Source organism: Carassius auratus, chromosome 47, assembly GCF_003368295.1.
Source record: "Carassius auratus strain Wakin chromosome 47, ASM336829v1, whole genome shotgun sequence".
Classification (NCBI taxonomy): Eukaryota; Metazoa; Chordata; class Actinopteri; order Cypriniformes; family Cyprinidae; genus Carassius; species Carassius auratus.
Genome location: NC_039289.1, coordinates 8,744,918 through 8,856,173, shown reverse-complemented (window position 1 = coordinate 8,856,173; position 111,256 = coordinate 8,744,918). Strand labels below are relative to the sequence as shown.

At 38.1% G+C, this 111,256-nt stretch overlaps 8 protein-coding genes across 11 annotated transcripts; 4 read left to right on the top strand and 4 right to left on the bottom strand.

Moving 5' to 3' along the window:
* Positions 1-6,662: 6,662 nt before the first annotated feature.
* Positions 6,663-14,420, bottom strand: LOC113065021 (chromobox protein homolog 6-like). 3 transcript variants are annotated; one of them, XM_026236126.1, is made up of 6 exons: positions 14,267-14,419; positions 13,628-13,671; positions 11,303-11,368; positions 10,879-10,945; positions 9,740-10,768; positions 6,663-9,263 (listed from the first exon to the last, which is right to left on the bottom strand). In XM_026236126.1, exons 1-6 carry the CDS (start codon positions 14,333-14,335, stop codon positions 9,261-9,263), a joined length of 1,278 nt encoding a protein of 425 aa, XP_026091911.1. In that variant the 5' UTR covers positions 14,336-14,419; the 3' UTR covers positions 6,663-9,260. The 3 variants fall into 3 exon arrangements, with proteins under 3 accessions (XP_026091911.1, XP_026091912.1, XP_026091910.1); XM_026236127.1 differs by having other exon boundaries at positions 9,764-10,768; XM_026236125.1 differs by having other exon boundaries at positions 6,663-10,768; positions 14,267-14,420.
* Positions 14,421-14,965: 545 nt separating this feature from the next.
* Positions 14,966-31,229, top strand: LOC113065020 (85/88 kDa calcium-independent phospholipase A2-like). Its single transcript, XM_026236124.1, has 17 exons — positions 14,966-15,083; positions 17,395-17,609; positions 18,179-18,394; positions 21,033-21,213; positions 21,303-21,490; positions 21,571-21,667; positions 21,751-21,933; positions 22,745-22,853; positions 23,462-23,578; positions 24,420-24,510; positions 24,589-24,752; positions 24,903-25,053; positions 25,896-26,032; positions 26,458-26,612; positions 28,071-28,238; positions 28,400-28,473; positions 29,433-31,229. The coding sequence occupies exons 2-17, from the start codon at positions 17,401-17,403 to the stop codon at positions 29,575-29,577; spliced, it is 2,385 nt and encodes a 794-aa protein (XP_026091909.1). The 5' UTR covers positions 14,966-15,083; positions 17,395-17,400; the 3' UTR covers positions 29,578-31,229.
* Positions 31,230-34,546: 3,317 nt separating this feature from the next.
* Positions 34,547-43,037, top strand: baiap2l2b (BAR/IMD domain containing adaptor protein 2 like 2b). Its single transcript, XM_026236122.1, has 14 exons — positions 34,547-34,680; positions 35,052-35,127; positions 35,602-35,688; positions 36,998-37,059; positions 37,186-37,257; positions 37,338-37,427; positions 38,287-38,418; positions 38,539-38,643; positions 40,286-40,367; positions 40,466-40,673; positions 40,768-40,830; positions 40,895-41,297; positions 41,632-41,687; positions 42,013-43,037. Exons 1-14 carry the CDS (start codon positions 34,627-34,629, stop codon positions 42,086-42,088), a joined length of 1,566 nt encoding a protein of 521 aa, XP_026091907.1. The 5' UTR covers positions 34,547-34,626; the 3' UTR covers positions 42,089-43,037.
* Positions 43,038-43,191: 154 nt separating this feature from the next.
* Positions 43,192-72,408, bottom strand: LOC113065017 (parvalbumin-7). Of its 2 annotated transcripts, none has more exons than XM_026236121.1 (5): positions 72,295-72,408; positions 45,978-46,046; positions 45,184-45,316; positions 43,812-43,921; positions 43,192-43,659 (listed from the first exon to the last, which is right to left on the bottom strand). In XM_026236121.1, exons 2-5 carry the CDS (start codon positions 46,036-46,038, stop codon positions 43,634-43,636), a joined length of 330 nt encoding a protein of 109 aa, XP_026091906.1. In that variant the 5' UTR covers positions 46,039-46,046; positions 72,295-72,408; the 3' UTR covers positions 43,192-43,633. The 2 variants fall into 2 exon arrangements, with proteins under 2 accessions (XP_026091906.1, XP_026091905.1); XM_026236120.1 differs by lacking the exon at positions 72,295-72,408 and adding an exon at positions 50,973-51,129.
* Positions 57,975-77,675, top strand: LOC113065019 (neutrophil cytosol factor 4-like). The gene is made up of 10 exons (XM_026236123.1): positions 57,975-58,615; positions 59,293-59,377; positions 59,634-59,787; positions 63,469-63,539; positions 64,117-64,244; positions 64,779-64,827; positions 72,402-72,500; positions 75,004-75,179; positions 75,666-75,731; positions 77,211-77,675. Exons 1-10 carry the CDS (start codon positions 58,584-58,586, stop codon positions 77,413-77,415), a joined length of 1,065 nt encoding a protein of 354 aa, XP_026091908.1. The 5' UTR covers positions 57,975-58,583; the 3' UTR covers positions 77,416-77,675.
* Positions 77,676-101,078: 23,403 nt separating this feature from the next.
* Positions 101,079-103,137, bottom strand: LOC113065014 (zona pellucida sperm-binding protein 3-like). The gene is made up of 8 exons (XM_026236116.1): positions 102,569-103,137; positions 102,210-102,328; positions 102,023-102,126; positions 101,774-101,951; positions 101,561-101,678; positions 101,399-101,481; positions 101,247-101,338; positions 101,079-101,177 (listed from the first exon to the last, which is right to left on the bottom strand). Exons 1-8 carry the CDS (start codon positions 103,100-103,102, stop codon positions 101,098-101,100), a joined length of 1,308 nt encoding a protein of 435 aa, XP_026091901.1. The 5' UTR covers positions 103,103-103,137; the 3' UTR covers positions 101,079-101,097.
* A 1,033-nt stretch (positions 103,138-104,170) lies between these two features.
* Positions 104,171-106,339, top strand: LOC113065013 (zona pellucida sperm-binding protein 4-like). The gene is made up of 8 exons (XM_026236115.1): positions 104,171-104,855; positions 104,925-105,112; positions 105,181-105,278; positions 105,350-105,507; positions 105,581-105,773; positions 105,846-105,993; positions 106,073-106,145; positions 106,224-106,339. The coding sequence occupies exons 1-8, from the start codon at positions 104,207-104,209 to the stop codon at positions 106,298-106,300; spliced, it is 1,584 nt and encodes a 527-aa protein (XP_026091900.1). The 5' UTR covers positions 104,171-104,206; the 3' UTR covers positions 106,301-106,339.
* A 2,590-nt stretch (positions 106,340-108,929) lies between these two features.
* On the bottom strand, positions 108,930-110,617 carry LOC113065015 (zona pellucida sperm-binding protein 3-like). Its single transcript, XM_026236118.1, has 6 exons — positions 110,069-110,617; positions 109,710-109,828; positions 109,412-109,626; positions 109,250-109,332; positions 109,098-109,189; positions 108,930-109,028 (listed from the first exon to the last, which is right to left on the bottom strand). Exons 1-3 carry the CDS (start codon positions 110,600-110,602, stop codon positions 109,479-109,481), a joined length of 801 nt encoding a protein of 266 aa, XP_026091903.1. The 5' UTR covers positions 110,603-110,617; the 3' UTR covers positions 108,930-109,028; positions 109,098-109,189; positions 109,250-109,332; positions 109,412-109,478.
* Positions 110,618-111,256: the final 639 nt, after the last annotated feature.

Below are 111,256 nucleotides of genomic sequence, written 5' to 3'. Positions count from 1 at the left end.
TCGGAGAAAAGAAAAAGTAAGAATGGAACTCAAGCTGCTGCTAATGCTAACAAAAACGGCAATGAGACAAGTCAAGCCCGAAAAGAACTTCTGATGGAGAACATGCATGACTACGTAGGCCATGACACTGACTCTACAGAATTCATGCTCTGTGAGGAAGAATTTCCCTGTCTTCCAGAAACCCCATGTAAGTCCCCTGCCATCAAACTACGCAAGACCGAGAACGCTGACACAACGGCCATCCTCTCACAACTCGGGGAGCTCTCGAGGCTGATTAATAATCGTTCGGATGCTTTGGAAAAAATGGTGGGGGAAAACTCACGTGTGATCGCTAGTATGAAAGAAACAATCAACGAAAATTCTAGGCAGATTTCTGGAGTGAAGGATGTGATTGACTTTATGAGCGCTGAAGTTAAAGAGCTGAAAGTCAAAGTCGGTGCAACTGAGTCACTAGCCAAAAGAGTCGAGTTTAACCGGCATGAACAAGAAAAACGACTTCTGCACCTTGAAGCGTACTCACGTCGTTGGAGTCTCAGAGTTCACGGGGTCCCTGAAAGTGAGCGTGAAGATGTCCGAGGTAAGATCATCAACGTTTGCCAGCAGCTTCTGCCCGAAGCAAAAGAAAAGCTCCCGGATGCCGTGGATACCGTTCATCGCCTGGGTCGAAAACGACTAAACGATAGCAAGCCCAGAGGAATCATCGTGCAATTTGTCTCTCGCTTCCAACGTGACGCGGTCTGGCGTGCTGCTAAGGATTCAGATTTCCTTAGAAATAACAACCTGAAATTATCCGAGGATTTGTCGCAAGCAGATCGAGAACGAAGAAACAAGCTGTGGCCCGTCGTGGAAAAGGCCAGAAAAGAAAATAAGCGTGCTTATTTTGTGGGTGGAAGGGCATTTGTTGAGGGAGCTGAGATTTTTCCTACTGAATGACTAGAATAAGTTTCTTGTTCATTCGTATTATCTCTTAATTTAAATACTGCTTCCACTATTTTGACTTGTTCTGGACCATTACCAGTCTACAGTTCTTCTCAAGACACTGAAGACACCTGTCTGGCGATACTACACTTTTGATTACTATGTAAGACAACGCTGCCTTCTCACAAGATTTAAATAGTTCTTTTCTAGAACGTGTTGTAGTTTGGTGGGTCATACAACATAGTTATTGAGCTGTTTTCGAGTTGTGTGTTGTCTGGTTTGTATATTACAACACAATCTCCTCATAACGTATAAGCTCTGGTGTTATACTTATGTTCTTAAATTTCATTTAAATGGATTACTTAATTTCCTACTGCATCTTAATATATCTTCTACTGTTTGAGTTGTGGTTCTCATCCTTGTCATTTCCTGACCGGTTAAAGTTCTAGACAAGGTATTTGTTTCGAATAGGTCTATTTAATTGTTTTATTTATTTTGTAGTCAGTTTTTTTTCTTTTCTTCTCATGTCTTTATCTGTTGTTTCTTTAAATGCTAGAGGGCTAAGAAATCTCACTAAGAGAAAGGCTGTTTTCTTATATCTCAAACAATTTAAAACTGACTTTTGTTTCCTCCAAGAATGTCACTCTTCAGTAGAGGATCTTAATTTCTGGAGATCACAATGGGGTCTGGACATATGGATGTCTCATGGCACGTCACATTCAGCCGGTGTTTGTATTTTAAAAAATCAGTTTAAAGGGAAGGTGTTACTCAGTGAAAGTGACGTAGATGGACACTTTATCAGTCTCGTGACTGAAATTTCAAATTTGACTTGTATTCTTGTTTGTGTATACGGTTATAATCAGAAGAAAGAAAATGAAGCCTTTATTAATCGCTTAGAGGAACATGTATTAAAATTATTGACTAAGTACCCAAATTCCATGCTTATTTTTGGTGGTGATTTTAATGTGGCTTTAGATAGCAGCATGGACCGATGGCCTCCAAAACTGTCTGACAATAGTAGTTTATACTTGAAAATGTTTATGCAAAGATTCTCTTTGATTGATAGTTGGAGGGAGTTACATCCCTCTCAAAAGATGTTCACATGGAGTAATAATGCTCTCTCCTCCCAGTCCCGTATTGACATGTGGCTTGTTTCTAAGGAACTTTACAATATCTCTTCTGATATTTTACCATCTCTCTTTTCTGATCACAAGAGTATCTTTATTCGTGCCCATTTCCTTGCTTCTGATGATGTGCGTGGGTTTTGTTCTTACTGGAAACTTAACAATTCTATTCTTTCTTATAATGAAGTAAAAGATGAAATCAAAAAGATAATTCACAAAAATTGGAATAAAGCAAAAAATGAGAACAGTTACAGCAAAAATTGGGAATTTACTAAATACGAAATTGGCAAATATCTTAGAAAATTTAGTAGTGATGTGGCAAAAAAGAAAAAAACTGATGAAAATATTGTTATATACAAAATCACTAATCTTTTATCTAAAAATATGGATGATTTACTTGATTGTGAAAAAGCTGAATTGGCTGAATTACAGTGCAAATTAGACAACATATATAAACAGAAAGCAGAAGGGGCATTTATTAGATCGCGTAGAAAATGGATTGAAGAGGGTGAACAGAACTCTGCATACTTTTTCAGACTGGAAAGGCAGCAAGCTAAAAACAATCAAATTCAAAAATTAATGATTAATGGTAATATTAGTGATGACCCAAAAAATATTGCAAAGTTTTGTGCCAAATTTTATAGTGATTTGTATACTTCTAAATTATCCCAACAACAAATGAATGACTTCTTTAAATCTATACCTAATATAAACCAGCTAAGTGACTTAGATAAAAAAATTTGTGATGCCTCTATTACACTGAAAGAGATAGAGGAAGCTATTAATACTTTAAAAGCTAACAAATCTCCCGGAACAGATGGTCTCAGCTCAGAATTTTACAAGCTGTTTAGTTGTAGTATAGCACCATTCTTATTAAAGGTTTATGAGGAAAGCATAGAGAAAACACTGCTTCCAGCCACATTATGTCAAGGTTTAATAACACTTATCCCAAAATTAAATAAAGATCCTCTTTTAATAGATAACTGGCGTCCAATTACATTATTAAATAATGATTATAAAATTATAGCTTTAGTTTTAGCAAAAAGATTGAAATCTGTTTTGCACTCCATAATTGACGAAACACAATCGGGATTTATGCAGAAAAGGCACATTTCTAATAATATACGGTTAGTTTTAGATGTGTTAGATTATTCAGATTTAATAGACAGTGATGGTTTCATTTTCTTTTTAGATTATTACAAAGCTTTTGACACATTGGAACATGAATTTTTATTTCAGGCTCTACAAAAAATTGGCTTTGGTGATGCTTTTTGCAGGATGGTCCAAATGCTTTACATAAACGGAAACAGTTCTATCAAACTTAGTAATGGTACTTCACCTAGATTTTTTTTAAAACGTGGAGTTCGGCAAGGATGTCCAGTGTCCCCTTACCTGTTTCTTATTGCAACACAGTTCCTTAGCACACATATAAACAATAGTCAATTAAAGGGTATCACATTTGGTAACACTAAAATTAAAATTAGTCAATTAGCAGATGATACAGCTTTATTCTTGAATGATTCATCAGAAATTAAATTGGCTTTGAGTATTCTTCAGACTTTTTCTAAAGCTTCGGGATTAACTTTAAACCTTAATAAATGCGACTTGCTTCCAATTAAAGATTGCTCTCTTACTTCTATTGAGGATATTGCTGTCAAAAATAGGGTAACATATCTTGGTATATTAATTACTAAAGATGAATGTAGGTGCTCAGCAAATTTCAAACCTATTATTACTAAAACACAAAAAAAATTTAATTGTTGGTTACAAAGGGATCTGTCACTAAAAGGAAGAACACTGCTCGCTAAGGCAGAAGGTTTGTCTCGTTTGGCCTATGCAGCTCAATCTCTTTTTGTGGATAAGCCCACATCTAAAGTAATTAATGAGGTTCTAATAAAATTCCTATGGAAAAATAAATCTCATTACTTGAGAAAATCAGTCATATTAAATGGATATAATAATGGTGGTCTGAACTTTATTGATTTTGATTCTCTCAACAATACTTTCAAAATTAATTGGCTGAACCAATATCTAGCCCAACCATCTTCTATTTGGAATGTTTTTCCTCAATTAGTGTTTTCACAACTTGGTGGCCTTAATTTTCTCTTAATGTGTGATTATGATGTATCCAAACTCCCGATCAAACTTTCCAACTTTCATCGACAGGTTCTCTTAGCTTGGGCACTAATTTATAAGCATAACTTTTCACCACAAAGATGTTTTATTTGGAACAATAAGAACATTTTATTCAAGAATAAGTCTTTGTTTTATGATAGTTGGTTCAGTAACGGTTTAATTTTGGTGGAGCAATTGTTTAATGAGCAAGGTCTTTTGTTCAGGTACTCTGAATTTCTTTCCAAATACCAAATACCAGTAACCCCAAAAGAATTTGCTACAGTTTTGGGAGCCATCCCCTCTGGTTTATGCATGCTTTTTAAAAACTGTAATGGTTCCTCAGTATCTACTGCATCCTTGCCCAAACCTTGTGATACTCCTGTTGGTCAAATTTGTTTCTCTGAGTCGAAAGCCAAAAATTATAAAATACGGTCTCTATTTCTTAAGAATCTGATTTCTATTCCACCTGTGATCTCCTTTTGGAATAATTTGTATGGTAACCTTAATTGGAAGAAAATCTGGTCTCTACCACAAAAATTCTTTCTCACTAATAAATTGAAAGAAATTTCTTTTAAGCTCATACACAGGTTCTACCCTGTAAAGAAGTTTTTACAAAGATTTAAATTTGACATTGAACTTACATGCTCTTTTTGTTTGTGTTATGAAGAAACTATGGTACACTTATTTTGGTCATGTCATTACACTCAGAAACTGTGGGTTGATATCAGTGTGTTTATCAAGCGTAAGATTTTTCCAGGTTTCTCATTACATATTAAAAACATTATATTTGGGTATTATGACTCCAACCCCACAAACGAAAATGTCAGTTTTGTTATCAATTTAATTTTTTTCCTTACCAAATTTCACATTCATAAATGCAAATTCTCCAAATGTAAACCTGTCTTCTCTGTTTTCCTAAAAGAAATGGAAAACTATCTGAATTTAATCTCAGTATCACCTAATAAGAAAGCTATAAGGACTGTTAGAATTTGCTCTACTTTTGATCTCCTTGTGTAATTTTGTTTACATTTTGGCCCTCTTTATCTTTCTTTTTTTTTTTTTTTTTTTTCTTTAGTTCTATTTTATTCTTTATTGTGTTTTTTATTTATTATTTTTTTATGGTTGATATTATGTGATGTATGTTTATACTTTTGTATGCTCTTTTGTGTTCTGCATTAATAAAAAAAAAAAAAAAAAAAAAAAAAAAAAAAAAAAAAAAAAAAAAAAAAACTATCTATCTATCTATCTATCTATCTATCTATCTATCTATGATTCTGTCCATCTATCTGTCTGTCTGTCTATCTGGGATTTTGTCCATCCATCCATCTATCTATCTGGGATGATTCTGTCCATCCTTTCATCCATTCATCTATCTATCTGGGATTCTAAATATCTATCTATCAATACATCTGTCTGACTATCTGGGATGATTTTGCCAATCCATCCATCTATCTGTTTATCTATCCATCTAATCTATCTATCTATCTGACTGTCTGTCTATCTCTCTGACTATGTGGGATGATTCTGTCCATCCATCCATCCATCCATCTATCTGTCTGGGATTCTATCAATCTGTTTATCTATCTATCTATCTATCTGACTATCTGGGATGATTCTGTCCATCCTTTCATCCATTTATCTATCTATCTGGGATTCTAAATATCTATCTATCAATACATCTATCTGTCTGACTATCTGGGATGATTCTATCCATTCACCCATCCATCTATCTATCTGGGATTCTATCAGTTTATCTATCTATCTATCTGACTGTCTGTCTATCTGACTATCTGGGATGATTCTGTCCATCCATTCATCTATCTATCTGTTTATCTATCTATCTATCTGACTGTCTGTCTATCTATCTATCTGGCTTGATTCTCTCCATCCATCCATCTGGGATTCTATCTATCTGACTGTCCGTCTGTCTATGTGTCTGGGATTCTGTCTGTCCATCCATCCGTCCGTTTATTTATATATATATATAAAAAAAAGTTATATATCTATCTCCTGCAGGAGGCACGAGAATATCATTTGACATCTTGTGGTCATTCAAAATGAATTTGGCTGCCATTAACAATTATACTGGTTATGATTATGGCTGCAGCACGATTATTTCTGCTTTCAGGAATAAAGAATAAAAATGATTAGTCTAAAAACTTCTCAGCTATTAATAGAACACAATTACAGAAGCACACAAGATGGAGAATCTGGCGTGAGTACTGTAGTCTAGTGCAGGGGTTCCCAACCACATTCCCAGAGCCCTCCAACACTGCACGTTTCCATCAGATCATCATTTTAGGAGAAATCATTACATCACCATCATGTTCCAAACCTGTGACTTTCTGTTTTCCATTCAAAGCACACCAGGAGATATCAAGCAAAATGTTCATGCTGATCTTTACCATACAATGTTAGTAAATTGGGATAAATGCTGTAAAGACGGAATATCTCACTAATCAGACTAGTCTCTATTATAACAGTAAAATCAAACCAAAGAGACTGTGTCTTTAAAGTGATTTTATTCAAAGCTCTTTCAAGGAAAACACAAAGCAACAACATTATGACACTTAAATGTACAATTAGGATTCTCAAATCATGCACCCACTACATTACAATGTCAAAGCAACAAGTCCATTATCATAATCGGCTTCATCAATGGCATTTACCGTACACATTACCAAACGGATAACTCAGAAATCACACTTAGTTCTTTTTTTTCGGGTTCTACATTCTTTCAAACCCAAAGTAGACTAGTAAAATTGAACAACAATGGCTATAAAATAAAGGCAGCACGTATCATTCATTTCTACGGCATGGAAAAATTAATAATAATGATTCTTAACACAAACAAAAATCACAAACAAAAAAACCTATCAGACACTCATTTTAGAGGATGTTACCTCCAGTATACCTTTATCCTAACCATTTTAAACAATATCTTATTGTCTGTGCAGTGAGGGTCCCTGGTGGCTACAACCTACAAATGGCAAGCCCTACTGCACCAAATGTAGGCCACGTTATCATAGTGCTAAGCTACCTGTTTAGGAGAAAACATCTTGCACACCATAGTGACATTTTCTAACATTAAAGATGTAAAGGTAAACAAGGACTTGACTGTTTTGAACAGTGGGATTAAACAGAGCAGCTAAAGGCAACACATGCTTCAATATAACTGTAGATATTATTGTACAGATGCACCACATGTGGCGCCCTATGCATGGCAGCACCAGGGATATGATCAGAACATTAATTATTTCAGACCTGGGATAAACACACGACTATGATTTCATATTAATAACAATAATTGATTTAACCATTTAAAGAACGTTGAAAAAGAAAAGAATTAAGTTCACATTAATGTCTGGAAGCCAGAAAACTAAAACCATCTTAACGTTAATAAAAGTTAGTTATTATATACACATACTAAAAATATGAAAAATGGTCAATATTTGTAAATACTTCGGGGAACATTTTTTTTTTAAAAGTCATAAAAATGTTGTAAGGTTTTCATATTTCCCTAAAGGCACAGTGATAAAAGAGTTATAGTGCTCTATTAGAGGACGACGGTATGACTAAAGTGGAACTTTATGAGGTTTGCCTTTGTCCTCCGGTGGAGTCTTGACATTTTATCATCCTTCGGTACAACCAAGTTAGCTGCCATAAATTGTGTTAACCTGTTTCTTCAAGTCTAATGTGGCAGGTTATATATAATATTGCTTGCTGGACTGCCCAAAAAAACCTAAGCGAAAAGCTTCCCACAACCTTCATAAAGTCTAAAATAATAAAATGCGCCATGCTGTAACTAAACCATTTAGCTTTCAGTAACATGCTAAATATTAAATGAAGTTTACACAAACATTGTGATGATGTACTCACCTTCCTTCAGTAAAACATAAAAGGAGTTCTTCAGCAGAATGTCCAAGCCACTCTTTTCACTACAATGAAAGTGAATGGTGGCCAAGGCTAGCAAGACAATGTTTTTCCATCCATTCCTCACACAAAGCAATGGAGAATTACAGACCCTGGTGCCCATTCACTTAACCAATACCAATACTCGATAGATAGATAGATAGATAGATAGATAGATAGATAGATAGATAGATAGATAGATAGATAGATAGAGTTGTTGCATTGGTATTGGAGCACTTTTATGAGTACACAGTATTGGACAAGTTCCAAAATATAAGTACTGACACATCCCTAGCACCAACTAAGCTAGCTTTATCCCAGGTCTGTATTGTCAATGCTAGCGCCCAGTCGGACCTGCAGACAACATGGGACGAGCTCAAGGGCCAACAAGATGCAGTCACCAGCCTAACACACAACACACGTGGTCCCATACTGTATCGTCTGAGAGCGCGAAAGAGAGCTTATTGTTATATTTGGTATTTTTGAGACCCACTTAGTGTAAATGTCCCTAAATGGTATTTGAACTCCTTCAATCAAGTTCTGAGAGAAATTACCTCTGGTTACCGGCCCCGAAAATACAGTAACCATTACATGAAACACAAACTATTGTAGTCAGAAGGCAAATATGAGAAGGTACTTCTCCAATAGCGAAAGTGGGTAGTTGATTATGTGGAAGGTTTGACGTACAGTACCATACTACAAATGCAGTCCTCAGCATTCACACTTGAATCAGCAATGAGTCTAAGCAGACATCTGGATCGGAGCAGAGTTTAAGCGGAAGGAAATAACTTAACTGTCCTCAGGATTTTGCAGCTTTGTCCATATAAATACAGTCACGTCTATGCCTGTATACCATAGCAAGTTCCACAATGACTTGGGTTCTTCATCAGCACAGGAAAAAGTTGGTGAGATCAATGAATCATTGTGCAGATACACAATCTTCACTCACACTGGCTAACTTCCAAAGCAGGAGTGAAGCATCCTGTGCTCATAATCCCAATGAAAATGGACTTCAAATGAAAAGAAATGTCTTGGTGCAACATCTCAAGTCCAAGAAAGCTGTTGAGATCAGCATTTCTTGGGTGGATTCTGAACTTAAGGTCTGGAGATATGGGAATGGCGGTCTCTACAGGACTGGAGGTGACAAAACAAGGCGCATTTACTTGGGAAAAAGGCTGTGGAAAGGCAGGATCACTGGGGGAAAAAAGAAGAAGAAGAAAAGCATGAAGTACTTCAAAACCATCATAACATGTCTAAAATGCAGAGGTCAAGGGAAGCACCCCTGCCTGTAAAGATTACTTCAATATTTATTAAATTTCACCAAAAATGCTTTTTAATTAAGGCCAACTATTTTAGGATGCATGAATATCATTATGGTAAGTACTCATGGAATTTAGTGGGCATATATTCTTGTTGGAGATGTTTAGAGAGAACTTTCAAGAGGCATCTGTTGTGGGTCAGGGTGGGTTGTCAGCTTGGCAAGGGGAAGAAGGTTTAGAACCTGCTCCCGATTGGCAGAATTCCTTGATGGTGACTGTGAGAAGGTTTGTGGTGACATCAGTCACGACTACATTGGTACAGCTGGGTGTCATTTCAGGGTGCCAATCGGGATTTCCCTCTTTTGGCTCCCTAGTTTCCTCAGGAAGTGGGGTGGTAGTGCAGTCACTAACCTGGCAGACCGAAGCTCGACCCACCTGGGTTCGGTGTTGAAGTTTCCTTTTTCTGCCTCGAGAAGTAGTAAGATTCTGAGAGCCCTGGTCTTCATCTTCAAGAGAGAATGATGGAGAGGAAGAATAGGAGTGTGAGGAAGGGAGGAATGGCGCAGAGCTGGACTTCGGGTGAGGCTGGGAGGAATCTTGGGAACGTGATGAGGCTGATGAGTCCAATTTAGTTGGAGACATGGGAGCTTCAAGTGGAGTCTGTGTTTTCTGAAGTGAAAGGGAGCTGTTGTTAGACCCACTGGAGCTGGATGGAGAAGGTGGATGCTGATATTGAAACTTCTGTGTACTAGCAGAGGAATGGCTATCACAGCAGTTTCCACCTCTCTGATTGGCTCCAGTTTTGGATTCTTCATTGGCCATGGAGGACACTGACCCACAGGGGTGGAGCCCAAATGGCTGGCCATACATCGGGAAACCCAACATCTTCATAGGATGCTGAAAAGGCCTGTAAGGCATGTCACCCTGCTTTTTCCCAATGATGCGATTTCGGGATGGGATTTTCGCCCGTGCCCCGAATGACTGTGGTGACCTTCTACTTGTTACTCCACTGTTTTCGGATTTGTCAATGACATTCAGGTTCAAGATTATACGTCCTCGCTTAACCTCCCGCGTTTTGACTCTGCGGTTGAGGATGCGGACAGTTTCAGAGAATGGAGAGATGGGAGGACGGGATGAGGTTGTGGATCCTGTGGGCTCGCCTAGGGGGTCCGGTCGAGGCAAAGGTCGTCGAGACATCCTATGACAACGATGGATGTCTTTCTTCAGTTTATGAGCAGCGGCGAGAGAGTGCACTCTGGGGGTTGGAGCGGTGGAGAAGGAAGAGGACGATGAAGGCTGAGGAGGAGCTGAACTTGCAGAAGAGGAAGAGGAGGGAAGCTTGGCAGTTATTCGAGGTGGAGTGCGTTGGGTATTTGAGATTTGAGGTGGAGTGCGTTGGGTATCTGAGCTTCGAGGTCTATCACCCGCGTGTGCCCGTGCCTAGATAAGCAGAGAGCAAATGTGACCGGGATGTACTAAAACATTAGACAGAAAGTTTATTAATATATTTTTAAATTAGAATATGGAAAAATTTCTAAGAAAACTCAAACCTTCAGTACAAAGTTTTTTGGTTTAGGTCCCCGTTTCTTTGGGCCATAAAGTTCCTGCTGCCGCTCCCTATGAATTGTGGGAGAGCACCAATTAATCCAAGGAAAATATGATATCACTTTAGTGTCAAGCCTGTTATAAGGCCAAATATAATTCCACATGTGTTAATTCATAGTTTTGATGCCTTCAGTGTGAATCTACAATTTTCATAGTCATGAAAATAAAGAAAACTCTTTTAATGAGAAGGTGTCTAAACTTTTGTCTGTACTGTACATATATATACACACACACATACATATATACATAAACATACATACACACACACACACACATATATGCATAATGAGTATGTAATAAATATTTTTGCGCTTTACACTTTATACAGAAATTAAGTTTTAACAGTTCAAATCTTTAAGTGACACTCACTTTTGTTCAAAGGCTGCGAGGAGTCGATCATCCAAGATGTTCTCCTCAGGTTCCCATGTGCTGTGTCTATATTGGAAAACATTTGAAATGTTTTAAATGGTAATGGGTATTTAAGAAATATCAATGACATCAACTTTTCTCTTTTTCCCATTAAGAGTTAAGTAGTAAAACTGATATATTTATCTGTGTTGTATTTTGACAGCACTGTATTTTTATTTATTTCAGTTAATTCAATTAGTCCCATGATGTGACATTTTTAACTGTGCCAGCTTTTTTAATTGTCCATATAGACTAAATTAAAACCAGTTCATCAAAACTGGATGCACTATAATAAAAAAAAAATGTAGTTTAAAATAGTTTAAGATGTACAAGTATAGTAGTATATCATCAAGTCAGAACACAACACTGCTTGACCTTTCAGCTACTCAAAATGCACTTATGCAATGATAAGGCCTGTTTCACAATGACCACTAAAGTGACACGCAGCAACAGGCACACAAACACTTTCTATTCTAAAAGAGGTGCTACCAGAAGTCAATTACAGACCAAGTCAAATCTCCCTTTTCTGTCACTAGATTAGGTAGTCCCCCCACAACTATGTTCTTTCTTAGAAAAAAATGGTATCTGTAAGGTTTTACAGTCAGGATTTAGACCGTATCATAGTACAGACTACAGACAGAGACTTCTCTCATCAGAGTTACAAATTACCTGCTCTTATCATCCGATTGTGGTTGTATCTCTCTATTAGTGCTACTGGACCTTGGCACTGCATTCCACACGATCGACCACGACATTCTTTTGAATAGACTAGCAGTATGGAGTTCCACAAGGCTCAGTACTAGGACTGTTGCTTTTCACACTTTTCATGCTACGCTTGAGAGATATCATCAGGAAACATGATGATAGCTTGCACTGCTAAGCTGATGATACTCTGTTCTATATTTATTTGTGGCCCATTGAAACATACCAATTCATAAAACAAATGGAATGCATAGTTGATATAAAAACTGGATTACTAGTAATTTCATGTGCATTTGGTGCACATAATAATCTAGAACACTGACCAACTTGATGGCTTTGCTGTCAATTCTTTGTCATCAGTTAGGAACCTAGGTGTACTATTTGATAGCAACCTTTCCTTTGAAAGTTATGTTTCTAGCATTTGTAAAACCATATTTTAACATCTTAAAAATATATATAAAATTATGACATATGCTCTTAATATCAAATGCAGAAACTTTATTCATGCATTCATGACCTCAAGGTTAGACTAATGTAATGCTTTATTGGGTGGTTGTTCTGCATGCTTAGTAAACAACTCCAGCTTGTCCGAAATGCAGCAGCTAGAGTTCTTAATAGAACCAGGAAGTGCGACCATATTACATCTGTCAAAACTGAACTGGCTCCCTATTAAACAGTGTGTACATTTTAAAATCTTGGAATTATAAAGCTTTGAATAGTTTAGCTCCTAAGTACTTGAGCAAGCTCATATTGTATTATAGTCCTTCACTATTAAATGTCCAAACTCTAGAATAATCTTCCCAGCGGTGTTCAGGAGGCAGACACACTCTGTCAGTTTAAATCTATATTAAAGACCCATCTCTTTAACCTAGCATACACACAACACAATCACTTTTCCATATTTCAAATCCGTTAAAAGATTGTTAAGCTGCATTGATTAGGTCAACCGGACCTGAGAACACTTCCCATAACCCCGATATACTTAAAATCGCAAGAGAACTGGCCCCTCAAATGAGCATTGTTTTACCCAAGGTTTTTCTCTCCATTTCTGTCACCAATGGGAGTTTTGGTTCCTTGTCACCTTACTCTTGCTTATGAACTGACATTAACTGATAAACGTTTTCTATTGTCCTCTTGCATTATCAGCACACATTTTACCTATTTAACACTGCAAAGCTGCTTTGACAATCTGTACTGTATAAAGCGCTATATAAATAAAGGTGACTTGACTATTCACAGTAAATAAGAATAAATTCACATAGAGAAAAAAGTTTAAAGTTACAGTTTGGGTCCATTTGTTGTCCTTTACTTACCATTTGGACGCGGATGTTATCCAAATTAGATTAGCTATGAAAGGAATCATTCAAAGCAGTAACACAAATCACTTAATTTTCCTTATAGAGCTGCAGCTGCGCTTCTCTTTGCTTACACACTAGTCGTGCACAAACTGTGAATCCAACCTAAAGAGAATTATATATATATATATATCCCCCTTTCCACTCAAACTACAGAAGTTAGAAAACAGTGCACAACTCTGAAACAGCAAAATATACCCATTGCATTGTTTATATTTTAAAAACTTACTTCAGCGCCCAACCTTTCCATTTAACCAGGTACTCAATTCGACCCTACAAAGAGGAAAAACAGAGGAAAATGTTATTTATTTGACACTAATTAAACAAAGCATGAGCAACACATGCTCTACTTCAAGACTCACGCCCATTTATTTAATTTTTGTGGCTCAGTAAGGTGTGTTTATCTACACATACACTACTAGAGCACATCTAACATCTTAAACTATGTGGCCCGACACTACTGTGCAGTATTTAAACTACTCGACCCTGGTGCATTGTTGAGATCTGTGAATCTTGGGTCTGCCAGCATGCATTGATTTTGTAATGGACTCATGCCAGGCACTTTGTTCCTTTTCAGCCTCCTCCTCCCCCTGCTGCTCTTTTAGCGGTCTGCTGTCAGTTCCCAGCACAGCACAACCCAATTTTACAACATGAATCTCAAGTTGCATATCCAAAGGTCCCACATTCGACTTGTTATTTCTAATCTGACAATGTATGTAAATGGATTGGGTCGCAGAATCGGGAAACATCTGCAAGTAGGCCTCCCACTCTTGTCATTAAAGGCGCCTTGAAGCTCCGCTTCGAGAGACACGCGAAAGAACGTGAAAAACATTTCCAATCCCCCCAAACCCCATTCTTCCTTACTCACTTTCCTAACGCGGCTTTTCAGAATGGCTTCCGCTGGGAAAACCCGCTCTCCGACCGCGGAAACCTCCATGTTTTCGGCGCGCTCGCTCCACACTGCTCTGTCTCGCGGCTCTACACTTTACAAATATCTCACCGCAACAAACCTGTCACGTGGTCCGGGGTCAAATAGCCCTTGTCGTCATGGAAACGACCTTGATACATACGACAAATTAATAAAGTTAAAATAAAATAAATATAAAAATCATTTTCGTTTTCCTGTATCTCAATAAGAGAGTGGTGATTTTTATTTTTTTATTTTGCTGGTTTGAGCACGTTTAGAAGATGTCTTTTAAGATGTTTATGATGTTTAGAATACATGTAAGCGATCTCTAACAGACAATAAACACCTTTCTAAACATCTATTTGGCATCTGATAGGAAACGCCTAGACGTACTGCGGATAAACGTTACCTACTGTTTATTTTGAGAGTTTTATTTTTGTTTTATTAAAAAAAAAAGTTTACAGCAATTTTTTTAATAAAGAATTTGGCTTGGTTATCAAACTCAAAACAAAAAAAGCCCTTATTAAATATGTTATATGCGTGAGTCCTAAAGAAGCTGCTTTTTTGTCGACAATAAACGCCCCCTCAGCCTCATTGGCTGGAATCGCGGTTGCTCACTGGAAACTCGGTTACTGATTGGCTACTATGTCTGTCAGTCAAGTCTGCATAAGGCTGGTTGTGACGCACTGATTGTTGATGTGAGTGTAACCCGTCAAAAGTCAGCGGTCTGCTGAGTCTGGTTATCCGCTTCCGAACGGGTTAATGAAATAGCGAAAAGGTAAGGCATTTAGCGAAGTAGACAATGTAATATTTCAGTCAAAATGTAAGATTAATTGTGGTATTTGGTTTAAAACGAGTGCTAGCTGTTGCCGACTTATCAAGCGGTCGTGCCCGGATGAATGACGGTTTAGCTGGGTTGTGGCAGGCAGCCTTTTAAGAAACAAGTTGTGTTTTTTATCAGTTGAATAGTGATAGTCTAAACCCAACGAATAAACGGCGGGCTGTGAAATACTAACAGCTTAGGTGATAATTTCGGTTGCAGGCTACACGAGTGATACACTAAAATACACCTCATTATCAGCCCAGCTAATCATTGATCGCTAACAGTAGAGATGTCCCGTCCCTGCCGAGGACTGTGGTCAGCTCTAATTTCATCATTTACATTAGCCACCCTTAAAGCTAAAACTCTGCTGGACATTGTAATACAGTTTATTAGTACATCAGTTCATGCTTCTTAAAGTATTAATTAGACACATTTTCATCATCGTGCTCCTCTTTTATCACAGTACAGTAAAAATCTTTCATAGATACTAGTTTAAATAAATATAAACATCCTATTATTCATGCATTTGACCTCTAGGTTTATATAAACTGTTGTACAAGCAAGTTGCCACTCATTTAAAAACATTATATAGCCTACATTTCGTTTTAAAAGTAGGCTATCACAAACATTTTAAATCAAAACTCCCCACTGACAGAAACAAGTCGACTCTAGTGCCTTTTCTTTTGCATTTAAATCTTTATTACAAGCAGTCCAGTCCATTTATGATGTTGCCTGGTTTATCTAAAAGTGTGCTTTACCTTGTTTTAAACATAGCCAAATAGCCACATATTGACTGTGAAACACAGTATAATTATTTTATTATATCAATTTATTGTAAAATGACTACATTTCTGTGTTATAGCCCCATCAGAAACTTACTTAGCCCAGACACAGCTCCCCTGACCAAGGATTTTCTAATGACGTTCCTGTTTTTTGGTGTCACTTTAACACTTTTAAACGTTAAAAATAAAAAAAAGTGCCTAATATGTGGCCTATAAACATTTGATATTATGGGGGAGGGGTCAAGCAACACAAGCAAGTCAACTCTCAAACTGTGCAAGAGTTATGCCACATCAATCAGGTCACTGCAGAGAAAGTGAAAGTAAAAAAACTGACAAAGCTTTCAAAGGCTGCATTATATGCACCATGCATGTTCTCCGAGACAATGAGAGACTAAACTACTTCAACATATGTTGATAAGGGTATATAACTGTCTTACATTATCCCTTTAATATTTGTCTTGTGGCCCGTATAGTGAAAAACATGAGAAGAGACGTATTTCAGGTTGTTTTTGGAAATCAGTGCACGAAATAAAGCTGCTCGCAATTTCCATTCTTGTCTGCGCTATGAAAAATTTGGGGGTAATATTTTTATGCAATTAAATAATTAAAGTAACCTACTACTACTAATAATAACAGGCCTAATAATAAGAAGAATGTAACATGACTACAATAATTGGAAATGCTAAATCCTCTTAATATTGCTATTGTTGACACGTGATCTCAGCACAGGGAGGTTATCGCGGGGCACCACCAGAGGGCGTACCTGTACATTATGCAACTGTGTTTAAATAGTTGTATGAATTGTTTGCACTTAGAATTAGAATTAGAATGCGCCAAAAAACGCTGAAAATTAAGTGGATTTGCGCGTCTTCTCTATTAACAACGGCTCTGTGTAGTAACAGCTGCTCTATGTGAAATCACGCACCTGATGGAATTAACCGCTGATTAGAGAACCGGCTTTACTGATGAGATGCGCATTAACGATCGGCCGATCGCGATCGGAGCACCCCTACCTACAAGAAAACATTTTTATGCCTCCTACAGCCTTGTAAGTCCATTAACTGATCGTCTTTTCCCTTTAATATTTGTATATAATTATTATTAGACTATTATTATTGGTTATATTTGTTTAGCTTCATTTCAATCTCTTTACTTAACCTTCTGAATACTTTGTAAATAATAGCCTACTGTAAAAACTTCATTTGAATGCTGACTATCGCACATAATAAAGTCCAGTAGCGAAGGCATATGGTATTTTCTATAATAAAAAATTAATTTCATGATTCAAAATAAAATATGAATGAATAAATCGATGATAATCCCGGCTTGCTATGGTCACGCAGGTTTGTTTATCCATTAAACTCGTCATCATACGATGTTCCCACAAGTTAATATGATGTTTCCTCGAATTAAAATCTTACCCTCTCACAGGCACCGTAGTGTGTGTATATATATCAGCTTTCCACTTCCCTCTCTTACCTCAGGTCACCATGCAGTTCCTGGGCCGTATATTGGACACGGTGAGCTCCGTGTCGACTCTATTCTCAAACCCGTACCGTGTGAGGGATGTGCAGCTGTCGGATTATAATGGCAAAGTGCTACTGAAACAGGAAGGCAGGCTGGTCTTGTACAGGAACCAACACAGCCATTCATGGGACTGTCTGCTTCTCTGCCCAGAATCTTCATCTTTGGCTCTGAGGTGAGACTCTTTTAGTTAAGACGCACAATACAGCGCAACCCATCTTCAGTCAATAAATTGGATTCCTGCAAAAGTCTCAACGGTCCTGTGATTTCATCATAATTGTGCACTCCCATATTACTTAATGGGAAACTTAATCACTTAATCACTTACCCCCCCTGTCATTACAACTCGTTCATCTTCAGAACACAATTGAAGATATTTTGGATGAAAAACCAGGAGGCTTGAGACTGCCCAATAGACTGTTACACTGTCAAGGTCCATGAAGGTATGAAAGATGTTGTCAGAAAAGTCCATCTGCCATCAATAGTTCAACCGTAACGTTATGATCAATGAAATTTTTCATTTTGGGGTGGAGTATCTCTTTAACAGTATGTCAAATAGGTTTGCTTTCCCATCAGCACATGCCTGTATCCAGCAGTGGGAAGCCTTTACCACAGAGAACCATTGTGGATCCACACTCTTAAATCACGCCACCACCCTGAATATGGCTTTTCATTGTCATGCACTTCATCAGCTCATCATAACTGAGTTTCCTGAATTTTGGATGTGCTCTCTTTTGTGCTCAGGATGTTCCAGGTTGCTTCAGAGGAAGACGCCATGAATTGGTTCCCTCAGTATGCCCTCAAACTCCGCCCATTTTATGAGATGCTCCGCCCACCGCTGAAACCTGAAATGTTCCAGCCGATCGTAGACTGTGTGCGGAATCACCCCGACTGGAGCTCGGCTCACATCGCTGTGGATACTGGACTGAGAGACTGTCTCAAACACAATTACGTTTTGAGGTGAGATAGAAAAGGACTAAGTTCAAAGGACACGTAAACACTAAATCTGTGAAGTTTCCACATTCTATTTTTAATTATATTAAATTTATGATTTAAAATATTATATATAAATAGTTTACAAAAACCAAGCTATTTTCAAACTAACCTTAAAAAAAATATTCTGATTCTAAACTTTAAAGGGTTAGTTGACCCAAAAATCTAAATTATGTTATTAATAACTCACCCTCATGTCATTCCAAACCCGTAAGACCTCTGTTCATCTTCAGAACACAGTTTAAGATATTTTAGATTTGGTCCGAGAGCTCTCAGTCCCTCCATTGAAGCTGTGTGTACGGTCTACTGTCCATGTCCAGAAAGGTAAGAAAACATCATCAAAGTAGTCCATGTGACATCGGTGATATCCAGTGATATCCAGTTCGCGAACGAATCATTCGATGTAACCGGATCTTCTTCAACCAGTTCACTGAATCGAACTGAATCATTTTAAACTGTTCACGTCTCCAATAAGCATTAATCCACACATGACTTAAGCTGTTCACTTTTTTAATGTGGCTGACACTCTCTCTGAGTTCAAACAAACCAATATCCCGGAGTAATTCATTTACTCAAACAGTACACTGACTGAACTGCTGTGAAGAGAGAACTGAAGATGAACACCGAGCCGAGCCAGATAACGAACGAACAGTTGACTCGTTCTCGAGTCAAGAACTGTTTCTGTCAGACCCGTCCGATTCGAGAACCGAGGAGAGAGATGCGAACCATTTCAAACGATTCAGTTCGATTTAAAGAACTGGTTCAAGAAGATCCGGTTACATCGAATGATTCGTTCGCGAACCGGATATCACTAAACTGCAGTTAACTCTCTCTTAACAGACACGGAAGAGAAGACAATGCTGAATAAAGCCGTAGTTTTTCTTGCTGTTTTTGGACCAAAATGTATTTTCGATGCTTCAACAAATTCTAACTGACCTTCTGATGTCACATAAACTACTTTGATGATGTTTTTCTTACCTTTTTGGACCTGGACAGCATGGACAGCAGAGGTTGACCGATTTATCAGTTTTGCCGATTCATCGGTACCGATAGTTGATTGCTGGAACAATCGGTTATTGGCAAAAATCCATGCCGATAGTTTTCCTCGTTTTTTCCCTTGCTGGAGCTGCCGAGAAGGCTCTGTTTTCTCTGTTTAGACACGTGATGCTGCATGCTGAACGGAGAGGGACACTTCAGAAAATACTGACGCGCCTCAGAGTGCCATTCACATAGTTTAAAATTAAATTACATTATATTCGTCGTTGTTACTGTACATAATGAATTATATATTGAGCATTTCCATGGCTCTAATAAAGTCTGTATGCTTCATTTATAGAGCTATAATATAGATCGCTCTTTCCGTTTGCAACGTTTTTTAAACACTGAACTTCAAACTTATCTTTGGCTCATTGTTCATTCTTGAAGTCAACTTGTGTCCGTTTGGTGAATAAATAAACTGTTTTAGACCGCTGCTCTGAGTTAAACGTGACGCGTCTGGAGTGTGTGTGATACAAATCAGTTCTTCTAGACTCTGGACTGCTCTTTTATATTGATTAGATTATCACTTGTGTGTTCAATAATAGAAGCAGTTCTAGTTTGAGGGTATACATTGTGCTGGTATAATTGTAGGGCTCTATGATTTCCGCGATGCAGAAAACGCCACCGGAATCGTGGAATCCATTCATATAAATGGAATTCACAGTTTAGCGCGTGTGACGCTTGTGGTGATTTCAGCGTCTGCCGTCTCACTAAATGAAGATGAAAACACATGAAGAACATCTCCAGAACTGCTCTGAGAGTCACTTCATGAGCATCTGAACGTTTCATTAGAGAAAAAGCATCATATCACATGCACAGAATTGTAGAGGTATTCATTTATTTTGAACAAAATTTAAGTCTATTGTTCAGTAGAATGTACATAGTTTACTACTACTACTACTACTACTACTAAAATGAAACGAGATTTATTTTTAAGGAATAATCACACAACATTTCTTCCATGTTTTAATTTTAATAGTAATCACCTTGTTTGCCAAAAAAAGTTTGTTTAACTTTAAGTAATTAAAAACAAATAAAATGTATGTTTCATGCCTTGATTTGATAACAATAAAAATGTAAATACACACAGAATTTTTGAGGGGGGAAAAATCATTAGGCTTCTTTAAGAAAAATGAAACAGTTGTGGTAATTTCAACATTTACTATGACTGTTATTATTATAATTATTACTACCACTTTTTATTGTAAATAAAGCACTATTTTAGTTTTTTTTTTTTTTTTTTTTTTTTTCAGTATCCATTTTAAAAACTTTCGGTTAATTAATCGGTGTTGGCCAGTGTGGTCCAACCTAGTTATCGGTATCGGCAAAATCAAATATCGGTCGACCTTTAATCGACAGTATACCATACACACAGCTTCAATGGAGGGACTGAGAGCTCTCGGACTAAATCTAAAATATCTTAAACTGTGTTCCGAAGATGAACGGAGGTCTCGCGGGTTTGGAACGACATGAGGGTGAGTTATTAATGACATCACTGTGATTTTTGGGTGAACTAACCCTTTAAATCAAGTACAAAATCTAAAACACTGTTTGTGGCCCCTTGCAGTCAGATGAACGCCCGTGACGCCCAGGGTCAGACCCCGCTGCACCTTGCGTGCGAGAGAGGAGATGTGGGCTGCGTGCGTGAGCTCCTGGAAGAATGTCAGGCTCGCACGGACATCAAGGACAAGAACGGAGAGACACCCATGCACTGCGCTGCTAAACAAGACTCTGCTGGTGTTATAGAGGTCAGAGGTCAACTAAGGGCTTACATGCTATCTGCAGAATGCCAAATTCGAGTGTCTATGATTGTATTTTTTGGTTTTGTCGCTCGTAGGTTTTGTGTGCACAGATGTGCGTGGGTGTGAATGAGCTGAATGCTGCTGGGGAAACCCCAATGCACATTGCATGCCGTCTCGGGAAGGTCGAGGCGGTCAAAGGCCTGCTGGGGGGCGGAGCCCGCTGTGACGTCATGGGAAGCAATGGCTATCCAGTTCACACCACCATGAAGTTTAGTGCGAAAAGGTGCAGAACAAGAATCTTGTCTTTGCTTTTTTAAATGATAATTGACATGCAGGCTTCTTACTCAATCTCATTCCTCCTAGTTGTGCCGAAGTAATTTTAAACACCGACCCAAATCAACTTCTGGCGGAGGATCCGATTTATGGAGGAACACCTCTTCACTGGGCCAAGACTGCCGAGGTCAGAAACACTTCCCGTTGGTTTTTGTTCTTGAGGAATTCTGAGTGTTAGATGCATGACTTTCCCCGGTTTTCTCTCTCTAGATGAGCCGTGTGCTGCTGGACCGAGGATGTAACATCAACTACCTGAGCAAGACCGGAGAGAGTCCGTTACACATCCTGACCAAGAGGGGGCGCTTTGAGGCCGCAATGACACTGCTGACCCATGGAGCCGACCCCAACATTAAGGGTCAGGATGGAAACACAGCACTGCACCTCGCCATGAAGGTATGAGAGAGTATTTCATAAAGCCTGTCAAGAACATTTATGGCTCATATTTCACCTCAATCTAGATGTTTTTTTATATTCTGTGTGTTTGTGGAAAATCAATTCTACCTGTAATTTATGCAATTTTTATTAAATAATTTTTGTATTACAATATAATTTTTTTTTTTATTATTAATATGTATCTATGTGTATTAATTTATGAAAGTTTGTATTTATTGCATGATGACAAATAAAACACGGTTATTAAAAATTCAGAAATCTCAAATGTAAAATTGTATAATTGCATTATGTTTTTTTTGTCATGAGAATACTGGTACAGTGTTATTTTCATATAAGAAATGTAATTATATTAATTTAATTATAATGCTTTTTATATTTTCTGTTTTCATTTAAGTTTTAGTTGCATTTTAATCTTTGTTTTTTTGTGCTATATTTCTATTTCAACTTTAATTTAGTACTTCCAAATGAATACTTTAATAAGTACTTAATCTTAAACCAGTTATAGTATTAGATATCATCTAATATTAATATTTTATTTTAGCTTTATTTCAACGAAATAAATTGCAGTAGTTATATTTATCGGAAACTACTCTGGGTACAAAACTAAGTCAAATTTAATTTTTGCAAACAAATAAAACCACTTTTGTGGAACAGTGTGACACTCCTTAAAGGATAAAAATGAGAATTTAGGACAACTGTAATCACACTCTAGACTGAATATAGAGATTTTTGAAAGTTAACATAAATTGTTGGTATAGAGTACTTTTTTCAGTTTTTTTTTTTATGTATGCTGTAACCTCTGGACTCTCAGTTGGACCACATGGACCTGATCAAAGCTCTCATGGTGTTTGGAGCAGATGTGGAAGTTCACAATGACCTGGGAGAGACACCGGGACTCATCGCAGCCCGTACCAGCAAGGGTGAGAGAGATGTGAGATTAGACACCCAGTCGAAGGCTAGCAGAACAGTCACCAGTGTATTCAAGCTCTTCAGTCACTGAGCTTTTTGTTTAAGTGTGCTGCATGACATCTTTTGAGGGGTTTGCATGCAAGCATAACATAATTTGTGTTGTTATTATCATTTGTTTATTTATTTTAAGTAATATATTTTTGTTACATTTTTTTACAAATTTTTTATTCATTACAATTTTAAATTAAATATTGTTAATTATGTTTCTGTGAAAAATACATTTATGAATAAATTGATTTACTTTATTTTAAATATATACATTTATTTATTTAAAAAATATGTATGTATTATTTTTTTTATTATTATTATACACAAAAAGTGTTAGACTCGCCTGGAAAAAATGGCAGAAGCTGTCTGATAGTTCCTGATGTTTCGATTGGTTGTAGAAATTCTTGTGACTGCATGTAACAGCCTGCGTGTCGTGATAGTTTTTGACTACAAGAATGAAATGTCATGCTCTTTTGTTTTGTCATTCATGCATTCAGTTAACACATACTCTTTCTTTCTTCCGTGTGTGTGTGACGGCATGTGTGTGTCTAATCCTGCGCTTCTGCTGAAGGTCCCAACCGTAAGGTGCTCTTGAACATGCTGTGTAGTGTAGGGGCCGAGCGGTGCAACCCCCCCTCCCTCAACAGCCCTGTCCTGAGTGTCAACAAAGCTCCGCCTCCTGGCATAGGTAAAGCCCCCGCCCCCAAACTTTCTGCTTTCCCGCCAGTATCTTTCACCTCTGTCCTTCAGTCGTCTTCTGTACTTTTTATGTTGTGTTTTAAGAAGTGTTCAGAAGAACATGTGTGACTTTGTTCCAAAACCTGGTTAGCTACTGCCTACTTAGGCTGATGAGTGGCCGATTTGGAACGTTTTACATTGGCAGCAGCTCTTGTGTTATGCAAATGGGGTTCCTCACATAAAGAGCACTCGACTCACGATTTGATTTTAATAATGTTTTGGTGTTAGCATGTTGCTAAGCTAACAACAGGACACTCTAATTGTAAAAATGTAAAATGCAGGTATAAAAAAAGCGTAAAATGCAGATATATTCAGTAAAATAATACGTATATTTTGGCACAATTTTCTCTTTTTTTTATAGCTTCCTTTGGTCATAAAAACCAGATTTGCATACCTAGATGCCCCGTTTGACTCATTCAGATTTGTCAGTAGCAGCTGCCATCTTGGAAAGGTCAACATTTTGGGTTGAACTCAAACAATCACTCACCAGTCTACTATAATTACACATATACAAATGCCATGACAGTGTACAGCCTATGATGCAAACCGGCGAGACAACAGAGGGTAGTGTTTCACATTTGAGAATGCTGATAAAGCATGGTGCTTGTTGCATCATCACTTGCATGTGTTTTTACGGGTGGATCTTGACCTTTCCAGTTTGACGGCGGCCATGCTTGTGTATCACACTTATTGCAACAGCGGTCTCTAGGTATTGCAAATCTATGATAGAGTCAACCTGCCATCAGTTGTGCCATCACTAGTCTCATTTCCTCCCCATAATTGGTCCCCAGGGTTTGATGACATCATGCACGTGGCGGTAGCTGTCACGGCCATGAGTCGTGGATTTGCAGAGGTCGATGGGCTCCAGACAGGAAGCAAGAAGTATGTCACATACATTTAACACTGATGAGAACCAGCCTACACAGGATTGATTGCTCACTTGCTTTTCTTTTTCTCAAGAATGGACAGATTGCTGTGTCTAGATGGTGGTGGAATAAAGGGACTGGTTCTGATCCAAATGTTGATCGCTTTGGAGAAAGAAGCAGGACGGCCCATCAGGGAACTGTTTGACTGGGTGTCTGGGACTAGCACTGGCGGGATACTGGCCCTAGCTATTATACATGGTATTTGATGTAGTATTTACTATTTATAACATAACACTGACCAATCAGCATCCAGAACAGAATGATCTTTGATATATAATTATAAAATATGTTCTTGTCGACTGTGTGTACATGCGTCAGTATAATTGTGTTTGTTGTATTTGTGAGCAGGTAAATCAATGGAATATCTGCGCTGTCTGTACTTCAGGATGAAGGAACAGGTATTCAAAGGTTCTCGGCCGTATGAGTCTGGCCCTCTGGAGGAATTTCTCAAGAATGAGTTTGGAGAAAATACCAAGATGGCGGATGTCACTCACCCAAGGTACTTCTATTTAAGGTTTGGGATTTGAACAACAACAGCTCGATAACCAAAATACAAGTGTGACGATTCAGAACCAAGCAATATTCTTGAAACCACTCAAAATGCCCTGATATAACTCCTTAGAAACCCATCTGAATTTCAAAACCTAGCAATGTCCTTACTGCCAATGTTCTGGCAATCAGCCTTAATGCCCATGTGTCCATTCACAACATTATAGCAATATCCTTAAACCACCCCAAACACCCTAACAACTGGCTAGCAAACATAACTTCTTAGCTATGCCCTTGCAAAGACTCAGAACACCCTAACAGCCACCTAAAGCCTAGCAAATAACCTAGCAAAAATGCCCCAATGCCCTAGAAACAAACTTGTACACCCTAGCAATGCCCTACTATAACAAACACCCAGAACTACATAGAAATGTCTCGGTGAAGACCCTGAACACACCACCAACCATACTAACCTAGCAACACCCTTCTTCTGAATGTTTTTTTTTTTTAAATAGGCCAATTTAATCGTGAAATCAAAATTGTTAATCAAATCGTGACTTGAGTGAACAGTTAACATCCTTAGTTTATATACTACGAACACCAACTGCCTGATAAACCATAGGCAACCCAAACACCTTAACAAAACACCAACTGTCAGCGTTGGTCCTGTCCCAGATGGCACACTTCATATGTACTTGTTGGTCTTGAGGACAGAGTTACTTATATTTTTGCTTTGAGTCTGATACTCCTGAAAACCATTTGGAACAGGGCCAGCGAGTTTTGCACAAGCCTACATCACACATATTCTTCAGAAAAGGCTTGTTTTTAATTTATCTTCTCTGTTTTCCTCAGAGTAATGGTGACTAGCGTTCTCGCTGACAGACATCCTGGTGAACTGCATCTGTTTCGTAATTACGACCCACCAGCCCTCCAAAGAGACCCTCCGTACACATCTACAGCCACATTTCAACCCCTTACTGTGCCGAAGGGTAATTCTCCTGCATACTTTCATTCTCGGGATGTCATGACACTAATTATCTTTGTGCCGGTAAAAATGTTTATGTTCGTGCTCTGGGTTTCTTAGTTATCCTCAATCTCAAATAAGGCGTAAAAGCTTCATTGTGACTGTTACAGGGTGAGAAGACGAAGATCTTTTGGTATTAGGATATACTCGACCGCCCAGAAAGCGTAGGAAGGTGACGGATGAAGGTGTGTGTGTTTTTTGAGAGAGAGAGAGAGAGAGAGAGAGAGAGTGTGTATGTGGAACAGAAAGGTCACAGTATGCATGATTTCTGGTGTTTGGTGCGCAGTCGTACCCAATGTTGGAACTAAGCAGTCGTTACTTTGTTCGTGGGAGGCTAATCAACTTGTGCTCTCTTGGTTTTCTCGCTCAGTCACTTCCTCTTTCTTTCAGAGCAATTAGTTTGGCGTGCTGCCCGATCCAGTGGAGCTGCTCCCACTTACTTTCGGCCAATGGGTCGTTTTCTGGATGGAGGGCTGCTGGCCAATAACCCAACGCTAGATGCCATGACAGAAATACACCAGTACAACAAAGCCCTGAAAGCGCAGGTCTGATTCACAAATTTGGTCACAAGAATGACCTGTTCAAGACTTACTTTTGCAACACGTTTCATTGTATGGTCAACAAAATTTCGTAAAATTGGTTTTAGTTATTATTATATAAAAATTCAGCAGATAATTCATTCATCCCCAAAAATACAGTGGATTTCTCAGAATGGGTTTTGAAAATCAGATGTGTCCTAAAGCCCAAAGTATGCTTTGGTATTTATTTGTGTGTTAATTTTCGCCATCTGAAGACAGTGCACCTTGTGTTTGCTCCAAGTACGATTTTTCAAAGTTGGTCTGCAAGTTGGCATCACTGGCCTCAAGAGGCCCTGTATTTATAAGATAATAAAATCGTTAACTTGTGATTTTTAACTCTATATTGATATTTTTTCTGCTTCTGTTCTTCGTGTCGCTCCATGCCGTGTGCCCCTGATCATTTTCTTTTTTTAGAAATTATACTTTAAGAGCATATAAATGGCAAAACTATTTTAACTGCATGCGCCATGCATAATTAATGCCTAATGATAATGTGTCATAATGTCATGTTGGACTAATTTTAACACTTTCTGCATAATGACATGTTGCCAAATCATATGATTTATCGTTGATGTAAATTTTATTTTATTCCAACATAATTTTTATCAGTTCGAAGATTGATCAGTAGCCTACTAAAATTGTTAAATGTCAGATAGGGCTGTGAAATAAAATCGAATGCTATTTTCATGCGCATCTCATCAGTAAAGGCGCTCCTGTGAATAGACGTACATCTCCAGCACGTGCGTTCAGATCTGGGTTGCCAGGTTTTCAAAACAAATCCTGCCCACTTGCTTCTCAAAACTAGCCCAATTGTGTTTCCAGGAGGTTCTCCGGTGAAAAATTGCGTCCCTGGGTTAAAATAGACGTTTTTTGGCAAGTTTCCCTTGGTGAAATTCGCATTTTAGGGGCTAAATATAACGTTATTGGAATTGGGGTCACTTCAACCCGCGGACAACTGCAGACCATTTATTACACAGAGCCATAGTCCACTGATAAGCTACACAGAATCGCTATCAAAATCGACAAAGAATCGCCTGTTATTTTGTAATCGATTTTGTGTGGCTTGTCAGTGAACTACGGCTCTGTGTAGTAAAGGCCAACCAGTGTTGCCAAGTCTGCGGTTGTTTTTCATATCCGCGGTTCGAAGCGACCCCAATACAAATAAAGTGATGTTTAGCCCCTAAAATGCTAATTTTGCCAAGGGAACCTGCCAAAAAATTTGTTTTTTATACGCGATTGGACTAGTTTTTAGAAGTAATTGGGCAGGTTGGGTGTGGTGTGGTGGAGCCGGATGAAGCTGAACTCAACAGACTACTTTTCTGCTTTAAATGAAACCCAGTGTCAGCTCTGACTCGGATCTATTGGACACTGTTGAAATTGTAAATGTATTCTAGTCAAACGTGCATCTTTTTCTCACTCCACCAGGGCCGTGAATCAGAAGTGTGCAGGTTAGGCGCGGTCGTCTCATTGGGCACCGGTAAACCTCCTCAGGTGGCAGTGAACTCTGTGGACGTTTTCAGGCCTTCAAATCCACTGGAGCTGGCCAAGACCTTCTTTGGCGTCAAAGAGCTGGGCAAGATGCTTGTGGACTGTGTGAGTTTGTGTACAAACCTCACAAAAACCTCCAGTTGCCTATATAAAAGCACCATTGTTTTAGGTGCAAGTTGTAGTCACTTGTTAGTGTTGGGTGGAGTGAGTCGTGCCGATGGTATTCTTGATGAAATGCGTGATTTGTATTTGTGTGTTTATGTCAGTGTACAGACTCGGACGGTTGTGCAGTGGACCGAGCCCGAGCGTGGTGTGAGATGGCTGATATAAACTATCACAGGTCAGTTGTAAGCACCTGATCATCATTCACAGTCTCATTTGAACAGTTATTCTGCGGTTTCTGTAAATCTCTGCACTCGTTCGGTTCTCTTCCTTCTGTCTGTCATCTTCTTTTATAAATCATTGTGTACTATAATTCTTTTTTGACTTGTGACCTCCAATGTCTCCCACCGCTTCTATCATTTCATTTTGTTTCCTTCATTTTTTTTATGCATCTATTCCATTCCTTCCTTCCTTAATTTCTTCTCTTTATATCATTTCCTTTCTCATTCATTTCCTTTTTTCGTTCCCTTTTTTCTTCATTCCTACCTACCCTTCTTTTCTGTCTTTCCTTCCATCTCTCCTTCCTTCCATCCTCCCTTCCATTTTTTACTTTCTTCTTTCCACTCTTCCTTCATTCTTTCCTGCATCCATCTTTCACTTCCAACCTTCCCTCCTTCCTTTCTACCTAATTTCACCTAATTTCTTGCCTTTTTTCAATCATTTACATCTTTCTAATGCGTTCTGTTCCTTCCTGATTTTTATTTCATTCATTCCCATTGTCATTTCTTTCTTATCTCCTCATTTCTTAATTTCTTATTAATTTTCTCTTGTTCAATAATTATTTTTTTCTTTATTCTTTCCTTTCCCCAACCTTCCCTTCTCCTTTTAATTTCTTATTTTGCTTAATTTCTCCGTTTTTATTAATTAATTAAATTTAAATCCTTCCTTCATTTCGCTTACAAATTTCTTCCCTTCTTCTATCATTTTTCCTTCCTTGTTTTTATTTCCTTCATTCCTACATATGATTTCAACTAATTTCATGTTGTTTCTTTCGTTCCTGTTTTCCTTCTTTCTGTCTTTTTCATTTCTTTTCCTCCTATTATTTTGTTTCTTTTCATTTCTACCTTTCATTCAATTTTATAACCAATTTTTTTGTTTGTTTGGCTTCCACTTCCTACCTTGGTTCTTGTGCTTCAGGTTGAGTCCTCAGCTGTCTCAGGAGGTGATGCTGGATGAGGTCAGTGACGCAGTGTTAGTTGACATGCTGTGGGAGACTCAGATGTATCTGTATGAGCACAGAGATGTCATACAGACCCTCTGCCAGCATCTACTGCAGCTCTGACAACGGCTTCCAGACTGAGGGCGATGGAGAGGGTTTTGGCTGCTTCATATGCATAACTGATTTATCCTATACAAATAATGAATCTGATGACAGTTGTGTGTTTATGTTGTTGTGACATGTTCAGTTAATTAATTTAAAGCTGCTGTATGTACGGTTTTGACTCTACTAAAGCATAAATCCATAATGTGTTTGCAGATAAATCCCTTGTGCTGTCTTCGGTCACTTTAAAAAACCGGAGCTTCACCGAAATGGTATCAAACTTGGTTACTTTTATGGCACTTGATATATGAACACACAAAAAAAACGAGGGCATGATTCGAAAAAGCTAAGTGGTTGTAAAAACAAAACAAAACAAAAATTGTCACACGAATGGCTCATGGCTAAAAATGACCGACCATTGGAAATGTATGGGAAATGAAAAAAAAAAAAAATTGTTCGTACAATCTACGAATCCCCCACAATGCAGAAAAGAACTGCACAGCAATAAAGGGGTGAAACTCTAAAACATGCTAAATCTACACACCAACTCACACAGGCACGTACACACACACCTATTAACCGGTATGACTGTAACACTGCAACTATGTAAATAAAATTAATCATTTGACTACAGTGCAGTAAAAAGGTGGTTACACTCCGAAACATCAGGAGTGTGAATCAAATGCATCCACTCACACACACTTACTTACACACACTCCCAGACACACACATACAAATTTATATATACTCAAATTAATTGGTATGGCCATAACCATATAGCCAAAATGAGTCAGAAGACTGAAATAAGAGGTTAAAATCAGAACAGACACAAGGAATTAAAGTTTTTTTTTTTTTTTTTTTTTTTTTGCTCTCACCAGGAGGTGCTATTCTGCCTTCCAAAATTAGATTTTAAAGGCCTAGTCTCTATTTTAATCTGAAATACTGCTTTTTTTTATATAGATTTTTTTTTTCACAGGAAGAAATGTAAAATAATTATTGAATAAATATTAATTAGTAACATAAAATTCTCTCAAAATACAAAATAAAATATATTCTTGAACAAAAATATATTAGATTTATTTTACTGAAGAAAAGAAGTTACATTTTAGGTGTCCGGTCACTTTTGATCACGAAGATCGTGAGGAACGCACAAGGGTTAAGAAACATGCTAACATACTTGTTTAGCTGAAAAACAATGCTACAGTTATTTTCCTTAGAAAATGTGCGTCCATGCAGGAATGTCAGGCCCAGTCCACATGGAGACACATTTCGCTGTATACGCATACATTTTGTATCAGATAGCCGTTTTGTCCAATCAGATCCAACATTTTAGGAGAGTGAAACCGATAATTTTTAAAAACGGGTCCCGGTGTGGATAAATTTGAAAAGGCCACCCTTCCGTTTTGTCTGGACAACGATCCGTAAATTTTCTGAAACGATGACGTCATCAGCCCACATCCCGCCCCTAGTCAGACACTGACTGTCTTTTTATTAACTAACATTAACACAGATTAATAAATGTGTTGTTACATGTTCTGAAGGTTTATGCGCATAGTCCAAGTTTTCTTCTGCATCTCTTTGGTAGAATTACAGCGCCACATGGTGGTCTGGAATGTGTACTACATCGTTTTGTGGTTTCGTGTGGATGCAGATATTTCTTGAAATGATGGGGGGGGAAAAGATTGGATGGGGAAAGCTCTGGCTTCGTGTGGACATGGCCTCAGACTCTGTTTTTTTGTTTGTGAAACCTAGTTCAACCACTCGGTGTCAATCCTACATAAGCCTCTTTCACACTGCACATTGGACCCGTAAAATTGCCAGAACATTGCCGGGTCGCCTTCTGTGTGAACGCAAACACGTCCTGGGATTGATCCAAAAGCCAGAACTAATGCCGTAAAGGGCGTGTCGTAGTGAAGACGTTTCCGTGTGACTCTTTTACCAGGCGTTTTGAAGGAAGATCAATTTTTGCGATGAAAAAATATGTGCAAACTGTAATGAAGCAGAGATCAGTTAGTTCCTCACTTTCCACGCTGAAGCTGAGATCGTTCGCCAGCTTCAGTGAAAGTATAACGTGCCTAGCGTTTTCGACTCGTACATTACACGTCACGCACTGATGTCACGTGTCGTTACAGGACCTTTACGGGTTGTGTGTGAAAGCACGCACATATCCCGGGTAATCACTGGCAGTGTGAAAGGGGCAAAATCTAGTGCCCCGGGAACAATTGCTGGGACACATTACCTCGTGTATTTTCCAGAATCGCAGTGTGAAAGGGGCTATATATATATATATATATATATATATATATATATATATATATATATATATATATATATATATATATATTAGGGCTGTCAAATTATTAAAATTTTTAATCAAATTAATCAGAATTTTCAGTGGATTAATCAGGATTAATCACTATTTGCAATTGCACCTGAATCCTAACCATTTTTTTTTTTTTTTCTGAAATTAATACCAAAAGATAAATAACAAGACACAGATACATAATTTCCATGTATTGATTCATCAATATGTGGTTCTTTTTTTCGGAATTTCAAAAGTTTAACATTTACTTAATCAAATTTACCTGAGCACTATATCAAACCATGCCATTTAACTACAGATAGTGTAAGAGTTTTAGGTGAACCAGTGGCTAAATATAGTCACATATCTATGAAATTATGCATAGAGAAACTCGAAAGAATGAACTCATAAACACAAACATGCGCCCTCTGCACTCTGGGCACTCTTGTTTTTGGGAGGTGTCTATTTGCTCTGCCACAATACTTTAGGATCGATATTTTCACGTTCTGAAGGCTTCAAGTGCCAGTAAAACCAAGTTAAAATGCAAATTCTTTTCCAAACAGCTGTAATTTTCGCTGCATTGCATGTAGGCATTCTGCGCATGCGCAGTGTGAAACACAGGACGCTATAACAGGAAGAAGCTCCAGCGTATCAACTACCAAAGTCATCTCTGTTTATCGAGCTTGGCATGAATGTATTTGAGAGTAACTGGGGTATCACCTTAAGCTTGTTCTGTGTTTTCGTCGCGGGGCTCGCTGCTTTTTTCGCTGAGATCGACGAGACTTTCCTTACCTGAATAAATTGTCACACTGCGCATGCGTGAAATGCGTTAAAAAATTTGACGTAATTAACGACAAACAACTAATTAACGCCGTTAACGCGCTATTTTTGACAGCCCTAATATATAAATATATATATATATATATATATATACACACACACACACACACTCACACATAATAACATGCTTTCCCCATATGTTTTGTAGGCATCATAAATACCAAATTGGATCAAGGTTAATATTACAACATACATAAAGGTTTCATAGTGTAATTTTATATGATCTACCAGTGCCCAATCCAAAATTTGAACTGTGATATATTTTTATATTGCAATACATTTTATTTATGCTAAATTGCTAAGTTAGCATGTTCTGTGTTTGTCATTTGGTCTGATCAAGGTGCAGTCGGTGCTTCCTTTAAAGCAGTATTTTTACTCCTTGTTTATCAATATGTAGCTTAATTTAGTTTATTATATCATGTGTGACATTGGAAGGGAAACTGACTTTTCTTTTCCTGGAAGTTTATTGGACTTGCGACGATAATGGTCAAACTATAACCACTGTGACTGAATACCGAGTAGTTCCTTTCATTTACTAATTGTGATGCATTTATCCTTACACTTGGAAATGATCTTCATAACATTTCTGTGTGCCGTCTCTCTATCATTTGTGTATTTGTCATGTCATGTATAACCTCGCATACTTGCACATTTGAAAGCAGCCGCTGGTAATATCTGTGAAGTATAGCTATGATGTATAAAAAGTATGATCTAAGAAAATTTATAATATACTGATCATTTTAGCAACTAATATGCATCAAGTATAACTTGAAAACCTCTTACATTCTCATTTGCCTTGTTGTGTTTTTGTTTGGTTCAATTATATTTTACATATTTACAGTTCACTTTTCTTCAAAAACATGGTGATAACTTATACTTGACACTGGACTTACAGATCTGTTGTTCAGAGACCAAAATAAGCATTTATTCACTTTATACCTACTGTGTAACCTGCTGCTGTGGCACTGATTTGAACCCTTTTGCTGAAGTGATGTAAACTTAAAATAAAAAAAGCACAGATGATTATTAAAACTGGTAGTATTTCTCGTGTTTTCTATATGTGAATTTGTTTGTTTTTTCTGTATATATACAATGTGATTTTACTGATATTTTAGTAAAAATAAATACTAATGCAACCTAATATAAAAGCAATCAGCATAGCCTAAACTGTATCTACTGTATTATAATTTATTATTATTATATCACTATTTAGTATTATTATTTCCTATACTGTTATTTTTAAACTTTTACTGTACAGTTTGTAGAGTCAAAATGAGAAGATTTTCTTTTATTATTATTATTATTGTATATTGATTAAAGTAAACAACAAACACTTATATTTGTTTACAAATAGGTGCATTGCTAAATAATATTATGTTTTTTTTTTAACTTCATGCATTTATTTAATATTTTACACACAGAAAACGGCAGTAAAAATGTCAAGTCACATTGATTCATGAAAGTTAGCAGTAATTAGTTGTTTTCCATGATCCTGATTGTGGTTGAGTGTCTCATTAGGTGTAACCAGCTAAAGTGTCAGTACAGCTCTTCTCTCAGTTAAAGTGTGTCTCCATGCCGCCTGTCAGATGGCCGCCCTTCTCCATGTTCTGTCATGGGACAGGTAAATTATTTAAAACGCCAGGCCGTATCAGATGTGGGCTCCTCGCTCTCTCTCTTTTACTCACCCTTTCTCGTCCTATAATAGGCATCAACAGAGACCTGAAAATCCCCATTATAGACATAAAGAGAGTGTGCCATCACACACACAGTGTAACTCCAGTGTGAAAACTTTCACTATCACAGGTACGTAACGCAATGTCTCCAGTGTTTTTCTGTAAATGTTATGATAATGTTCTCTGAAGTTGATTTTACATGTTCGTTGTAGTTTTGTGTAGCGTGTGTTGTGTGTGTTTTCCAACAGAAACAGAATGTCTGGTGCGAACAGTGACCTTCTACATAGATCAACCTTGAGTGTTTATAATGTGAGTCTTCTGATACTCACATTTAAGCCGAGATCAAAGGAGAACACTCATTAATTATTGATGTAATTACATGGCTCTCTGGAATACTTGATTCTGATTGGTCAGTCGTGACATTCTGCTGGCAAACCATTTTAATTTTTTTTTTAAAAGCACTAAACTGTATACTATAAATTTATTTTAGCAAAAAAATAAAAAACAGTCAAATTAAAAATGTCCATGTCCGGTAGTTAATTTATTTGGCAAATCGTCGTGTAACAAACAGCCAGTGATTATTTCAAAATAAACCCCTTTATTTGTTACCGTGAAGCATATATTTATGATGCTCCAGCATTATTATTGACAGTAAAATGGTGTTGTTTTGGTTTATTCAGAACCTCATGGATCAGTTTAATCCTGGCTTGCAAAAGCTGGTTACTTTAGGAAACAGCTACATCAAGGCTTTTCAAGGTGAGCAGAATGTGTGTGTGTTTTCAAACACAAAGACTCCTAAAAGTGTATTGAACTTTTTGAATTGATTGTTGATTGAAGTTAAGTTTTTTGTTTTGTTAAACTATTTGTTTTGTTAAAACGTGTTTATTTTTTTTGTTTTTTGTTTTTTCTTAAAATAGTTTCTAAAAACGTTGTTTGTTTTCATTGTTAATTTTTTTTTATTTTTTTTTTATTGTTATATATATTTTATTAATAATCTTTTTGTTTTGCGTTTTATTCAGTTAATTTATATTTTAAAGTTATCTAGTCTCCTAGTCTGATTTGTTTGCTTAGGCTGGTCTGTTTGTTGAAGTTTTAGAGGGGACTTCAGCTGGTCAAGTTAAAGAAAAGAAAAGCAGTTAACCACCAAAGTCTGGTTTTAGCTGTTATTATGAAATGCTGCAAAAAATGCCTGAATTCATGATGTTTTGTGTATGTGTGTATGTATCAAAGCTTTGGCTCTGACAAGCGAGGCCTACTTCAGCGCTCTTGCTAAGATGGGCGAGCAAGCTCTCAACACGTTATCATCCAGATCACTTGGTAAGACTCAAAATGTGTGCTTCTGCATCTCAAAACCAATGCCAGTTGGGCAGATTGTGCAGCAAGATGTCCACTGAGTTTTTTAATCTATACTTTCTGGCCGTATCAGAGCTTGTTTGTACTTCATGCAATAGATGTTTCAGCAAATGGTGTCCAGTGGCAGATGCTTCCTCTCCTCTGTCATAAAACACAAAATTTGGCTAACAGAAACCTTTGGCTCACTGCCCATGTAATGAGTTTTAGTTCCAGTCATATGTACAGAGCGCCATGGCTGTGATGAACAGCAGAACGAAGGGTTTAGAGGCTTTAAGATGGAATGAATTATACAAGGTTTATATATTTCAAAATAACTACAGGTTTATAAACCTGCATGTAATGGGAAAAGACAGGTGTGTGTGTGTGTGTGTGTGTGTGTTAGAGATCGGGTGTCCATGTGAGCATTGAGACTTAAATTATTAATGCATGGTCTCATTCTTCTACCCTTTTAAATTAATTGATTCACCTCAGCACATTACAATCATCATTACGATGCACATATAATAACCTTAATAAAAGATGGAAACATACTGTACGAGCTACATGATAAATGTTAAGACTTTCCTTTTAAAACTTTCCAAACTTTCCAGAAATAATATAATTTGGTATAAGTAATTATAGGTATTTTAATCATAATAAATCCTTACTATAATTGACAAATATGCATAATTATACGAATGGTTGGTTAATTAATTTACAAGACTTATTACCAGTTCAGTTGAATCACTGTGATATTTAACATATTTCATATATTAATAATGAAACTTCTGTCATAATTCCCTCACCCTCATGTTGTTCCAACCCTGTATGACTTTCTTTATTCTGAGGAACACACAAAAATATATTTTTGATATATGTTTCATACATTGAAAAAAAAAACATAGTCCATAAATTAAAAGTCAATGGGGTCCAAAGAATATATAATATTTTATGGACCCCATTGACATTCAATATATGGAAAAAAAAACTATTTAAACATTCTTCAAAATATCTTATTTTGTGTTTTTCAGCTGAAAGAAAGTCATACAGGTTTGGAAAAACCAAAATGAGTCAATGAGGACTTAATTTTTGGTGAACTATCCCTTTATTGCTAGATTATCATTAAATTCAGTTGCTTATTTCTGGTCTCTTCGTTCATTACGGTTCGACTGCATTGACTGACACAACCACAAAAGCTGGAGATCCCCATGATATCAACACCATCCCATGTCTGCACTTATTAAATATGTATTCAAGATCAATTATTGAATTAATGTATTTGTTGTTTGCCCAGGTGACGTGTTGATTCAGATATCAGAAACCCAGCGGAAGCTCACTGCTGAAGTGGAGGGTGTGGTAAATAAATCGTTTTTCTCTCTTTTCAATCTTAATGGTTTTTCTGGTAAGTAAACCGTTTTTCCTTCAAGTCTCTCCGTCTGATTGGATTCATAAACCGTCTTCATTGCTTCCATCTTCTTCCAGTTCCAATGGTTTCACATAGAGGTTCTGCATGCCATGGACAAGAATGTGAAGCTGGACGAGGAATACATCGAAGTGAGTATGGAACCATGTGTTATGTATTGAGACGTGTGCATATATGTGTATGAGCTGATATATTGTCTGTATATGTGTAGGGCAGCCGTAGAGTTTATGAATTGGAAGTGAGGAATCAGGCTGCCGCACTGGAGCGACAGCTGAGACGTGGTGTGTTCAGAGACTCACTGGTAAGTTCATAAGTCTTCGTACTACATGCATATTTGTGGGTTGATGTTATTTTGGTTTATAGATAAGTCACCCAAGTCGTCGGTTTTATGTTCCCTTTGTCGACAAAGTTTTCCCCAAGTATTGCATTTAATTTCATCAGATGTGTTCGCTCTGACAGGGATTACATCAACGAAGATCACCGTGTGGTTGTATTGTTAGTTGCAAATTCAACTATGGCATGCATTTTTGACAAAAGGAGGGGTAGCACTTTATTTTACAGTCCTGTTCCTCATGTACATACTATGTACTTATTATTGTAATTACAATAACTATGTAATAACTAGGTACTAACTCCGAACCTACCCCTAAACCTAACCCTACCCCGTGTAGTTATCTTGTATTACCAGAACTTTCTTAGATAAATAAACTGTAAGTACACTATAAGTACATGTAAGTACACGTACTGTAAAATAAAGTGCAACCAAAAGGCGGATCACGTAATCTTTACTGCCTACATTTCCATTGGTTGTAGTCATTTTACCGCCACTGCTCTGGTGAACCTTATTAGTAATCGCAAGAAACCACACAAGTCTTAAACTCTTCACTGGGAATTTCAGGTGTAAACATAACTCTACATAATTGTCTTGGGGGTTGCTCACACCTACAGATTGTTGTGACAAGATGTCCGCAAGTCATTGATTTTCCGTGACAGCTGAAGATTTGAAGCTACATGGGGAAAAAACTACCTTTGGCAATATGACAAAGCCGACTTCAGCTTTTTGCGCAATGTGGCTACTGCCACTGTGAGTGAAGACAGTGAAGCTCACTAGGTTTTGGAACAGAGCCTGTGTCTCAGTGCGTGTGTTTGTGTGTGTGCAGGAGGGCAGTGAGTACATGCAGTACCTGAGGCAGAGCCAGCATGAAATTCTCAAGGAGGAAGAAAGGAGATATCGTTTCCTTGCTGAAAAACATTGTGGACTTACACAGTCACTACTATACCTTATCAACAAGGTACAGCTGCTTTCCACTGGAGTTCATTAGCCAGTGTGCACTCAGTCATATAGATCCTCTTTCCAGTTCCATCCAAACCGTATCGGCTTATTGCACAACCATCTTTCCGTGTGTTGACAGACGGGAGTATCTCTCCAACAGAGAGCAGATGGTTGGAAAGAAAAAGTCAGTGAGAGCAGAAGTTCCAGACCTCGAACACCCACTCCATCAGATCAAGAAGCTCAGGTGACACTGGAATGATGGGAATGAAGAGTAACTGCTCATCTATCCATATTGGCCCATTTTTCCATGCGCTTTTAGGCTAACTGCCGGGCCCAGACATTTCCACAATCACATAATAGAGCAGATGGGTGGCTTTGTGTGGCGTGCAGAATCCAAAATTAACTTTTTATCACATCTGTCAATTGAGGGTGAATTTACAAGCCATGAAATTGTGTTTTGCATCATTTCTAGTTGTAAAATGACACAACTTGTTTTTGCTGGAGTGCTTTTTTACATATAACTGGGGGCCAAGCAATTAAGAAAGTAAAAAAGTGGGGGGAAAAGAAAAGTTTGTGTGGCTAAACTACAATTGTGTGTTTAAAAAAAAAAAAAAAAAAAAAAAAATATATATATATATATATATATATATATATATATATATATATATATATATATATATAGGTAGGTTTTGGGTTTGATTGGGATTTGACACATGTTAGGTTAAAAATGTTAGCCTGAATGCACTGTAAGTTGCGTCTGCTAAATGCATACATATATATATATATATATATATATATATATATATATATATATATATATATATATATATATATACTTTATTTTATTTTTTTATTTTTTGGGGGGGGGGGGGGGGGGTTGTTTTGGTATTATTGTATAATACATGTTCTACTTTCCCAATAACCCTGCTGAAAGAAATACAGCTAAAACCATCCTAAGCTTTATTGACTATTTCCTTAGCTGAGCATACTTATGTAAGATTTAGCAACCCCTTAAAATCTCAACTGAGTCTGACATTAGCATATTACTAAGCTACCATCTAAAATACTTCAACAAACTCAAACAGTCTCAGCACAATGCTAAGCTAATGTCACAGTACTTCAAACTTATTATAATAGTGTCTGTCATTAGCATGTTGCTAAGCGAACATCACCATAGATGTGTATAGGTAGATGCAACATTCAACCACTCCAGATACGTCAATGCGTCGTCACTCACAATAATAAACGAGTTGCCACAACATTGCGCAGCCTCTTGTGGTAAAAACCATCTGAATTTAAACTTTCACAGGTGTTGGTTTGTGGTTTTAATATATATTAACTCAGAATTACAGGTTTTTAAACCATACTACCTTCTAAATGTTGTGTTAGCTAACTGCTTTGTCTTGTTGTATTCTGCTAGTCTAGCAAAATAATCTTCGTAAGTCTATTGCAGATATTATAAATTATTATAATATTATAAATATGAATATAAATATTCATACATGCATATGTTGGGTTGCAGACACACAGGCAACGTGCTCTTGAGTGTTCACGGACTGGTTTTGACCGTTCCAATATGGTAGACAGCTTACTTTTAGCTGCCCATAGAAACAGCCACTAATATGACATCTACCTATATATATCTATCAACATCTCATTAGTTAAACTCTAATATTCTCAGTTCATTCTAATAGAGTTTGATGTTTGCATGTTGCTACTTCAACAAACTCTAATAATTTCAACTTATTCTAAAAGTCTGATAAGGGTCTAATAGTAAACACTTTATTTTACTCTGAAAAGCCAATTGTGTGTCATATTTCACACTTGTGTACTGTTTAGAAGCATCGTAACCTAAAATTCTGGTCTATCTTGATGTTTTCTTGCAGTTAAAGAGCTCTCTGGGTTCTCTGCTGCAGACTGGAGACCGAGAAATGGATCGTGAGCCGCTGGGCAGAGTGCCCTCTAGAGGTCTGGAGATTGCTCTAACTTTGACTCCATAAAAGTCAGTGTGTGATTTACCCTAATGCCCTGTTAAGAATGACTTCTTTGTCAAAATTTCTTCTCAGCTCCATCTCCTCTCCCTAGCCGTTCCCGCTCCAGCTCTGTGGGTGAGTCTTTGGGTCTAGGTGGCGGGCGCTCAATGAGGACCATTGTGTCCCATCCCGCTTCATCCAATCCAGTCCTGCTGCCATTTGCCCGTGGTGACATGGTGACTGTGCTTATACCAGAACCACGCAATGGTTGGCTGTACGGACGCCATGACTCAAGCCTCCGGTGAGAGCGTTTCCTATCAGTATCTTTGCTAAAGGTGCGGTCACACTTCCCATTGCTTTACCTTAGTTTTGTTGTTTTTTTTCTTTCTTTTTAGTCAAGGCTGGTTTCCTGCTGCCTATGTGGGATCTACTGAAGACTTTCTACCTTTGGGCTCAAGGTAAAGTTGAGTATATGAGTATTTAAATTTATATAATTTGATGTTAACGTCTTGACGTTTTCAGTAGCACATCGCACCGAAGCCACAGCATGAACAACCTCCTGGAGCCGACCAACCAATCAGAATATTCAGACACTCAGGGCTACAGTGACATCCCGTCTCCAGTGGTACCTATGCGTCGTGCGTCGGCTGATCTTCGTCCAGTTTCTCCCCTCCCTGAAAAGAAGGCAGAGTCTAACAACGAGGTCAAAACCAGTCAGAAAACCTACAATGAGATTCCCCTTCCAGCCGCACCGCTCCGCCGTGGATCAGCTGATATTCGACCAATATCTCCCCTCCCTGACAGGAGGGCGGAGTCTCATTTTGAGAGCAAAGTAGAGCATAAAAATTATAATGAACTCCCGCCTCCGGCTCCGCCCCTTCCAAACTCTCCTCTCCCTGAGCGAAAGACCGAATCAACCTCTGAGGTAAGTGTTGAATCTATGCTGTAGTTTTCCATCAGAGGCTAAATTTGTATGAAATTCCTTTCATTGTAAGGTCAAAATGTCAGCAAAATCAGCTTAATAGTTTATCTAAAGCTCTCACAATGAAAACATAGGGAATTGTTTTAAAAAGGCATCAGGCAACAAATTGAATCATTTCCATTGAATGTGCTATGTTTATTTGCAAAAGAATTTGCTGATTCAGTCAGATTCAGTTTCTTTTCAAGGCTCTGATTCGACTTGATCTTGGATGAAGTTATTAGTGAAGTCTAAGTATGTATTTTGTGTGAATTTGAGCATTACAATAAAATCTGTTCAGTGTTTGCAGAGGCCAACCACTCATGGACAACCACCAGAGCACCCGCTTTTTCCCAGGTATTACACACCTTGAGTCTTAGTAGACTTTTAATCATTCACATATCTCAGGGAACAGAGGTTAAGTTTGTAACTTATGACATATAATTTATAAATGATAATAATTCATACTTATTAAACTATGCGCATATATTTCTCCAGTGAAATATGTGTGTATGTTTAAAAATGGCATGCTAGTATTTAAATAAAATACTGATTTAAATAAAATATTGCAGTAATAAATACAGTAATACAGTAATGAGTATTTATTTATTTATTTATCATTACAGTCATTACAATTTGGGGTCAAATGTGCTTAATTGTGTTTCATCTTCCTGTTTCCTAGAGGATCAAATCCTTTTGCCACAGTGAAGCTCCGTCCCACAGTCACCAACGACAAATCGGCACCAAGGATCCACTGACAGTCATTGCAAAACATCGCCTGCACTCTGACTGGTTCAGAGTCTGCACTAAATTTCTCAATTTGTTGATAAGTATACAATTTAAGTCAACTTTAATATTAGAATGAAAAGAAACTTAATTTAATGGCACTTTGTAAACTAACTTATTGTTTAATTTGAATGGCTATTTCCAGCTGTATAGCATCATTCAGAGCATTATTTACATTTTCTTTCAGCTAAGTCGGGTGACCTAAATCTTTTAAAGGGGTTATTTTATGATAAACGGAATGAGGCATACTATAAAAACGTTGTCCAAAAAGGACAAATTTCCATATTCCAAAGTTTCCATATTTACACATGAACAGAAGGGAGATGGTTTAAATGGTCATAAATATTAATTGGACTAAAATAATCAACATAATTGCTAAGTTGAAAAACGTTTTGACTCTTTTAAATTCATAATATTTCAGATTGTGTTGTTTTATGGTGTTTTAAGTCTGATTACTATATTTGTTTTCATGTGTGCATATGTGTCTGAATGTTGTGTATTTGATATATATAAAATGTATATGTTTTTGTGAGTGTTTTTTAATAGGTTTAGCACAAATTTTACAAAAGTTTTTTTTTGTGTTCAAGAACTATTATTTATTACAAAGGAACAAATCATGTATATTTATTGTGTGATTGTCTAGTTGAATGTTATTATTTACAGAATTTTTTTTAGGGCTGTCAGTTCAATGAATTAATTTACTGGGACTAACTGAAAAGAAAAATATGCACAAAAACACAGTTAAGCATGATGTTTCATTTGTGCATTTAATTTGTGTACTGTACATTTCCTAATGCATTGGTGCACTCATTTATGATCTATTTTATTAATTTGTCATGTCATTTAATTAATTTAACTGGCAGCCCAAGCTGGAAAAGTAAACCCCAATTTTAGCTAATAATAGTCCTTTAATTATTCTTCACATTTTTGTATACTAAATATATATATATATATATATACATATATATATATATATATATATATATATATATATATATATATATATATATATATATATATATATTATATTAACACTTCACTAGATGAGTCAATGAAATGAATAAAAAACACACTATTTTTTCTCAACGCATGGCTTTATTTGAATCTTTCTTAAATATTTTTCTCTCATTTCGTCTCATCCATCTCCTCATGTATTCATCGTGTTCAGTGGCTCTATCACAAGAGAGGAGCGAAAATGGGTAAGGATGACAGATGGAGTGAGATAAGAAGAAGAAAAGAGCATTTTGAGGCATAAACAGAGAAATGTGCCAAAATAGACAAAAAAGAAAAGATGGGGGGTTAAAGCAGTACAGGAATATCTAGGTTTTTATGTGAGACATGGTTAGCTAACTAAAATATACAGAGATTGTAAAAAAGAAAAGTTATATAAATAAACTGGGTTAAAGGAGGCGGTTCTGCTCCTGGCTCATGGCAGGATGTGTAGAGACGTACACTATGATTGGCTGTAGGTTTTCACAGGAGAGTAGTGGTGTAAAGGGTTGCCAAATATTGACGATTTACTCGTGCACCAAAGCTTCAAATTCTGAAAAGAAAATTGCAGGTGATTGTGGATTAGATTAGATTTTTTTGTAATTCTAGGCAATTTCTTATCTTAAAAAAATAAATAAAAACATGAGGCACGGTGTTCTATCATTTTTAGGGGTACTGCTCCTTTAAGAGCACTAGTTTTCTCACCATCTATGCCAATTTTTCCATCTCCATCCTTGTCGGCAGCAGTGAGGAATGCTTTGGTCTCCTTATCAGTGAGATCTCTGCCATCTGCAGAAAAGCCCTTCAGCACAAACCTGTCCAAGAGAAGGGATAAAGCACAATCTGGCAACCCAGGTCACAGCTTAGGCACAACAGTTAAAGGGATAGTGTTATAGTGATAATGAACATTACCCCATGATTAACTAAACCTTAAGCCATCCATCAAGTCCAAAAAAGTCCACTCAGCTCCGGGGGATAATAAAGGACTTCTGAAGTGAGGCAATGCATTTGTTTAAAAAAAAAGGCATATTCACAACTTTTTAAACCTTTATCTCTAGCTTCGTTCACGAGAGAGTGCCATCAATCTGAAGACATAGAATAGGCAAAAAGTGACCAACGTGGAAGGGGGGAGAGAGCTAAAAAACACCGGTCACGAATTAGTAGCACAAAATGTCGGCGGATTTCCATATGAGCCAAAAGGACACTGGTTTTCCTTTGCTGTAAACAAAACTTGTTTCTCGCAAGACTGTGGCATATTCTCTCCAGAGCTTATGCTACGCCTTCATCATCCACTGGATCACCACTCTCTCGTGAACGAGCGTACCAAAGTTAGCGGAAGCTAGAGATAAAGGTTTATAAAGTTGTATATATATATATATGGATATTTTTCTTTCACAAATGCATCGTGTTGCTTTAGAATGACTTTATTAACCCCTCGGAGCCGTGTGGACTTCTTTTATGAAGGATTGGTGAAATTTTTTGGACTTGAAATTTTGGGCCACTATCCACCCCCATTATAAAGCATGGATTAGCCTGGACATTATTTAATATAACTCAGATTGAATTTGTCTCAAAGAAGAATGTCTTATACACCTGAGTTGGCTTTAGGGTGCGTAAACCATGGGTTATTGTGTCTAAGTATGATAATATAATTCGAATACTCTTGAAAACTGTTCTCATGTGCGAGGTAAACATTAGATATGAGTTACCACTGAAATAGCAATTTTGGAGTTGTATACAAAATTGGTCTCTCCTGATGACTCTCTGCAGAATTATTGTCTTATTTTCAATCTGGCAACCCAGTACTTCCCTACTGTTGGCCAATGATGGACAGTCATGTACTGATAATGAATAATAGGGAGCAAGGATGCTGCCAGAGGAGATATATAGAGTCAATCAGTGCAAAAGGGGGATCGGTCTCGACCCCTCTCTGTCCTTGAGGCCAACAGGAGAGAGCAATAAAGGCTCTGAAGACGGGCCAAACAACACGCGAATAAAACAAATTTATGGCTCTTGCACAAAGGATTTTATTCGCAGGGAGATGCCACGAATATAAAACCATGAAACCGCTTCTCACTTTAGCTCCTCCTCCTCGATGAAGCCACTGGCGTCCACGTCCAGAGCTTGGAAGACCAACTTCACGTTATCAGCAGACAGAGCCTTCAGTCCCACCACGTCAAAGAACTTCTTGTGGTCGAAGCTGTCCACAGCTGTTTAAAAGAAGTACACTTAAGCTGATGACATTGCGCCGACCGCAGAAAACAAGTTAGTAAAAATTAATAAAAAAAGACATGTACTGTATGGCATGTGACTGACTGTAAGGCAAAGACATTACGCAGAACATGTTTAATTACACACTGAATCGAAAGAATGCAAAGAACATCATATGAGGCTAATTATACCCAATATTGACTATAAACACAACATAGCATAGCATGATACCAGAAAGAGAACAGTGGCATATTTTAACTGTTACTTAAGTAAACAAAACCCACAAGAATCATACATTGCATAACCAGATTCATCCGCCAAAATAAATAGTCCCACTAATAAAATAAAAAAAAATTGACTTTATAAAAGCTCGAATAAAAAACGTTTCTTTTTTTGTGGAAGAATTAATGTAAGTGTTTTAACAAAAATATAAGCTTCAAATGTCTATTTGTTTAATTGTCGTTTTTAAAATAGACTGATCTGGTAATCGACAAAAAAACGGTAATTACAACAAAAAAAAGACACTCGTTCAAGTTTGTAACAACATGAGGGTGATTCAATTTTGGGTGAACTATGCCTTTAAATAATGTAATTAACTAATATTAAGAAACGGAACATTATTATGAAGTGATGCAAATTATTATTTACTGCTGAACCCACCTTTGAATTGATCAAGGGCTTTCTTGATATCATCTTCTTTCAAAAGGTTTTTCATGGCCATCTTGTCAACTAAAAGATCCAGAGAGAGAGAGGAATATTAAGTGCTACACTCTTAAGAAAAATGGTTCTAAACAGTACCAGAAAAGGGTTCTTCGGCTTGTAACAATAGAAGAACCCTTTTTAGTTCTAAATGGAACCTTTTATAAGGTTTCATAAAAACATGCATTGAAAATGCTTTAAAGAACCTCAATGGTGTTATAAATAACATTTTTATTGATAGCTTATTTTCATTCATATTAGTATATTGACATATTAATATCATTATTAATATTATTTATATACATTATTTATTGGTATTACAATATCCTGCAGTGTCTGTTAGGGTTTAAAAAGAAAATGTAATGACGTTTATTTGTACCAAAAATGACAGTGCTCTAAGAACAGTTATTAACAGAGTACATTAATAAATGACAATTGACACTGAACATAAATAAATATTTAAAGTAGAAACAAGAAATAGTGAAGGTAAAAGTAATGAAGACCAAAGTTCCAGTGAAATTCTGTATTTTCATAATCCTCTATGATGCCTGTAAGTCCGTCATTATTTGTATTTTGGTGTGATTGAGTGGCCGTTTCTTTCTGGTTGTAGGATGTGACCGCATCTGAAATACATAACTGAGTTAGTTCAGAGTTACAATGTGTCTCCCTTCATTTGTTTTTGTAAAAACAAAACAAAAAACAGGGCCATAAATGAAATATGTTTGTTACTTATTGGTGAAGAGGAGAGAAGTATCCTTAACTTAACAAGGGCTGGTCACACTTACATGTTCTCTTAAACTGAAAAGAACCCAGTTACAATTAGTTGTTAAAACAAGTTAAAAGTTATAGACATTTTAAGAAAGAAATAATTGACCTGCTGTGATTGTGTTACCAGTCTGTGTAGTTGGATAGCTGAACTCCAGAAAATCGGTAGGCCAAATGAGCAGTCTTTTTTGGAGTGTAGCCTCTTTTAGTGATAAATAAGTAATTATAAAAAAAAAACTTCTAACAATATTGATTATGATTTAAATGTCTCTGTTACTTTTGTGGAGAAGAGGAGTATCCTCAGCCAGAGCTGTTCACACTGACATCTGATAAAAAAAGAAGAGAAAAGAACATGTTTGTTTGAAAACCAGATACAATTTTAAAGTAAAATGTGTATTTTAATTTAAGAATGAAATAACTTACCTGTTGAGAGTGTGTTGACAGTTTAGTTGGATCACTGAACTCAGGAAACTCAGTAATGAAGTGCTTTGACAGTTACAGATTCGAAAAACAAAAAGGCGGGAAAAAAAGAACAATAAACTCTGAAACTAAGAACCATTTCAGCATTAAAAGGGTTCTTCAGGATGCTATGGTTCCAAATAGAACTGGTTCTATACATAAAGAACCTTTAAAGAACCATCTGTTTTAGAATGTAATAACTGATATAAACTGTGGGTGTGTACAAAAGCATTTTTGGGGACAAATTTGTACTCAGAAGTGAGCTAAACCTCACAAAATCTCCAAAAACCTCCATTCGGGTATGTCTTCATTGGTAAAACTGGTGTAAAAATAAATTGAACAATTATTTTTAAATGCAAAAATGCAGAATGTTTCCTGAAGGGGTAGATTTAGTTGTAGGGTTTGTGTAGGGCGATAGAATATACGGTTTGTACAGTATAAAAACCATTAGTAAACGTGTGTGTGTGTGTGTGTCAATCAACACTACAGGATTTCCCAGCAGGCTTTGAGGAGTACAGCAGGACACTGTGCTCCTCACAGAAGGACATTTCAGTCATTTAGTCTTTTTTCCCATTTGCCAGGAAAACTATTATCTAATTCATTACATTCTGTTTTGCAATTTAAGCATGTGACATTCATAACACAATGCACTTATGCAATAGTAGACTTATGAAATGGAAGTGGGTTGAGTTTATTTTTATTGCTTGGGCATTTACAGTCATGTCTCTAATCCAGTGCTAATTTTGTTGTGTTGTCTTGTTTATCTGTTTATGTAAGTCATGCCTTTCCCCTCTGAGATGGCTAGCTATTAATTTAACTAAAAGTCTTACAACTACATGAAGGTTTTTTGTTTCTTATTTAACATCATCTGTACAGGTAATGTTTGCCATTCTCTAAAACCTGAACTTTTAATAAAGTACACAAACACATACGCTTTTAGCTGTGATTTCAAGCTTGGTTTCATGTGTTGATGCATTATGATGCACCAAAACTCAATTTCTAATGCCACACAGGTGCATGTTGAAATTGCCACTAGTGTCCACAAGGGGCGCTATAGTATAATTAGCATAATTATAATTCTTCTTTGGTATTCATGCATTTCATAGAATGAATTTGTGTTCTTTCTTTTACAAAAACTGTTTGATGAGTTCAACTTGTTGATAAATTTAAATAGCATTGAAAAATTAAAGAAACTAGTTGTTAGTTTTTGTTTCAAATTTAAGTACTGATACCACAAATGTTGCAGACCAATTTTGATTCTCAAGTTAAAGGGTTAGTTCACCCAAAAATGAAAATTAGGCTGCGTTTCACTCACCCCGTATATGACTTTCTTCTTTCAGACGAATCCAGTCGGAGTTATATTAAAAATGGTCTTTGATCTTTCACGCTCTGCCATTGCAGTCAGCAGGTGTTGCATGCATCAGTCCAAAAGAAGTGAAATTAAAAATACAAAAAGTGTCTCACACAGTTCTGGGGGGTGACAAAGGCCTCCTGTATCGAATCGATGCATTTTTGTAAAAAAAAATTAATCTAGCTTCCACTCACCATTGTAAAACGTTAGCAGCTCCTGGCAGATGACGTATGAGGTCAGTGTTGCGCATGCGCCGGTGAATCTCGTGAAAACCAATGTTTGTTTACAGAATCAAAAGAAGCAACGTTTCTTTACTTTAGCAAAAGGAAAACCACTCTCCTTTTGGCTTATATCGAAATCCTCTGACATTCTTCTTTACATATCCTCATTTTCTACTTCTAATTAGTAATCGTTGTTCTGTTTAAATCTCTCTGCTGCGTTTCCTCATGCGTCACTTCTGAGTGGCGCATGTGCAAACAACACTTACAACAGTACAGAGAACATGCTAGATTAAAGTGATTATTACGTCTGGAATATGGATATTTGTTTTACAAAAACACATCCGTTCGCTTCAGGTGGCCTTTGTTCACCCCCTGGAGCTGTGTGAAACACTTTTTTTTAAATGGAAGGGCGCCTTTTTATTTCACGTCTTTTGGACTGAAGCAATGCAACCCACTTACTGCAATGATAGAGCTTGAACGATCAAAGACGATTTTTTATATAACTGACTGGAATAGTCTCAAAGAAGAAAATCATTTACATCTAAGATGCCTCGGGGGTGAGTGAAACACATTTTTTTTGGGTGAACTAACCCTTTAATTTGATTCTCCTGTCAATATCCAAATGGCAAATGGCAGTTACTATTCCAAAGGTACTGATGTTAAACCAAATCCTCCTGCTGTATCAGCTTACTATTAGATCCATTAGTGTCCAAGCTCAGGCAACTGCTGTAATGAACACTAAGCAACAATGAGCTCCGCTGCCAAGAGAACAGATTTGATTGCTCTCATCTCAGCCTCTCATGATTGCAAGAGTTCCTGTCAGCCGTAAATAACTTTACAGCATTCATACGTTGCAAAGGTGGCATGCGTACGGCATGACAGCTGTGTATGTGTTTGTATGTTTGTCTATTTAAGTTAAGGTATGTTTCATCCAAGTGTGTTGGGTTGGGCATAAAGGCCTTCGGAGAAGAATTTGTTTGCCCTCTTGAGAAACTCTATCCTTCTGTAGTTTAGACTATATATGTGTGTGTTTTGGGGGGGAGTGAGATCACAGATTATGAAGTGACATTTGAGGTGTCTTCGGTATGATGCTATGAGAGATCTGACTGCTTAACCTCATCTAACACTTCACAACTGCAACAGCCAATCAGAGCACGGCATTTAAAACCAGATGTTGCATGTACGAAAGTGTACATTTGACATTTTCCAAGTCAATTACAAAAAACGTATCCTAAAATTGTCATGCTGAGACCACAAGAGATAACCGAATACTAAAATAGACCATTAGCTTGCTAATCCTAGGGCAACAAACGATGATAATTCAAATGTGAAAATATATGGCATGACAGATGAGATGGTGTTCTCTTAACAATTCTTCCTTGAACACTAGACATTTACGAGCTCTAAGCAAATTATATATGTAGCTGCCACATTTAGCCTGTTCGCAAAGTTTGCCAATGAAAACTACAAATAGATATAAATCACACAGAAAGTTCTAATGCACAATGACTGTCAAAATGTTGTTTGACTATTTGGATTTCAGACTTTCTGACAAACAGAAAAGTCACAAGCTCAGTTTACAGTGTAAAAATAAATATTACCATGGCACCTTTTGGGGTCACACCAGTGTAAACCTCTGGAGAATTTCAGTTCTTTGAGGAACCCGTAAAACACACAAGTTACTGCAAGAGTGGTTAATTATATACTGTATATAGTTATGGTCCTAAAAAACACCATTAGGATATTGGAGAAACCTTTAAAAGGGCCTAGAGGTTCTCAGGTTCAGATCTGAGGAACCCCAAATAGTCTCTTAAGTATCCTTTGATTTTTACATTGGCTGCTTTTGCGCTATTTAAAGTAAAGATTCTTTATTGGCATCTATGGTTCCATGAAGAACATCCATGGAACCATTCCATTGCACCAAAGGTTCTTTATAGTGGAAAAAAGTTTCTTGTGGATTTTTAAAATGTTCTTTACACTAAGAATTTTTTTTTTTTATTACAGTTTCCTGAAAGGTTCTTTGGGGAAACAAAAATAGAACCACTTCAAAACCCCACTTTTGGAACCCTTATTTTAGTATGTGTCGTTAAACTGCAAACCAGGTTATGCAAACAACCCATTACAAAGAAGAAGAATGATATGCCTAAACTCTAACCTTACCTCCGTGAAGGGAAAGCTGGTGGGAAGAGAGACTTGGAGAGAGAGAGAGCCAGAGGTGAGAGATGGGGATCCACCAAGCCTCTTATATACTCTGGCTTACCCTATGTCTATTTCAGGATAGACTGGGTCATAATGCAACACGCAGGAGAATGAAGGATTGAGTTTGTGTGTGAGATCACTTTCTTGGTGGCACTAACGAATCAAATGCTACTATTAATAATCAGGTACCATTTGACTACTTGTGTGCTCACAGTAAATCTCTGTCTTATACTCTGTCTTCAGCTTCTAAAGCTCCATTCCAAACCTAGTGAACTGCCTTGCTGTATACTGCCTACATCCTGACTGAAATAGGTGACTGATTTGAAATGCTCCTCCTGGACAGCAACTATGTACACCACAGGAGACGCGACTCACAATTGATTCAAATTAACTACCAGTTCAGTCCATTGGAGCTCAAAAGAGACTGCTCACTTACTCAGTGACCTTGGTACTGAAGTGTTTTTCCCATTCATTTTCTTGATAGGCATGTAAAAAAATGTTTATCAAGACTTCTAAAATCTAGATGTTTAACAAAACCAACCAGCTCTGAAATGAAGTACAAAATTACATTAAAAATATATATTTAAAAACAATTGAAAAAATACAAAAGTACATAAATGAACTACTCATCCGACAAAGCATTGCCTATGACAAAACTGAATTAAAAAAAAAATATGGCACAATATATAGCTATCGACTTTATGTCATTGATCCTAAGTATAAAATACATTTTATGTGAAGCGTAAGGCTTCAAACAAGAAAAGTTCAGTCCAGTTTTTGCATGTGATTTGTCTGCTCAGACCAATAAAATAAAAAATGGAAGACAAACTGAAAGAAATTGTAATTTCATTATCTGACAGTAGGCGGAACTTATAGAAAATCAGAAATACCCCTGAACAAAAAGACTTCTATGCAAATACATTTTTCTTACACCCAGAAGTCAATATTCTTGTTTTCATCAGCTGTTCTTATTTTTGTTGTAATTTTATGTAACAGTAGTGGCTTTGGGAATGTGTCTAAGAGCCTTTCCACACAGAGAAGAGTTTAGCTGTATATATACAAATTTTGTGTTATATCACCATTTTGTCGGGATGGATTTTTGGGAGCCTGAATCCGGTATTTTTTTTAAACCGTGTTCCAGAGTGGATAAATCTGAAAATGACACTCCAGCATTTTCGTGTTTATAGCTAATCCATATATTTTGTGAAACAATTATGTCAGCACTAGGGATTGGTACCGAAACCCGGTCTGTCAGTCACACACACACACACACACACACACACACCACAACAAGCGCGGCGCACGCACACAGTACGAACACTGCCACTTAATAATAAAGAGTGACAATGGAGAAAAGATTTGCTTAATAATGTTTTCATGCACATTTTATCTTACCAAACATTTCTAATTTGCAATATAATTAAGACGTTTGTCTGTGAGATCTGCGAGATCTCTCATGCGCGCCGCGGACGCTGTCTGTCAGTCACACACACACAACAAGAACGAGCGCGGTGCACCCACACGCATAAGGGGCCGTTAACATATCGCGTCTTTTGCGTGCTCAAGTTCGTTATTTCAAATGTAGGCGCACGGTATGTGCGCTCATAATGGAAGCAACGCGGTCGCGACGCACATCGAGTTAAAAACATCTCAACTTTTCAGAATGCCGCAAGCGCACAACAGGTCATGTAGCTTCATCACCTTTTCCTTAACAACGTTGAAAGTTCAGCCAAGATAAAGGAACAGCTGATCATAGCTGTATGTAGATTTTGTAGTAATTTTGTAGCAGAGCTACTGCAAGCAATTTTTAGTGCTGCAAATCCATTTATCCATTGCTAAAATTTCCGCGTCTTCATGGAGAAAGCGGGTCATGGTAGCTTAGCAAACGGCAGACACATCAGGAGCACAAGTGCCCGAAGGATTTGTGAAAAAAAATCAGAAAGCGGCGCGCCTAGCGTTTTCCACGCGTTTTTAGACACGATATGTGAACAGCCCCTTACAGTATAAAAACTCCCGCTTAATACAAAGATCAACGATGGCAGAGAGAGCAAAACGTTCCAAAGTGTGGTTATACTTCACTAGAGTTGATGCAGACAACACTCGTCATAAGTGCAACACATTTTTGCATATAAGGGCAGAAACACAAGCAATCTGTCAAAGCATCTTTCAAAAGTCCATTATGTGCAGACAGAGAAATGCAAAGTTTTTGACTGCCTAATACAACACAAAGTACCGATAAGTATACCGTTAAAGTACCAGACCGCTAAACAGTATCGGTAAGAGTAGTAATACCGTTAAAACCTTAACGATACCCATCCCTAGTCAGCACCCCACGTCTCGACCCAATTTAGACCCTACTATGTCACGTAACAGCAACAACAATGGTGTACTACATGCTTGTGTTCGTGCTGCAGAAGCTACTGAGCCTATTAGCTTTACTAAAGCAAAATAAAAATTACTAAAATAAAAATGTTTGTATACAGCACGCAAGGTTTATGCACTTGCTCCAAGTCTTCTTCTGTGTTTTCAGTGTATCTCTGAGGCAGAATTACAGTGACACATACTGGTCTGGCATGTTTACTTAATTGTTTTGAGTGAGTTTCAGTGGTTTCGTGTGTGCACAAATATTTAGATGACACTGTGTTTACAGAATTTTTTTAGAGTTCATAATTCACAATTCTGACTTGTTCTTCTGAGAAAAAAGATATATAAATTCGAACTCCTGAACTTTCTTCAGAATTCTGCAATATTTCCAAATGTAAAACTTCACAACTACAGAGTGCTGTATTATTTTCCAAATTGCGACATCATACAACTACATGTTGGTGACATCAGAGTTCATGTGTGAAATGAGGTAACATTCAATGGTCTTTTTTCTCCCAAATAGTTGCAAGTTGAGACTTCCTAGGTGGAATGCAACATGCCATAAGTTATATCTCTAAGCTTTTGTCATCACCCTGGTGTTGAAATATATTTGTCCAGGATTTACGGTGACTGAGCCACGTGCCCCCACCAAAAAATACGGGAAGGGTTTCACTCATACATAATGCATACTTAAAAACAGTTGACGAAAGACAGGGAGAACCTCCTTACACATGTTTACACAAAACACCAGTGCATGGTGGGTATACATAGCCCTGCGTGATCCCCTGTAATGTGACACTGTATTCACAATAACATCTATATCAAACCAGCTGGGTCTCAGATGTCCCTTGTCCTATAAATCACTTTCTATAGCTGTGCTAGCATTCCTCAATCAGCTTATTTCCCTCTTTGCAGATAAATTACCCATTTCTACTCAAGGTTCTTTAGTACAGTGTGTACTTGAGCTTCAACCAGTCATATGTCGCTTCTTTTCTATTTCTTGGTGAATAAAATGTATTGGTTCCCTTTCAAGGGAACTTCAAACTGTGTCCTCTAGGGGTTGCTATGGGGAACACATCCTCGTGACCCATGTCTGAAGCATACATTGAAAATACACCAACGAGTTGGCCGGCAACAGCCTCTGACGTCACTACCGTCACGACTACAAATAGGCACTGGGAGAACACATCATTCTCTTCTTCGTCTTCACTGACTGTTCTGTTTGAAGCGTGCATCTGAAAGAACTGGTAAGAGTGATCTTTCTATATCTATTATGTGACTACTAGCAAGCTTTTAGACAATGTGTGCATCCGTGTCTGCGTTATTTGATACCCGATGACACACGAAATCTTTGCATTATTTCTTTGAGTGAAGAGCAGGCACACGATGTCTTTGAGGAGTCAATCTGCTTGCATTGTGAGCGTTGTTTCAATGAAAAACCTTCACACTCATTCATCTCTCTTTCTGAGGAAAAAAGAAAAAAAAGGCAGCCATCTGCTTCCTGCCGATCAGGACCCACCGCTGCTGAAGCACGGAGGAGAATGAGCTCGTGAGAATTACAGGTGGATCTGTCTGAGTGGTATAGAGAGGGACTTTCCCTTTTGTGCTCGTTGGCGGTAAATATGATGTTATATAGAGGTTAGTGCTCTGCTGGGTTTTTTACCCAGGAAGAGCAGGAGATATTTGAGGATGGTGAAGAAGCCGAGGCTGAGCCTTCTCAATACTCCTGCCCTGCGTATGTAGAGCTGTTGAAGGTTATGGATCGAGCCACAGCAAAGTTGGACTTGACATGGAAGCGCGCTAACAAGGTGATGCAGTGAGGCCGCCTCGGTGAGCGTTATCTTTCTGACCATAGCCCTCCAGCTCAGGTGAGGCTTCCATTTCTGCCTGTCCCTGATCTCCATACAGACATCAAAAAGAAATGGAAGAGGCCATTTCTTCTCGCATCCATCGGATAAGAGTTGTGCTGAAATCGAGGCAATGTGCGATGGCGGCTATGAGAAGATGCCTCCTGCAGAAAGAGCTTTCTTTCTGCTGGGGAGACATCCTCTCTTAATCTCCATCCTTACCATCTAAGCCCCTTCATGAAATACATCTCGCTTAAATGGCAAGGCATACGTGGCAGCAGGTCAGGCTGTGGCTTCATTACACACGATGGTGATGCTTCAGGCATATCAGACTGATCTGCTAAGAGACCTGGATGGAGGCAAGAGCGTTTCTCCTAGATCAGGTAGCCGAGCTGCTCTGCCACAGATCTCTCTCCATGCTACCAAGCAGGGGTAAGAGGAATCTTTGCAATATCTGTGCAATAATTATGCTGCCTAATCAGCATCTTGATATGCCACACCTGTGAGGTGGATGGATTCATTCAGCAAAAGGAGAAGTGCTCACTACCACAGATTTAAACAGATTTGTGAACAGTATTTGAGAGAAATAAGCCTTTTGTGCAAAGCAAAGTCTTAAATCTTTCACTTCAGCTCATGAAAAATGGGAGCAAAAACAAAAGTGTTGCATTCATAATTTTGTTTAGTGTATATATTTTAATGGTTGTCATGGGTCAGAACAAGATACGGATCCCCGACGAGGCAAAAATCTTCCTTTTAGGGATTCCCTTTTAACACAGCACTTCCCATCTTTTACATTTCGAAATATTGTTACTGTGGCTTGATCCTGCCTACACGACTAATTTAGTCTCTCTTTCTCTCTCTCTGTACTGTCTGACCCTCTGTTCTCTCACCATGCAAGAGTGTTTCACTATTTCTTCCAGCCCTATTACATTACCCTGCCTCAGCAATACTCACACACAGGGCTGGCTGTGGAAAAGAAAAACGAAGACAGAAAGAAAGGCAGAGGGAGACAGAAATAGAAAGAAAACGGATCCACAAATGGACTGTCCTTCTGCTAATAAATAAGAAGTGATGAGAGGACGGAGAAGGGGGATGAAAATGGTGGATTGGTCAAAAGGAGCATACAGTTGTTTACAACAAAATGTGCTACTTTCCCATTATTCTTCTATGTAAATGTGCTAGGATAAACAAACGTATTTGACAGCTGCACTCCCGCCTTGCTAAAAACATGGAGTTCAGGTTAAAATTTCAATTAATAACCTTGCTTTTCAATTGAGACACGACATGACAAAACAAAAAATGCTACATTATAATCAGTATCAACAACTTCATTCATTATGACATTGATTATAAAGTGAATAGTTTTGGTCCTGTATCGGTCAATACAGCATTTCACAATATCCGCACATACTGTATATGCCGATACCAAAATTAGTTGAAGCGATCTTATTTTAGACTGATGTGACTGACATCAGTTTTAAAGTCAACATTCAATTATTTTTGCAACACATTTTAATGACATAAATGCAAGGCAGGGTTGTAATAACAAAATATAACTGTTTTTGACAGCCCTAATCAGTACACATCATTATATAATTACATGTTATGCATACATAAAGCATAACTCTTTCCAGGACTTTATGAAGTAAGTAGAAAAAAACGTGTCCTCTGACCTACCTACTAATACAAGCGCATAACACTGTTTGGAAAACAATCTCCAGATTCAAAGAAGCCCTGTCAATCAAATCTTTACACTGTCCTAGTCTCGCTTTGTGACAACATATGCGTGAACAGTAAACATAGGCATGTGTGTAACCTGTAGCTTGAGTTTTCGACATGAGGCAGCGAATGGCCTTGAATTGAGATCATGACACAGTCGCTATTTCTTGCTGAAGTTGCAATGTGAAACCTCTCTCTCTTTCTCTCTTTCTCTCTCTCTCTCTCTCTCTCTCACACACACACACACACACACACACACACACACACACACACATGATCCCTGGAGCTGGAAGCAAGAAAACAAACCAAACAAACAAAAAAAAAAAAAAAAAAAAAAAAATCATCACAGCTGCCATGACCTTGAACTTAATGTAGCGTCTATGTGTATGTATATGATTGCAATGTTGTAAGGTTCACCCTCTTGGATTAAAACTGCTGTGACACTGTTGCCATTCCCAGGCTGAAGGGACCTTAGAAGTACATTTACAGTGAGATAGTAATATGAACAGAACAGTAAATATACAGTCTGTTACAAATTCCCATAAAAGACTGGCCTGCCAACATAGTGTTGCTATATATAGTTTATATACTGTTATATACAAGAGTCTTATATACATCTTGACAACATTTATCTGTTTATGACCGTTAAATCAATTGTTACTTTGCAGATGGTCTGTTTGGTGCCACCTAGCTGTCAATCATTTCACTGCCTTCACAAGCCTGTAATTGAACTGATGTTCCTTGGTTGGAATAGATAACTCAAAAATAAAATAAAACCCTAAATAAACAATCTCCTCGTCCTCGTGCAATTTTAAAACATTTTGCTGCTATTTATTATAGACTACATGTGTTAAGTGAACCTTTAAAGTTTAAGTGTGTAATTTCTGATTATACTGTTACAGTGGCACCAAATATAAATGCTGAATTTATTATTGTTTTTCAAACACGTTTCCAAAATAGGTAGCCTATTATTTATAAAATAATAGTGATAATAAAATTGAATATTTATTAATGTATTATTAGTTATCACTGTGGCCATATCAACATCCTTTTTGATTTGTTTTTTATTTTTACCAATATCGTGAGTAGTGGGCGGGGCTATCTGTTTAGCTTAACAGACTGGAGTAGATCATTCAATATTTTTGCAACTCCATTTGGTGCAGAAATTGCAACATAAAGATTAAAGATAAGATAAAGACAAATTTGATACTGAAATGTTTTGTGACCTGTGCAAGAAATTAATTTTTTTTTTTTTTTTAAGTAGGCTTAGAATAGCTATATACACATACGTGTTTCTTTCACTTTCTTTCTGTCGTTCCATTTTATTCTATTGTCAGGTTAATACAATTACGTTTACGTGGGCGTTACACAGGACTTGACGCATCTCTTGGACTCGCTGAGCGTTTTTAAATACTAGTACGCATCAAGTAAAAATACAATTTCAAATTTGTTTCCATGTTTCGATCCGCTTAACATCTCATACTGAATTCCCCCACCGGTACTCTTTCAGTTCCCCTTTGGTTTACATAAAACTTTAAACCCGCCTCAGAAAAGCACCAGCAGCTTCACTTCCACTTTACTGATCTAAACTCTGTCTGTCTCTCTGAGCGTCTGAAGAGTTCTGAATCTCGCGTCATCCAGAATGTCTCTCCCACAACAGCTGCGCGATGAAAGGTGAGCGAAATCGTGTCTTTGTAATTATTTACTCATGAAATTAATGAGTTAGGGTGTAGTGTGTGTGTTCTATTCAGTTTAACTACACTTAAACTGTGGTATAGATACTATAATAATGTTCAGTAGTATACAGTACATGGTTGTAGTATAGCTACTATTATTCAAAATAGACAACTTAGTCTAGTGTAGTTCACTCAACATGTATCATACTATGCTACTGCCAGGTAGGCATACTAACCAACCAGATTAAAAAAAAAACAACAACTAATGAATCTGTAACATTGGGCAAATGAGCTTTTTCAGTGTCTTATACAAGATTGTGGCATAATGCTGATCATTCAGAAAAGTATTTAAGTGTATCACATCATAACTTAAAAATAAAAATAACATTTTGGGTCAGAAACTTTATATTAAAACTGTGATAGAAAAGTATTCTCATCTCAGAAAAAGAATAATTTAGACTGATTATTATTATCATTAATAATAATAACAACAAAAGTCCCTTAATAATAATAATAAAAAAAAAATAGACATATCGTACACACAAAATTAGCTTTTAATGGTGGAACAGATTGTTTTCTTGTAAATGAATTACTGTAACATTAATTTTAACACATATTTTAAGGTCATATTTTCTGTGTTAATCAAAATGTTTGTAACATTTGTTCACTGGACAGTGATTTCGACCAGCTTCCAGACAACATCCCTGTCACCGCAACCATTGCTGATATCGAGGAGAAGAAAGGTTTCATTGTTTACTATGTGAGTTTCTCCAGACCTGAATCCCCGTCATTGACCTTTCCTCTGATCTGCCGGTTTTCTATAATTTTCCTGCTTTATAGTCTGCCTATTACCAGTTCTTTATGTTTAACCAACAGCCACAAAATACTAGATGTCTGTGTACACACCTGTCAGACTTGTATCTTTTGCCATTGTGTCACTCTCAATGTTTTTACATTTCTTGAACTACTGCATACCATAGTCTTTGATTTGTTTGTTCTTTGTCACCTTCTTACAGAGGTTCGTGATTGAGGTGAAGACCAAAGGCAACAGTAAATACCTGATCTATAGAAGGTATCGCCAGTTCTTTGCACTGCACCAGAATTTGGAGCTTAAATACTCAGCTGAAGCCCAGCCGGGATACTACACCTGCCAACTACCTACTCTGCCAGGTCTGTGACTAAGCCGCTGTTGCACAGCCTCAACTAAAACAACAGCAATATAGAGCTCAGGGGAAATCTAGGTTCAGTAGCACAGGCCATAAACACACTTCATCTAAATATGGTTGTCATTTCACTACTGCTGTAAGTACCTAATCCCGTTTGGAACAGCAGACACATAAGAACAGCTAAATTCAGCTCCCCAAAAACTGAAAAGTTAAAATGGGTCATATGATGTTGCTAAAAAGAACATTATTTTGTGTATTTGATGTAATAAAATATGTTTATGCGGATTGAGGTAAACAAAAAAAACAAAAAACATTATTTTCCACATACTGTACATTAGTTTTACTCCTCTATGCCCCGCCTTTCTGAAACGTGTCGATTTTTACAAAAGTCATTGTCTGAAAAGTGAGGTGTGCTTTGATTGGTCAGCTATCCACTGTGTCATGATTGGCAGAATGCCTCAAGTGTGTGACGGAAATGTTACACCTCTTGCTATACTGGGATGCATGTCCCAGTCAGAACGCCGGCGCGATGAGACAAAAACAATAAAAAACAAAACAAACAAGGCATTTGTTGCATCCAGTGGGGACATAATTAAGGTTTTAATGACTTATAGTGTCTTTTTACGCATTGTGTTGCATCAGCATCAGGAAACAGAATCAGGAAACAGTCCTCCATAAAATACAAAGCCTAACATGGCATGCAAGAAAAAAATAATAATAATTGTGCACATGATTTAATAATTTGTTACCTCAATGTTGTGCGTTCCCTCGATTTGCTAAATTGTGCACACAATTTAGCAAATCGAGGGAATGAAGTAGTAAATTGCGCGCACAATTTATAAATCGAGTGAACTAAATAGTAAATTGAGGGAACACAATAGTAATCATGTGCATGTTTTAGTAGATTAAGGGAACAAATTATTAAATCGTGCACATGATTTAGCCTAATATATTTTTCCTGCATGTCATGTGTGGGGCTCTGTAATAAAATGTGCTGCACACAATATTTGGGTTGAACTGTTCAGGAACAGTGTTGTAAATACAAATTAACCATGGATTTCTAGTGGTGTCCTCTTTTGGAAGACCAAACAAAAAATGTTGTCGCTTTCACAATGAAACAGTGTCTCCTCAACATGGCGCAGGCGGCAACAGTGAGAATCAAAGTTACACCTTCTTTCTTTGCGTGAACATTTGGGTGGTGTGATGCAAATCTTGCCACACAGTGACGTAGACATGTGGGGGCATGTTTAAATGAGGCATTTTAGGAGGGTGTGGACGAGTCTAAACTTTTATTAAGAATATCTCTTTGGGTTTGAGACTTTAGTCTTTGCAACTTTTGGGATCTTTTCTATTCACAAACAGCTTGTAACACTCCAAAGAGAAAGGAAAACTTGAAATCGCATCATATGACCCCTTCAAATAAATTTGTGGCAGTATGTACAGAACTGAACTGAACAAGAAGTTGCTTAGATGCTTTGTGTAAATTTGCATAGTCCATGAATGTTCTAGCTTAAGGTTCACCGCACAACCAGAGCTAGTGGAATTGGTTTCTACAACCTTCAACAAGGCCATGAACCTATTACAGGATCAGTACACCTTAAGTTAGGGTGTCCAGTCCTGCTTCTGGAGGGCCACCACAACCTGCTCCAACCAACCTGCCTGGAAGTTTAAAGCAATTTTGATGACTAGCTGGCTCAGGTGACTTTGCTTAGGGTTGTTCCTAAACTCTGCAGAAATGTGGCCCTCTAGGATCAGGATTGGACACTCCTGCTTTTGAAGAACCTGAGGTCCAGTGCCTCACATAAGAGTGCAATGATCATGACTAGGAATGTCACCAAACTGATGGCAGCCAAAAGTCATCTCTCTTGACAATCTGACCCAAGTCCCAAAACTCGACTTTCAACACTGAATAACCTTCGACAAGGATAAGGCAGGTACTGTCAGGATGAAAGCACAAGAAACAAGTACAACCAGATAGACAAGATTTTTGAGGCCATAACTTTAACCCGTCACCTAATTTTCACCTGGATGAGGTTTGCTTCAGAAAAATCAAAGATGTTAAAAAAGCAGTGCCATATCCTGCTCCTGGAGGGCCACTGTCCTGCAGAGTTCAGTTTCAGTCCCAACTGAACATACCTGAATCATGGTAAATAAGATCACCAGGCTTACTAGAATCTTCCAGTCAGATAAGTTGGGAAACGTTGGAGCAGTACTCTGCAGGATGTTGTACCTCCTGGGTCAGGATCGGACACTCCAGAGCTAGAGTAGGAACCAACTCTAAGGTTATAGAAAGGATCTCAAAACACCAGATCATGGATCAGATCATTTCTCAGGATGATTTTGTCCTTTGAGTACTTAAAGTGTTTCCTACATAGTTTCTAATTATCTAGAACTTCTATGATTGAGAGTGAAAACAGCAGAGACAGATGAAGACTATAATACTGTGTTTTTAGGAAAATGAGAGGAGTCAGTCAATGCTTTTGACTGAAACCATTGTCTGACTCTTTTTGTCCTCATCTGCTTCCTCTTCATCTATTTGCACACAAATATTTGCACACAATAGGAAATATAGTTGCAAATGCCGGAGCAGAATCATCACCAGTCAAATTTTAAATCCAATGCGAACAAGTACTTGCTTCAGCACTAACCCTATAGAAGAAATAATAATATCTAATAATATCTACGTCATCGTAGTACTTTTATCTACTCTTATTTCATTCTCTAGTCTCTAATATCTTTAGCCTCTTCTCTGATCCTTTTTTAATCAGCCTTATGGCTCAGCTCTCTCACTGTCTCTTTCTCTGTCTCGTTCTTTTCCTCGGTCTGTCCCCTTCTCCGTCTTTGACCAAACAAGTATATGTATAATTGAATTCAGCAGGAAGGAGAGGTCGTTCTTTGGCACCCTACCCAATTTTTCATTAAGGTCACCTAAAGACTGCAATCCAACTGGCTTCTGTGTCTCTCCATGACTTTCCACCACAGCTTCTTCAACGCTCCCTGCCAGCTAGACCTGAACCCAGTGGAGCCAAGCTAAATCAAGCCCAATTATAATACAAATTAGCCTCAGATGTTACTGTCTTCATGCCAATTGTTTGCTCGAGCCAATGAGGAATATGCATTGATTATACAATATTATGCAAAGGAAAGATAATTGTCAAGTTTATTTGAGGACATTAGCAATGACTGCTCTGATGCGCTATAAAGGGACGTCTCATTGCTTTGCTTCTACCATTCAGATCTCACTAATGCTTATTTAACGTAAATTTATAATGAAGAAGCTTATTAGAAAAGGCAGAGTGAAGACAATCAGAAGATTTCTGTAAGATTAAATAGAATTATTGCATAGCTATTAAAACGGTGTTAATACTGGGTTCCAACCAACTTATATGAATGGATCCCTCATCATTTTTTTCTTCTCCCATTCAGATCCCATAAAGTGCTTAGACGCTAATGACAGACCTCTCATCACTGTGCATGTTATTATCATTTCCACTGGGTGAAATCAAAAATACAACTGAGAAAGTAATTTAGTGTAATATTTCGGCACACATAACACTAAGCTAATTAGCATTAGCAGTAAAGAGTTTGCAAGACACCCTTCATCTAGCTTTTGATTGTTTGGTTTACAAACTAATTTGCTCGAAACATAAATACTCATTTCTGCCGCTTGTTTGATTTGCCACAGGCAAGGTTTTTATGGGAAACAAAAAGGAGATTGCAGAGACCAGAATCCCAGAGCTCAACAATTACATGAAGGTGAGTCAGTCTTGAAATTTTGTAAGCGTTTTCAGTTTTATCACAGTCATTTTGCATTGGTAGGAGGTGTGTTTGGTAATTGTTGCACTCATGTGTTTGGGGGGTTGTAATCTTTGCAGTACAAACAGCACTGTGTTGGATTACTAGAAGAAAAAAAAAACCGTTCCCATTTTGTTACTTCTCTTTTTTTTCTAAACCTATTTCACTCTCTGTCCGTTTTGATTTAATTTAAGGGTGATTCTTCAACTATGGTAACTTTGAGCTTGTGTACTTTAAGAAAATTAGCTTTTTACATTATTACTGATTTAATTTATAGATATATTTTATATTTTATTATTAGATATAAAGCACATATACATGCAAATGGAGAATTACACGGTTTGTTCTTTTTTCTAAACGTCATGGAAGTTCCCACCACAGTGTAGTTTTTTTCACATCTCAAATGGCATTTTCTGTTGAATAGCATTCAATAGTATATTAAAATATGAAATTTACCTAAAAAAAACAAACATTCAATTTCTTTTCCAGTGAAAAAAAATCCTATTAAACAAGTCTAAACTCTCTCTCTGTACTTTAGAGGTTGCTTTGTCTGCCTACCTGGGTACTCTTGGACGATCTGATAAGGATGTTTTTCTACCAGACCGAGTTGGACAGCCAACAGGTCCCCCGGGCCCTGCGCCGCCTGCGGCCCCCCACACGCAAAGTGTAGGAACCTACCCACAATCCTTCATTTCTCCTTCCAGCACTTCACTGCATCATTTTACAGGATCATGCTGTTCTGCTAACTTTCTCCTGCCATTATCCAATAGAAACCTTTTGTGGCTTTGTCAGTCATGTATGTGTATACAAACCACAAAGGAGATGCATTTAATTTCTCATTTAATGTGATTAAATAGAGAGCAAATGGAGACTTTAGCTGCTTCTATGTCTATAAGAGCTCAATAATGTCTCACAGAAGGTTTTTTGACAAGATCCAAATCAAACGTTTTGAATACTTCTTATCAAATTATTCTAAGACCAATTTATCTGAGCTAAGGAGTTTTTGGAGAAACATCCGAGACAAAATGTATATTTAAATGTCTCTGGAGCTACAAAATAATATCTTCTGAGAAAAAGGTTTGCCATCCTTTCAATTTGACTGTCTCATACTTTGAGAGAAAATATTGTAGAAACAAACCACTTCTTTTTTTTATTCATCTGAAGTTCACAATGCTCTTTCTTTTCACTCTCTCTTACTAGAAAAACCATAAAGCCCAAAACAGACCTTCTCTCCGCACCCAGAGCAGAGGTATACCAGCGTTTCCTTGGAAACACTTTCATTAACAGCCTACACTCTACATACTACACACATACTTACATGCTCAAGCATGCAGGCACCACACAAAGCTCTGACATTTGGTCAGGAGGTTATTACACAACATACACCTCAAACTTGAGGATTATGACAAAACTGTGGATGCTGAGACTCTTCCACAACACCTTCATTGTCACTTACAGTTTGCTTCATTTATAGAGAATTCTGGATATGTATCTATAATCCACACTGATTTAAGTAGAAAATATTGCTAATTTTGACCAAATTTGATGTGACCAAATCCATAACTCTAAGTTTAAACTTCAGCATGTAATTTGTCTCAGAGATTTTGTGTTAGGGACAGGAATGATATCTCAAATTTTTAGCTTGTTGAGAAGTATGCTGTTACTTTTCATAATATCTTGTATTTTGGCTAAAAATCTCATAGGCTTAGATCGAAAGAAGCACCTAAGTCATATTTAAAGATTTGAAGGGTGAGAATTTTTGACTTGGGCTATTGAGCAACCACCCACAACACCCTAGCAACTACTCTGAATACCTTAGCAACGGCACAGCAGTCCACTCGGATCCACTCAGAACACCCCAGCATCCACACAGCAATTCCTGGCACTCACCCAAAACACCCCAGCAATCATGGCAACAAGTTTCGTGTCGGCAAACACCACACATTTTTTTGTGAAACTGTCAAAATCTAGTTTGCTGATTCTACAATGTAGTTCTGTGGTGCAGTGATAGATTTATAGTGGCACTTCTCTTATACAGACACAGAAAGAGACATTTGTGTCTTTCTGTTTTCTAGGACAAATTTTTGCCCAATTAATTCAATTTCTTCCATGGAACATAAAAGAAGATATTTTTCAAAAAGTACAGATAACTCTTTTCCAATGAATGGAGTTTTTCAAGCTTCAAAAGGACACAAAAGCGCCATATAAGTATCTTCCACATGACTTTTGCATTATATACTGTATCTGAATCACTGAATCAGCGAAGTGAACTTGTGAAATAGGTCAATTTGATTCATGTATAAATTGTACATACTAGGTTTGTGAACCAATTGAACTTACTGAACCAAAAGATTTGACTAAAATGAATTTATATAATTCAAATCAGACTGAGCTAGGTCACAAGTTCACTTCACTGATTACTCATGATGAACTAGTCGAATGGACTGTTATGATTCTGTTCATGTGATTTTGCTTTCTTTTTGAAGCTCGAAATATTTTGAATCTCCATCCATTGTAATTACATGGAAAAGAGCAAACAGGAAATTTTGCACAAATTTCCCTTTTGTGACTTATGGATGAAAATGACATAAGGATTTGGAACGGCATAGGGGTTGAAAAACAATGTGGTTCCTTTAAACACTGTCTTCCACCTACTTCTCAGTCTTGTTCCTTCTGCCTCTCTTTGTCTTTGTCTGTATATATATTCCACTCTTAACTTTATCCTTGCATCCCTCTTTTAATCTCTTCAACAGTTCACCCATCAATCTTGCTTCCTTATTTTGCTTTTACACACCATCCTTAAATGCATCACTCCCTCTGTGCCCTCTGGAGTACTTTCACTCCTACAAGAATGTTTGCTCCTTTTTTTCTTTCGTGTGTGTCTCCCAATGCTGTTAAACCGGATTGCCATTCTATCATTCCATTCACACAAGATATGACCACAAAGAAATACAATAAAACGTGATTTATAGCACATGCACATCTGTAGGTAAGGGCAGAAAGGTGTGTGAATATGTGTGTGTAAGTCAAAGTTTAATGTCCAAAAATGTGTATAATATAATTTGTACATTATGCTTAATTGACCCACTCATCGTTAAAGAGATAGTTCACCCAAAAATGAAAATTTTATGTTTATCTGCTTACCCCCAGGGCATCCAAGATGTTGGTGACTTTGTTTCCTCATTAGAACACAGACTCTTAATTGATATTGTACTTTAGATAGAGTGTCAATGGTCCATTTGGGAGATAGGTGGCGGTAATGCACTTATAAGTCTGGGATCCTCCATAAAGCAAGAAGAAGAAGAAGACACATCACACGCCAACTGTTGAGAACCTGCTCAGGACAGCTCAGACATTGCATTGAATCAGAGGTAAAAAACTATAAATACTGTTCCTTGCACAGACTGATAGTTTTGTGTCTTTAAACATCAGTGTACTGTCATGAGCCGCAGGGTTTTATTTGGTTTTGTTTTTGTATGATTTTTTTGACTGTCCATTATATGACTGACAGACTGCAACGGTTTGAGTTACAAATCTTTGTTTGTGTTCTACTGAAGAAACAAAGTCACCTACTGTACATCTTAGATGCCCTGGGAGTAAGATAAACATCAAATTTTCATTTTTGGGTGAACTATGCCTTTAGGTTTAGGGGTGGACCTTCATACTTTTATTATTTTATAATTTTGAGCTAGTCTCACTGTACGAATTCATACAAAATGTCCACCTTATCAGATAGTTTTCTCATGAGATTTAGGTTGATTCCCATTTACCATATTCTCTTTGTCTTCCATTATTTGGACAAATATTATATTCCTAGTGTTTCAAAATGCCTTTGTTTGAGCCAAAAGAACACACTTTCGAACTTGACACACCTCTGTATTTTATTATCTCCTCAAAACATTTCTACGATGATCCCCTATCATGATAGATGTAACAGGTGTGCTGATAAATCTCAGATGGTGCTAGACATTTGTCTTCATATTCTTAGGCAACTGTACATGATTTAAAACGCTGCTCTCCACATGGAGATCACAGCGGAAGAGACTTCTACCTTGTTCTGCTGTGGATGTGTGGCTGGGAGAGACAGCGTAAGTGACAGATTACACTTCGCATAACACCAGATAGGACAACAAAAGATCTGGAAAGCAAGACCAGGAAAGATAGATATGTGGGTGGTGTTGCTTAGCGGATAAATATTTGGTAAAGGCTGCAGGTTCGAACTTTAAAAGGGATGATTCATGAGCTGTCACTATTTTAGCCTTGAGCAAGATTTTATTTAGGAGAAATCACCAAAAAATGAAGATTCTGTCATCATTTTTATATGCTTATGTCATTCCAAGCCTGTTTGACTTACTTTCTTCCTTTAAAAACATAAAGAAATGTTGAGTAGGATGTTCATGCTGCTCTTTTCCTTCAAAGGGAAGCATACAGTGATCACAGGCTACACCATAAAAGTTGTCCACTTGACTTGTGTGCTATATATTTCAGATCTTCTGATAAACAAAACTGATATGAATGGCACCAGAAATCTGAAGCCCCTTTCACACAGAGGACTCTCGGGACACGTTATCAGTGTATTTTCCAGAATCTCTGTGTGAAAGGGGCTTGATTGTGATGCAGGAATTTTGAATATGTGGAAGCAAATGTTACATTTGAGAGCTGGACTTTGAGTGAAAAGTGAAGAATGTTGACAACATAATCATCATATGGCTTCAGAAGACATGGAATATATCGCACAAGTCATTTTGACTACTGTTGTGGTGCTTCTTTGTTATTTTTAGAGTTGCTTCCCATTCGCTTTATTTATGGAAAAGAGCAGCATGAACATTTTTCAAAATTTCTTCTTTTGTTTGCCACAGATTCTGAAGAAAGAAAGCCAATGGGGTTTGGAACAACATGAGGGTGAGTAAATGAATCCAGGTTTCTCAAATGAGACTGATCCTGTAGTAAAAAATTAACTCATTCAGAAGTGTCATGTAGCTATCACAGAATCTTTTGCTTCAATTGTTATGTGATGGCTCTGAAAATTACATGTCTATTTCCTGGTACATAAGACAGAGGGCTTGATTGAAAATCCAAGTCTTTTATTTTCTTTTGTATCACTGAAACGAGTTTAGACAGTAAGAGAGAGACATTATAGACAGATTAGAGATGGTGTTTCAATGGATCTGTTTCCATTAGAGTACTTCACTTTGGCTATAAGAAATACTGCTACCGGTATGAGCGATATAGGAGAAGCATTAAAGTTGGCTATTACTGATTACACAGTATGAATTCACACTTGCACATTATTGTTCTTTCACGGTTATTTTCATGGTTCGTTTCGAAAAGGACAGCTATTTCACACCTGATCTTGGCTGACAGCTTGGGGGCTGAAAGTTTTGGATGGTTATCTCTATGATATAAGAGAGGCATACTTTTTGTATATTCAGTCTCAAATTTTTCGTTTTTAACCCATTACTTTTGCAGATTAATGACTTTTGGCCATTTATAAGCTTTGATAAGCAGGTTAATAACTGACACCCATTCTTGGTTAAAATCTGGCCCCAGAGAGTGATCTCTTTCTTCTCTTTATATCCTGCCCTGATCCCCCAGCTGAGAAGAGACAAACTGGGTCACTCATTTAGATAGGAAAAACACCTCCCTTTTGCCTGGCCGTGTGCTAATGAGCTCATTTCGGAGGTCATTGACTCCTTAATTGAAATCAGAGTGCTTTGTGACCCCCAGAGTCATACTATAATTAGATATGTTCTCTGACTCCTTGATCCCATGCAGAAAATAACTCACTGAATATAACCAAACAGCCCTTTCAGTACAGTTCTGCTAAGTGAAAGAGATTGATAGAGTATTATTGCAGTTAAACGTGTCTTTTGTTGATTTTTTTGGTCAACACCAGGAGTTGACATATTTGGCCAACATAGCTTACACTCCCTTCTTTATAAACGTATTTTTAGGCCTTTTTAGTCGATCTATCTAAGTTTGTTCTCGACCTACTTCTCCTTGATATTGAGTGCAGTACAAGCCCTGAGGTCTTCATATCACTTAATTCATAGTTTTTAGCTAACTTCCCGACTTATTGCTAACTAGATTGCCTAAAAAGCAAATATATGTCACTCAAGTGTCTATAACATCTATATACATTTTCATCAGGAATATATATTTTTTGCACATTTGCCCATCTGCACTCTCTACAATGTTACCCTTTGGATGTTTTAAGTTATCTTTTGAGGTGTTTATGTTTTAAGTCAATCCACTCTTTTTAAAGTGTACGAAAAATGAAGTATGGCATTGCTATTGTCATGATACTCAGTAGGTTTTTGTTTGTCTAGAAAAATTGACACCATATTTTCTGTTCTGTAGGTGACTATACAAGGTAGACAGATAGAAGAAAGAAAAGATCAATCAAAATTCGGTCTGTAAATGAGTGCAGGAATGTAAAACAATCAGAATTAAGTATTCAAATACCATGGTTACATCACTGTGTTTATTTAAATGCCAAACATTCTATAATTAAATTTTAATTATACAAATATATACAAATTTAATTATACAAATACAAAAGAATATGACCTTCAAAAGACTGGTACTTTGCAGGGTACGGTGGCAATGCTAATGCTACTGAGAGCTTTTCTCAGTGCTAGGCTAATTAGCACATATATTACATTGGGAAAATGAGGGGTAGGAAATTGCTTTGTCACATCTCCACATAGCAGAGTGTGTTTGTGGCAGATTCTCACATATTTCCAAGTCTTGTTTAATTTCCAGTGTGGTTTAACCATGTAATAAAAAGACAAGTGACTAGGCGCAAAAGAAAACACAATATGAGGAAGAAAGGTGTTATTTTGTTGTTAGGTTTTGATATTAGTCCGACATCCTGCAGTTTGTTGCTTATAACAGGATTTTTCTAGCATTGTCGGGTTGTCTCACATTTCTGAGTGTTAATTTGTACTGTCCTCTTTCTTAAGGAATATCAAACAAAATTCCATTTGCTTAAAATGGTCTAATTTTAACTTTATCATGGTGTGGCTGAAGCCAATTATTACACTGAGTTACTTTCCTGCACTATATAACAAAGTTAGCCCACACAAATGACCCAAAAGCCATTTTTAGGGTTTCACAGCAGCAGTGGTACTGAAATAGTTTCTTCATCTGATGTTAGTGAGCCTGCACTCAGATACTTGCTCTGTACTGTTAACTTTGTGGAGATTTTCACATCGAGTTTTGGCACAAATTGTATCTTTCTGTTCAGAAGCTGCCTACGAGCATGCACGGACATACACACTTTGCGTGCTCACACTTAAAGCAACTGCCAAGATGTAATTAGCTGGTAACATCTAACACGTCTCACCTACACACTCCTACTCATGCAAACAAACCAAGCAACCCACAGCTCAGCAGATTTACAGCATTATCTAAACATACAGAGATGCCGGAGTGAGAACAGATGCCCACTCATGCCCATCACACACACTCACACATACACGTGTTAGCATACAGTTACACACAGCACTTTGAAACACCAGTGTACCCTGCAGCATTCCGCGGTCATAATGGATTGCAGCAGTGTGCATTTCTAAGTATATAGTATGTATTACATATATAAAATAATAAAATCAAAATATTGTTACAAATATATATATATATATAATGAGAAACTGCATTGTATATAAATAAAATACAATATTTGTATTTATTGTATCTATCTAGAAAGTATATAAAATGCTGTGCTGTGCTGTCATTTTATAGCTGTAACTGTATGCCTCTTGTGTGTCTATTTCTCCAAAGAATTTTAAAAGAAGCATCTAAAACAAATTTGGCATAGTTGAACAATTTGTAATTGAGAGCACCATTCTATATCTTGAGATTTGAAGGAGCTTTTCTGCATTAATTGACCTTGGTCTCTTTTGAATTAACTAAGCTTGAAGGATTGACACAATCTTTCCTTTGTTCACCACCTTTGTATAGCACAACACTTCTCTTCGTCAGGCACTGTTTATCTGAAATTATGCTCTTCTCTTCTGTATCTCATTTCCATTTATTCTTGTGCATCACTTTCTTTTTGATAATTATGAAGCGCATGCTTTAACAGTGCTTTCTTCATAGAACTCACAGAATTAGTTTTTTTTTATCATGTTGGAAAAAGCATGGTATTTGGACATGTTTGTTAAACATGGTGTTCTTTAAAGAATACAATGTTATACCATGGTATTATCATTGTACTTATCCAAACCCATTTATGTCATGTAGTATATGTACTATGGTAAAAAGTGGTATTTTTTAATTAAATGTTCTTTATTTATCAATCATATGCAGTATGTACAACAAAACATTGTATTACTATCTGTTACAAAGTCCAGTTATTGAACACATTTTGAAATAATATGCTTAGAATACCATGGTGTTCATTGAAATTACCATGGTTCAAGAATAAAAAAAAAATACTACAAAATTGTAAAAAATACTTGAAATACCTAGTATTTCCATAGTAATATTTTGCAAGTGTCAAAAAAGAAAAGTACAATGAAAACATTTATCTCTTTACTTCTAAGTTTTTGTGAATAGCATCTTCACTCCTGAATCTCTCTTATCACCACTTTGTCTAGTAGTTTCTTTTTTCTTACTAGCATCCTCTCATCCTATTTTATCAAACACTCCTTTCTTATCCTTTCTTTTCATTCACTCTATTCAAAGTTCTTTAAGAACAAGGATTTCTTACCTGCAGTTTGGTCTCAATCAGGATGTGTTTTGTTCTCTTTCTCTCTATCGGTGTGTGTGTTTCCTGCTTGCGTGTCCTTGCTTTGTGTGTGTGTGTGTGTGTGTTAGGCGGTGTTTGACTTCAGCGGCAGCGGACGCCTGGAGCTCAGTCTCAAGGCTGGAGATGTGATCTTCCTTCTGCGGAGAGTCAATGCAGACTGGCTGGAGGTGAGAGAGAGATGGAGGAAGAGAAAGATAACAGGATAGAAGCAGAGAGAGAGGTAGAAAAGGATAGGTAGGCAGAAGGAGAGGAGAGAGAAAGGAGGAGGGTTTGTAAGAGAGAAAAAGGGAGGGAGTGAAAAAAGGATGCAGAAGCATGATCTCATTTATGTTTGGAGGTATTTATGTGTAAGTGTGATTATAGCATACATACATTTATATATGTGTCTGTGTCTGTAATGTTGCTTCTAAGAGTTGCTTCTTAAAATACATTGAAAAAAACGTATTAAAAATGTAATTAAAAAATATAAATTAACATTATTAAATCAACTTAAACTAATCAACAAAACTAAATTAGTTTTAGAATAATAAGTGTTATATTAATACCTCCTAAAGATAAGAAGGTTGCATTTTACAGTGTACTAAAGTAGCTCAGAACTGTTTTCTATCCATCATAAATGGGTAAATTTAAAAAGAATATTCTAAACACTAAATATATTGATTTAAATTTGTAGCACTTTATTTACAGTGGTGAATGTCAAATTATTGGCCTTTTATTGGAAAGTCCCACCCATTTAATAACCAAATCATAAAGAGAATTTAAAGTAACATTATTATTAAATGGGGTATAACAACAACAGCAATAATAGCTATAATAATAATAATAATAATAATAATAATAAATACTATTTTTCTTCTTATTATTATTTATAAATAGTAATCATCATCAATATAGTAGTAGTAGTAGTACTAGTAGTTTTAGTAATAGTAATAATTACAAATGAATATATACCACTACTGCTATTAATAATAACAATGTGTTCATCTGCTATTAATAACAACAACAGCAATAAAATTAAAGTAATTTTTAGAAAATCTTAGGAAAAAAAATCATTTAGATTTTTTAAAAATGATTTTTTAAATTCTGACTTTTCTAAAAGAATAAAGACATCTTTACACTGCAAAACAATGCAGATTTCCATCTGAAGCAGCATATATACCAGGAAAAGAGTAAAATACTTAAAATTCAAATGGTGTTTTTATTGTATATATATGAGATAATATATATTTGCATATATTTATTGTATATATGAGATAAATTAAATATCATCCTCATATTTACTTAATACTTAAATCTCATTTGGCTTGTTTGTTTGTTTAACATTTGGAAGATGCTTTTATTTAAATTGCCTTGTGTTAAAGGTTTACACTTAATCAGTTCATGCATTCCTTTGGAATTGAACCCATGACCTTGAACTGTCTGTGCTATATGAATGTTCTTTATATAACATAAATGCACAAATATGATAATACAGATAATTGTGACATTGTATTTTACATACATTTCATACTTGTACTTAACTTTTATTAGTCCCAAATGGATTTTATTTATAATTCAGTTTTCCATTTAAAAGGTCTCTATTTTACAAAGGGTCTGGCAATTTCAGTTTTGACTGACTTCAGAGGCCTCACAAATATTTGTACATATATAATGTTTTCATATGTAAGAGGGTTTAAACTTAATGCATTGATATTATACTGTATGTTTATTGTCTGTACAAAAGAAAATGTGTGTGTACAATGAACGTACAAATACCTACAAACATACATCACTCTGGGTGGAGATACAGCATCAAGAAAACATGATGGAGAAAGGTATTAACTAAAGGAAAGAAGAAGGGGATAATTTAATGTATAAAGTAATTGACAGAGCACTAAAAAGACTGGGTTTTGAATGAAGGATGATGGTGGAAAAAACATAAAGGAGGAAATGTCAAGAGACATTTATGTCTTAGAGTATGTGTCAATGAGTGGGATATTTAAAGTGAGAAGATCTGATCTGGACAAACACTCACTCAAACACATTGCAGTCTTTTCAGATCATGAAAATAAAAGAGAATGATTTAACCTGAATTGAACTGCAGAGACAGAAAGAGAGGGATGCAAAATTAGATATTGCATAGACATGCAGTAGACCCTCAAATAAAATTACTGAGATAAGAGCTGGTGAAAGAGAAAGATCAAGTCTTAACTCACAGTTCATTGCCTCAGAAACTAATTTTTCTTGCTTGAATGCACCTAATGTGTCTGAAGATCAGGGCCATAGCAAGCACTATTCCTCCCACTTCTGGGGACATTAATGCCCCTACCTTATTGTGTCCCTCTATCTGTCATATCAGTTCATCTCCCCTGCTACAGATACAACAAATCATCTCACAATAACACACAGATAGATAGATGGATGGATGGACAGACATATAGATAGATAGACAGACGAAAAGACGGACAGACAGAAAGAAAGACAGATGGACAGAAAGATGGACAGCTAGACAGAAAAAAAGACAGACAGACATAAAGAAAGATTGACAGACAGAAAGAAAGAAAGACAGACAGAAAGATGGACAGATAGACAGAAAAAAGACAGACAGGCAAAAAGATTGACAGAAAGAAAGAAAGACAGACAGTAAATTGAGGTCTTCATCTGCTCATGCTGTATGTCCTCTCTCTGTAGGGCACAGTGAGGGACAAAACTGGAATCTTTCCCGAGTCGTTCGTGAACATTATTAAACCTCTTCCCGAGAGTGACTCTGACGAAGAGCGTGGAGTTTCCAAGAGTGGGAAACGTGCTCAGAGTTCATACAGCTGCCTGCGCTGCTATCTGCTGCAGCCCGAGGGCATCGACACAAGGTCACACACACACACACACACACACGTTTGTTTTTGTGAAAAATGGGGACATCCCATAGGCGTAATGGTTTTTATACTGTACAAACTGTATATTCTGTGGCCCTACACCAACCCTAACCCTCACAGGAAACTTTGTGCATTTTTACTTTCTCAAGAAAACTCATTCTGTATGATTTATAAGTGTTTTGAAAATTGGGGACATGGGTTATGTCCTCATAAGTCACCCTCTCCTTGTAATACCTGTGTCATACCCATGTCATTATACAGAGTTGTGTCCTGATATGTCACAAAAACAAGAGCACCCCCCCCCCCCACACACACACATCAGTTCAGTTCATCTAAAGATATTATCCTTTAAATCACTTCCATGCTTATAAACACACTTAAACATCTAAGCAAACACGTCTCAACACCCTGGCAACCCCCTAGATGTTGAATATGAATGTTTCTCAGTTAATGTGTTGCTGTATTTATTGACCGCTGTAGGGACGTTTGTGTTGAGGAAGATCTCTCCATTCAGCCGTCTTACAAAGATCTGCTTTCTCAAATGAGGTACCTTTATCCCTGTCCTGTTCAGCTTTCTTATCAGGTTATTTTGTTTGATATGTTTTATATCCGCAATTTGCCCCAGAATGAAAACCATAAAAGAAAGCCTCATTAATTGAATATTCTGCCATTTAATATAGTTAAAGTGTCTCCTAATCAGCTTGTGTTTACATTTATTCTCTCATTTCCATCATCAGCATCTTTAATTCTGCTTTTCTTCTCACACTGAGGAGAGCTGGTGTCTCTTTAATATTCACACCAAGAAAAAAAGAACAGAAAAACATCCAGGAGTGAAAGACGGTCTTTTTTAAATGTCAAACTTTTCGGTCTGACCAGCAGAAAATGCTTTAGAAAACAAAAACACAGCTTTACTTAATACATTTTGTTACAGTGTAATAATTATTCTTTTTTTTCCCCCTAAAATTTCTCATCTAGAAAACATCTAGCAGAAAATCTCTTTTTGAAAAACAATTGACATGTCTAAATAAGATTTTAATTTATTTCATGTTTAAAAGCATTGTTAAATGTAACATTAAAATAATACAATAGACAAATGCATGTAAATACATGTTTGCTGAATAAATGTTTTTTTTTTTTTTTAAATAACTGTTTTGTGTCATTAGATTAGCAAAATGCTAATGAACATTTTTTATTCTGTTTTATTTTTCAGATTGTTTTTACAAGCATTAAATCTAACACTTATATTATATATTTTTAATAAAACTTTACAAATATATAAATAATAATATATTTAATATTGTATACATTTGTTAAATTTAAATATTACTAAAATCATATATATATATATATATATATATATATATATATATATATATATATATATTAAAATCCTACATTTTATATTGTATATTTTATTACATTTTTAATAAAAATTCTTAAATATTAAAAGTATTATATCTAAAAAATTCATTAATATTATTATAACACTAATTGAATATGTAAAAAACTAACAACATATAATAATGTATCTTATTTTCTTTTTCTAAATTTCATTATTTGTTTACCAATTAAAAAGAAAATATCCAATTTTATTTGAAAAACCCAGTTGATTATTAAATTAAGACCATCTACAACATATTCTATAGCTAAATCAGTCACACTCTAAAATTAAAAATAACAATTTCCGATGTGTGAAATGTCAACATTTATTGCAGTATAGAAAACAGGTCTTCAAAAACAAGAGAATACTCTTAAGTCTCAATGCCTGATTTTTTTTTTTCTTTACTGAATAATCTTTTAACAAACGACATCACAAAGTTCACAAAACGATGTCTCGAAAGCCACGTGTTGAGTAGCACTGGATTGATATTTAATAATACAACTCATTTGCATGATGTTGAATATACTTCTGTCATTGAATGCTGCTGTTGTATCATTTGCATAAAGGTCACATGACTGCGACAAAATGGAGGCCTCAAATTGCATTATACTAATTATATTTGTACTTTTTGATTCCCCCCTCAGGGGCATCTTTCAAGTGGAAGATATTGCTTTGAACTACCGGGACCCCGAGGGTGATCTGATACGGATATTAGACGATGAAGACATCACTCTCATGGTGCAAGAGAGCAAACAGACAGGGTCAAAGGTCAAGCGACCCGTGAATCAGTTTCCCTGGGAGCTGCTGGTAACACATGCCAAAGATCTGACCGTCTACAACACCGAGTAGTTAAAGAAAATGCTTTCTCGGACCTCGAAATGTTCCTCGTAATTTCAGAATCATTGCACGTTGTTAAATTGGTTTTCAAACTGAAAACAATTTTTGGTTATTTAAGGGATAGTTCACCCCAAAATTTCAATTTTGTCATTATTTACTCACCCTTCGGTTAGTATATCAGTCGGTGTTATCATTAATATACTAATATAGTTTATATATATAGAGAGAGAGAAATTGTATTTTTCACGTGATCTGTTTTCACACTTTTTTTGTGCATGTGTCAATTTATCATATATATATATATATATATATATATATATATATATATATATATATATATATATATATAATATTATTTTACGTAATAGTTTATTTAGTTTTAGTTGTTTTAGTATTTACAATTTAAACTAAACCAAAATAAGAAATGTTAGCATTAACAACCAAAAGAAAAAAAAAAAGTGAAAAAAAGTGTTTTCTTGTATATCGGATTATTACAATAAAGCATCCATCTCTGCTGTTGTGGTCTTTTTGAAGCTATAAACCCTCAGTTTGTGTTTATTGTTGTTGATATATGAGGATATAAATATGAGGATGATTAATTAAAGACTAAATTGTATTTTCTGAGTGTCTAATTCTTTAATACAACCAGTATTTCACAATGGAATCTATTGCTGTATATCTTTTAGAAGTTTTCAGTGCTAATAAATACAGATTATCCTCTGTACTTTTAGCACTTTTTAGTGGTATGACATCTGCAACATTTTTGTGTGAAGTTTTTATCCAACTTCCTCTTTCAGTTTTCTTTTTTGCTAGAAAAAGTATTTTCAGAAATCACGGTTGACGACATGATACATCTTGACTTGTGTGTATGTGTATTTTATACAGTACATTAATGTGAGCAGGGATTAGAGCTGATCACACTTTTACACATTTAATGCATATCAAACACACACACACTTACAGAAAAAAACATGATTACTCTTCAGGTAAGTGTGAGTTTAATTCATGAAAGTGTGGAAGGAGGCTGATCGACGGATCTATCAGCGTGAGGAATGTGCTCAACCTGAATTAGCTACAGCTAATCATTAGCTGTGTTTGCTAAGGCAAGCTTTTGCTAACACATCGCTCATACTTAGTGACTTCTCTAGCCATAGGTATTAAACTACATTACTGTACGACTGATATGAATGTTACCTCAAATAATTTGTTTACTATTTATTTTCACCTCGTAATAAACTAAGCAACCAAAATCATAAAAAAAAAACATATCATTTAATATAAATATGATATAATAGCCTGAATGCACTGTGAGTCGCTTTGGACAAAAGAGTGCTAAATTAAATTAAATTAAATTAAATTAAATTCATAAAAAAATCTGAATGTAATATATTTTTATTCTTAATGTAACATTTTAATAATACAATTAATACAATTAATATTTAAAACATTTAAGAAATTAATATGATACACAATTAATTTAATATTTGTTATAATTTCATTCAAGAATAGAATAGGCAATAGAATATATATATATATATATATATATATATATATGTTTTAATATTTATTAATTGTAATATTTTAAACATTTAATCAATTAATTAATAATATCATATCATATTACTTTCTCATTTCAGTGCTTTTAAATACAATTTGAAAATTTTATTTCATATAAAACTAAATTAATTCATGCATCGAATACAACAATATTAAAATAATAATATTTCAATAGTTATTGATTTTAATATTTAATATTTGTATACTGAAGCAACGGAATTAATAATTGAAAATGGTATGCCGTTACGTTAATATATCTATAGTTTTATATCTATAGTTTTATATATAGTTTTTAGGATATAAAATATAAAATAGAACAGCAAATATGATAAATACATTTTATAATATAATATAATATAATATAATATAATATAATATAATATGTGTTCCTATACATTTTCAGTTTAATTGTCAGAAGGACAAAAAAATTACATATACATATATATATATATATATATATATATATATATATATATATATATATATCCTACATTTATATTGTATATTTTATCCAAATATTATTTTAATTTCTTGAATATAAAAATTATAAAATGATAAAAAATATTAATTATTATTATTATAGCACTAATTAAATATCTAATAAAACTAACAGTATATAATAATGTTTCATATTTTCTATTTCTAAATTGATATTTTTTTTTTACAAATTAAAATGAAATTTAAGAACTATATTTAGATTCTTTTTTATTTAGTTATAATAGATTATTAGACTGCCAATATATATATACATTATATATATATATATATATATATAATTACTTTTTTTTTGGTTGCACTTTATTTTACAGTACGTGTACTAACATGTACTTATAGTGTACTTACAGTGTATTTATCTAAGAAAGTTCTGGTAACACAAGGTAACTACATGGGGTAGGATTAGGTTTAGGGGTAGGTTCAGGGTTAGTACCTAGTTATTACATAGTTATTGTATTTACTATAATAAGTACATAGTATGTACATATGTACAACAGGACTGTAAAATAAAGTGCTACCTATTTTTTTGTAGTTTTACCTTCTAAATTTGGAGAAGGAATCATCTGGCACAATGAAATCTGCAAGCAAAGCACAGTAATAAAAAACAAAAAAAAACCTTCCAGTCAAGTTGGCCCAGACTGAAATAAGTTCCCAACACATTAGGATGTCAGTTTGACCAGCAGAGCCTCAGCTTCATCACAGTAGTGAAGAACGAGCGATCTGACGTATGCTCAGCTGCTTCTCCTGCTGTCCTTCATACAGAGACCTTTCTGACTCATCTTTAATTATTATTCTCATTTGTTAGGGATTATCAAAACTTTCCTCTTCACCAGCTGTAGCTAATTCAGGATTCTCCATGTGTCCAAACATCTCTTCCTCCTTGACTCTGATCTAACCCTGTAATACTAGATATAAATATAAGGCCTATAATCTTCTAAACCTAGTACACAGTCGTAAGCTGACTGTGTGCACATCCTGTTTACTGATAGCTTGCCCTGATGGACCACTTCCCCTGCTGTACCGAACTGAAGGGTCCTGGTATCAGCAATACTCAGATTGTAGATGTCCTCATTGTGAGTTAACTCTAGGCTCTATTCCTGGAATGTTCCAGAATTTCTGGAAAGGGAAGTCATAAAGTTCTGTATAAAGACATAATTATAGATGACTGGTAGATGAATATGATAGCCAATGATTTGTTGTTCAATGCAAGAAAATATCTTAACCGCTAATGCCAATAACCACGGCCGCCTTGAAACCGAGGACAGCCGAGTGATTTTCCATGTTGATGCTCCATGCCTTGTGTTCCACTGGGAATGTGATGGGAATAGATGGTCCATTCCAGCCTCAGACCTCCAACTTCCCTCCCCCAGTTTTCCCATGTTCTAAGGAAATGACAGAAACTGGCTGCTGTTTCTGCAGTGACCACCAGAGGGTATCACAGTACTACATTATCTACTGTAGTTTGAGACTTAGGATAATGCCAGGAGTGTCCTGCAGAGTTGAGCCCCTACCCCAGTTAAACACACTTGAACCAGCTAATCAAAACCATCAGGATTACTAGAAACCTCTAGGCACATGTGTTGAGGCACAATGGAGCCAAAATCATTGGTTTTCGAGGAGCAGGACTGACACATTATTGTTTCACGCACTGAAATGTAGTTCCCGCATGACTTTTGGTAGTTGTTTTAATCCGCGATCCATTATTTGGTTTATTTACTGGATATGGTTTGAGGATAAGCATTGTAAAATACATTTTTACTCACAATTTATACTCTATATACTCTTTATATAAAATTGCTTAGAGCTTGCTATAACCAGAAGAAATGCTGTTTTCAATATAGAATAGCACATGAGGTTTTAGCATTTTATTAAGTTAATTTTCCCGGTCATACTTTCATACTTTTAAAATAAAGCTACCTCAAATATCATGGTTGTAAAAAGTAGTCTAGGGGTGAATTTAAAAAAGGATTACCATGATGTTAGTTGTTTCATCTCTTTTTCAAAGCTCGTTTTCACGAATTGTGGATCATTTCAAATCACCTTGGAAGTTTGCTGAGAACTACTGGTCTAAAGTTTCAAAAGAGATCTCACGATTTTCTCAAACTGTGCACAGATAGCTAGAAAAAGGTAAGAGATTCCTGTATTATTTTCTCATTTAAAATGTTGGTGAACTTCAACCTTACAGCTGATTACATTTTTTAGCTCAGCAATGCCAAGGTCGTAGGTTCGGTTCCCGGGGTTCGGTTCATGCTTTATCAGCACAGTTCCCCCATGTGCTGATAAACATATTTTAAGCTTCTTTGGAGAAAAGTGTCTCTCAAATACAAATAATTTAAGTTCTTGTGTTATCTCGGCTCTTTTGATTTCTAAACATATCTCTCTACCACTTTGAAGAGCACCATTTGTTTCGTCACCCCTTGTGTATTCTTTCCTTGTGTGTTTTCTGAATGACTGTAGACGTGTGCAGTGAACAGCTGTTTGACTCTTAAGAATGAGTGATTAGCATTCACTCTCATTTCGAGACGTCCTGTGCATGCCCATGTGTTTCTCCAGGCAGTGAAGGTCTGCTTGTCAAAGGAAACAGCTGTCCCTTGAACAACGGTGCCCCTGCACAAATATAAAGAGATAGAGATAAGGCGGTATTCTGTCATGCTCCGTAAAAATGCACGACAGAACAGAGGTTCACTTTTACAACTTGGATGAATTCAATCAAAATAATCTTTTGAATGTGCAGTTTGCATGTCAACTAGTCTGATGGATGGATATCTCACCTGTATCTTCCACACCTATCTGTGGGCCGCATAACACTTCTCCCCACTAAGTCAGTAGTTGCATGTAACTTCTTCCCAATATCCCAAAGATTTGTGCTGAAACTCATGCTTTAAAAGTTCATAAGCAACAGTGCAGGGGAAGTAACATTCTAAAGTTCTAATCCTTTTGTTCGTACTTCACATCTGGCTTGTACTGAAACAGCTGTGTTTGCCACACCCCCCTCAGGATTTATGACCCACCTCTCCACACCTTCACTCATCCCTCGTTCCTGTCCTCCATCAGGTGCATCCTCTTCCCAACCATTCCACTTCCTACAGAAACACTTTCACAGTTTCGTGCACCTCTTCTTCTTTAAACTCTCAATCTCCCAAAGTCTCAACCCTAGTCATACCTCCTTTAATTCCCACCTGGCCCCCTGTATGCATCTCACGACCTGTTTTAGATTTTACACTGACAGCTGTCTCTTAAACTCTACTACCACCATCATCCCATTTGTTTCACTCTTTCCCATCTTTCCTTTTTCCATTTTAGTCACAGCCTTCCCCCTTATACTGTTTTCATCAACCACCATCCATATCACCTTTTTCCATTTGTCTTTGTTTGGTGCCCCCATATAGCTGGTTACAGCGATATATCATGCAAAACAGGATTTGGTAAATATCTTATCCCAATGCACCAATGTATTATTAGAAAATCTTGGGGTGGCACACCAAAATAAAGAAAAAAAATTAGGGGTTTGCAATATTAACAAAAAAATGATGTTTCTGTGATTTTTTTTATCGATAATTATAAATAGACAATATTTTGCTGAGTGTGTTATTGTGCTGATATTTTATTTCTAATTGTGCTGACAGCTGAATCCTGAATTTTTTTTTTTTTTAAGTATGCACCATCTTTTAGGTCAAACACTTGCATTTGGGCTGTTACCAAGCAAATGCAATCAGTATCAACAAATTTGATCTTTGCAATGCAGAGAAAACAGAAGCTATAATGTTTTAAATTTTAAAACATTGAAAACTGATGTTTGAAATGAGAAAAAAATTAATTAAAAAATTAAAAGGTACCTTAAATGTGAAATTAAAATTGCCAGTAGGTGGCAGTTAGTCACTGTTAATAAGTGAGTCATTGCAGTTGAATAGAGTCATTTAAACGGTTGATTCATTCAGGAATGAAACTCTACCACTTGGAGACGCAAAACGGTGGCTGTGTTTGGAATGATTTTTGTTCTTAGAAATAGGTAAATAAAATAAATAAAAAAGGTAATATGTTGTTGAAACGTAAGTCTCTTGATATTAACTTCTTGTTTATTGAACTTTTGTATAAAACAATATTACGTTTGGAATAATGCTGACTTTTGGAGAAAAACGTAACTCTTCGTGTTATAGTAATATATGAAACTATATAAATTAAATAGATCTATAAATTTTCAGTCCCATACTTTGAAAAATGTGATAATTCTAAATTTTCAGTGACCAGTGTTTTGAATAACGGCGTTTAAAAGAACGGCGTTAGGTAATGACGTTATTTTTTTCAGTAACGCGGTAATCTAACTAATTACTTTTCCCGTCGTTACAACGCCGTTAACGTTACTGAACGTTAAATGTGGTGCGTTACTATGCATTGATTTAATAAACTATGCAATCTGAACGGACCCCTGGCTCACACAGCAAGTTAGCAGGTGGGTTAAAGACGAGATAAGCAGTTGTGATTGGCTAAGGCAGAGTCATGTGTTTCATGGTATCCAATCAGAGGCAGTGTTTTTACACGCATGCCGGCACACGCGCCAGCGCCAGCGGCACCAAACACACACACACACGCAACAGCTACACAGAGATTCAGAGGGGTCAGAGTTTATACAGTGGTGGCCGTGGCCCTTAGGGGTTAGGATTCTGTTTTAAATACAACTCAAATTGCTCAAGTTTTGTCTCATTAATCACTTACCCCCGTGTCGTTCCAACTTTATACACAAATATAGCCTACCTTTTATATAAATAAACTAGGGGTGTGCGATATGAAGATTTTTCTACAAAAATGTCTCTACAATATGCTTTTGAAGTAATGTAGTATCGTGCTGCAGCGCTCATTCTATCAGCTGCAGTTCTGGCTCCTCCGTCTTATACTGAACAACACCACATCACTCAGTCCGTCTGCAATAAGAAGGGACAGTTAAAGTTGGGAGCGCGCAACACTGGATCAGACGTGAGCACCGCTTTTATCCTTCTGAATGCTTCTTCCTGGATTCCCCACTTCACCTTTTCCGGCTGTCCCTTCTTAGTGAGGTCTGTCAGGGCTGTTGTAGGGAGGAGAAGTTAGGTATGAAACATCTGTAGTAACCAGCCAACCCCAAAAAGGCCCATACCTGTTTCTTGGAGGCGGGTCTCGGGGCCGAGAGAATGGCTGCCACTTTTCCTTTTTGCAGACGGATCAGGCTCCAGCCCACCAGGAAACCAAGGTATTTTGATTCAGGTTGGGCGAGGTGGCATTTCTTGCGGTTGGCAGTTAGCCCCGCCCGTCGCAGTTCGAGAAGCACCCTCCGGAGCCACTCCAGGTGGTCCTCCCAGGTCTCCGAGTCGACGACATCATCGATGTAGGCTGCGGCGTAAGCTTGATGGGGTCTCAGCAAAATGTCCATCATCCGTTGGAAGGTAGCTGGAGCCCCATGCAGCCCGAAGGGGAGAACCCGGTACTGCCATTGGCCACTGGGGGTGGAGAAGGCGGTCTTTGGTTTGGCAGCCACCATTAACGGTACCTGCCAATAGCCCTTGGTGAGATCGAGCGTGGATATGAACCGGGCTCTCCCCAGCCGCTCATCGACATGGGGCATCGGGTATCCATCGAACTCAGAGACCTCGTTTAGGCGGCGGATGTCGTTACAGAGGGACCATGACTATGGGACTGGACCAGGGACTGCGGGAGGGCTCGATGATCCCTAGCTTCAGCATCTCTCGTACCTCCCCTTCGACTGTGTGTCACCGGGCCTCCGGAACTCGGTAGGGCCGCTGTCGCAATGGTCCCTGGAGGTGTGCGCACATCATGCTGCAGTAGCAGGGGATGTGGGGAGAACACATCAGAGAACTGACCGACCAGATGTTGGAGCTCCGTTTTCTGGGCGGCCGACAGGTGGGGGCTGACGTCAACAATCACGAGTGAGGAGGCGGATGCCAGGGCCGCAACCCGAGTCCTCATCTCCTCCCAACGCTTCAGGAGATTGATGTGGTACTGTTGGTTTTCCTTCCGGCGCCCCGGCTGGCGTACTCTGTAAGTCACAGGCCCCACTTTCTCGGCGATGATGTACGGGCCTTGCCATTTAGCGAGAAATTTACATGCTGCTGTTGGGATGAGGACTAGGACGTAATCCCCTGGCTGGAATTCCCGTGGTTGGGCCGCCCGGTCGTATCGTCGACGTTGAGCTTCTTGGGCTGCTGCCAGATGTTCCAGGACGCGGAGCATGACACAGTCAATCCGTTCCCTCATCTCTCTAACGTGCTTGATCGTTGTCCGATGGGTGGTCGGCTGCTGCTCCCAGGCCTCTTTGGTGACATCGAGCAGGCCACGGGGCTGCCACCCAAACAGAAGCTCGAACGGTGTAAATCCTGTGGAGGCCTGGGGGACTTCCTGGATGCCAAAGAGGACGTACGGTAGCATTTGATCCCAATCCCGTCGGTCGTCCGCAGCCACGCGGCGGAGCATCTGTTTTAACGTCTGGTTAAACCTTTCGACCAGCCCATCGGTCTGAGGGTGGTAAACGGTGGTCTGAAGCTGCTTTACCTTAAGGAGGTGGCAGAGGTCAGCCATCATCCGGGACATGAAGGGGGTGCCCTGGTCGGTCAGTATCTCCCGGGGTATGTCGACCTGGCTGCACAGCAGGAAGAGCTCCTGGGCGATGGCCTTGGATGTGGCTTTGCGCAGTGGAATGGCTTCGGGGTACCGGGTCGCATAATCCATGATGACTAATATGTGTTTGTGTCCCCGGGCGGACTTTGGCAGTGGCCCTACTAGGTCCATTCCTATCCGCTCAAAGGGCACCTCAATGATGGGCAGCAGGATTAGCAGAGCTGGGGGAGGAGTATGTGGTGACAAGCCTGACAAAACCGTTTGATCTCCGCCTCCATGCCGGGCCAATGGCACCTGTCTCGGATTCGTTGAGTGGTGTTCTGCGCCCCAGGTGGCCCGCCATAGGATGGTAATGGGTGAGCTTGACGATCGTCTGTGTCCTCGTGTGTGGGACTACCAGCAGCTTTACCTCCTCCCCTCTCTGCTGCTCGACACAGTACAGCAGGCCATTCTGAACCACGAAGTTGGGTGGGTGTGGTGGTGGTAGCGACTTCGCGACTTCGCGCTCCGTTTCTCCTTGCCGAGTGGCCTTGTGCTCGACAATCTGCTGCTGTCGAATGCTTACTTCTGTCAGGTGTTTGAGGAGCTTTTCCATAACTGGGGAGGGAGTCACCGCCTGACGAAAAACCAGAGGAAAAAAAAAAAACAATTTGGTGAGCCAGTAAAGTCGTGTGGGTCAGTGATCCTTCAGCAATTTGCCCGCGTTCTCCACCAGTGTGGCGGGCTGAAGAATCACACGACAGGGTTTAGTGCAAAAGTGAAGCCCCGGAGGGTGTATTTATTGACAGGTGCTTTAAACCGTGAAGGTGCCAGTGGTGTCAGGTGCTCGTCCTTGGTGCCATGTGATCCTGTTTGCTGGCCGGCTGAGTGCAATGGGACTTGGTGTCCGGTTCTCGGGTGGCAGGCTGGTCGATCCGCAGCTTTCTGGAGGGACAAGAGACACAACATTGGTTTCTGTCGTCTGGAGATCCTCTCTCCCTGTGTCATCTTCAGGCTAAGCTTTTATGGTCCTCTCCTCATCCGCTTCAGCTGGGATCGATCAGCCCACTGTGATTGCGGGCAGGTGAATCTCCCTCGTTGCCAGGGCGACGCTGATAGGTGCCCGGGACACCGCTCACAATATATATATATATATATATATATATATATACACATAAATTTAAAAAGTTTATTTTATTAAAGTTGGCATGCTGTGATCTGTAGCCAACTGTATTTTTTATTTTATTTTTTTACTGTACCTGACAGAATCCAGCCAAAAAAAATATAACCGAGAGTGGCCGGGAACGGGATTCATTCTTCTGGGATTGTACAGGACGGGCTTTTCCCACCAATTTCTTTTGTGTTATTGTTATGGGACGGGATTTTTTTTTTTTTTTTGTGGGAGTAGGTTGGGACAGATTTGAAAATCCACTCCCGTGTCACCCTCTAACACAAATGACATGCCCAAAATTAAAAGGTTGCTGTTTAGGAGTCTTTCTTACTAGATACATAATCTACATCTGTTCACAAAGCTGACACTTCAAACATACATTTACCCCACTATTATCGAAAGCCTTACTGTAAACAACAAAACATTTTCTTACAACCTTTGAGAAAATTATTACAAAATGCATTATGAAGAAGAACTGCACCTGCTATGTAGCTGCATTAGAGCTAACGTTAGCATCAAGCTACATAAGACTATTTAAGAAATTATTAGTACACTTTTACTCAAAAAATCACTTATAACCCTGACCGAGTGTTTGTGATAACCACCTTTTGCCATCACATGTGGAACTTTACTTAAGTTCTATTTATAACCTTTTACATCGCTGCACAAGTTAGCATTTCAGATGTACATTTTTAATATCGTTATAAAATATACAAACAATATCCCAAATCTCAAGAAAATCACAAACCAACCATTAACTAATAACTGTCACTCACATTTTTGAACATTGACTTTGTAGTGCACGATCCAAACTTACATTTTTATAATTCATGAATGAAAATATTTTGTAACATGATATTTATGTACCATTTACATGGAAATGCAATTTTAAAATGGGTTTTAAAGGATGAATTTTGAGATTTTAAGTTTTCAGTCGATATATAACTTCTGATGATTTCTAAAATGTGAAAGAGAAAAAGGCAACAAACAAGTCTTCTTTTTAAAACAAAGTTCAAAATTCCAGTTATAATTTAGATTTTTGAGGGTGCACTCTTGTCATAAATTAATCAATTACTTTTCCTACATAATTTTTAGCAAAAAAACACTGGTAAAATATATATTTGGCAGTCTTAGACCTTTCCAACGATATATAGATTGTCAAGATTAGATTAGATTTAATTGTAATATAGTGAAGTAAATGTAGGCGTCCCACAGAGTGGACGGGTGACAGTTAACAGGTTCAACTTAGTCGTGTGTTTATTATTTGGATATTTCATGGGTACAGAGGTTTCTCGGTGTTGTTGTGGTCAGATATCAACACAGAAGTGTACAGGAAATGCATCATGGGTAGGATGGGGCGGGATATGATGCATAGTTATGATGGACAAGACACAGGCGAATCCGGTTTCTGTCAGGAGTCAGGAGTGCAAAATAATAAATCCGTATTATGCCTCATTTTGAATAGAAATTCACCACTAATTCATATTCAGTCACGTCTGCAGCGGTTTATTTGTGTTCACATAGACAGCATCAATATGTATTCATAAACCAAAGATGCATATCCGCGGAGATATATGGATATATTTACTGATGTTTACTTCATATTTCTTCAGACAGAATCGTCATTTCTATTCATTTTCCACTGATTTAAGCGATCTGATGATAAACAGCCTCTCCCAGCACTGTCTTGGTGTGTTTGCCCCTCAGTGCTCATGCTCTGTGTCCGACAAACTCTGATTGGTCTTTCGCCTTGTCAATCTTTAGAGAGTCAAAACCGGACACCCCCACATCGTTTCACATGCTTCCTGTACACTTCCTGGTAGTTATCTAGCCAAAACAACAGCGATACACCTCTGTACACATGAAATATCCGAATAATAAACCTATGATTACCTATGAGATTTTCTTGAGATCTGGGGCATTTTTATAAAAAACAATTTGAAAATATACATCGGAAATGCTAACTTGTGCAATGATGTAAAAGGCTATAAATAGCATATTTTTACAACAGTAAACAACCAAATTCTACCCCTGATCGCTAAAGGAAATTACAAACACTCGATCGGGGTTTAAAGTGAGTTTTGAGTAAAAGTGTACTACTAATTTCATAAATTGTCTGATGTAGCTTGATGTTAACGTTAGCTCTAATGCTACTAATAGCAGGTGAATTTCTTCTTCATAATGCATTTCTGTCACAACAATTCACGTAAGGTCGTAAGAAAATGTTTCGTTATATTTTTATGGTAAGACTTTTGATAAATAAGGGCTAAATGCATACAGAGTCTGAAGTGAGAAAGCAATTTAGTGGATTGTAAAGCTTAAAATACCACAACAAAGGCTGATGAAGGTGGAATAAAAGCAAAGGAATAATGATAAAAGAATAATGCGGATAATGTGTCATACCTGGCGGAGGTGTGAAAGACTAGTTTGGTGAGAACAATAGAATCACCGTCACTTCCTGTTTGTTGTTGGCGCCTGTACTGCATTTGAGCTCTATCACTATATTCTTTTTATCTACTATTTTTATCTTAAAAATACATTTTATACACAATCATTTGCATTTACATAACGTGTGAATATATTCTCTATTGTATTCTACAACAAAAACAATCAGAGCACCTCATTATCACTAGTTTTATTTTGATCTCCTGGGTCCGCTATTAACTTATAGCCGTTAGCAGCAGCAAGCGTTGTTGCTGCTAACTGCACTTACATTGCTAGTACTCTATTCACACACATTACCATTGCTGTATTAACTGTTACTTGCTTTAATGGCGGATGAATGTCAGGTGAGGACACGTTTGAGCTGCATTATGTGAAGCTCGAACTGGAGGCCTTGGAGAAGCATGTAACCCCCACAAACTCTCTCTACCCAGGGTTTACAGGTTCTCTATTGGACTAAATACTTTAAGTGGGACAATATCCAAGAAAACACTCAAATACCCAAAACTCCTTGACTAATAGTTTTATTATTTTACAATCATAATATTAAAACCCAGGGGCAGCAGGTTAATGCAGTCATAACAGGTTAAATTTAATTAAGAAGCAATGAATGATTTCAAAGATGTTAACTTCCAGCATAATAAAGTAACAACCAACAGGATATACTCAGCACAAGATTTCAGTAGTTAGTCAATACATGCATTAAATATATTCACGTGATCACCTCTCACACATAAGTTCATTACACTGCAAAACCTAATAGTCATAAATACCACACCAATAAATGTATATCAAATATTAATCACCACAAACTGTCAATCATACTCGTGCTAAATATCTAGCCGTCGTCAACTGTATAGGAGGCATATGGGAAAGGATAACCTGCCCACCCCCTTACACATGCACTCACTCTACACACAAATAGCGCCGGGGGACCATTAGGTTCATACATACATCAGGGCCTCCCCGGCAAACACAGCAGGAACAGACATTAACATCCAACACAATAATAAAACAACATGTACTGCTGGCTTTCTTACCCGCTTCCGGATGTGGGTTCTGCGTTCAGTGAACTCAACGGCGGCCGCCAAACGTAAACGGCGAAAACCCCAGCAAAATATCCCTCCCGATCGATTCGCACGGGTCGCACAACAATCCTAAACCCACGTCCCGGCACGGCAGCTTTGGCAAGGAACTCAGCAGCAACAACCCAACCAACCCTCCCGCAACAACAAACACATCATACATTTATAATGCTTCCCTCTAATTACTAATGCCACACAGGTGTTCCTTTTCCCCAGCGCATCATGAGGAACACAGAGGACGCTCTCAGTATTGCCACTCCCCTTCTTTAGGCATGAGCAGCTTACAAGCAGATTCGCCACCTGGAGGGTGGCATGAGCAGCTTACAAGCAGATTCGCCACCTGGAGGTGAGGCAGGCCTAGCTGAGAGAGCGGAGAGGCGCGTTGAAATCATCCCGGGCTGACGCTTACAATCTTCTTTACGGTCTGACTATGCCACCCACTGATGCGGGGATTTCCCCGCAAAGGGACAGTTGACAAGAGGCATATATAAATGTATTTCAAATTTATTACAATTTAGTACAAAAAGTGTGAAAAAGTTATTAAAATGGATCTTAAATACTGCTATAAACAATTGGTGGATTCTCCTCAGTCTAGGAAGGTCGGATCAGCCAATGCGAAACCCCTGCTCAGGAGGACCCTGGTGAGACAAAGAAACAGGAGACAGCAACCCAGCACCAGAAGAAGCATGCAACACAGCAAGCACCACATATTCAAGATCTTCAGATACCACGACAAAAATCTCACTCCGTGTTATGGTTATAAATACACCCCAAACCAATGTCTCTAACAATGTGGTCCATTGGCAAGAAGGGGCAAAGCATCAGTGTGGATCCGGCTTTGTACAGGGATAGCCTAAGCAGAAGACATAGTTAGGGAGGAGAACCACCAGCATTGATCGCACCAGTAGTTAAGGAACAATGCTACTGCAAGTAGGGCACATGGGTGGTAGGCCCAGAAGCAAAATCACATCACACAGTCACACAAACAAACCAACCAAACAATGAAATAAAAATGCATATTTATCACAAGAAAACAGTGGCTGGCCTGGTCCCTTTTTGGAAATAAACAATCATGTTAGTTGCCAGCCTCATTAAACAGCATAGCATAGTCAACTAAAAAATGGTTAGAAAATATAGGCCACCTTTTCAGTATGCTCAACTGTCCCACAGCTCATTGACATATGAAGACAAAGGTGAACATTCCCTTTCTACGGACAGAAAAAAGTATTTTAAAACATGTTCCAATGCAGATATAAAACACTCAATGGCAAATGTGCATATTAAAGCATTTACAGATGCAGCCCAGCAGCTCATTCACAATGAGGTGATCACAACAAATTTTAAAACTCCATGCAGAAGCCTGTGTTCCTCCATGAAGAGTAGACACGCACTTCTAGAAATTACCCTGATAAAGCGAAGTAAATATTAAAATTCAAATAGCAGTGATTAATCATGCTCTACCATGACCAACAATACCTACATTACAAGGAAGCCCAACGCGCACAACAGTGTCCAGCACCAACACAAAGAGAATCTGCCTTGCAACCAGCAGACACTTATCACTTCCTAATTGGTCATGTGACTTTTCAAAATATCATGTGATCCTGGTTGTTGTGTCAATGTGATGCAGCTATGTTGTGTGCCTGCCTGTGTAGATCCCCACATAAGTATACAGCGTGCTGTTAACAGTCCCACCACGTCTACTCCGTGTGTTTCTCTGCACCGACCCACCGACCCTGGGTGCATCCACAGTGGAGGATGCGAGCCAGGCCCCGGGCGATGACTTCTCCCCCTCTGATCTTTGAGATATCAACCCGGAACCGCTTCACTCCCCTCCGTGAGACAGGACACAACGATGTCATCATCGGAGACGTTCGTGCTACGTTAGCCAAAGGTAAAGTGCACACTCATTGTTTCCCTGGTGCTCGTGTTCTCAATGTTTCTGCGCAGATACCTACGATCCTGAAGGCCGACGAGAGCCCCGGAGAGGTCAAGCTTCACGCCGGGGATAACGACACCACGCTGCAGCAGATGGAGACACTGAAGAGGGACTCCAGGAGCCTGATCAAGACGGTTCGCAGCACGAAGCCCGTGGGGACGATCGTCATGTCAGGACCACTGCCAACGTATTGACGAGGACATGAAAGGTTCAGTAGACTTATTGCTTTAAATGAATGGTTTTTGTCATGGTGTAAAGAACAGAAACTGTTATTTGTTAATAATTGGAATCTTTTGGGAGCGTCCTAGGCTGTTTCGCGCTGATGGCTTGCACCCCAGCAGAGGTGGAGCGGAGCTGCTCTCTGACAACATCTCCAGGACACTTTGCTCCATGTGGCTAGTAAGACAAATCTCAAATAACTATTATGATGAGTTTTGTTCCACCCGCTTAAATGATAAAAGTACTTGCGCTGTAAAAACTATTAAGACAGTGTCTGTTCCCCGAATAATGAGGTCTAAATATAAATTTAATGTAGGATCTAGAAAAACATCTTATTGTGATTAAACCAGAAACATGTTAAGTAAATGAACAAAAACTATTTTTAAAGTTTGGGCATATAAATATTAGATCACTCACACCCAAAGCAGTTATTGTAAATGAAATGATCACAAATAATAGTTTTGATTTACTCTGCTTGACTAAAACCTGGCTAAAACCAAATTACTATTTTGGTCTAAATGAGTCCACTCCACCAAACACTGTTATAAGCATGAGCCCCGTCAGACTGGTCGTGGAGGAGGTGTTGCAATAATATATAGTGATATTCTCAATGTTACCCAGAAAACAGAATACAGGTTTAACTCATTTGAAATACTTCTGCTTAATCTTACACTGTCAGACATGCAAAAGAAATCTAATGTATCTCTTGCTCTGGCTACTGTGTAGACCACCAGGGCCGTATACAGAATTCCTAAAATAATTTGCTGATTTCCTTTCAGACCTTCTGGTTACAGTTGTAAGGCGCTAATCATGGGAGATTTTCACTTTGATAATACAAATGATGCATTAGGACTTGCGTTTACTGACCTATTAAACTCTTTTGGAGTCAAGCAAAATGTCAGCTGGGCCATTCATCATTTTAATCATACATTAGACTTAATTATATTGCATGGAATCGATCTTACTGATATAGATATCATACCTCAAAGCGATGATGTTACAGACCATTTCCTTGTATCATGCATGCTGCGTATCACTGATATTAACTATATGTCTCAGCGTTACCGTCTGGGCAGAACTATTGTTCCAGCCACCAAAGACAGATTCGCAAAAACCTGCCTGATCTATCTCAACTTCTATTTGTACCCAAAAATACACATGAACTAGACGAAATGACTGGCAACATGAGCACTATTTTCTTTAATACATAAGAAGCTGTTGCCCCCATCAAATTGAAAAGGGTTAGAGAAAAACATACTGTGCCATGGTATAACAGTAATAGACCAACGCTACTTTTCCGTCATCGAAGGGTAACACCCCTTTTTGGGGGAAAACAAATGGATTCCTGATACAGAACTCACTCCAGGGACCTTTTGTTTTTCATTGTTTCTGATGTGTACAGGCCTGTCAGACACAATTTCAAACAGAAATTGTCTAGTCCTAGCCTACAAATATTTCAAACGTAAAATCAGTTAACAGCCAAGGTAGCGTGCCTAATTGAGAGCTAACGTTAATCACATAGCTGCTAGCAGCATCGTATTTCTAACTACAACAAAACTGTCAATAGCTTAAATCATGTGAAATATGATCCAAGTAAGCCACCGACTCCTCTTGACATGGCCTCATCGTCTAGTTTATCATACTGTGAGTGTGTTAATGACAAAAAATAGGCTACTTGGTGCTTCCACGAGATAATGGTAACGTTAGATGTCCATATTTGGCCACTGCGTGGGGTTATTAATCCAGTTTTAGACCATTTCAAAGGGACACCTCTGTAAACACCGTATCCAGTAGCTTCTTTAAATACCTCTCACAGTCCTCGGGCGGCAAAGAGAGTGTGTATGTTTGTGCCATTTTTGTTATCAAGAAATTAGAGCGAGTTCTGTATCAAGGGAATCCGTTTGTTTTCCCCCAAAAAGGGGCGTAAACCTTCGATGACGCAAAAGTAGCGTTGGTCTATACTCACTCTCCCAAGAAAGTAACTCGTAGTCTTGAAAGCAAATGGAGAAAAACTAACTTGGAAGTTTTTAGAATTGCTGGGAAAAACAGTATGTCCAGCTATAGACAGGCTCTAAAAACTGCTAGCATATACACAAACTCATAGAAAATAACCAAAACAACCCAAGGTTTTTATTTAGCCCAGTGGCTAAATACAGATGTTTAGATTACAATTCAGGTTTTTATTTTTTATTATTTTTTACAAAATATAAATTAAAAAAGCGCAGGGGAGTCTCAAAATTCACACACAAATGCAGTGAAGTTCACAGACCGCAAGCAGTTTGTAAATCAAGATATGTGTGTGTGTGCATCAGAAATACATTTCTGAATCTTGTCCTGTGCATTTGTGAATCTTGAGTGCATTTGTAAATGTTGTTTGCATTTCTGAATTGTGTGTGTATTTCTGAATTTTGTGTGCATTTCTGAATTTTGTATGCATTTGTGAATCTTCTGTGCTTTTTAATTTTTTTGTGTGCATTTGTGAATTTTGTGCGCATTTGTGTATCCTGTGTGTGTATTTATGAATTATGTGTGTGCAAGTATGAATCCTATGTGTGCATATGTGAATGTAGTGTGTGCATTTATCTTTATTGAGACTCTTTTGGCTCCATAAAGAACTGCTTCTCAATATCATTAACTCGTCGTTATCTTTAGGTCACGTCCCAAAACCATTCAAGCTGGCGGTTATTAAACCTCTTATTAAGAAACCAAAACTAAATCCTAGTGAACTAGTAACTTATAGGCCTATTTCAAATCTTCCATTTATGTTTAAAATTTTAGAAAAAGTTGTGTCTGCTCAATTGAGCACCTTCCTGCACAAATATGAACTGTATGAACAATTTCAGTCAGGTTTCAGGCCCCACCATAGCACATAAACTGCACTTGTTAAATTACAAACGACCTGCTTCTTGAGTCAGATCAAGGCTGGATCTCCTTTCTAGTTTTACTTGATCTTAGTGCTGCGTTCGACACCATAGATCATGACATACTCATAGATTGATTACAAAACTATACAGGTATTCAAAGGCAGGCTCTAAGATGGTTTAGATCCTACCTGTCCGATCGCTACCATTTTGTTTATTTAAATGGGGAGTCATCTCATTTATCACCAGAGTGCCACAAGGATCCATCCTGGGTCCCCTTCTATTTTCAATATACATGTTGCCCCTTGGTAATATTATTAGAAAATATGGAATTAGCTTCCACTGTTATGCTGATAATACTCAGCTATATATCTCAACGAGACCAGGGGGCTGTTCCATAAAAGCCGCTTAGAAAAGTGGGGATTAAAGTCCAAAACCTGACTTGAATGAGCCGAGCTAATCATCCACGCTTAAATTGGTTCCATAACAGTAAGTTGAGGATCATGTGATCTTACTAATTTGAGTCAGGTTTAAATAGTCTAGATAATTGCGCGTGCACACCATTGTTTAAAAGTCCTGAAAAGTCGAGCATGGGTCAATCGATTTACTGTGGGCTACCATGGCAACAAAAGGAAAAGATAGAGCAGCGATGTTCACGGCAACAGAACAGCGTTTGCTATTGGAAACATATGATGAATTTAAAGATGTCATCACCAAAAAAGGCAACACAGCAGCAATAAATGAAGCAATTTGAAATTGCTGATCGTCTCAATGCGTAAGTAGCGGTGTAAGCTATTTAAAATACTTTATCAACATTGAATGTATGTCACAATACATTGCAATGTTTGTGTGTGAATAACAGTAACGTTAATTGCTTCCACGCAGCAGCAACTTAAGTGAAGGAAAAATAAAATAAAATATAAAAATATAGTTCAGAATGGTAAGTAAATCTAATGTTATGTATATATGTAATCAATTCCAGCTTGAAGTTACAACTATTCAGATTTTTTTTTAATGTATTTTATTTTTATTGCAGCGACCAAAAAAAAGACTGAGGTTGCTGGCACTGGGGGAGGGCCACCACCAGCCAGCTTCACTCCTGCAGAGGAGCTGGCTTTGGAATTTAATAAAGGGAGGCCCGTCCTTGAGGGAATAGAGGGGGGGACATCATCTAAAATTATATCACGTAGTATAAGGAGTGGTGTGTGTGTGTGTGTTTTATCATTATTCCTTCCTGACTAACTGATTTCCTCCTTCCTTAGGCATTGTAAGCCTAAGTACATCATAGCAGTAATGTCACGTAGAAGTACTTGTGCTACTGTAATGGTGAATTTTGGTAAAAAAAAGAAAATAGTTTTTCTATCAAGATTCTGTATGCTTTATGGATCCACCAGACATCATGTTTCCTGTGAGTATGAGACCTTTTAAATCAGTCATGTAAGCTAATGAGTTTAACTGAGTTTAATCAGTGGTCACAGGGAGATGCCCATCAGTTGAGGAGGATGAGGAGACTGTGTCTGTATGTTCAAGGAGGTCTGAGGTAGTCACAGGTTCCATGTGATAATGTATTGAATATTAAAAAGTGTACTTGTGTGATAAAATGATCATAATGTGTTTTCAGGATGCTGACACTGTTCTAGAGCCCTCTCAGTCTGGGACCACATGTGACAAAGTGAGTATTAAGAAATGAAAACAATGTGACAAGAGTATTCAATTAAATAACTTAAATCTATGTTGCTACAGAACCCAGAAAACATTAAAGGAGTGTATAAACGCTACCTCCTTAAACAAATGGAAGTGATTTGATATTGACATCCAGTATAAAAACTGAAGATGAGGAAGTTGGAGCTGGAAATTCAACAGCTACAGAAAAATGCAAGTAGAACTACCATTTTTAAAAAAGGAAAAGAAAAAAAAACATTACCTTTTTGATCACTTTCCACAACATTTATTTGTGTGTTTTCACCCCTAACAGACAGATTCACTCTGAATAAAGACAAATCACATTAAATACTTTGACTTCTTTGTGTTTGTTCAACTAAGGAGAAAGTTGAGGGGCCAGTGGAAAAATTTAACGGCCTATAAGTCGATGTGTCTCGTATAAGTCTGCCTGTTTCGTTTTCTTCCAATACTGCTTCATTGCCCCAGTCTTCCTCTTCAATCCTTGGTTGCCTCTCTTTCCTCAGACAAGTAATGATATGGAGCACTACACAAGCAACTACAATGTGACATGCCCTAGGTGGAGTTACTCTGATGTGCTTCAGGCACTGAAACCTTGACTTTATCAGCCCAAATGCCATCTCTATACGACCTTTTGCTTTGCTGATATTCTCTGCATCATCAACTGTGTATAAAAATTTTCCACTGGCAAAAAAGCAAAGTGCAATGGACACCGTCTGTGGGACTGTGAGCGCTCTGTTGCGGCGTGTATTATTTGCAATGTATGGTCTTAGTAACCTACAAATATATGCAAAACCCATCTCTTGAGAACCTATATCAGTCATACAGGTAGCTGTCATTAAAAGCCAATGGGTCTGACCTGTCTCTGAAAGTTCTCTCTCTTTGAAATGCCCTCCACAAGACTATAGCTCCTTCATCCACCACCTCATCTATTAAAGGACAAGCCATGGTTTAGTTTGGAAACGAGTTCAGCTCCCTATTTATATACTTTTAATTACCAAACTCATTAACCAAACTCACCAATTAAACACGCAAGTTTTGAACATTTCTTAGTGTATTTATACCTTATAATTTCTTACATTTATTAGTAAAGTACATTTCCTTATTTATTTTAAAAAATGTTTTATTAATAGTGGTTAAGTAAAATAAAATGACATAGAAATACCAGCAGGTAAGTATAAATGGTATGCTCGTTAAGCCTGAACTCAGACTTAGCCTGACAGTTAGCCTGCCTCGGACCAGGTTAATTTGCCAGCATAAGTTGCCGGGGTAACGGAGTTTGAACTTTAAATTTGATTTATGAAACCGAATCTACCAAAAATAAGTCTGGCTTATACTCTAATCTTGGTTTATGTTAAAAATGTAAAAGATTGGATGACCAATAATTTTCTCCAATTAAATTCGGATAAGACTGATATTAATTATTGGACCAAAAAAAAAAAAAAAAAAACTGTACACAGAATCTTGTAGATTACAATTTGCAACTAGACGGATGTACTGTTACTTCCTCTACAGTCAAAAAGCAACTTTTGAAAATCATATTTCCCAGATTACAAAAACTCCATTCTTCCATCTTAGAAACATTGCCAAACTACGAAACATGCCATCTGTTTCTGATGCAGAAAAGATAGTTCATGCATTCATAACCTCTAGACTGGACGATTGTAATGCACTTCTGGGTGGTTGTCCTGCATCTTCAATAAACAAGCTACAGGTAGTCCAAAATGCAGCAGCTAGAGTCTTTACCAGGTCAAGAAAATGATCATATTATCCCAATTGTACAGTCTCTGCACTGGCTACCTATTAAGTTGCGTATCAGTTACAAATTATCATTACTTACCTATAAGGCCCTAAATGGTTTAGCTCCTGCACACCTAACCAGCCTTCTACCATGTTACAATCCATACAATCATCACGCTCCCTAAGGTCACAAAACGCTGGACATTTGGTAGTCCCTAGGATAGCAAAGTCCACTAAAGGAGGTAGAGCTTTTTCACATTTGGCTCCCAAACTGTGGAATAGCCTTCCTGATAATGTTCGGGGTTCAGACACACTCTCTCGGTTTAAATCTAGATTAAAAACGCATCTCTTACACCAAGCATTCAAATTATGTATCTCTTAAATTGTGACTGCAGTTGCATCTGATCAAATGCGCATTCTTATTCTTTAGCTTGGGTTAAACTAATTAATTTTACTTTGTTGGAACAGCAGCTATGATAATTATGTCTCTATTTGTTTCTCTGTTTTGCCACACAAGCTCTAATCTGGATCCAGAACACCTGAGAAGACATGATGCTAACCCTGAATCAACAAACATAACTAACAAATATTGCTACAAGTGTGACTGCATCATATAATAATTATTAATAATATTCATCGTTTGGCTGACTGTCTTATATTAATTTTTCAAAAAAATCCTGTCATACGTGCACAAACTGACAGTCACCACTTATAAGCTACTACTAAATATTGTAGAAACATAATTTTCTGTTGCTTTGTAAAGATTTGTATTGTAAATAGTGCTATACAAATAAACTTGAACTGAAAATCACGAATGGGTGATAGACTTGTGGCTTTAGCTACACTGTGTTTCTAAACTCATATCCCATCTTCTTCAGCTCTCAACGGAGGCGGTCGCATTTCTTTTCTCTCCAAATTTTCTCCCAGGCAAGCAGTGTAGCCAGACCTTTCTCGCGGTCCTCGACCACGCCCACAGACACCTGCTGATTGTTGACTCTGTCTAGGACCTGACCAAGGCTGTCTCCATTGCAACTTGCTGTATAATCTGCGGACTGAGGCATCGAGAGAATCGCAACTCTCCAGGCCTACAAATACATTAACTCTTACATATATACGGATATGCATTCACCACCCCACCCCTCACCACTTTGTTCCGCCAGTCTGGAAAGTGCGTCTGACCAGCTCTTTAATAGCTGCAGAACCAGATGACTGTTTGCTTGCGCTGGATTACCTCAACCCCCCCCCCCCCCCCAGTTTCACTGGGAGTCTAAACAGTTCTATTTGCGAATCATTTCGTCAATGATTTTTTTAGAATTATAACAGACTGCTACTGCATCAAAAACCTTACGCTAGTACAGGCTCAGCAGACCAAATACTAAACTGACCTTTAGAGATGCCTGCCATTTTCCTAACAAAAATGTAAAACCTATCAATAACCCATCTGAAGGTGTAAAATGTTGTGCCAGTGTTGATACAGGGAGTGCGCTTTTATTGCACACGGATTTAAAAGCATTAGAGAGAGATCAACAAGGAGCATAGGAAACATTTAACGGCTCAAACCTATTTGGGGGATGCAAGGGGAAAATTAAACTGCTCATTTGAAGTTACCAACACGAAGAAAATCAAGTTCACTGCATAAGATGCACGCAAAAATCTGCAGTGCTTCAAGGAAGTGGACGTTCACGCAGAACTCTTTTGGCACAAGTGCCAATTAACAGAATTCCCTTTACAGCATCATGGGCAATGTATTCCTAAAAAAGGCAGCTCACAGAAGGTTTATTAACTTCCCTAATGAGAAAAGGGAGCCTTTCCTTCTGGCAAGAGAATAGGTACAGTAGGACTACCCACTTCCTCGCACAAAATCAATTGGTTAAACTAGACAAGAAAAACAGAAACGAGAATAAGTTTGCTCCCCCACATTTATTGAAGACCAGCTAAAGTCTTCTTGTGCTCTTGAACCACTACAGGACCGAGCGAGGCCTTCCCTTCCCACCGAAGGCCTAGAAAAAGCAGACACCAAAGTTAAGTGCTTGAAGGGTCAAAAACCAAGCTTAAAAGCACCTTCCTACCTCCAAAAGGAGAAGCAGCAGTTCCACCATCAGGACCACATGTTGAGTCACAGCAACCACAAACCTGGTTGTTCCCATCAGCAGCAAGCCACCTGCAATATGAAAAATCAGACATGGCACCTTTAATGTATTCGTAAGTGGCATGAACATACCCATTGGCAAAGGAACAGGATTTGTGGAGCGCGTCACTAGGTGCAGAAGCAAGAGTGGCCTTCAGAACACACGTCATGTAGATCTGCAAGAGACACCACGGGTAAGGGGACACAAACCAAAGCAAATGGGAGAGGTCATTCTCCAACACTCATAATACATACAGAAGGACTGGATCCCCCCTGGAACATGAAGGCCTCCAGCTGGAACCGGATTTTGTCTTCCTGGGATCGAGGCATGAAGCGCGAGCTGGAAGCGGTGACCTTGGCATCCACAAGACATCTAAGGAGTAAAAAGTAGTTGTCAGGGACAAAGCGGTTACAAGGAGCAAACTAGAGAACAAGTCAACTCTGCAGCATCTGGTGACATGAACACACCCATGATTCTCAATGAACAAATATCTCGGAAGGGCGTTCACATCAGGTACTTGGGTGGCCACACAGCTGTCCACAAACACACGCAGAGGGACGTGGTTGTATACCTTCACAGATGCCTCAACATTAATAACGTCACCCAGGAAGTAAGAGTTTGAAGGCCTCTCATAGGACCAGTCATCTGCAAGAGGGAAGAACTGCTTAGGCACAGCCTCATTCAGAAGGCAGAAGGTCTAGAGAAACTGCACAAACCAGTCATGAGCTTCAGGGAGAACACCAAGACTTCTTCACCAGCCTCCGTTGAGGCATAAGGGACCCAAGTTGGCTTCAAGGCACTACTGCTGACATTTTGAAACCTGCAGTTCAAGAAGTGACCAATTAAATGGGCTTCCAGTTCCACCACTGCAAGCAATGCCACAAGTCACAAAAGGTCGCTTACCTTTGATAGTGGCATTGAACTCCAATAACTGCACCACCTGCACGGGTAATCGGAGTGCCAGCAAACGCCTCAGGAGTGTAGGTAAGGGCAAAGGTGTAGACAAGCTCATCCTTTGTCATCTATAGGAGACTGACGTTGTTACCAAGAGGGTTCTCCGAAAAAGAGAACCCATTCCAAAAGGCATCTTAGCAAGTCATGCCATAACACTTGGTTACCCGAGTAAGCAGTTATTAAGAGTCTTTCCCACTATAAGAGAACCGTCCCATGGATGGTTCCCTGAATCTAGAACGTCGATACCAAAACAAGGGCCCCATTTTTAGTAGGGTTCAATAAATCTAGTAACACTTAACAGCTCTTACCATCAAGACACTGTTGCAGTCCTGCAGTTCATTCTCAAAGAAGAGCACCTTAGAGCCTGGGACCAAACCGACAACAGGACATCCTCCCAGAGTCAGACCAGATGGCTGGATCAGTTCACCATTGCCAAACAAGTCCTGCTGTACCTCCACATGAATCCGGTTCTCACCGCATTGAATAGCTACACTACTGGGGGTCACAGGTTGCCTCAAATGGAAATCCACCGCCATCTCACTCGGCACTTCTGGAACAATGGGAAACCTCCAGTCCAAAGGCTTCACTGGACCCTGCAACACCTGCTTCTCCTGAAGACCAAGAGGCTCTTGTGCAAATCCTCTGTAGTCGAGACTCTGAAACAGAGAGGCCTTCTGCAAAGTGTTCCCGAGCACTTGAGAAGAAACAGGCACTCTGGAAGCTGGATATGATTGATGCTTCTTGCTTTTTGGACTTTGACTGGAACTCAAACTTCCAATAGCATTCTTCAGATCAAACACCACAAGCACAACCAGCACTAACAGACATTGCAAAAGACCCATCCTGACAAACGTTAACACAATACCCACCAGTGCTCGTCTTTGCCATTAAGTACAGCTTTGAATTTAAGCGGCTCCTCCCCTTTCAGCTTGATTGATTACCTTTGGACCTCCAAAGGTCTCTGGGCCTGTAATTAACAAATGAGAACGTTCTGGAATGTCACTAGCCAATGGAAGGCTTGATAAGGATCTGAGATTTTCATCTAAACTTATTCACAATTTTACAATTAAAGTTTGAAAGTGTGTTTATGATAGACAAAGAATGTCTTTAAAAAAGCGCCTGATATGACTCAAATAATAGAGAATATTCATAAAAATCTCTCTCTCTCTTTTTTAAAGAGTTTTTAGTTTATCATTGGAAAAGATTTGGAAAAATGTAGAATTACATCACTTGCTCCCCAGTGAATGGGTGGCATCAAAACGAAAGTCCAAAGAGCTATTATAAATATCAAAATAATCCACAAGTAATTCACATCAATTACGGTCTTGTGAAGGGAAAGGTTGTCTGTTTATAAGAAACAAATCCATCGTTGAGAAATTCAAATGATTGCTTCCGGCCAAAATATGATCTCATAATCCCAACTAAAGGTGCCATAGAATGCATTGATACAATATTTTAAATGAGATCTACATAAAAAGGTACGTGGCTTGGGTATGGGCAAAAATTCTCTGGAACGGTTTTACATGTCCGTTTACAACCCTGGGATTTGTCCCTAGAATTATTTGGAAGGGTCACGAACAATAATGTTGAGCTCTGCTCTGATTGGCTGTTTCACAGCGCAGATCTCTTCTGTCCAGCGTGAACGATGGCGAGATTAGGCATCCAACCTGATATGTTTGAGCCTGTATCAGACGAAGATAAAGATTTGGAAAGAATGTTTAGCGTCCGCGTGAACGAGTCTTGAGAGAGTTGTCAGTGAAGATGTGGACACAGCCTCTGTGTTGCTTTTATACGCGTTTTCTCTCAATAAGAATTTAATCTCGAGATCCAATGAGAATCACCCAGTTGTCAATGAAGAGGGAGGGACTATCGTTAATTAGCTGGAACCTGTAGAATACAAAAAGACCAAAGGGCAATAGCTTCACTTTGTGTTTAGCTGTTGAACAATGGCTGGAAGTTGGTGTTTGGCTCAGATTTTGGTGGTCTGTGCTTTCTGTCATGCTGTCCCACAGTGGAGTCAATCGCTTCAGAATGCTCAAGCTCTGATGATCCAGCAAACTGACCAGCAGTTTCAGCTCCAGAAGCCAGTTCAACAGCTAACTAACCAGCAGTTTCCACCTCAGAAACCAGTTCAACAGCTAACTAACCAGCAGTTTCTGTTTCAGAAGCCAGTTCCACAACAACCTAAGCCGCAGTTTCCGTTTCAGAAGCCAGTTCCACAACAACCTAAGCCGCAGTTTCCGTTTCAGAAGCCAGTTCCACAACAACCTAAGCCGCAGTTTCCGTTTCAGAAGCCAGTTCCACAACAACCTAAGCCGCAGTTTCCGCTTCAGAAGCCAGTTCCACAACAACCTAAGCCGCAGTTTCCGCTTCAGAAGCCAGTTCCACAACAACCTAAGCCGCAGTTCCCTCTTCAGAAGCCAGTTCCACAACAACCTAAGCCGCAGTTTCCGCTTCAGAAGCCAGTTCAACTTGATAAATGTGCTGTAGCTGATTCTGAGCAGATCCAATGCGGTCTACCTGGGATCAGTGGTGCTGCGTGTGAAGCTATCAACTGCTGCTTTAACGGACAGCAGTGTTTCTATGGGAGGGCAGGTAAGCGTTCTCCATCTTATTCTGTTCGTGTTAAACCGTTTCTCTGAATTTAACCTGCTCTTGTTCTAGTGACTGTCCAGTGTATTAGAGATGGTCAGTTTGTGGTAGTGGTGTCTCGAGACGTTACCTTGCCTCGACTGAGTCTGGATTCGGTTCAACTACTGGGTGGAAACGACCCACCTTGTGCTCCTGTGGGGTCTACACCTTCCTTTGCTATATACCAGTTCCCTGTGACCGCATGTGGCACGAGCGTGATGGTTAGCAGCTGCTACTGGTTTTATTCTGCATCGCTTGGACTGGATGCTGACACCGTTTCTATTGACAGGAGGACGGTGGATATGTGGTGTATGAAAACCGAATGACCTCATCGTATGAAGTGGGGATTGGACCATATGGTTCCATCACAAGGGACAGTCATTTTGAGTAGGTGATCCATGACTTGGTGTGACCACTAATCCCTGATAAATGCTACAAGCTCGCTGTGTGTCGTCCAGGTTTCTCTTCCAGTGTAGATATTCGGGAACTTCTGTGGAAGCTCTGGTTGTGGAGGTCAACTCCGTTCCTCCACCTCCACCAGTAGCCGCTCCTGGACCTCTCAGGGTGGAGCTCAGACTGGCCAATGGCCAATGTGTCACCAAAGGCTGTGCTGAAGGTAAGGTCTTGTCCTGTGTCTGCCTAAAGCCTTTCAAACTGGAGTCCGGTTAAACCCCAGTGTTGTTCCTCAGGGGATGAGGCCTACACGTCCTACTACAGTGACGCTGATTATCCCATCACAAAAGTCCTGCGAGAGCCTGTGTATGTTGAGGTGCACATTATGGAGAGGACTGACCCCAACATTGTCCTGATGCTGGGACGTTGTTGGACTACTTCAACCCCCAGTCCACTCAGTCTCCCCCAGTGGGACCTTCTGATCGACGGGTGAGTGTACAGCCAATCTTCATCCTTTTAGTCTGCTGGGAGACCCTTTCTAACCTTCTCCTTTGTCTTCAGATGCCCTTACCAGGACGACCGCTATCTGACCACACTGGTTCCAGTGACTGGATCGTCTGGTCTTCAGTTCCCAACCCACTACAAGCGCTTTGTTGTGAAGATGTTCACATTTGTAGATCCAGCCTCACTGGCTGCTCTGCAGGAAACCGTATGCCCCCCTTTACTTGAACATTTGTGTATTTACTACTTGTGGATTCTATGACTTGAGCCTCTTTCTTCCCTGTCAGGTCTTCATCCACTGCAGTACAGAGGTGTGCCATCCATCATCTGGCTCTTGTGAGCAAAGCTGCACCAGGAAACGTGAGTTCTTGCTTTCTCTCGACAAGAGGAACTGAGCATTTTAGAAGTGCGTTCTCACTTCTAACACTTCTCTTTCAGGAAGAGACACCCGTATCAAGGCTGTCTCTGGGGAGCAGACTGTGGTTTCTAGTGGAGAAGTTACTCTGGTCATGTAAATCTAGTGTTTTTAATAAACCCTGCAGAACCCCGAGGTATCTCTTTGTCTATTGTTTTGGTTCGACAGAATCCGGGATTACGTGCCTCTTCCCAGTTGTTTTTTCCTCGCACCATTAAACCAAGGCATTCCTTTCTCCATCCTCCAGTTGTTAACCTGGGGCAGCACAAGGTTCCCCTATTTTAATTTGTCTTCCAAACGGTAGTTTGGCTCCCGATATTCACAATATAAAGTTATGTGGATTACTTGCGGCTTTTGTTTTAAATCCAGCTCAAGTTTTAAATGGAAATCAATTCTCGACTGTCTTGAAGCAAACACGAAACCGTGTCAATTGTCCTCAACTCAAAGTAATGCTATTAAAGGGATCCTCCTCCCCAAAATGAAAATGGTGTCACTAATCACTTACCCCCGTGTCGTTCCAAACCTGTAGAAACTTCATTCGTCTTTGGAACACAATTGAACCCCTTACTTGTCACCCCCCCATTTTCAGCATGGAGACACGAATGACATGCCCAAAATTAAAAGGTTGCTGCTAAGGAGTCTTTCTTACTAGATACATAATCAACATCGGTTCACACAGCTGACACCTCAAAGTTTACTGTTCAGGAATCAGAATTACTTAGACGGTTATAAAAGAGATGTATGTAAGCTCAAACATGTCAGTAAAAATATTAAAAACCTATTTAAAAGTGATGTAGGATATGATTTTAGATACATAATGAAGCTAAAGCCACAAGTCTACTAATACTTCATTTTGACATTTCAGAATATAATCTCACAAAGTGTGAATTTTATGAAACCTTTTCTAAGACCGTGTCATGTGTGTTTTTAGAGAAGGCTAGTAAAATTGATTTATGACTCCTGGAATGCAATTATCTCTTGTTTGGACCGGCAAAACTGCCCCATTCATGATTCTATTGTTGTTACAAAACGAGCCTTTCACACATGGGCCAGGTATGACACAAAATCCTGATTCTTCATTTATCATTATTCCAGTATCCATTTACCCCACTATTATCAAAAGCCTTACTATAAAATTACAACAAAACATTTTCTTACAACCTTTGACAAAATGATTACAAAATGCATTATGAAGAAGAACTGCACCTGCTATGTAGCTGCATTAGAGCTAACGTTAGCATCAAGCTACATAAGACTATTCATGAAAATTAACCGATTGTTTGTAATAACCTCCTTTTGCGATCACATGTGGAATTTTACTGCTGTAAAAATATGCTATTTATAGCCTTTTACGTCGCTGCACAAGTTAGCATTTCAGATGTACATTTATGTTATAAAAACGCCCAAAATCACATACCATTAACTAACGTAATCGTGTGTTAATTATTTGGATATTTCATGGGTACAGAGGTTTCTCTGTGTTGTTGTGGTCAGACATCAACACAGATGTGTACAGGAAATGCATCATGGGTAGGATGGGGCGGGATATGATGCACAGTTATGATGGACAAGACACGGGCGAATCCGGTCTCTGTCAGCAGAGAGGTTTGACGTGCTGTGAAAGTAAAACAATCTGGGGCCGGTGACTATCCTTGACAGCAAAGGGGTTAAAGATATTTTGGATGAAAACCGGGAGGCCTGTGACCATCCCATATACTGCCAAGGTCCAGAAAAGCACCATCGGAATTACCCATCTGCCATCAGTGGATGAACCGTAACGTTAGGAAGCGAGGAGAACATATGCTTGTGGCGCGGCTGACACAGAAGAACGTACACAGTCTGACTACTCCGAGGATGCTTTTCTGGACCTTGACAGTGCATTTTACTTGGCAGCCTGTGGGCCAAATCACAAGCCTCCTGGTTTTCATCCAAAATAAGTGGGGTTCCGAAGATGAACGAAGCTCTTATGGGTTCGGAACGACTTGGGGGCAAGTGATGACGATCTTCATTTTGGGGTGGAGTATCCCTTTAGTATTGAAACCGCCCAAGATGTTGCACAAGTGACAAACCAAAAAAGGTCATTCACTGGGAGTCAATTCGTCAATGATTTTTCAGAATTCTAACTGACCTGCTACTGCACAAAAAACCCCTTACGTCAGTACAGGTTCGGCACACCAAATACTAAACTTAAGCGATGCCTGCCGTTTTCCTAAAATGTAAAGCCTATAAATAACCCATCTGAAGGTGGAAAACGTGGTGCCAGTGTTGATACTGGGAGTGCGCTTCTATTGTACATGGATTTAAAAAGCATGAGAGATGTCAACAAAGAGCATTAGGAAACAAATTTAACTGATCAAACCTATTTGGGGGATGCAAGGGGGAAATTAAACTGCTCATTTGAAGTTACCAACACGAAGAAAATCAAGTTCACTGCATAAGATGCACGCAAAAATCTGCAGTGCTTCAAGGAAGTGGACGTTCACGCAGAACTCTTTTGGCACAAGTGCCAATTAACAGAATTCCCTTTACAGCATCATGGGCAATGTATTCCACCTTTACAGTACTCCTAAAAAAGGGAGCTCACAGCAGGTCCCTTTAAAAGGTTTATTAACTTCCCTAACGAGAAAAGGGAGCCTTTCCTTCTGGCAAGAGAATAGGTACAGTAGGACTACCCACTTCCTCGCACAAAATCAATTGGTTAAACTAGACAAGAAAAACAGAAACGAGAATAAGTTTGCTCCCCCACATTTATTGAAGACCAGCTAAAGTCTTCTTGTGCTCTTGAACCACTACAGGACCGAGCGAGGCCTTCCCTTCCCACCGAAGGCCTAGAAAAAGCAGACACCAAAGTTAAGTGCTTGAAGGGTCAAAAACCAAGCTTAAAAGCACCTTCCTACCTCCAAAAGGAGAAGCAGCAGTTCCACCATCAGGACCACATGTTGAGTCACAGCAACCACAAACCTGGTTGTTCCCATCAGCAGCAAGCCACCTGCAATACGAAAAATCAGACATGGCACCTTTAATGTATTCGTAAGTGGCATGAACATACCCATTGGCAAAGGAACAGGATTTGTGGAGCGCGTCACTAGGTGCAGAAGCAAGAGTGGCCTTCAGAACACACGTCATGTAGATCTGCAAGAGACACCACGGGTAAGGGGACACAAACCAAAGCAAATGGGAGAGGTCATTCTCCAACACTCATAATACATACAGAAGGACTGGATCCCCCCTGGAACATGAAGGCCTCCAGCTGGAACCAGGGAAGAGGGAAGAACTGCTTAGGCACAGCCTCGTTCAGAAGGCCTAGAGAAACTGCACAAACCAGTCATGAGCTTCAGGGAGAACACCAAGACTTCTTCACCAGCCTCCGTTGAGGCATAAGGGACCCAAGTTGGCTTCAAGGCACTACTGCTGACATTTTGAAACCTGCAGTTCAAGAAGTGACCAATTAAATGGGCTTGCAGTTCCACCACTGCAAGCAATGCCACAAGTCACAAAAGGTCGCTTACCTTTGATAGTGGCATTGAACTCCAATAACTGCACCACCTGCACGGGTAATCGGAGTGCCAGCAAACGCCTCAGGAGTGTAGGTAAGGGCAAAGGTGTAGACAAGCTCATCCTTGGTCATCTATAGGAGACTGACGTTGTTACCAAGAGGGTTCTCCGAAAAAGAGAACCCATTCCAAAAGGCATCTTAGCAAGTCATGCCATAACACTTGGTTACCCGAGTAAGCAGTTATTAAGAGTCTTTCCCACTATAAGAGAACCGTCCCATGGATGGTTCCCTGAATCTAGAACGTCGATACCAAAACAAGGGCCCCATTTTTAGTAGGGTTCAATAAATCTAGTAACACTTAACAGCTCTTACCATCAAGACACTGTTGCAGTCCTGCAGTTCATTCTCAAAGAAGAGCACCTTAGAGCCTGGGACCAAACCGACAACAGGACATCCTCCCAGAGTCAGACCAGATGGCTGGATCAGTTCACCATTGCTAAACAAGTCCTGCTGTACCTCCACATGAATCCGGTTCTCACCGCATTGAATAGCTACACTACTGGGGGTCACAGGTTGCCTCAAATGGAAATCCACCGCCATCTCACTCGGCACTTCTGGAACAATGGGAAACCTCCAGTCCAGAGGCTTCACTGGACCCTGCAACACCTGCTTCTCCTGAAGACCAAGAGGCTCTTGTGCAAATCCTCTGTAGTCGAGACTCTGAAACAGAGAGGCCTTCTGCAAAGTGTTCCCGAGCACTTGAGAAGAAACAGGCACTCTGGAAGCTGGATATGATTGATGCTTCTTGCTTTTTGGACTTTGACTGGAACTCAAACGTCCAATAGCATTCTTCAGATCAAACACCACAAGCACAACCAGCACTAACAGACATTGCAAAAGACCCATCCTGACAAACGTTAACACAATACCCACCAGTGCTCGTCTTTGCCATTAAGTACAGCTTTGAATTTAAGCGGCTCCTCCCCTTTCAGCTTGATTGATTACCTTTGGACCTCCAAAGGTCTCTGGGCCTGTAATTAACAAATGAGAACGTTCTGGAATGTCACTAGCCAGTGGAAGGCTTGATAAGGATCTGAGATTTTCATCTACACTTATTCACAATTTTACAATTAAAGTTTGAAAGTGTGTTTATGATAGACAAAGAATGTCATTAAAAAAGCGCCTGATATGACTCAAATAATAGAGAATATTCATAAAAATCTCTCTCTCTCTTTTTTAAAGAGTTTTTAGTTTATCATTGGAAAAGATTTGGAAAAATGTAGAATTACATCACTTGCTCCCCAGTGAATGGGTGGCATCAAAACGAAAGTCCAAAGAGCTATTATAAATATCAAAATAATCCACAAGTAATTCACATCAATTACGGTCTTGTGAAGGGAAAGGTTGTCTGTTTATAAGAAACAAATCCATCGTTGAGAAATTCAAATGATTGCTTCCGGCCAAAATATGATCTCATAATCCCAACTAAAGGTGCCATAGAATGCATTGATACAATATTTTAAATGAGATCTACATAAAAAGGTACGTGGCTTGGGTATG

Excerpts from the sequence above, each read along its gene's own strand:
- baiap2l2b (XM_026236122.1), top strand. The coding sequence starts at position 34,627 with ATGTCTGGTGCGAACAGTGACCTTCTACATAGATCAACCTTGAGTGTT. Across the intron at positions 41,298-41,631 it reads AGACCGAATCAACCTCTGAG|TGTTTGCAGAGGCCAACCAC; the intron begins GTAAGTGTTGAA and ends AAATCTGTTCAG. Across the intron at positions 41,688-42,012 it reads GAGCACCCGCTTTTTCCCAG|AGGATCAAATCCTTTTGCCA; the intron begins GTATTACACACC and ends CCTGTTTCCTAG.
- LOC113065020 (XM_026236124.1), top strand. The coding sequence starts at position 17,401 with ATGCAGTTCCTGGGCCGTATATTGGACACGGTGAGCTCCGTGTCGACT. Across the intron at positions 26,613-28,070 it reads ACAAAGCCCTGAAAGCGCAG|GGCCGTGAATCAGAAGTGTG; the intron begins GTCTGATTCACA and ends TCACTCCACCAG. Across the intron at positions 28,474-29,432 it reads GCTGATATAAACTATCACAG|GTTGAGTCCTCAGCTGTCTC; the intron begins GTCAGTTGTAAG and ends CTTGTGCTTCAG.
- LOC113065021 (XM_026236125.1), bottom strand. The coding sequence starts at position 14,335 with ATGGAGGTTTCCGCGGTCGGAGAGCGGGTTTTCCCAGCGGAAGCCATT. Across the intron at positions 11,369-13,627 it reads TGGAAAGGTTGGGCGCTGAA|ACACAGCACATGGGAACCTG; the intron begins GTAAGTTTTTAA and ends TTTCCAATATAG. Across the intron at positions 10,946-11,302 it reads CTCGCAGCCTTTGAACAAAA|GGAGCGGCAGCAGGAACTTT; the intron begins GTGAGTGTCACT and ends CACAATTCATAG.
- LOC113065017 (XM_026236121.1), bottom strand. The coding sequence starts at position 46,038 with ATGGCCATGAAAAACCTTTTGAAAGAAGATGATATCAAGAAAGCCCTT. Across the intron at positions 45,317-45,977 it reads AGCCCTTGATCAATTCAAAG|CTGTGGACAGCTTCGACCAC; the intron begins GTGGGTTCAGCA and ends TCTTTTAAACAG. Across the intron at positions 43,660-43,811 it reads TGGAAAAATTGGCATAGATG|AATTTGAAGCTTTGGTGCAC; the intron begins GTGAGAAAACTA and ends TTTTCTTTTCAG.
- LOC113065019 (XM_026236123.1), top strand. The coding sequence starts at position 58,584 with ATGTCTCTCCCACAACAGCTGCGCGATGAAAG. Across the intron at positions 64,828-72,401 it reads TCTCCGCACCCAGAGCAGAG|GCGGTGTTTGACTTCAGCGG; the intron begins GTATACCAGCGT and ends TGTGTGTGTTAG. Across the intron at positions 75,180-75,665 it reads CCCGAGGGCATCGACACAAG|GGACGTTTGTGTTGAGGAAG; the intron begins GTCACACACACA and ends TGACCGCTGTAG.
- LOC113065015 (XM_026236118.1), bottom strand. The coding sequence starts at position 110,602 with ATGGGTCTTTTGCAATGTCTGTTAGTGCTGGTTGTGCTTGTGGTGTTT. Across the intron at positions 109,829-110,068 it reads ACTGCAACAGTGTCTTGATG|ATGACCAAGGATGAGCTTGT; the intron begins GTAAGAGCTGTT and ends AGTCTCCTATAG. Across the intron at positions 109,627-109,709 it reads GTTCAATGCCACTATCAAAG|GTTTCAAAATGTCAGCAGTA; the intron begins GTAAGCGACCTT and ends CTTGAACTGCAG.
- LOC113065014 (XM_026236116.1), bottom strand. The coding sequence starts at position 103,102 with ATGGGTCTTTTGCAATGTCTGTTAGTGCTGGTTGTGCTTGTGGTGTTT. Across the intron at positions 101,952-102,022 it reads CTCCCTGAAGCTCATGACTG|ATGACTGGTCCTATGAGAGG; the intron begins GTTTGTGCAGTT and ends TCCCTCTTGCAG. Across the intron at positions 101,482-101,560 it reads AGGGGGGATCCAGTCCTTCT|ATCTACATGACGTGTGTTCT; the intron begins GTATGTATTATG and ends TGTCTCTTGCAG.
- LOC113065013 (XM_026236115.1), top strand. The coding sequence starts at position 104,207 with ATGGCTGGAAGTTGGTGTTTGGCTCAGATTTTGGTGGTCTGTGCTTTC. Across the intron at positions 105,279-105,349 it reads ACAAGGGACAGTCATTTTGA|GTTTCTCTTCCAGTGTAGAT; the intron begins GTAGGTGATCCA and ends TGTGTCGTCCAG. Across the intron at positions 105,508-105,580 it reads CACCAAAGGCTGTGCTGAAG|GGGATGAGGCCTACACGTCC; the intron begins GTAAGGTCTTGT and ends GTTGTTCCTCAG.